This window comes from Diceros bicornis, unplaced genomic scaffold (genome assembly GCF_020826845.1).
Source record: "Diceros bicornis minor isolate mBicDic1 unplaced genomic scaffold, mDicBic1.mat.cur scaffold_241_ctg1, whole genome shotgun sequence".
Classification (NCBI taxonomy): Eukaryota; Metazoa; Chordata; class Mammalia; order Perissodactyla; family Rhinocerotidae; genus Diceros; species Diceros bicornis.
In genome coordinates this window covers 3,953-148,131 of record NW_026691121.1, presented here as the reverse complement: position 1 = coordinate 148,131, position 144,179 = coordinate 3,953, and the positions used below count along the sequence as shown (strand labels likewise).

Genomic DNA, 144,179 nt, shown 5'->3' with positions numbered 1-144,179 from the left:
TCAATGGACATTTGGGTTGTTTCCACCTTTTGACTATTATGAGTGATGCTGTTACATTCATGTACAAGTTTCTGTGTGGACATGTTTCCATTTGTTGGATATATACCTAGGAGTAGAATTGCTGGGGTTACATGGTAGCTCTATGTTTAATTATTTGAGAAACTGCCAGACTATTTTCCAAAGTGCCTGCAACATTTTACATTCCTGTAGCAGTGTTTGAGGGTTCCAGTTTCTCCACATTCTCACTAACACTTGTTATCTAACTTGTTAATTTTAGCCATTCTAGTGGGTATGAAGTGGTATCTTATTGTGGTTTTGATTTGCGTTTCCCTTATGACTAATGATACTGAGCATCTTTCCATGTGCTTATTGGCCATTTGTATATCTTCTTTGGAGAAATATCTGTTCAGATTCTTTGCCTATTTTTAAATTGGGTTGTCTTTTTATTACTGAATTGTAAGAAGTTGTTTTGGGGGAGGAGGTGGGGAAGATCAGCCCTGAGCTAACTTCTGTTGCCAATCCTTCTCTTCTTGCTGAGGAAGATTGGCCCTGGGCTAACATCCGTGCCCGTCTTCCTCTACTTTATATGGACGCAGCCACAGCATGACTTGATACGCGGTACGTTGGTCTGTGCCTGGGATCAGAACCCATGAACCCTGGGCCGCCAAAGTGGAGGGCGCGAACTTAGCCACTACACCACTGGGCTGGCCCCAAGAGCTTTTTAATATATGTTCCGAATACAAGGTCCTCATTAGATATATGATTTGCAGATATTTTTTCCCATTCTAGATTGTCTTTCCACTTTCTTGATAGTGTCTTTTGAAGCATAAAAGTTCTTAATTTTGATGATGAAGTTTAACTTATTTATTCATTTATTTAGTTGCTTCTGCTTTTGGTGTCAGATCTAAGAGTCCATTGCCAAATACAAGGTCATGAAGATTTATGCCTGTGTGTTCTTCTAAGTGTTTTATAGTTTTAGCTCTTAAATTTAAGTGTATGATCCATTTTGAGTAAACTTTTGCTTATGGGATAAGGTTAGGGTCTAACTTCATTCTTTTGCATATAGCTATTCAATTGTCACAGCACCATTGGCACCCTTGTGAAAAATCAGTTGACCATAGGTGTATAGGTTTATTTCTGGTCGTTCAGTTCTGTTGCATTGATCTGTATGTTTAAAACATTCCCGCATTTCATCGTGGCCAACACCTCTGCTGGCAAATTCCACCAGACATTCAGGAGAGAAATAATACACATTGACTCTAGCTCTTCCACAGAACAGGAAAAATGGGGAAAACTTTTTGATTCATTTTATGAGAATAGCTTAACTTTGCTCCAAAAATCTTACAAGGTCATTACAGGAAAGGAAATTTACAAGTCTCTTTTTTGCTGGAACTAAACTCATGTATTCCTAAAAAAAATTAACCTTCCCAATCCAGCTATATTTTTGAAGGAGGCCACATCATGACTAAATTTGCTTTATGCATTGCCATTCAGTGTGCTACTTCCTGAAAAGGAGAAATAATAATCTAGGTAACTGCGGTTATTATCTATTATATACATCATGTATAATCTACTATAAAGAGAACTGGTCATGTTCTGTTTGTTGGCCTGGGTAGTGTTAACACATGTGTACACTTTTGGATAACTTATCAATCTTTACACTTGGATTTGTGCTCTATTCTGATTGTATGTCTTATTTCAACAAATATGTTTATTAAAAAGAGAAAATGAAAGCACAACAACAAATGAAAAACATAACAGTTATCCAATTGAGAAGTGCCCAGAGGACTAACCAGAACGTTTGGGGAAAACAAACCGAAACAGACCTAACAAGTTAAAATGCAGAGTTATTTAGAGTCAATACAAACCGGAAATTTACCTTATTGAAGGTGAAATTGTAGAGATATACACATGTGCATGTGAGTATTCTATCATGTATACATACATGTATATGATATACATAGGTACATGCATTATATATATGTGTGAGAGTTTGTGGACACACATGCACATATGCATCTCTCTATATATAGAACTTACAGTGGGTATATATATATGTGAGTGTGTGTGTATTTATACATATACATATGGCTGCTCTGGAGAGGGAGGGAGGGACAGATGTTTATTGACCACCTACAAGGTTTCTTAAACTTAATTTTTGCAACATTTGAAATGTCATTTTTTTAAACTTAATATATGTTTCAATAATACATTTGTATTTTAATGTGTTATACCAGTATAATCCCAGCATTTTTAATTTGTTCATTAATGGCAGAATTCTCCAGCTTGTATGCATTCTCTTGATGCTGTGATGTAATAGGCTGGGCGCTGACAGCCTCCCTTTTGTATTCCAGAGGTTGTGTGAAACCTCAAGTTTGTGGTCTCTCTCTGGCCTGCGGATTTGGACCAAGTTTCTGCACGTGCTCACTAGCTGTCCTCCAAAATTCACTCTAACCACCACTGTTGGGAGCATACACAAGGAAGAAGCCCTAGGGTGGAGGTGTGTGTATGTGAGGCACGCAGAGCACTGGGGGTGCCTAAAGGCCAGCTGGGGAGATCCGTGGGTGAGGCATACCCCACAAGTCATGGGAGACTTCTTGATAGAGTGCTCAGTGCAGTTACAGGATCCACATCCTTTAAAGCCCTCTAAGAGTAACTAGCTGCCAATGCCCCCAAACTCTTCAACCCATCCACACTCATATTTTTGTGCTCCAACAGAGGGCTGGAACTTCTCTTCTTGAAACCTGGACTTCCACAAAGGCCCTCTCCTCTGTGTGTCATGATCTAAGACAGTGTTTTCAGGGGTTTCCATGCAGCAGCTGAAAGGAGCTTGAGCTGGTTCACGGGCCACTGTAGGGTCCAGAGCTGGGACCGAGGTCTGTCTGCCTATTACCAGATGCATGGGTGGGTGAGACTCCCTCTGGGTCCCTTGGCATATGGTGCTGGATCCCACTTCTCCCACAAAGGCACTTTTGTCTATGGATGGATGCCAAAGCATTGTTAGTGCAGGAGTAGAAAAACAGGAGGTGTCTTCTTCCACAATGATGCTGATATCACTCTCCTTTGAATTACAGAGATTCCAATTTGACTCAGTTTTTCAGGAGCCTGCTATTTGCCTACAATTCTCTACAACCTCAGACTCTCCCAGACCCACTCTATGAAGGACATAGAAAGAATGTTCTCAGATCTACTTACAAGGGCCAGGCAAATAAAAGCCAACAAATTGGTTCTGGTCATTCTGCTGGGAACAGAGGGCAGTGGACGTCTCATACATTCTGGTTTGGACACAAGACTTCTTGTTCTCTGTGGATGAATAAACAACAAGAAAAGAGAGCCTGTGGTAGGTAAATACATGCTTGATTCATCTGAAAAGCTCATTTCCTCCCCTTCAACTTGAAGGTTAGTGTAGGGAGAGAGCACGGGTAGTTTCCACTGTTCACCTTCTCCCTTAATATTCAGAACAGAGAATCAGTTTTATTTTGGGTGGCAATTCAACAAACTAAAAGATAAAATTCCTAACCCTTCTTGCAGATAAGAGTGACCAGACCAAATTCAGGCCAATGATGTGTGACAAGAAGTATGGAGTGGGGCTTTGTGGAGGCTGCACAGATGGAACTGACATAGATGGGAGGGCCAGCATTAGACACATGTGACACCAATCCACAGGTGTTGTAGGTATTATCTCATATACACCTGACGATGTTCCTAGAAAGCTGTTTTTAGCACCATCCCCATTGTGCAGGTTGGGAGACTGGGAAGATCTTGAGAGGCACAGTGGCTTTTCCAGGACACAGAACTGGTAGGATAAAAGAGGTGTGACTTCAGCTCTGTCTCCTCAAAGATGGCCACTGGTTCCGCTCCCAGGAGATGTGGGGAGGCTGGTGATGGATATTTGTGTACAGTGATGGAGATGACATGGGCAAGGAGGGAGAGCAGCCAACAGCCTAGCGGGGGCTTTGAGTGGGTCTGATTGAAGGAAGGGGCCAAGAAATAGAACCTTGAAGAAGTGACCTCACTTCCTTGGTGACAGCCCCCAACAGAACTTAGAACTCTGGTTACCAGGCACCCACATTGTAACCAGAGCCTCCTGTCCAGTTCATTTGAGTGGAGACACTCGACACAGCAGGATGTTCTCGTGTTGTCTTGTGACTTTCCGAGGCTCTGGCCCCCGGAAAGCCAAGAATGAGAGCATGTTAAGTCGCTTTAGACATTGGCTCAGCCCTCACCTCGAATGTCTGTGGCCTTTTGGCAGGAGGAACCATCAGGTAACAGCGTAGCCCAGGGCAGGCCACTCTAGGTCAGGCCACAACTGTGATCCCAAATGGACAGCCCCACACCCCTTGACCCTCATTGTGTGTGTGTGTGTGTGTGTGTGTGTGTGTGTGTGTGTATGTGGGAGGTGGAGTTAGAGAAGGTAGTATGAGGAGGAACCACCCTGAGCAGGAGCAGGTAGCTAAATGGTGGAGATCTGGTGGTGTGTCATGTTCATACTGAAGATCTTGGCTGCAGGAGAGGAAGGCGAGTGCTGGGGACCAAGCTCTTCTACCCACATGTGAATCCCAGGCCGTCGAGGTGTCATCACATTCCTTCCCTGATGGAGACTATGCAGATGCCCCTCTGTGCCTGAACTGTGGTGGGGTTTCCCTCTGTGGTAAAGTCCAGGCAGGCCCCTGATGCCTCCTGGCCTGACTTCTGGGCACTGTCACTGCAGAGCTGCACCCAAGTGATGGTTGAGGAGCTGGTAGATGGTTTCCAGTTCGCCATCTCCCTGGAGAGGACACAGGTGCACCAGTCCATCAATGAAGAGGGCTGGTCTGAGGTGAGTGTGGGTGCAGAGGGGTCTTCATACCCAGGACTCTGAGATGACCAAGGCACTACTAGAATGCAGACTCAAATCTGAGTCTCCCCTGGAACCTCCCAGGGTTTTTTCATTAGAGTGCTCCACAGTCCCACTCCCAAAGGAATCTGGACCTCCACTCCTTCCCACCAGCTACACAGGAGGGTAGAAAGTCACCTCATGCTCCCGCTGGTTCACCATGATGTCATTGAGTGTATGTACCTCCTCCTCTCCCTCAGTGTGAGGATGAGTCCACCGTGAATTTAAATGAGGCCTGCAGAATGCGGGCCCTCCAGACAGGCGTGATGGAGAGTATGACAGAGTCCAACGCACCAGCTTTCCTGAGGAGGAACATCTCTAGCTTCACCACCTTCATGGTCAACTACTCGGCCTTAGACACAACCCACCAGGTCCTGGACCAGCTGTTTCCTAGGTGAGTGGCCACTCCCTCCTCAGCACAGTGGTGACTCTACCCCCTGCCAGCTGTGTGTCCTCGGAGTGTCACCAAATCTGAGCCTCAGCTTGCTCCTCTGAAAAGTAGGGTGGGAGAGGATAAATTTCATGGGGATCTTGTAGGAACTAATGGTATCAGCCATGGCGGGTGCTTACCTGGTGCCTGGCTCTGCAGAGAGGGCTGTGGACGTGCTGTGGTTGTTCATGGTGTTTATTTCTCTCTTCCCCGTGAAAAGTAGTCTGCCTCACCCATCTCTGAGATGCGGCCTTTCTGAGTTTGGAAAAGCACATGGAAACCACCCTGTCAAGGAGTTGGAGATTCCATCCAGCTGGTCCTGGTCCTTTTCCTTGGGGTAGCCAGTCAAGGATCTCTGGGGCAGCAGAGAGGCCCTAGGCCCACTCAGGTGTCTGGGATGGTTCTGGGTGGATTACATTCATTCAACCATGTAGATTAAGCACCTATGCATGCAGGACATTTGGAGACAGTAAACCCAGTGAATGAAGGAGACACAATGTGTGGCCTCAATTTCCGTCTGAGAGTCAGACATTCACATTCGACATCATTCGCAGGTCTTGTCATCCACCGTCCATCCCAAGGGATGCCCTCATAGCCTCCTTGACATCTGGAGGCATCTCCCCTTATTCCAGCCAGGAGGGCAGAGCGCAGGACCACCTAAAAAAGTGAGTGGTCTTTGGGTCCAGAAGGATGGCCTCCTGTCTCTAAAGAACAAGCTGTGGGGGGAGAGATGGAGGCTGTGGCTGAGGGGAGCCTGTCAGCAGCCGCATCTCACGCATCTTTTGATTCTCATGGGAAGGCAGAGGCCCGGTGGCTTCCACTCCAGGAGGACAGGAGTCAAAGAGCTATGGATGGGTGCCAGGACCCCTGGGAACCAGAGGGATGGCTGGGCTGAGTTCTCCCCCAGAAACCCATTCCCACCACAGACCCATTTGAATCTGCCTCCCCTTCTCCACATCTACCTCTTCTGACCACCGCCTCCAGGCCCAGAACAGGAGGTGTGTGAGCAACCTGGTCACAAATCTGTCTCAGTGCTCAGTCCAGTTGCACAAGTGCATGGAGGGCTGGGGTGGGCTGTGTCCCAGACCTTCAGGAGAAGAGTGTCAGTGGGAAGAGAGTCACAATAGACTCTATGTCAACCTGCTGGATAAGCAGGCCTGCCACTGCCAGGACAGCCTCACAGGGGTCAGGGCTGCCATGTGGCTCTCACCTGGATGGAGAGCGGCAGACATAGGGCCCAGACCCAAGCCTGGGTGTCTTGGGTGAGAAGTGTGGAGGGAAAGGCCAGGCCTCTGACTCTGTTGCCCAATTGCCTCCCCCAGTGCCATCTCTTCTCTGGTGGGAACCTGCCTGGACCCAGGGCAGGATTTCTGGGAGCTCCTGTACTATCCCTGCTTCAGCATGAAGCTGGCCTCTCTGCATCTCAGCTTGCCTGGCTCGGCGCTTCAGGGCCACGCCTACCTTCTCCAGGTCCAGCTGGAGCATCCACGGTCCATTGAGGCAGAGCTGGAAGGTGAGGCGACTGCAGTCTGGGAAGACAATTTGCAGAGTGTTCAGAGGCTTGGTTCACTTCAAGGCAGTGGGGTCTTTGCTGGCTTTGACAGGCACAGGGGAAGTCAGCTACTTGAGTGACACTGTTTCTTTCTCCTCCTGCAGTACCATCTCCAGAGCTCCCTCCAGCTCCAGCGCCAGAGCAAGGGCCAGCTCCCTGGCTAGATCCAGCTCCAGCGCTAGTTCCACCACCTGTGCTAGAGCTGGAGCCAGTGTCACCTCCATCAGTCCCTCCAGGGCCAGAGTCACCACCAACTTCAGCTCCAGCCCCAGTGCCAGCTAATGAGCTGGAGCCAGCTGGACCATTGGCTCCAGGGAGAATCCCCCCTCCACCTGGAGAGATAATAGCAGAGCCAGATCCAGCCCCAGAACCCGCCTGCCCCTGGGACGTGCCCACCAAGAAGCTGCTGAGGGAGGAGAAGCCTGACTTCTTGGAGTTCCCTCCCCGGCTGGTGGCAGAGCAGTTGACACTGATGGATGTGGTGAGCAGCGGGGCTCTCAGGGCAGGTGGGGCCGGCCTTCCCTGTGCCATCAGCTGCCCCAGACCTGCCATTTCCTCATCCAGAATCCCATGATCTCGGTCCAACCTCTTGCTTCCCCACTTACCCTCATGTGACCTGAGCAGCCTTCTTAACTCCCAAGCCTTTGCTGGCCTCATGTGGACAGTAGGGATGGAGTTTGAGAGCAGCTGCCTTGCAGAGTGGCTGTGCAGGTGGATGAGGTGGAGCAGAGAGGAAGTTGGGCAGAGTCTGCACTTTGGTGGGGGAGGGGAGCACACTGAAGTGCTGTCTCGTCCTTGGGTAGTTCACTCATTTGCCCAGGAGGCCTCAACAGCCTCAGCACTAATTAGGCACCTCATGTGTACATGACTACAAGGCAGACAAACAAAGCCCGTGGTTGTTGCTGCCTTGGGGGAATGTGCATCTGAAAGAGGAGTCAGACCCCAGGATGGTCAGAATGGGTGGAAGATGCCCCTAGAGATGGTCATGCAGGAGCCGAGTTTTGGTGCTCGGACGAAGTGAGACTGGGCGGCGAGCAAATGCCACTTCCCTGCGCCACAGTATCGGGTCCTGGGTCATCCTGTGCTGGGTGCCCTCAGGGGACACAGGCAACACCCAGGGACTCCCACAAGCCTCAGGCCGCATTCTCAGCTTCCTGAGCTCCAGCTCTCACCACTGACCTGGCCTGGGACTGGGGGCTGCAGATGCTGAGCTGGGCTGTGGCAGGGCTGGGTGACACTCCCTGTCCTCCCCAGGAGCTCTTCAAGACAGTGAGGCCCCATGACTTCCTGGACTCCATCTGGTCCCAGTGTGACAGAAGGGGCAATGAGCACCTAGCACCGACCATCCATGCCACCATGACCCACTTTAAGAAAGTGGTCGAATGTATCGTCACCACCTGCATTGGGGACCCGAGCATGACGGCCCAGGACAGGGCCAGGGTGGTGGAGCTCTGGATCCAGGTGGCCAAGGTAAGATGTGGGAGGCCCTGGGAGCCCCTCTCTGGAGTCGGGGGAACTGCCCCTTCTCCTTTATCAGCTCTCATGTTTGAAGTCCATGGTCTGAGCCTTTGCACAATCCTTAGGCCCCTCCTGCCAGGCCTCGATGACCTGACTCCTGGTCCCAGTGGTGGGAAGCTCACCTCTTCCTGGGCTCCTTTCTTGGCTTGAGCTGAAATCCTTCTCCCTGGAAGTATTCCTCATCAGGTTCCAGCTGTGCCTTTCCCGGGTTCCCTGAGCTGCTGTCTCATCCGGGACAGGAGACGTCAATGAGGGGACAGAAGCCAGAGTAAGCAGGGCTCCAGCTCCCCCTCACAGCTCATTCTCTTCCCTTCCCCAGGAATGCGAAGGCCTGAGGAACCTTTCCTCTCTCCATGTGATCCTCTGGGCTCTGGAGGGCCCCTCCATTCAACGTTTAAAAGAGACGTGGAGACAGGTGTCCAGGTGGGTAGGACTCTCTCCACGCGAGCACCACCTGGGTGGACCAGACACCCCCCACAGGGCTGGCATTGCCCTTCAGTCAGTCGGGACCTCCTGGGAGACAGCAAACCCTGGGGATAGGGTCTGACCTGGTTGGCAGGCTTCAAGTCTTTCTGAAAACTTGGGCCAGTGGTTCTGCTTCAGGAATCAGTTTCCCTAAGTGACAGATCATGGCTTGAACCAAATTGAAAATTTTCAAGTGTTTGCAGCAACAGAACTCTCTGTCTACATGGAATTAAGACTGTTTAAAACACATCTGCTGAGAAAATAAGAAAATGGAGGCCCCAGGTGACAACAGGAGAGCCCCCTCGCCAGTCCCAGACACCTCAGGGCTCAGAGGACACAGTGAAAATACTCATCCAGGCTGTCTGGATCTTCTGGGTTTTCAAACAAAAGGGATTTACCCTCAAACCACTCCACAGTGTTTCTTTCCTTTTTTCCCTCCTCAGGAAGAGCTGTCAAATACTGAAAAAGATCATCCAAACATGCCACCGGGAGAGCAGAAAGCTTCTCAAGGAGGTGAGTGGAGGCTGGAGATCTGGAAGGACGGGAGGTGAGGTGGGGAGGGACCAGGCAGGATGTGCTTTGGTAAGTTTTTCACTTAAGGTTCCCCGAGAAATAATGGTCTGTCTTGTCCAGCTGGACAGAAAGCGGGGGGTGTGAGCTGCAGGGGCAGGTGGGGACTGTTTGGGGCAGGAGGCCTTGGTCACGGCATAACAGTGGTGTCGCCTGGACTGTTCCAAGAGGTGAGGAGCTGGCAGAATGAGCAGGTGTCTGGCTTCCATGCAGACCCATCAGCTGGCCCTCATCATCCTCCAGGCTGGCGGGTGGATGGAGTGGGTGGGGGTTCCTTTCTTCCTAAAGCAGCCCAGTCTGTCCTCAGGAATCCAGGCCCCTGCTGCTCCTTCTGTCTTCACTGCACCTCGCAGGGGAGGGCATTCTGCCTGTCCCAGGGATGGGCACTGTGAAGTCACACAGGCCTTGTGGACACAGGGGTTGCACAGCCTTGGGCCAAATGGTGGATCTGGGACAGAACTATGTGCTCTCTGGGACTGTGCACTCTAGCCCGATAGTGGTCACTGCTGACAAACCAGTGAGTCTCCCCCGGTGCCTTGTCGACAAGGATACGCCCCAGATGGCAATGAGAATTATCGAGGAACCTACAGATTCTTAATGGACCTTCCTGACAGATTCTTAATGGCCTCCATCGAGGCCCTGGCAGGAGGGGCCTAAGGATTGTGCAAAGGCTCAGACCACAGACTTCAAACATGAGAGCTGAGAAAGGAGAAGGGACATTAGAAGTTTCCAAGTGAAAAAGGATGCAAATGTCACCATTATACAGTGCCGTGGTCAGCCCCTACACTGTCACTCAGATGTGGCACACGGGGGTCCCCTTCCTGAGTGAGTGAAGGAGGAGTTCTGTGCAGGGACAATCCTGAGGGGATCCTAGGGAGCTGAGGACTTTGGCATGGCCTCAGATCCAGCCTGGTGTCAGAGAATCCCAGGGGCCTGGAAAACACAGAAGCCACTTGCATGGGACCCCGAGACACCTTGTGCCTCTCCATCCATGGCTCAGGTTGACTGAGGGCCTCAACACACCCCGAGAGTCCAGAGGACAGGACATTGGTCTGAGGTGTGTCTGGAGGAGGAGTGAAGGCCAGGGGCCAGGGCCTCTGGCTGGGAGGGGGAGCGGTCTCCTCTGTGGGCCCCTGAACAAGTCACTGCCCCTCTGTGGGCCTCGGTCTCCTCATCTGGGAAATAGAGGGAGATGATCTGTGGTGCAGGCCTCACAGGGGTGATGAGGTACAAGGGGGAGAGGAATGTGCAGGAGCTTTGTGCTCCTCCTCCTCGAAGGGGGAGTGGACAGCACTGGTGACAGTCAGATGACACTGAGTCCTCAGGGGACCCTGGGAGGCATGGGGAGTCCGCCTCACACTTTCCTGATGAGGAGAGAGGCTTAGGGGCCTGGGCAGGCCTGAGGGCACAGAGGAGGGAGTGTTGGAGCTGGGAGTGATCTAGAATCAGGGCACCCTGGAATGGGAGCAGCCATAGACACCAGATGGCCAGGGTCCAAGATCAGGGGCCTGGGAGACATGGGGAAGGGAACATGGCCTCCCTGAGCCTGTCCTTGACCCTGCAGGAGGTGATATCTGTGAGCGCCACCCTGCAGATGGACCCCCAGGGAGCCCAGGAGAGACAGCAGCAGCAGGTGAGGTGGCCTGAGGGGGAGGATCCAGGTGTCAGAGGCGGGGTCACTCACCTCACGGCTGGAGGCCTCCCTAAGAGATGGGTCCCTCCTCCTCCAGCCCAGCTCCAGGAGCCCAAGAGCCTGAAAGGCCTGCCCTGGAAGTGACCAGGAGGAGGCCTGGAAGGGCTGGGCCCAAAATGGGTTAGGGTGGGGAGGGGCAGGGACCACATACCCTGGGACTTGCCAAAAGCCACCCCTGGGAGGTGACTGGGGAAGTTGGGTGGTCCTGGAGGGGGTAACCGGGGGGAGGCCGCTGAGGGTCCTAAGCTGTTCTCTGTGGGAGTCTGTGGTGGGCAGGAGGCTGGGGTGAAGGGATTTGGGGGAGGGTCCATGGGGGCACCTGAGAGGTGGGACTCATCTCACCACTCCCACCCTGATTTCAAAGGGTGTCGTCCCCTTCCTGGGCACGTTCCTCTATCACCTGAAGCTGCTGGACATTGGGATGGAGGATGATCTGGATGTGAGTGAGCCTGGAGGTGGGGACAGGGAGCAGGATCCTGAGGTTTGGGAGGCGAGAGCCCTGCACTGGGAACTGAGCTCTCAGTACCTGGCAAACCTCCTCTCATGAGAGCACCATGGCCACCCCTGGGAGTTGGGGAGTCAGGCCCATCTTAGCAATGCATGAATAGACGCTCCACATAAGGCCCCCACCAGTCTACCTGGGCTGGTGAAGCTCATAGCTGCCTGCCTGCAGAGCTGCAGGAGGCTGTGTCTGAGATGGATTCAGCCTCCCCCTCGGGCCCTGCCCCTGGGGGAGTGCCATCAGCCCCTGCAGGTGAGGAAGCACTTCTGTGTTCCAGCTGTCCCTTCCTCCCTGAGGCCTCAGTCTCCCCATCTGTCATCAGAGAGGGTGTGCTACAGAAGGTCTCTGGCCTCAGCTCCCCTGTCCCTCCTGCTCTGGAGCCCAGAGCCTGGCCCAATGTCAAGTTCTCTTTGTGGAAGGTCTGTCCTCTGCTGGGCCCTGACATTCCTGCAGCCTGAGAAGGGGTGTGATGGGGGTTGGTTATGGGCTTAGGGGGCTGTCTCCCTTCCAGGGAAATCGGGTCAAATTCCAGAAATGGTGTGAGGTGAGCAGCTGTGGGCAGGGTGGGGAAGTGGAAATCACAGACTTCCCCTGGCAAGACTTTCTCTGGCCTCATCCCTTGGGTCTTACATTTATTGGGAGAGTCAGATCCACAAAGCTGGGCATCCCATCACGTTGGCGGGTGCGGGAGGGGCTGGCATCAAGGACACCTTCCTGGATGAGGAACTAATTCAAGCCAACTGTGAGGACAGGCAAGTCCTGAATGGAGTGGGAAGGAAGGAGGGTTCCCGAGTGAGCACAGACCCCAGACCAGATCCTCACTCCGCACAAGTCCCTGGCAGCGTTCCCCACCCAAGCCCTGTCTGCATCCTGTCCTTCCTCCCAGAAATACACACTCATCCGGAGGATCCAGCTGCTCCAGCAGGCTGCAAATTCATATGACCTGGAGCCCGACGAGCGATTTGGGGCCTGGTTCCAGGCCATGGAGCCAATCAGTGTCCATGAGTGGTGAGGGGGACAGGAGTTGGGTGAGGGCAGGGCAGACTCTCTCTGATGGCCAGCTCCAGAGCCTGTGGCCTGGCTCGCTGATCAGCCACAGAACTCGTTGCATGGTGACCCATGGGGCACTGGGACTCATCTGCTGGCACGTTCTGGGAGGGGCACCTGAGGTGTGGCTCCTGGTAGCTCACAGGCCACTCTGTCCTGTAGCTACTGGGTCTCCTGCCGGCTGGAGCCCGCACACCAGAAGGCGAGCAAAATGCGGCTCTTCAGGAGTAAGAGGAACCGGACATCCTCCAGTTCAGGGCCAAGTGAGTGTTGGGACCAGGAGCGACTGAATCCAGGGGTTCAGTACAGCTTCGGGCTAAGCATGGGCCTGGATCCCAGCTCCACTGCTGAGCAGACCTGGGACAGGCCGCTCCCCTCTCCTCTCTGGGACTCAGTTGCATCCTCTGAAATGGGTGATGCTAAATGATGCCTCCCGCATCAGGGACAAACAGGGTGCTGTTGATGGACTGAGCACTCGGCACAGAGTTTGGCTCAGAGTGCAGGGGTGCAGGGAGGTGTGCCATGAATCTCAGGGAGGGACCCCAAAATAGTCTGTTTCTTCTCTTCAGCCACCACGCCCTTGGCGATGAGCCGTCACACTCTGGAGACCACAAGGGCAGCTCCTCCTGACCAGCAGTGACACTGGCGCCCTCGTGGTGCACCGGGCCAGCTCTTCCCACCCTGAGTGAACGATGACATCCTAAGACTTTCCCTGGTTTCCCCTAAAGCCCCAGAGGGAGGGCACCACCCCTTCCAACTCCCTGACATCTCCACCCCTGCGACCGTTAACCCATTGGGGAGGAGTGATATTATTTCTCTAATAGTAAATGGTAGGTATGACTCTTACGTTATATCCTGTTTCTGTCGCAGCCTGGGTGTTGTGGTGTGGTTCTTTCACTTCTTATGCTCATGTAAAAGAGACACAGAATCTTATTTTCCTCCTTGAATTAAGAACTTGTGTATGGTCATAGCTTATTGTATGTGGGAGAAGGGAGGAGGGCCAGCCTCCTCCCTGGCCACATGAATGACACCCTCAAGTCCCCCTTCCTCAGAGGACAGGTGCATTTCTGTGTGGTTCACCTGGGCCAGGAGCAGAGACAGCCCCTCAGATCTCCCTGGATGTCGAGGTTGGAGGGACATTCCCAGGCAGAGCAATAACCACTGAAATGTGGGTGTCTTTCAAATAGCACTTACCAGGACCATGTCCTTCCCCAGGACAGCGGCTGTCTTTCTACAGCTTATCAGGAAGAAGGAATGTTTTTTGCTTCTCTTGTTGATGTTTCTTTGATCAGATATTGTAAATTGCCGTTTTCTAACCAGTCTCTGGATTTGCATCAACACTAAATGAGGAAAAATGTAAAAAGATAAAAGTTTGCATGTGGAACAGACAAGGCCAGAGGAACACCATGTGCAGATGGACTAAGGGCCAACAGGACAGCCCCATCAGGCCACCTCTAGTCCTCCCTGTTCACCCTTCGCCAAGATTGGAAACCTGGGATCCTGGCCCATGCCCTAGGAAGTCCTTTTCCCGCTTGTTTCATATCCAGAGGGAAAGATTCATGATGCAGCTTTTAAAGCTACAACAGGACTTTGTTCCATAAACCTCACTGCTCCCTGTGAACTAGGATTTCCAGCATCCCCGCACTTCCTTGTATGATTCTTTTTTGGCAGAAATTCCCTAGAAGGCCCCCAGCCTCTCTGTCAGGTACATCGTGGCCATTCCTCCCTGGCTGGGCCTGATGGATCAGTGGTGAGCTCTGGTTTGCCAGGACAATAGACCTTAATCCTGTCCACTGAATGACCCACACCGTCCCTTGCTGCCATGGGTGATGTCTGGGCCCATGTGGTTCTGAGGTCCATGGTCTTAGACAATCACTAGTTTACACACTCAGTCGTGTTGTTACTGACTTGTCCCAAAGGGGCAGCTGGGCCTGAGCGAATAGAGCACTTAGTCCCTGGGACTGCTGTGTTCTTTTCCCCAGTCTGTGCTGAGGATATGTGGATTTGTGTTACAGGGATGTGAAACTTTCCTGTTGGGAGTTTTGAAAGATGAGGCAGGAGAGGATCAGGTATAGAAGTGGGTCCAGCAGGGGAATTCCACCAATCTTAGACACCACAGACACAACAGACACCACCTTAACAATTAAAATACTGACATGCTCCCCACGTGGGTGGTGAACAGACACTGCTCAGAGCTCATGCTGAGAATCCACCCGACGACGTGGAGCTAAAGTCTTAGCACCTGGCATTTTGAACATCATGCCCTGGAAACACCCTGTAAGACAAGGGCCATTGTCTTGAATTCCTTGATACTTCTTCCCCCTCCTTTCTGAAGGCTGCAAGTGTCACCCACGGATGCCTTTTCAGTTCAGCCTGAAGCAGAGTAGAAATCCTGCTTCCCACAGCCCAGGTCCTTCCTTTCAGGACACTGCCATCCAGGAAAGAAAGAATTCACACATCAGTGTAGACACACAAACACACACACTCATATCCCACCCAAATCCCAAGATGCATGAACTACTAAGAGATTAAAAGTGACTTCAGCAACAGATCAACCAATTGCAAAAGAAGGGTTTCATTAAGATCCTGACTCAAATAAAATGTAAAACCAGGAAATAACTTTGACAAAACTGGGAGACTTGGGATACTGACTAGACAGTTGATTATCCGAATGACATTTTTATTTTTGTGTGTGATAATATTATTGTGTTTGTGTTCCAAAAATCCCTCATCTGTAAGAGAAACGGAAATATTTACAGCTGAAATGATGTGCTCTCAGCCATCTCTTCTGGTTAATTCTTGGAGACTTGGTGTGAGGATAAACAAAGCCAGATGGTATACGAGTTGACAATCTTTAAAGCAAGTAACAGGTTCACAGAGATTGATTTTTCTCTATTCTGAGATTTAGAGATTTTTGAAAACCTTCAGAACACAATTTTGATAAATGTAGTATACTTGCTGTTCATATTACAATGTTACAAATTAAAACATCACAAATTTAAAGCAATGCTTCTCCTTCCTGACCTAAGGAAGCTCTCTCTCAGTCTGGCTTCTGTGAATGACCTGATGATCCCACCAGTTATTCACTTATCACGTGTTTGTTGAGTAATTCCTTTGTGCTCTGTGTTGTGTGCAAGGCGAACACATTTCCACGACTCTGGATCTCGTGTGGGAAGGAAGGCAATGAGCCTGCTGCAAGCTTCTCTTAAGTGGAGAATAATGCCTCCAGGGGGTATGCTCAGTTTTAATATTCCAAAATCAAAGCTGCACAAGTTTGCCAGGTAACAGATAAGAGATACTTAATTCATGATATTGAAATCACTTATGTCTGAATTACCATGTGACAATGAAGAGAAGATTGATGGATTTTATGTTATAATTAGATGCACAATCATAGTGCTGGCCCCTGGCCAGGTGGTTAAGTTTGGCATTTTCTGCTTTGGTGTCCCAGGTTCAGTTACCAGGCACGGACCTACAATAATCATTAGCAGCCATGCCGTGACGGTGACGCACATACAAAGTAGAGGAAGATTGGCAACAAATGTTAGCTCACGATGAATCCTCCTCAGCAGAAAAAAAAAAAAAATGCAAAATCACAATAAAAATTTATGGAATCGGATTTAATATAAATTAACAGACAAATCTTGTTCAAGTAGGTATCATCTCTTCATTGAGTGTAAGTTCTAGAAAATACACATGTAACTTCAATACACTAATTCCTCAGCTTCAATACTCCTATCAATTTTAATATAAAAAGGAGAAAACTCATGGTAAATAAAAATTGAGGTTTACCATGAAAGGTCAAGATCATGATGGATGTTACAAAGAGATGCTGTGAGAGTCAAGCTTGTCTCATGGGGAATTTCTCAACCACATCACTCTCTTTTTCTTAGGTACCGATGTTGCCTTCCTCACTGTGTTTTCAGGATGCCTTTCTTGGCTCCTTGCTCTCTCTGGCTCCCTGGCAATCTCGTCTGTCCTCGAGGCCACAGTCAGTCTCTCCCATGCTTTTCTTCACTTTCTGTGTCTGTCTCCTGATATCTCTAGAAGATGCCCATTGCCTGCAGAGGGGCTGTGAGTGGCCCAGACCCATCCCTGGACTCATCTCTGCCCAATATGGACAGTGGCCCGGGTGGGCTCAGGGCTGGTGTGCAGATCCCTCGGCCCCAGCATGGTCCAGAGATTCACATGGACCAGCCTGTGCGACTGTTTCAAAGGTATTTGCGACTCCGAAGAACGTAAGAGTTCTTCACTGCTGCAGGCCTGGAGTCCCTGCAGTCCACTGTATCCACAGACTTGCTGCGGCTTCTCCAAGGTCTCCTCCCACTGACTGCATCTGACCTCACCGCCAGGATGGGAAGTTAGTCCAGTAACTGGCCTCTGGAATATGCAGCTACTTAGGATTCAGGGTGCGTAGAACTTTAGTTTTCTGATTGGGTTTAGTTTCATGGTCTTACTGTTTCCACTATGAAGTCTGGGCATATTTTTTGAGCTTTCTCTTTCAGAACAAAATAAAATGTGAACTTTGAACAAAATGGATGATGAAGACTACCATCCAAAGAGAACGTTCTCAGTTCACGTGGATATTCCACCCTACTTCTCTCCCTGGACACATGTGTCTCAAATCGCACTGTGCATCACAATCATTGGAGGGTTTTTAAAACTCAGAGTGCTGGACCTCAACCCAAGTAGGTCTGGGGAAGAAATGGAGAATTTTCACTTCTAAGAGGTGATGTTGATGATGCTGGTACAGGGACCACACGTGGAGAACAGGATTCAGTGACACCATCAAGCTGATGTGAGACAAGGACAGAAAGCTCAAGGTCGTTATCCAGTGTCAAATCCAGACCAACTTCCCTCCACCATCTTGCTTCAGGACGTTCCTCTCCTCCTCTCTCTCTCATGGTCAAATACATACATGCCGGTGCTCCACAGCCCACTGTTATTGGGACACAGAGTTCCAAGGAATCCATAGCTCCTTTATGGCCTCATCTCTAATGAAATTATTCACTATTCCATCCTTAGTCATTCACTTCCACACCCTGATCCTATCTTCACCCAAAATTCTCCTGTTCCCAAATCAGTAACTCAGAAACACTATATTCCCACCACAAATTTCCATATTTCCAATTTTGACACAAAGAACTCCCGTCTAAGTAACCATTCTTCGAGAAAGTATATTACTCCAGTAAGCATATCTTCACAACCCTCTTGCTTCTCTTCTCCTACTCCTCTCTATTAATCCTGCATTCCACAGTCCATCATTTCAATCACCCACTGACCATACTCACAGATTCCTTATTGCCATTATATCTGCATTGCAAGCCTCCCACTTCAGATGATTTCAAATACCTGCCATGCCATGTTGACACTTGCACTGAAGAGAGAATGCACCAGGAGCCTGTGGATCCCAACAGAGAATCACAGCAACCAATGGACCTATATGCATTACTCTAATGCTTTCTGAATGCTCTGCTCATTTCTTTCCATTTCTTGAGTTCCATAAATCTCTATTCCGACCTCCTCCATTTTTCACAGATAAATTGTTAACCATCAAACAAGAACTATTTGACTCTCTAGCCATCGGATCTATAAATATTCCTCATAAGGAATTCATTTATCACACCTTTTCTGTTGTTATATCCAAAGAAATTTCTTTCTTGCAGAAACCACTCTGATTTTTATCTCATTCTTCAATTTCAATGACATTATGCCCTCCACATTTGTTGTACTTTCCATCACTTCCCTACTGGAACCATCCCTTAGGTTTCAAATATGCACAAATCTCTACCATCTACAAAACAATCTCTCAGCCAGCATTCCCAATAGTCCTCATCCTCCACGCCCCTCCTCTCCTCCTCCTGCCAGGGATCCGTTGTGAAAAGTTCACATATATCCCCATGCCTGTGTTTGCACAGTGCCCACTCAAGCCCATCCCCATTCTGTGGATGCTTCTCTTGCTAACCTCACAAGCCATGTCTCTTACCAATCCACCGGGGACTTGTCATGATTTGTCTGACATGCTCTGCAGTAGCATGTGACCTTGTGGACTTCAACGTCATTTTAAAAGCCTATTTGTCCTTGGGATCCACCACCTTACACTGTCCTGCTCTTGCCTGTCTGAACTTCCTGAGCCACTTTCTGGCTTCTCTTTATGACCACCCCACAATGACTGATGCTTCCTGGGAGTCAGCCCTGCTCTGACACCTGTTCCCCATCTGCACCCTCCTTCTGGGGAAACTCCATACATTTCCCTTGCCTCAAATACCACTAATGAGCCAAATATGTCCAAAAATCAGCAGAGACCTAACTCTCACCTCCAGACCCATTTATCTACCTGCCCACTCACCACATCAGTGATGATTCAACTCACAATGACCAGGTCCCAAGTCGAGCAAACCACTTCCCCAAATTATTTGCTTCTCTCTCAGGGTTTCCAAACTCACTTGTTTGTGCTAATAATGTGTCTAGCCCTGGGTGTCGCTCTGGACACCCTGCCACCCCACATTCACGTATCAATGAACCATCCATCCACTCTCCTGAATCTACCTACAGGTTATCCACTTCTGATTTATTTCCAATCACCTTTCACAATCTCATAAAATATATCATTTCCACAGAGTGAACTCTCCTGCACTAGGAACCTAAATTACAAAACTCCATTTTTCCCCTTTGTTGATTTTTTTCTATTTTAGTTACATGTGCAATATTATCTATTTCTTTCAAGATTTAGTTCTTTCTCACTAAACTGGATACTCCCTGAAGACAAGACTAATGTGGATTTTCCAAATTTTCCCACAATAGTGTTCACAATGGCTTTGCACACATAAAGGGCTCACATATATTATGTGTACAATATATATTTGATATTTATACACATATAAAATAGAAACATTAAAACTTTATTTCCTGAAATATTCTAAATCCATCCACTTAACTACTCTTATGCAAAGATACCACCTTTAGAGTGGTACACTGCAATACATTAGCAAGAATAGTTTAAGATTCCAAATCCTTTCTCCTCGTAATCCAATCATGAGATTCTAGTCACAGTGATCTGTTTAAAATGCAAAAGTGATCAGTTCATCTTAACTTTTAAATCCCCTATTTCTGTCTTCAGCACATATTTCTCCTGTTGTCTTATCATAATTATTACTACTACACTTTTCATTCCCTGATATGTTCCAGTTTGGAGGGAAAACTATGTGGTCATTCGATTTTTAGAGCACTTACTACATACAAAGCTCTGGTAGAAAACCCGTGATCTACAAAATAACTAAACAGACTGACTGCCCCTGTTTGATTTAGTCTTAGTGGGAGGAAAGAGATGATAAACAGCAAAGGATGTATAACGTGCCATGTAGAAATCACTGCTGTGATGAACAATAAGGCAGAGAGTGAGAGTTTGAGCTTGAGCACATTCTCAAATTACTTGTGTATGTGTGTGTGTGTGTGTGTGTGTGTGTGTGTGCACATGCTCATGCCTGCTGCCTGGATGGGATGACCTGCTTCCTCCTGTGGGGTTGGGGAGCCTCCTATGCCTTGGGAAATTTCCTCCATGTGCACTTAATATGCACTTTGTCATCCATGTGTATTAGTCAGGATTCTCTAAGAAATAGAACCATAGAATATATATAAACTTATAGAAGTGGAGATTTATTGTAGGAATTGGCTCACAAGGTTATGGAGGTTGAGAAGTCCCACAATATGCCATCTGCAAGCTGGAGAACAAGAAAAACCAGTGATATAATTTAGTCAAAGTCTGAAGGGCTGACAACCAGGACCTCTGATGTCCAAGTGCAGAAAAAGATGGACATCCCAGGTCTGGAGGAGACAGTGGATTCAGCCTTTCTTTCCTTTTTGTTCTATTGAGCCCTCAACAGATTAGATGATGCCCACTTACACTACTGAGGGTGGCTTTGTTTACATAGACTATGGAATCAAATGCTAATCTCTTCCAGAAACATCCTCACAGACACACCCAGAAATAATGCTTCACAGTCTATATGGGCACCCCTGAGGCCAGTCAAGCTGACTCCTAAAATTAACCATCACATCACGGCTTTATCCAACCAAGACGAACAGAGATATCACAATGTGACCTATGTCATTTAAATTTTCCAGAACACATGTTAAAGAAAGTAAATACAAACAGATGAAACTGGATTTTATAACATTTTTATTTAACCCAAGATATCTAAATATTATCATTTCAAAAGGTAGTCCACATCAGTACAAAGAACAAGATACTCAGGTTTTCTGCTCCCTTGGTCTTACTGGTAAATTTTAATGAATACTGGCTCCTCATATAACTTAATATGATCCAATTTATGATTTTCTCTCATCTATTTTAGCTTTATTGTATCAAAAGAAAATCATTTTTTCCTTATTGTCAAACTGCTCTGCTATCTCTTTTATAAAAAATTAAAGCTATATATTGTGTTTATGTTAGAAATGAAATTAAGAATTTAAGTAATAAAGAAGGAATTGATTCCAGCAAAGGCTGGTGTACTAAAACGGAAGACAGTTCAAGAGCAAATCTTCCAAGAAAACCACTGGGTCAATGACATTGGAAAATTCAGGGTAGAATTAGAGTACACAAGGGATGTGATTAAAATGGGAGTAGTGAGAATGTGGAGAGGAATGGATATCAGAAGTGAAAATACACAAGCATGTTTCAAGTTGATGAAAGACATCAATCCACAGATTCAATTAATTCAACATTCCCTAAGCAGAGTGCATACACACAAAATATTAATGAACTAAACTATGGTCTAAAAACCAAAGTTAACGTAAAGGATTTTAGGGACTATAGATGCCAAATAAGCAAGAAAAAGGCCAATTGGTGATTTCTAACCATAAATAAAATAAAATGGACATCAACAGAGCAGCATTTTTAAAATGCTAAAAGAAATCTCATGTCAAACCAGAATTCTACACCCAGCAGCAACAGTGCCCCAAATAAAGATGTCCTAGAAAAACTTAAAGTGAAACTTTTCATTGTTAGCAGCCTTGAATTAGACAAAATACTGGAGTGAGTTATCACATCCAAAGGAATATAATCTCAGGTTGAAAACCAGGAATGGAGGAAGAACTGAAGAGGAAAGGAAAGGATAATTTGTAAATAAATATAAATGAATTTTATTTTGTGAAGTAATTCTAGAAATCTCTCATGGAGATTAAAATATATGTAGAATAAAATGCATGAAAACAGTAATACAAACGTCAGGAAGCTTAAAAATAGAATTGAAAGTGTTGAAGGTATTAGCATTTGGGGGAGGGGGTAAAAGTAATTATTCATATTAGACTGTATTAAGGATTCAGGATTTAGCCATTAGTGCAATTAAACACAGATTTCTATATGATTCCAACTAATAAGTTTATAGAGGAAACAATGGAATAATACAAGAGTTAAATCAACATCAGTGAAGTAAAGAGAGTAAAGGAACATTAATTATTCAGGTCAAAGGGAAGGGAAAGAGTAAGACGGTTGAAATAATTACAAGTTTACTGGAAATTACATGAGATGTAAATGCACAAAATACTAATTTGTTGTTAATGGCTGTGTGATATATTCTAGAGACTTGTTAATAAATATTTTGGACATTCTTTTATTGATAAACGTTTACACAGTCTCTATTTTTCCCTATTCAAACATAACTTGTATGGACATTTTTGTACATATAAACTTTCATTCCTATTTTTACAGAAAATATCAATAGTGGAAGAAAAAGGAAATATTAAAATGTTGATAGAAACTGCAAATACCACCTCCCCACACAACTGTATGAAATTTTTTCGTCTACCAACAGTATCTGACAGTGTCAATAACCCCACATTTTTGTGTTTAGGTATAAAGCTTTAGGAATCACTCAAATTCCATTGATAAGAGACAGGATGTCTCCTCTTGATTATCCACTGATTGGATTATCCACTCCCTCCCTCCATAAAAGGGGAATCAGAGGCAGAACTCACTGTATTTTCCAGCAATCCAGGGGCTGTCTGCACATCAGGAGTGGGGTCAGCAGGACAACTCTGCAGCCATGGAGGAACCTGCATCAGCCTCTTTTCCAAGCCAGCCTGTTCTGGTGAGTGTGGAATCCATATGGACAGCAAGAGTGTCCATTTGTACACTTGGTCCTTCTGTGAAACCTCTTTAAGTGAGCAGGCAGTAGCTGTTAAAACAAGAAGATACCTTATTGAAAGTTGTTTCCCAGGTGTCAATGTTTGTTAAGTAATGTTCAAGTTATTGTACTTTTTTCTATGTGAAGTTTTCTGGGATAATAGGCTAGATGGTTTTGTTTTATTTTTAACCAACAACATCACTAGGAAGTGGTGTAGTATTCGGCCCTGCACTGTTTAAGTTGTTCCCCTCTCTGGAAAATTCTTTACCCACAATGCGCTTGGTCTTTTTTAAGAAAAATTCAGTTCTGTGCTCAAATATCACCTCATCAGTTAGTCCTTTCCTAATCTCTTCATCATCAATAATTACGTAGTTAATTTCTTTCTCCCTTCATCCGTCCTTGCCACTTTTCCTCTATCCCTCCCTCTTTCTCTGTCTCTGTCTTGGCCTTACTGTTTATCACAGCACTTAATTATACCTAACACTATAATAGAGATTCCTCAGTCTGTTTATTAACTCTTTCCTCTCACCAAGATTAAATAAAGAGGGGCAGTGACTTTGCTAAGTTCTGGATCACAGGTTTTAGTACATAACTTGGCATACTATAGGTGCTCAATAAATGGGAGGATCAACTAATTTTCCCTCCAAACTGGGACATGCTGGGGAATGAAAGGGGTGGTATTAATAATTATGGCAGGACAACAGGAATGAAGTGAGGTTTACGGTTTCACTTTTAAAAAAATATCGTCTGAAGACAGAAATGAGAGATTTAAAAGGAAAAGTGCATTGACTAGATTTACACTTTAAACAGATTATTATGACTATAATCTTATAATGGATTACAGAGAAAGGATTTGAAGTCTTAGTGATAATTTATTGTAGTATACCACAAAACAGATTATATCATTGTATAATTGTGGTTGAGTGAATTTCTTTGAAAAATTTAGTTCTTTTTGGAATTTGAATAATTTCTTTCAATAAATATATCTAAGCACCTTCGATGGGCAAAGAAATGACTGAATATGGCAACATAAAACATTAAAGCCCACATTAGTCTTCTCTTCATGGAGTATCCAATTTAGTGAGAAAAACACTATGAAATAAATAGATAATACTATACACATACAATTAAAAATTGAAAAAAATTAACACAGAGAAAATGTGATATTAATTTTGATGGCTGGATCAGGAAAGGTCACTCTGTGGAAATGGTATTTGGTAGGGAATCTGAAAGGTGCTAAAGAATTATTCACAAGTTGAGAATCTTTAGGTGGATTCAGGAGGGTGGATGGATGGTTCACTGATGAACGAGTGTGGGGTGGCAGGGTGTCCAGAATGACACTCAGGGGTAGACAGGATATTAGTACCAACTGATGAACGAGTGTGGGGTGGCAGGGTGTCCAGAATGACACTCAGGGGTAGACAGGATATTAGTACCAACAAGTGAGTTTAGGGGACCCTGAGATATGGGTGATTATTTGGAGAACTGGCTGTTTCAACTTGGGACCTGCTCACTGTGAGCTGAGTCGTCGAGTTGTCACTGATGTGGTGAGTGGGCAGATGGGTATTTGGATCTGAGGGTGAAGTCAGATCTTGCTGACTCAATGGGCATTTCTAGTTCATCAATGGTATCTGAAGCCAGGGAAATGGATGGGATGGCCTAGAAGAGGGTGTGGATGTGTAACAAATGTGGGAGCAGGATTGACTTCTAAGAAGCATCAATTGTTCTGTTAAGCCAGATAGTGGAGCTGAGAGTAACAGGGAGGAGTAGGAGGAGAGAGGAAGAGTCAGGGGAGGAAAAATGGCTATTTACAGTGGATGCAACTGTGTGATGGGAATATGGTCTGTGTGAGTTATTTATGTATGAACAGGAGAATATTTGAGTGAAGATGGGATGTGGGAGTGCAAGTGAAGTGAGCACCTAAGGGTTGAGAGGTAATATGATTTCATTGGAGACGAGGCATTAAAGGAGCTAGGAAAATGAGGTGATTGTGTCCTAAAGCAGAGTAAAAGAGAGACACTGAAAACCTAAATCTTGGGATACAAAGATACCTGTGATCTGTGGATCCACATGATGGTGGGTCAAGGGGTACCAGCATGTGTTTAGTTGACTGTGACAAGGATGGGAAGGGGGGACATCCTCAGAGGACGGTAGAGGGAAACGGTCTGGAGGTGGCACTGGGTAATGATGAGAGCTTTCTGTCCTTGACTCATATCAGCTTGATGTCCCAGGATCTACTTTTCAATGTGAGGGGCCTGTGCCAGCAGCATCAGCATCATCCGGGAACACCTAGACGTGCACGTTCTTGGCCCCACCCTGGACCTACTTGGGTTGAGGTCCAGAAATCTGAATTTTAACAACCCTCCAGATGATTGTGATGCACAGGCCAATCTGAAACACATTTCCCCAGGGAGAGAGGAGGGTGGAAGATCCAAATGAGCTGAAAATGTTCTTCATTTTATTCAAATTGCACATTTCATTTTGTTTTCAAAGGGGAAGCTCAAAAGAAATAGGATGCCCCAGACTTCAGAGAAGAAAAGATAAGTCCATTTAACTAAGACCAAGCAGAGACATCGGGAAAGGTCTGTACTTCCTACAAGACTCACCAGCTGCATTTTCCAGAGGCCTGTCACAAGGATACCTTCCCACCCTGGCAACGAAGTCAGGTATAGTCAACGGGAAGAGACCTTGCAGAAGCCCCAGCAACTCTGGGCACACAGGAGACTGCAGGGACTCCAGGCCTGCAGCAGTGAAGGAGAACTTTTAAGTACTTTCGATATCACAAATACCTTAAAAATAATTGCACCTCCTAGTCCAGGTGAATCCCTGGGCTGTGTTGGTGCTGGGTCTCTACACACCAGCCCCGAGCCCACCGCTGCACAGTCTTCAGATGGGGCAGAGATGATCCCAGGAGCGGGTATCTGTCTCTCACAGCCACTCTGCAGACAGCCGGTAACTTATGGAGACATCTGCAGACAGAGTCTGAAAGTGAAAAAAGCAAGGGTGAGGCCCTGAGGGCAGACAGGTTTGCCAGGGAGGCAGAGAGAGCAAGGAGCCAAGAAGGATGTTCTGAGACCTGATGGAAAACAGGAGAAGGTCCTGCTGAAGAAGCCGAGTGGTGTGGCCCTGGGGAAGCGGTTCCCCATGAGCAGCCCTCAGTTTCACTCCCTCATTTAATGTTACTCCTGCTTCTTCTGGACCATTATGCTTGGTTGTGTTAAAATTATACTTTCTTAAACTCTTGAGAGACAAAAATGAAGAGTAGATGGTCTTGTGGGGGAGAGGGAGGGTTTCGTGTGACAAGAAAGAAGATCTGTTTGTCCTGGTACACTGCAATTTCTGTTTACCATGATTTTTATTCACTTTTATATTAAATTCTTCCGAGGTAATTTAGCCTAAGGTATTATTTAGTATTTTTAGTATAATATTTTCTTATAATTCTTATACTCAGGAAAGGATGATACCCACTGAAAACAGCTCATTTTTTAATGTTAAATTAATTTGAGTCCATAAAAATCTTATTTTATTAAGCTTGCTTTTATATCTCATTCTAACATAAGTTCCATGTTTTTTTTTTTTTTATTTTTGCCAAATGCTAATTCAGACATGAGACATTTTTACTCACCCCCAGCGGCTTCCCCACGGGCTGGGTCCGCGGGCTCAGCGCGGGTCAGAGGCTGCACCCCCGGGGTCAGTCCCCGCGCGGACACCGGCGCCAGACTCCACGCGGCCATCACGTCCGGAGGACGCAGCCGCGGGGACACGCGCGTCCTCGTCGTGGGCGGAGGACACGCCGCTGTCCAGCCAGAGCGCCCCGCGCCGTGGGCAGCGGCGGGGCCGGGGGAGCGGGGAGGAGGGCAGCGGGGACCGGGTCCACGACCCTCCGTGGGGGCGCTCGGGGCGGCTCGGGCGCGTCGAAGGCTCCGGGCTCCACGTCCACGGCCCCATCCAGCGCGGTCGCCTTCATTCTCCGCCGTCCTCGCCTCCGCTTCCTTCTGAGGCGCCAACCGCCTGTTCTCGCTTCACCGACCACGACCTGTCAGCTCTTCCCAGCGGCCCCGGGGCTCGGCTCTCTCCGCCGCCTCTCGCCGCTTTTCGGCTGGGCTCGGCTCCCCCCGCCAAACCTCGGGTCCTTCCGCCCGACCTCGGCCGTTCCCTCACATCCTCGGCTCTTTACGCCCGTCCTCGGTTCCCTCCGCGTGTCTCCGCCGCTCCTCGGCTCAGTGGTTCCCTTCGGCTCTCTCGGCCTGGTTTCGGATGACGGTTGCTGTCTGAGGTCCTGTTGCCTTTAGCTTTGGAGGGAACTGGTGGTCCCTTGCTAGGGCTTCTGTCACCTCTACTGTTGGATGCAGATTGTGAGTATCACTTGCTGGGGCTCCATAAACTCTAATCTTGGGAGGTGCACTGGGGGATCTCTTGCAGTGGCTTCCATCATCTGTAATTTTGGGGGATTAGTTCATTGTGTTTTTAAAAGCATATTATTTGGAGAAAGTTTAGACTTACACAAAAGTTGTAAAACTATGCAGGGTTCTTTTATACAGTCAATATTCATTATATTTACTTACATTTTTTTACTGCTGATAATTATCGCTAACGTTATGTGTCTCCACATGGAATTCTTTTGTTTCAGCCTGAAGAGCTTTCTTTAGTGTTTCTTGAAGTACAGTTCCATTTTTGATGAATTCTTTCAGCTTTTGTTTTTTTAAACCCCCTTTGAAAAACATCTTTAATTAGTCTGCATTTTTGAAGAATGTTTTTCTTAGGTCTCAGAATCTTAGATGGGTAGGGTTTTTTTCTTTTTCCATGAACCACTTTAGATGTCAGATGTCATTCGTTGTTTTCTTCTTTTTTTTTTTTAAGGTGAATGCTTTATTTATTTTTGTGTGTGTGTGAGGAAGATCAGCCCTGAGCTAACATCCATGCCAATCCTCCTCTTTTTGCTGAGGAAGACTGGCCCTGGGCTAACATCTGTGCCCATCTTCCTCCACTTTATGTGGGACGGCACCACAGCATGGCTTGACAAGTGGTGCATCGGTGCGCGCCCGGGTTCCGAACCTGGGCCTCCAGCAGCGGAGCACGGGCACTTATCTGCTATGCCACGGGGCCAGCTGCTCATCGTCTTCTTGTTCTATAGTTTCTTTTGAAAAGTTATGGGTCTTATTGTTGCTCTTTTAAAAGCAATGTGTCCTTTTCCTTTGGTTGTTTTAAAGAATTGCAGTTTGTCTTTCATTGTCTACAATTGTCCATGTTTCCTCCCTTTTCTTCATAGTTATTTTGAAGTGCTTGTCTGCTAACTCCAATCTCTGCATTGTCTCTGGGTCTGCTTCTATTGATTTATATATTCATAATAGAGAAGGTTTTCCTGCTGCTCTGCATGTCTAGTAACCTTTCATTGTATGCTGGATCTTGTGCACAATACCCCGTAGAGGCTCTTAATCGTGTTACATTCCTCTAAAGATTAGGTTTTGTCAGGGCAGGCAATTGTACTACTAATGGATCACCTAGAACCTATGATGGCTGGGTTTTAGCCTCTAAAAGGACAGATTTATTTCAGTTTTTTCAAAGGGTGAAGTCCTTACTCTTAGTGTGACATTTCTAGGGTCATAATGGGAACCCAGGGTTTTTTATCAAGGTCATTCCACTCCAGATGAATCCGAAAACCAAGCTCCAACTCCTGGGATGTGTGACCTCTGAAATTTCTGCCCAATATTCAGTTTTCAGTGGTTTTTCTCTTCTAAATCTCCTAGAGTCTTTCCCTTCATATGCACAGCTTAGGTGTTATTCAGGGACCTGAAGGGGATTCTTAGGCATATTTTGTGGGCTGCCTCTTTGTGAATTTTATTTTCTCTTGGAATATGCTTCAAAGGTGTTTCAGGATCAGGTTGTATTTTACCTACCCCAGCCCTGGCATCAACCATTTCTCGAAAGAGCCCTGGTTCCTTCTTTTTCCTTTTTGTTTAGAAGAGTACTTTAGAAACCACGATTTGAGTGATAGGTGTTCTCATTGCTACTGGAGTATAATTGCTTCTAGGCCTTTTGAGCCGATAGGCCTTGGAAATATATGAATGTATACTATCCTCTACATACATACATTGTCTGTCTATGTCTGTCTGTCTGTCTGTCTATCTATCTATCTCTATCTATCTATCCATCTATCTATCTATCTATCTATCTATCTATCTATCTACCTACCTATCTATCTATCTATCTTTCTGTCTTTCCTTCCTTCTATCCATCCATCCATCCATCCATTCATCAAAAGCATGAATTCATACTGATGCTTCCAATTTTAATCCAGCACCCAGTGTTCATTCTAGTCTTCTCTCTTCCCTTGTTTGTAACATCTTTCTTTGACAGTGAGAAACTGGCTCTCATGATCTATAATATATTAACTTAGCTGTTCAGCCCTAGTACATAAATAAAGTAGTTTAAGAATTGCTAACCCATACCCTTCTGAGAAACAAATTTATGAACTAGGTTCCAGGATTTCTGGTCAGTTCTTTTTGTATCCAGCCTTACAGTATCTGGTCTTAACACAGGTTTTCAAAGTAAATTTCATTTCCTTCTCATACCCTTCATTATGGTTATTTCATTTGTAATACAATTAGGTTCATTTTATATAGCTTCTATTCCATTTTACATTCCCTCCACTAGCTGGTGGATTAAATTTTTTTTTTTAACCTACAGTAATATCCACTCTGTTATGTACAATTCTGTGGGTTTTGGCAAATGCATAGAGTCGTGTATGCATCTACACCATCATGACTGAGCATGATACACACGTGAACACATTCATGATAGAACAATTCCATCATTCCAAAATTCTATTGTGCTGCCCCTTTGTAGTCATCCCCCTCTCTTACTCCTTATCCCAGGAAACCATTGATTAATTGTCCTTCCCTACTGTTTTGCTTTTTCTCAGATGTCATACAATGGAATCATACAATAAAATGCCTTTAGTCTCTGGCTTCTTTCACTTAGCAAAATGATTCTAATTTAAATTGAGGTATAAGTTACATGCAGTGCAACATACAGACCTAACGTAAAATTCAATGCATTCGACAAACGCATATGCCTGTGTAACCTACACTCCTATCAAGATGTAGAATACTCTCCTCATCCCATAAAGTCCCTTCATGTCCTCTCAGCCAGTCCCTACTTCTGCACCACCTCTTGCCACAACTTGCGCTTAGATGCAACTGCTATTCTGTTTTTTTTCTATCACAAATTATTTTTTACCTGTTATTGAAATTCGTACAGTATTTGCTCTGTTTGTGTGTGGCTTATTTTGGTCAGTATAATCCTACAATGAACTTTAATTAATTCATAATAAAAGATGATATATAATGTTTACTATATACCAGGGTGCCTCATAAGTGCTTTACATATATTAACTGATTGAATCCCTAATACAAGTCTACAGAGTAGGCACTCTCATTGTTCTCGTTTTACTGATGAAGAAACCTTGGCACAATAAGTTTGTCGCTGGCTTGAGGTAACCATGTCTAAAGGAGAGAACTGAGACTGGACAGAACAAGAGACTGAACTGCAGTAGGTTAAAAATGGAGACAACAGTTGATCCCATAGAGAGCATCAAGCGTGTCTCAAATTGAGGCAACGGTAGTAGGCCATTGTACCCCCCACATGAACCACTCATTGGAAATGGGCTGCCATTGGGAGTGGTCATAATTTTAGGTGTGCCACTTTCCTTTGGCCCAAGGAAATTCCCAGAGAGAGTGGCAGCACGAGCCCTTAAAACACTTCTGGCAGCTACAAGAGTGAATGACTTAGTCCCAAAAGAAGAATCTTGGAAATATATCACTGTCTCCATGATGGTCCATCACTTATGCCCCTCAGATGCACTTGCTTCTTAAAGCCAGTACACGCAGTGTTCTGGTTGGTCATGCTGACTGGGGAAACTTACAAGAGGAAGATCAGTGGGACAAATAACAGGCAGCTCTGAACAGCAGCTTTTTGGTGCTGCAATTGATACTTACCATCCCACTCCTCCTACTCTCCCATTTAGATTGACAAGCACCTCTGCTGGTCTAGGTGGTTTACCTGGAGGGATGATCCAGATGCTCATCCCTGAGGTGTCTGAGCACCTGGTCACCATGCCCTTCTCAGGATACAGCTGCTGCACTAATTTATCAACAAAATTGGGGAAAGAATATCAAAAGATATCCAGGTGGGCTACCTGAATGCCCCATGTCTTCTCTGTCCTGACTGTATAACAGAAGGCCCATGTCCTCTGGAAGAATTACCCATGCCAGAAGACATGATGGCTTCTTTCCTTGTGCTGGCATCACAGCAGTCATAACATTCAATGGGATTCATCCTTTGTCTCCTGGTAGAAGTGTCCACCCTATAGGAACCAGGACATTTATGTTGATTATCGTTTGCACTTTCCTCCCAAGAACGCCATAACCGATCTTACATGAAGAACACTTGTGGAGGCAACTATTTTAGACTACACATGGAAGTATCAATGCTTTGAGAGCACTCAGGATGTTACACTAGCTGATACAATTCCTGGGCAGAGATATAACCTTCAACCCAGTTGACTGACAGGAGTAGATTCTCAGAAACAAAAGGAATGAACAATTCTGGATATCTTCCATTTGCCCCAGCAAATCCACTTTCTCTCTTTTGCTGTACCCAGGAAGGTTAATAAAGATGATCTACATCAATGGGCTTCCTTGTCTCCTGGCTTTTGGCTGGGTTTGGCCAATGGGACATTAGCAAATGACGTAAGCAAAGGCTTGAAAAACATTTGCTCATTGTTGGTACTTATCCGTCTCTGGCTGCCCCTGGGAAACCTGTGGCCGTCAATATGTAAATGAGTCTAGATAGACTGCACATCTCCATCACTCCAAGTGACTTCAAGTCAACCATCAGATATGTGAGTAAGGTCATCCTAGACCGTCCAATCCCAGCTGAGCCACCAATAGGTCCAGATCAAAATAACTGCCCAAATAATCCACAGAATATTGAGAAAAAATAAATTATTTTTTTTATTTTAAGCCACCAAATTTTAAGACAATTTGTTATACAGCAGAAGCTCACTGATACATGATACTATTATTTAAATATGTCCTTTCATTATATGTTTAAATACCACAGATTTCTATCTTTATCCAATATTTTAGGCTGGAATAGTCCTCTCAAGATTCAGATTCTAAAAGAAAATCTGAGACCATATCATCTTTCATTGTACTTTCTCTCATCCTTCTTTTCAACCAGACATTTTTAACCGTATATATTAAGAATAACTGTACTAATTCTGAGATATTGGATATTCTCCTGTGTTGTCATCCACCACTGTTTTACACTGGGGATTTTTACTTTTAATTTTAGCCCCATAATCCATTTGGAGTGATTTACTTGTGAATAATGTTACTTTATGGCCCAGTGTTTTATTTTGAAAGTGGATATCTTATTGTCTATAAAACAACTACCGTACCATTTTGAAAGTGGTTTTAAGTATATTTATTCTGAATAATGCTTGGAAAACTGAATTCTTTGAAACACTAATTCTTTTCATTCATAAATATAGTTTGTCTCTCCGTTTAATTAGAGCCTTATGTCATTTGGTATATCTTTATAATCTTCTTTGTGTAACTTATATAACTTATAACTTCATATTGAATAGATCCAATTATTTTAAATGCTTATTTTAAATAATTCATTGCTCCAAAAGCTAGAAAAATTATTTACGTTTAAACTAGTTGTTGCTAATATAACAGTAGTTTTGATTTTTCATATAGTTATCTAGTATTGTTTCACATTACTCAACTTAATTACTAGTTCTAAATTTTATGTTATTTCCCACTAAAATATTAGATTTTTCTCTTCTTCTCTAATATTATTTACCTCTTATTCTTTCTATTCTCATTTTTCCATGACTGGGCTCTCCAGTGCCACACTGAATCACAATAATGTTTGCCAGTAGCATTTTCCTCATCTTAAGCATAGTGTAAACACCAGATAAATTCCTTGTCAGGGCAGAGCAGACATCTAAGAGAGGGAAAGTAAAAATATGAAGAGGAATCATTTCTGCCTAGGAGTCAACAGACTTCTCTCTCTTGGTTATTTGTTGCTAAGACATGACAATGTGGTCAGCTGAGAATTAGAGAATCCTACCCTAGTCTCAAGAATTAATCATGGTCAAATCTCTTAACCTCTTTAGACCTCAGTTTCTTCATCTGTAATATAAAGAGTTTGAAAAGTGTTTTTGAGTTCTAAACTTCTATGATTTCAAGGTACCCTTTACCCAGATGCACTTGGCAAAACCAGAGTGAATTTTTAGTTATCTTCTTCTCCATCAACATTATTATCCACATCATCACTTAGAGACACAGTAAGTGTCTACTTTTGCATGACACTGACCAAATTAAGTTCCATTTCAGATCACTGCTTATAAGGATAGTAAATCAATAGCTAATTGTTGAGAGAGAAATATAGTGTTGGCACCTGCTGGAACCAGCAGACCGTAGGCTAAAAGGTCTTTCTTTTGTAGTGAGACTGTGCAAACATTCCCTAATGAGACACAACACAATTCTTGTGTACTTAGCAGGATATAAAAGGGAGCTTTGAATCCATGGTTATGAGCAAATAAGAACATGAGTTTTCAAAAAGTTAACTAATGATGCCATTTGCCTGGAATGCGGCTCTTCTCTGGTGTATAAAGAGCAGATGTACTTAAGGCCATTTTCATTCCTTCAACAAATATTAACTCAAGGCCTACCACTTGCTGCAAGACAGCAGTGATCTATACTAAGAGCATTTATTCTAGTGGGGTGACACCGACTACAAACAAAAAGAGACATTTGAGGTGATCACTAAAGTTACATATGCATCAATCTTCTTTCATTTTGGACTATTTTCAACCATTTCCTCTTTTCAAGCTTCTCCAGAGCTCTAAGCATGGACTTGAAAATCTAGAAAGCATGAAACCAAAATTCCTTCTTACATCACCACTCTTTCAAAGACATAGTGTTTATCATGTGAGTGTAAGCACTTCACAGAATGTATTATATGGTTGCTATGGTTGAGATTATGAGCAGACATAAAAGATGTCTCTAATACTAGGTTCCTATGGATCAACACTATTTCATCACTTTCTTGAGAGGAAAGATGATGCTATGAAGGGAAAACAAAATATTAAATGGAATTCACACTCAAAAATATGTTTCCATCCTAGTTGTGTTATTTAATGTGGGGTGACCTTGGGCAAGGCAGTTACTCCTTCAGAGACAGCAGTAATAACACCCTGAAAAGCATTCTATAAGAATTAAATGAAACAATGTATCAGAAATTGTTCTGTAAATTGCAAAGCAATTACAGCCAGATTACAGGCCAGCCAGCAAAGCAATTTACTTCATCTTATTTTTCTCCTAATAATATTTTCCTCTTCAATCTTTTTTTATGCTACACAATCTTTCTAAACTTAGTTTTATCATTTATTCAATAATAATAATATATCAAAAATGGTTGTATATTGGAAATTTCATATGATTCAACTTAATTAATAGGCGTCCACAACAGTAAGTTTTATTATAATTATAGTGAAAATTTTCATGTTGCCTTACCATGTGCAAGGCATGTTCTAGGCACCTGACATGTATTCACTCATTCAATCCTCACAACAATGTTTCGAGCAGACAATATTAACTTCCATTTTACCTACGAGGAATGTTAGAGGTTCTGTAATTGTCCAAGGTCACAGAGCTGGTACTCAGGCAGTCTAACTCCAAAATCTGTTTTAGGAATTCACTAAAGGGTGTGGACCTCTCTTACATGCTGAAAGAACCCCCCTGGTGTCTGGTTGGTGAATGGACCAGAGAGGACTAAGTGAGGAAGCACGTGGCTACTGAAATGATCCAGGCAAGCAATTCTGAACTCAGTATATAACTTAGAAAAATTTGTCACACTTTGGTGATGGATAGGATGTGGAACAAGAGGAAAAGAGAGGAGTCAAGGATAACTATCAGTATATCTGTTTTTTTTTTTTTTTGCCTGAGGAACTGCATAAATGAAAACATTTACTATGGTTTGTACACAAATATTTCATAGGGGAATTTTGTCTGCAAGAATGCAAAGAGGGGGTACATCCTTGCACTATATCTTTGAACGTAAGTGTCTAGGTAGAAACTTAACAAGGATGCCCTAAGGAAGGAGATGACAACATAATGCATCTAGAAGTAATACATCTATACCCACAGAGGAAAATAAATGCTACATATTCAATAAAAATAATTAGAATTAGGCCAGACTAATTCAAAGATGTTCAAACCCTGAACCCAAGTTCTCACCTCTCCTACCTCACAAGGGATACAGCTTTGGGTCATTCCAGTGACCCAGCGAGTCCCAGGTCCTGCTGTTGCCCAACCTGGAGGGGCTCCACAAAGTCCTTTGACTTATCATCATGAGGTTGAGGGGTAGGAGTGTGCTAGAGTTCAGAGGAGTGGGGCCAGGGAGGGGCACCATATATCTCAAAACGTTACCTGAGGCAGAGGCTCTCCTACTATTTTTCAGTTGAACTAGATGTTTAACTTCCTGTTGGTTCCAAGTCAGGTCATCAGGGGAGTACAGAGGGCTGCACCATAAGTGAACCGAGGCATGCACCGGAGGTGGTCTGAGATCAGCACTGAAAATGGAACACAGGCTTCCGAGTCGGAAGTGGAACATGGCTCCCATCAGGGTTAATTGTGGGATGAGTGGCACCATCTGAGTTGGAGAATGTGCATGTGCCAGTGGTGGCAGGCAGCTGGTGTAGTGGGCTGGATGTAAGCAGGGAGAGGAGGGAATCTTTGAGGCCAGGGAACCACCAGGCTGTACTTTGAACTGGTTTGAGGGCACAATCCTGGTACGGTAAGATGAAAAATGAGACCAGACTTTGTGAATTTTTGTTTGGCTGATTGAGCCAAAATCTCTCTTGGAATGGAATGGTAGGTGGAGCTGGGACTAAGACAGGTCCCTACATATTGTCAGAAAATAGAAGATGAATGGCAAGACAGTGAAAAGGGGATAGAGAATGGAAGATGCACAAGCAAATAGGGAGGAGGAAAAAAGGGTTCCAAGAGACCAGACTAACCGATTGTCACTTGTCATTTCACTACAGTTTTGACAACAGAAGCAACAGCTATTTCTTCAGAGTGAGGAACTCGGAGGACAGTTTAGTTATGTGGGAATAGTCTTGAAGCTACTTTTTACAGAGCATTTTATCTGCGATTGAGAAAAAGGTCACAATATTCTTATCATTAGTAAAGACTGGGGAAGGGTGACAGAAATTGTGCGAGTTCCACTCCCCCCACCAAAACACACATACATTCTATTTGGTGCTTCCACTGCATAGAAAATACCTTCAGGTATAACTGGTCACACGCGTCATGAAACTATATTGGCAAACCCAGTTTCACAGATTTTTGTTGTAGTGGTCATAGGAATGGATGGATTGGGTTATTTTTCTGTGCCTTGTTTTCACGAAATCAGCCATTAGTGCATTTGTATTAGGCAATTTGTGCTGTTCAAGTGCCTTTCTCTTTCTAGCTCCATCCCACCTTTTGGATCCTATGTGACCCTTACTTGATCTTATCTATCCAGAGCAATTACACATCATACTCAATGATGAAAGTTTGAAAGGTTTTCCTCTAAGATCAGGAACAACATGAGGGTGCCCACTCTCACCACTCCTATTCAACATCATACTGAACATTCTAGCCAGAATAATGAGGCAAGAAAAAGAAAATAAAAGAAATCAGAATAGGAAAAGAAGTTAAATTGTTTCTATTTGCAGACGATATAATCTTACATATATAATATCCCAAAAATTCCATCAAAAACAGATTTAATCAACAAATTCAGTAAAGTTGCAGGATACAAAATCAACATAATAATCAGTACCATTTCTGTACACTACACATTTCTCTGCCGCGTTTCTGCCTTTTGAGGGGTCACAATTCAGCCTATAACAATAGCCTTGCCCCAAGTCAGAGGAGGTGGTTTTGAGTGTGCGAGGCCATAAGTTTATGTGATGGTTGCAAAACCCGGAACTCCCTCCCTCAGCCATAGTGTCATTTATGTTTGTGTGTATTGGACGCATCTGGCAGTTCCCAAGTCAGTAGTCATGTAATACCTTAATATATTTCATTTAGTGCAGTATGTCCAAAGTGTTATGATATCAGCATGTAATCCACACAAAAGTTATTACTGAGATGTTCTCATTTTTTTATACAAAGTCTTTGAGATCCATCGTGTATTTTGCGCTCACGGCTCCTCACATTTGGGCTGCCCACAGTGTAAGTGCTCAGTAGTGACGTGGTGCCAATGACCACCAGATTGGAAGAAAAATTAATTAATAGATGTTTTTTAGAGCAGTTTTAGGTTTACAGAAAAATTGTATTGAAAGTACAGAGAGTTCCCATATACTTCCACCTCCCTACACATGCACAGTTTCCTCTGTTAGTAGCATCTTGCATTAGTGTGGTATATTTTCTATAACTGACGAACCAATATTGATAACATTATTAACTAAAGTCCATAGTTTACGGTAGGGTTCACTCTTTCTGTTGTACATTCTTTGGGTTTTGACACATGTATCCCGTGCCGACTATTACAGTGTCATACCGAATAATTGTTTTGCTGCCATAAAAATCCCCTGTGCTCCAGGACCATATAGATCTACAGATGTGACCCTTGTCATTGATGTTTGAGGTGATGGGGAATATAGGGGTGCTTTCCAGCTAGTATCTTCTGCTTTAGGGTGAGAAAATAAAGGAATTTCCCACATAGTACCTTGTTCTCACCACAGCATAAATAATGAAGGAAACCAGTGTTGAAGGGGTGGAAGTAGATCATCACAACGTATTGATCCCTGGGATTAACACGGTTAAAAGAACTGAGGAAGAGGAAAGGACATCACTTTTTAAGAATCAAAAATTTAGCTTTATTTCTGCATTGATCTCGAGCTATAGATTTGGAATTTTCTGAATTCAGCCTGACTATGCTTCCCCAGGCAGGGACACAGGGGTATGTGGCTGTTTCTGCACACATGATTGGTGTGCAGTTCTGCATGGGTCACACACAGAATGTTCTGTGGCTGCCCTGGGCCTTGGGTGTGTGAGGCTGTCCCCTATTTTTGACTTTGAAGGGCATGATGCTGGAATGTTCTTGTCTGAGCCCTGGCTGGCATGGGCCCTCTCTGACCCTTTCCCCTTACACCTGAAATTGGCTCCTCTGATTCAGTTCCTTTGCATCATCACAAAAGGTGTTGATGCAGATGACTTGTTGACACGGGCTTGGGACCTAATAGACCCAGAGGAGGTGATCCCTGGGGCCTTGCTATCCATGGACATGAATGAGATCATAGCACCTGGGGCTGGAGAGGATGATCTTCAAACATGTTTTCCAATTTATGTTTTTCACCTGGACACAGGACCTCAGATGCAGAGCCCCAGAGCAGAAAGGGGTCTGGACGTCTCCAGGGGAGAGAAAGAGACTTTGCTGAAAGGAGTCGGTGGGGCATTAGAGTTGCTTCTCCAGTCTACATCATGTATATGTGTGTATAGATACGTGATATATGTATATACCTGGTTAGGCTGCAGGTCCCACCTCCGCTTCTCCCACCCCACACTTCACACAGACTCAGAGATTTGCAGACACTTCTAAGATATTCCTTTTGACTTTTATCTTTCTGTTCCTGCAGTTTCCTCTCTTTGTGTGCAGTTTGGCTGATCCCAGCTGCTTCTTGAGAATGAAACCCAGTGCATACAAGGATGGAGACATGGTTGTTGGTGCATTTTCCTCCCTTTATACATTTTTCTCATGTAGTGGGATCAATAAGCCTAGCAAGGATGTCATTTTCCAGCAGTGAGTGCCTCTTTATTTATTTATTTTCTGCTTTATTAGTATGATGAATGATGTCTAGGGGATCTGTGGATGGATAGACCAAGGCGCTCTGTATTAGCTGTCCTGTCCTTTCCCCCTGCACCCCACCTCTCCAAAACTGTTCATAATTAATTTTGTCTCTTCCCACTGACTTTGTTGTTTCTTTCAAAGTGGGGAAGAGACTTTTTAGGTTTTATGCTTTTCTTCCTTTTAATTTCCCATTTTCAGGGCTGGAAGCTTAGTGAGACAGCACTCTCCCCCGACGTATTCCACCGTTTCTGCCCTCCTCCTGCCTTGGCTGCCACAGCCTTGGCTCAAGTGATGTCCCTTAGAAACACAATCCATTGGCAGGAGTTCAATGCAAAGAAGCTACAGAAAAGTGTCCCTTCCACAAAGTCAGGGGTCTGCTAATGTCTCTTTTGTCATGCATATAATTCCTAATGTCACTACAGGGAGGCCCCTGCTATCTCTGCCCCACCTGCATGGACAGACTTCTTCCTGTGGACATCCGGTTACTCTTTGAAACCTCTTCATATTGTTATTTCACAGTGGGGTGTCCCATGCCTCCCAGAGCTGCAAGCCAGGCTGAGAGCAACAGATCAATAATCTGTGAGATGTAACCCCCACAATCTGATTCTGACTCCCTTGGGCACTGGCACGACCTCCGTTTTTGGATCTTGCCAATGTCAGTTCTGCATCCTAAGGTCTAATGAATCGATTGAGGAGGCAGAATTTCAGGGGATTCCAGCAGAGGGCCTGTGCTCGTGTGAGGAGAGGGGATTTCTCTGAAGACAGTGACTGTGACGTCCCCAGGAGAGGCTGGAGGCTCCGCTTTTGCTGCAGTAGCTGCACACGTGTGGGAGCGTCACGGCAGGTTCAGGAATCGGGGCTGCTTCTCTGCTCTGGAAGGCGTCCGCCCCTATCTTGTGTTCTTTTTATCTCTAAATGTTTCTCCGCTCATCTTTTTATTCTTTAATGCTTCCCACATTTACCTATTTTTTTTAATTCTATAATTTCCCATTATGTACTTGCTGTCTTGTTGTCAATGTGTTTAAGGTCCACACGGTCGTTCTGAGGGACACTGCTGATTGTTGTTTCTTAGCCAGTGTCAGGGCTGCAGGATCTGGGGCTGGTGAGTCAGGGAAGCTCTGACCTGATCTCCTGGGGGCAGAAGGCAAGTTCAACTCACATGTCCCCACAGCTTCAGGCACCCGGATGGTGGATGGAGAGTGTTTCTCGCTGCAGGACGAGAGGCTAAATGGTGTTCTTCTTGTCCTCTGCTCTCCACTCACCCCAGCTCAGAGGACCTTGTCCCCGGGCAGGTCGGCTCTCTCCAGACATGTGCACTAGAGACTCTGTCTATGTTAAAAGAACATGCTTGCAGTTACAGGAGGTTTTCAAATCCAAGCGGACTTTTCCACTAGGCACAGGGGAACCAGTGCCCACAAGGCTTTAGGGGCCCAGGAGAATGTTTTAATTTCATCTAAAATCAGAAGAAAAAAATAACTTTAAGGACAAAGAAAAGTCTTTTAATATACAAGATTAAGGTATTTGTCTTTATAACAACACAGTCATAAGATATGTTTTAGTATTTTTGAGAGAGAAAGAACCTCACAAAGGCAGAAGTGTCTCAGGCCCAAGAAAATCATAATGTGGTCCTCATCATACATTTTATTGTGCTGCTTATAAATATGAACACATTACAAAATTGGAGTTATCTGTCCCCAGTCCTCTTTAACCTATTTTTACATAAAATATCATAAATATGTTTCTATATGAGTAAATATCTACTTATCCTTGAGTAATGACTGTGCTTAAGTAATGATCATACGGCCCTTAACCAAACATAATTATTTTGCCTATAAAGTATTTATTATATCCTCAAGGCTAGCATAATATTAATCTAACAGAAATTTGGGGGTTTTTATTTGGTTTCTAATATTTGTTACTATACGTAGGAACATAATGGGCAAACTCATAGACACATTCTCACTCTACTCTGATTCAATTCTTAGGAGTAAAATGACTAAGTGCAACATTAGGTATATTTTAAAGGCCTTTTAGATATATTGCCAAAGAACTTTCCACATATGTACTACCTGATATTTCCATAAGCGTGAAGGGAAGTATGTATTTCCTTCATGGTTTTCTTTTAATACTTGGCCAATTTGATATGTGAAAATAGTATCTCATTGATTTTATTTGCATTTCCCTTGTTAATTTTGGATCGCTCATTTTTATGTGTTTGTTGTTCAATAAGAATATATTCTTTGATGAGTTACCTTCTGTGGCTTTTGCCATTTTTCTGTTCAACGGTAGGCCTTTTCATTTTTAAAGAATATTTTACATATTGAGGACAAAATGATTTGGTTGTTAACTATTCTGAAAATGTGTTACCATGTTGTTGCTTGTTTTAAATATTTTTCTGTATGGCATGTTTAAAATAGAAAAGAACATGAACTTTCATGTAAACTCTAATCATCTTTTGGCTTATATTTCCTGCCTTTTTGCCATGCCTTCGCAATCTACAATTTTATATAGATATCTGTTAATTCTAGCACTTTATTTTTCTTTATAAATTTGTTAGACTGTGCAATTTATTTACCTCAGATGTGAAGTAGATTAACTCAGTTTTATATTCCACAATGGTTTATCTTCACCATTAATTGAATAATTCATTATCTCTACTGATTTTCAATACAGCTATGTGATGCATGAAATATTTATATTTACACAGAGTCATCTCTCTATCATCTGGTCTGTCCTGTTGATATATCTATATCTTCCAGTGCTCTTACCACTGTGCTTTAAGATATGAAGTAAGTTAATAATTGTAATGATTGCTTCTGGAAAAACACATTCTCCCCTTAATATTCTGAACTATTTTCACTAGTTTCCTGAACTTCCCATGCTTCCAGAAAATGTCTACAGTAATTTGCCATTAACTCAAAAAAATTTACCTCCAAATTTTAATTTGAATTGTATTATTCTGATAGCAATTTTTCGAGAATGTTGACCTCACACAATATTGTTTAAATGCTTTTACATTTCTTAGTAGAGATTTATAATTTTGTCCACAACTGCCATTACAATTTTTCTTGTCTATTGCTGTATTATAAATAGGTTATGAAAAAGCTTTTGTGTTATTAATGTTATATTGAAAAGCTGCTGACAGTTGTATATTTATTTAGTACTTGGTTGAGGACTGTACTTCTCCCTTGTTTATAAGACCTTTTAGCCAGTTATTTTATTGCATTATCTAGTAAGTTAGGAATTCAATTAAGATGCTCAAGGTTCCAGCCCCATGGCTTAGCAGTTAAGTGCACGTGCTCCACTACTGGCGGCCGGGGTTTGGATCCACTGGCGGCCCGGGTTCTCATCCTGGGCGGGCACTGACTCACTGCTTCTTGGGCCATGCTGAGGCGGAATCCCACATACAGCAACTAGAAGGATGTGTGACTATGGCATACAACTATCTACTGGGGCTTTGAGAAAAAAAAAAAGGAGGAGGATTCGCAATAAATGTTAGCTCAGAGCCGGTCTTCCTCAGCAAAAAGAGGAGGATTAGCATGGATGTTAGCTCAGGGCTGATCCTCCTCACAAAAAAAAAAGAAAAAAGATGCTCAATAATACTGGTTCTAACAGAAATTATTGTATTTTCCTGGTTTTAATGGGCATGCACTTTAAAGCATCTTTGTCCCACAACTCTCAAGGGAGATGACACACTATATAGGCATCCATGGCTGATAGTGTTGGTACCTTCGTATCTGCTGGCGGGAGAATCCCAGGCTGTGCAGAGCAGCCCCCAGGTGGGGGGTGGTCCTCTGTGTCTGCCCCTCTTCCACGTGCAGTTGTGACTTGTCTTTGTTTTAAGCAAGGTCTAGATTTTGACATGAGAGGGTGTTTTCTTCAGTTTTAGTTATTTAAAAAAAACATGTTAAGGAAGTGTCCTCCAAAAATAATATGTCCCATCAGAAATGGATGCTGAATTTCATCAAATGCTTTATATACTTCAATGAGCATATTGTTTTTCTCCTGGCAGAAATGTGCAGACATTAAATATGAGGATATTAAAAGATTATCTAATTTTCTAATAGTCTATTGGTGATTATTCCTTGCTCATAATTTCCTTTTGGTGCTGGTAACAGGCTCATGTTAACTTCATAAATAATGGAGATGTTTCTTCCTATTCTATATTCTGGAAGAGTTTCTAGTAGAGTAAACATCTTTCCTTAAGTTTTAGAAACAAGTAATCTGTAAAGGCACCCAGCCCTGCGGTATATTAGGAATTTTATTTCTTAGAAACTCTTGAAACCATATGGCAGCATTTGTATAATTTTCTCTCCATTTCATCTTTGAGTGAGTTTGGGTAATTACATTTTCATTAAGAAAGCAACACTTTCACTGAGATCCCAAAAGATATCTCCATGTGGAGATGCACAATATTCTCATGATGGTTATAAAATTTCCTCTGTGACTTTGCTCATGATCCCATTTTCTCACCTAATGTCGTTGATGTTTGTCTTCCTCAAATTATTTTTCTCTGTCACCCTTGTCTGAATGATGTCTGTTTTATTGATCTCTCCAAAGACTCAGATCGACTGATTAATTTTCTTCTTAAGTTCCTTTATGTTTGTTTATACTCATATCTCTGCCTCAATCTCTTCTTCTAAATTCTTTTATATTTATTTTCTTTCTCTTTTCCTCCGGTTTTAGGTTGAGAGCTTAATTCGTATGCTTTTTTCCTTCATTTTTATTTACTATTCAAAAAATTTAAGGCTCAGATGTTTTCTCTCAGAACAGACATTTTTCTTCTCTTCTTCCTTTCTCTCTCCTGTCTCTCCTGGTCTCCTTGATGCTCCTTTATAATCATTGGTTTGATTTCCTCTTTGACCAAAGTGTTATTCATGAGAGTGATTAGTGGTTTATAAATTGTGTGATTTATTCATGATATGTTCGCAGTTAATGAGCATTTTTGTGTGCATGTTGTTTAATGAACGGGGTTTCAAATCTAGCTATTCATCTGATGAGCTACTGAGTCAGAATCTCCTCTGATGGCTTCAGGAATTGATTATGATGTAGAACTTGCTTGGTGTATGAGGATAGGACCTAATTTTATAATAATATGCTTTCACTGCTTTTAGAGTAGAAAATTTGAGATTTACATGTAGACACATGTGTGTGTGTGCAAGAGCCACAAATATTTAATAATAAATCAAGATTAAAATATACATGATTCTTATATTGACTTTTTGGACAAAGACTAAGAGAGTTATGTTGGATTCTCATACTGTGATTATAGTTTCAGTTTACTTCATATTTCTAAAATCTTTTTTTGTGTATATGATACTGTTGTTGAGTATATGCTGTTGAATCTCTAACTGCCTTCCTATTCCTTAATACTTATTGCCTACAGATATGTGTGTGTCAGCATATACATTCCTGTATAATAGTTTCATATTAATTGTGGCTTTACTTTTGTGAACATTTCTATGGAATATCATTGAAAATCCCCTTTATTCAGTGTCTTTGTTCAATGTTCATTTCCAATATCTTCCTGGAGTGACATAGAGTAACATTCAATATTGAAAAACTGATTTCAGTAACTTAAATACAGGATAACATATATATATCTTTATCCTGTGGTTCTATTTTTAACTTTGTACTTGGCTTTTTTTCATTTTTCTTAGTTTTGTTCTATTTAAAATAATTTTCCTTATTAAACTGTTCTCCACCAGGTTGGATGTATATATATATCATTTTTGAATTCTATTTTAGAATATGTTTAATTTAAAAAATAAGAGGAACTCAGAGTCTGAAGTCTGACCTCGACTCCTCTATGTTAGATGAAAAATATAATAGTCTCTTACTTCTTTCCTTTCTCCCCAAATCCAGTTTATCTAGGTATAAATTGAGCTCTTTGGGTAATGTCAGCCTCATAAAATGAGTTAGAAAGCATCCCCAACTCTTCAATTTTTTGAAAGAGTTTGACAAGGATAGGAATGAAATCCCTTTTGAATGTTTGGTAGAATTCACCAGAGAAGCCATCTGGTACTGGACTTTTGTTTTTTAGGATGTTTTTGATTACTGTTTCAATCTCTTTACTTGTGATTGGTCTATTCCAATTCTCTATTTCTTCTTGATTTACTTTTGGGAGGTTGTATCATTCTAGGAATTTATCCATTTCTTCTAGGTTATCCAATTCATTGACATATAACTTTTCATAGCATTCTCTTATAATTCTTTGTATTCCTGTGGTTTCTGTTGTAATTGCTCCTCTGTCATTTCTGATTGTATTGATTTGAGCCTTCTCTCTTTTTTTCTTAGTGAGTCTGGCTAAGGGTTTGTCAATTTTGCTTATCATCTCAGAGAACCAATTCTTAGTTTTATCGATTCTTTCTGTTGTTCTTTTAGTGTGTATTTCATTTATTTCTGCTCTGATTTTTATTATTTCCTTCCTTCTACTGACTTTGGACTCTCTTCTCCTTTTTCTAGTTCTTTTAGGTATAGTGTAAGGTTGTTTATTAGAGATTTTTCTTGTTTCTTAAGGTAGGCCTGTTTTGGTATAAACTCCTTCTTAGTACTGCTTCTGCTGCATCCTATAAGTTTTGGTATGTTGTGTTTTCATTTTCATTTGTTTCCAGGTATTTTTTTGATTTCTCTTTTGATTTCTTCATTGATCCAATAGTTGTTCAGAAGCATGTTGTTTAGTCTCCACATATTTGTGACATTTCCAGGTTTTTCCATGAACTTGATAAACAAACACATAGGTAAGGGGAACAGTTTCATGGTTACCAGAAGAGAAAGGGCGGGGCGATGGTGAAAGCATTAAAGAGGCACATATGTATGCTGACAGATAAAAACTAGTGTATTGGTGATGAACAAAATGCAGTCTATACAGAAACTGAAATATAATAATATGCACCTGAAATATTCACAATGTTGTAAGCCAATATGACCTCAATAAAATAATTTACATTAACCAAAAGAATTCATAATTGTCATTAAAAAATTTGAGCTCTTTGTTCCAGATGGTATTAAATTTTGTGTGCCTCCATTAAAGTAGTTTGTATTTTGCACTTTTTAAAACCACATTAACACAAAGTATTTAGACAAGTTTTACATCTTTTCCATGTTTGTTTCATTGGTATGGTGCTTTTTTTCCCTAAACCAGTGGTCCTCAAACTTTATTATGTATCAGAATCATCTGGAGGGCTTGTTAAAACACAGAATGATTGCTGGACCCCACTCCAGACATTGAGAATCAGTAGGTTTGGGGTGGGGCCCTCTGACTAGCATCTTCACCTTGTCATTGGAATCCTCCCTCTTTTTTTCATTTCACAGGCTGTAAAATCTGTATCCTGGAGTGAAGTCTCACCCTACCCAATCCTTTTATTTGTCACAGGTGTTATGTCACAATAAAATTCTTGTACTCCTAACTCCATCTCAGCAGTTAGAGGACCCAACTGACACAATACATTCTTCATTTTTACTCAGAAATTGGGTGCTTTATTTTCAAGAAGGACACACCATCTGCAAAAAGTATAGTGTGGATGCCATTCTCTGCTATTTAGGGGTTTCAATTCATTTTCATAACACCTACATGATTCTTCTTCCTCATTCTCAGCATTTCATGCTATGCTCCTATATTGGATGTATATGGGGCTTTTTACAAATTCTGCACACTATCCCTCCTTAAAATTTAATTGTTCATATCACACCTGAACTACGTTGAACTAAATTAGGCCACATCGTGGCTTGTCACATGACCATCAGTGTATGTGAAGTATGTGTGCATCTCACAGAAGCTGAATGTTCCCTGGAGTGTGCCTCTCAATGATTCGTCTCCTAGTATTTGATTACATATGTTCTAAATGCACATTCCTAGTTTCAGTTAAATATACAAAAGCCATAGAAATATTACAGGCTGTAAAATTTTCTATATCCTAACCTTATTTTGTGAAATAGCCTGTAAATTATTTCCACGCCACAAGCTCATGCATTTGATTTGAAAATTTATTTTCTTTTCAACTAAAAGAAATAATTTATATTAAAAAAATAAATGCAAAGGAGTGTCCAAAAGAAAGAATTCCTGGATTACGGAGGACTAGATATCATGCAGGGGTTTCCCTCCAATAACAACAAGACAATTCATAAAATATGATTTTAATTGCATTCCTGTGTTTTCTTGAAGTAAGAGAAACCTCAAAGGACAAAAGAAGAAATTACAAGCGCTTAAAAAATTTTGATATAGCCAGTGGTCAAAGGCTAGTACCTTCCTGTAATGAAAGGACTTGTATTTGAGTCACCAGCACCTTAATGGATTAATCTGGGATCCCAGATTAGTTCTGAGTCACAGAAAATAAAATAAAGTCACTCAGCTTGGCGTCACCCAAAATGACTGGGAGCACAAGCCAGAGACATTCTTCTCTGAAGGAAAGAAACCTACACTAATATCTTATGTTCTCCACATATTAAAATCATATGAAAAGGAGCTCATAATCAAAGTTCATCAAACACATAAGGAAACACATGGTATTGTTGATTAATAGTCATCAAAACATGACAAATAAAACTTAAAATAAAACAATAGATTTAGAACCTTATAACGTCAACTATCAGATTTACCTTCAAAATATAAAATAAATATGTATAAACTGTTTACAAAAAATGGAATCACAAAACGAAAATCAAACAGGAGATTCTAAAAATGATCCTACATATTTGGCAAAGAACCTTACAGAATTTTTAGAGATGAATAATACATAACTCTTGAGATTTAAAATTCCTTAGAGGAGTAATACAGAAGAAGGGAGAATAAAGAACTATGTTTGAATTCTGAAGGAAACATAGGATGCACCACAGAAAGACAAAGAACTAGAAAACGTGTAAGATAAGTTATATATGGAGGGGATAATGAGATTAAAGAAAAAGCAGAAATAAAATACTGGACAGCAAAAACAAGTAAGTCATAAGGGGACATCTGAGAGTTAAAGGGTTCATGAATTTCTCAGGAAATCAGTAATTATGTCCACTGCAGACGGGGTGGACTGGTGATAAATAGAAATAGAGAATGCAATTCTCACTCTAATAAATAAGATACAATGAAATATGGAAAGCAAGTATAAATAAATACATTTTAAAGAGAAATAAAGTAAAAAAAATGGAAAAAGAAACAGAAAATTACAGATAGTGGGAGCAAAAGAAGTATATAAAAATCACAAAAACTGTAAATGAAATAAAATTTCTAGTTAAATACAAATTGACAAATTGGAGGGGAAAGTAACAAATTTATCTAATCCTCTTTACAAGACGTGTGAAAACCAAAGAACATATGAAAATTTAGGAAGTCAAGATGTGGGAGAACATATAAAGATACACTACACAAATACCATTCAAAGTCAATCCAGGGTAGCTATAATGATATCAGATAAAATAGGTAAAGACAAAACGCATCATTAAGAATCAAGTAGTCATTTCACAGTGATATAAAAGTTCAACTCATCACAGAGATATAGTACCTGTGATCTTATACATTCTATCATGTTAAGATAATATAGCCTCAAATAGAAAAGGAAGGAGTAAGAAGAGGAGGGATAGGAAGAGGAGGAGAGGAAGAAGAAAAAGACAGGGGAGGAAGTGCAGAAGAAGGAGGAGGAGGAGGAAGAAAAAATAAAAAATTTCCCATTATACTCAAGAATTTAAATTCTTTCTCAGACAAATAATAACATATATCTAATAATAGAAATTTGAAAACTATATTAGCATGTCTGATCTATTGCACACACATAGATCCCTATACCCCAAAACTGAAGAATGTCTATTCTTCTCAAACACACAGGGAGCATTAACAAGCAGTGAGCATGAGCTAGGCTCTTAATCAAGTCTCAACGTATAGCACATTTGGAATAAGTACAAGGGACTACTCTGTTTTATTGTTGATGGTATTACAGATCCCAGGCAATAGAAATGCAAAGAATTTTCTCTGGCCTTGGAGATTTTCTGTGCACAAGTCTGTAGAAAAGATGAAGACAATAGAGGCTGTTCGGAATAGGTACTTCTAAAGATGTTAATTATTAATATTAATATTATTTTTATATTTTTAAAATAAGAAGTGGATAATAATTTTTTAAACTTTACAATGCTGTGTCTCTTACATTCCTGTGTTTCCAGTTTTCACTCCTTCATACTTCTTCCAAATGTTTTTGGATTGTGATGATTCTTCCCTCTTCGGATCTCTGAAGTTTCACCTTCGTTTCCTGAGTTTTGATGGTGGCAGACACAGAAGTCTGACGGGGCAGAAGTTTAGGCAATTTGATTGCCAGCCTTCTGCTGCACCATTCTCAACCCACATAGGTCATGCTTCTCTGCTTGTCCCACACCCTTGAGTTGGAGTTACCTTTCCTGCCCAGGGCTATCTCAAATCTCATGTTAATATTGTTGCTCTTCTATGAAGAATTTAATGATGTGCTCATATGAACAAGCATTTTGGTCCTGAACCAAAGAATCATTTACAAAACTCTCTCTGAATGTGATCTGCTTTTCTACTCATTGCCCTTGCCTTCATAAAATTAACACTTTTGTCCATGTGTGTAGAATTCAGCAAGGACATTCCAGAGCCTAAGTTATGTTATTTGCTTTAGCTATAAATTATAAGGCTTCAGAAGAGTCAAGATAGAGGCTTCTTGAGTTGCCATAAACAAAATGAGTTGACTGGGCATTCTCCCTTAATTAAGTCATTGCATTCACTTTGAAGAATAATGGTTTGAGACTTTTCCCTAAGGATCTCTATCCCTCCATGCAGGTTTCAGTACAAGAACTGCCAGTATGTTCTGGCCTTTGTTTTTGCCATTGAGGAGATCAACAAGAAGCCCCATCTTTTACCCAACGTGTCTCTGGGTTTTGATGTCTATAATGCCCTGCCCAGTGAACAGAAGGCATTGGAGAGTTCCCCGATTTGGCTCACAGGGCTGGGCAAGGACGTTCCTAATTACCACTGTAGGAGAGAGAGCAAGTCTGTAGCAGTCCTTACAGGAAGAACAGGGGCAATTTCTGCCCAGATTGGAACACTGCTGACACTCTACAAATTTCCACAGGTAAGGATGGGCGGGATGGGGAGAGACGAAACCATGTGTCATTTGGTGCCATTCTCAGGTGCCTAAAAAGAATGAAAGGAAAAGACTGGGTTTATGCATCTCTCAAAGGATGTGATCTCAAAGGGTAAGTGTACAGAGTCTTGGTGGGGTGTGCATGTTTCCTTTGTTTGAAGTAGAGAGGAGGATGAGGGAGAAGGAGACAAGGGAATTTCCTGGAAATCTGAGTCTGATCAGTTATTTTATAGAAATCTCTCAGGGAGTGGTAGATGATTGGATAGTGAAATGAGTAAATTTCCCCTTCTACCACTTCCAGGTGTTGCTGAGTATTGTTTAAGACCGAGTGTGCTTTTTGCCAATCTTCTTCTTCATGTGGCTTCCAACTCTCTTTTCCCTTTAGCTTAGCTATGGTCCCTTTGATCCCATCTTGAATGATGGTGACCAGTTTCTATGTTTCTATCAGATGGCCCCCGGGGACACATCTCTGGCCCTTGGCATGGTCTCTTTGCTGCTTCATTTCAGTTGGACCTGGGTGGGGCTGGTCATCTCAGAAGACAAGAAAAGTGTTCAATTTCTCTCAGACTTGAGAGGAGAGATGGACGAGAATGGAATCTGTGCAGCCTTTGTGCAAATGATCCCTGTCACTGGAAGTTTACATACCTCAAGGAACTTTCAATACCATTTGCAGATCAAGGAATCATCAGTGAAAGTGGTTATCATTTATTGTGATGCTGACTCTCTAATAAGCTTGAGCTTTTCTAAATAGATGTTTTTAGAGATATGGAAAGCCTGGGTCACAACATCACAGTGAGTTTTTACCACCAGTCCAAGAGCATTCATACTTGACTCATTGCATGGGACTCTCATTTTTTCACACCACCATGGTGAGATCCCTGGTTTTGAAACTTTTACCCAGACAGTTAACCCTTCCAAATATCCAGAGGCATTTAGCTTGATAAGTTTTGGGCCATCTCTTTTGATTTCAAGACTTCTTTTTTTTTTTTTTAAAGATTTTATTTATTTATTTTTCCCCCCAAAGCCCCAGTAGATAGCTGTATGTCACAGCTGCACAACCTTCCAGTTGCTGTATGTGGGACGCGGCCTCAACGTGGCCAGAGAAGCGGTGCGTCCGTGCGCGCCCGGGATCCGAACCTGGGCCCCCAGGAGCGGAGCGTGCGCACTTAACCGCTAAGCCACGGGGCCGGCCCTGATTGCAAGATTTCTGAGTCTGACTGTAAAACATTCGACAATTGTCCAACTAATGCCTCCTTGGGGAGGTTGCCTTGGCATCGTTTAGACATGGCCATGACAGAAGGGAGTTACAACGTGTACAATGCTGTGTATGCTGTGGCCTGGACCCTTCATGAGATGCTTCTCCAACAAGTAGAAATGCAACCAACAGGAAGTGTGGAAGGGCTGGTGATTTCTCCTTGGCAGGTAATGTCTCTTCCGTTTAATAGCATGTCCTGTAATAAATGTGACTTCCTGATGGGATTCCATAGTGCTCAAACCAAGTAGTTAGGAGTCTTTCTCCAAAAGCACAGGAGGTTCTGTACTTGTTTCATTCTCCAGAAGGTAAATCTAGTCCTGGGTAGTAATGTTCATCAAGAAGAATGTGCTAGCTTCAAGGAGAAAGTGTTCTTTGAGTCAATATCAATGCTTTGTGTTACAAAGGATCCCAACATCCTGCCTGCCTAATGTTTTCAGTAGGGCATATCCAGCCTTTTCTCATGAAACTCCTCAATGACAACAGGAAGAGAACTAGTCCTTTAAGTGCCTATATGGAAAAGTATAGTAAATAATTTACATAAAAGATATCATTTAATTCTGAAGCCACTTTATATATTGCTAAGTTCATTTTGCAGATTGATGCCCTGGGAAAATTCAGATAGTGAATGGGTGTGGATAGATTTGTCTGTGCAGTTGAGATTAGCCTGATTTCCACACCCACTAATTGTCTTGGTCTGCTTATCTTCAGGCATCTTCTCTTGAAACTAACTGATACTTTAGAAACATTATAATATTTTAGTTCTCCGTATATTTTCATTTGTTTTGCTTCATTGGATGCTTATAAGAAATTCACATTATGATCTGGAATTATAGACAATGAAGGGTTTTCCCCCATTCGAGTTTTCCATCTTTGACACCAGGATACACTTCATCACAAGACGATTCATCTCTTTTCCCCATCTCTACACCCCTTTCTGAGGAACATAGAATTTAACAATGCCACTGGTGACTCAGTGAATTTGGCTGAAGAAAGAAAATCAGATGCAGAGTATACCATGCTCAACTTTTGGAATTTTCCAGAAGGTCTTGGACATACAGTGAAAGTAGGAGAGTATTCCCCTACATGCTCCACATGGTCAAGAATTGTCTTTATCTGAGGAGGTGATAGACTGGGCTGCGGGAATTCCTGAGGTGGGTTGGACTCAATCATAATGCTTTACACTATACATAAATAAGCAAAATCTTGTTTGGGGGGTTTTGTGCCCCCTCAGAGCTTCATAAAGGGCCACATATGGGCATTTAACAACTGACTTCCAGCTTAATGAGTTTTCTCAATTACCATTTATCCAGTGGATGGAAATAAAACACATTTATTCAACTATGTGTTTCTATTTGTATATTTGTATATTTTATACCATACAATAAACATGGCATCCAATCAATGAATTGGATTTAGGTATTTAAAAATCAAAAAAATCAAATTTGTTAAAGGCCCAATACTCTAAAACACTGTAGTTATTGGAAAATTAAGTAAATATCACAGCCTTTACCAACAGATATCTGATTTTCTCCAGACTCTGCACTCTGTATGCAGTGAGAGTTGGTGTCCTAGATTTAGGGATAGCCCCCAGGAGAGAAAGGCTGTTTGTTGTTCTGACGGAACTCTCTGCCCAGAGAATGAGATTTCCACTGAGACAGTTGAGTGTATGCCTTACAGAGACATTCTCCACCTCTCTGTTATGTCTGCCATTCACTCAAGGAATGGAGAGCTTCTGGATGAGGGCTGTAGTGTCAAAATGCTTCCTTTTTCCATTTATTAAATGATAACAAACAATTTTAGGTTATATTACATGTGTAAATGTTATTAATATGCATTTTATAAATTATATAACATTCTTAAAACTCTGATCTCTTCTGGTTATAAAACATCATATGTCAGAAATAATCAGATTTCTTAGTCAATTGCCATATTTAAGTCTTTTGTCATTTACTGACTGTTACTGTTTTACTCTGGTGCTTTTCAAATGTTTCAGAGATTCCTGGAAAGGTCTTTGACACTTACTCTAGAATACATCTTTCTGATAAACTTTCAGGTCATAAAACTAAACTGGGTAAGAAATTACAGAACTCTAATGGAGAAACTGATGGCTTCATGCAACTGCTAACAAAAGATCAAGATCAAGAGTTGATTGAGTTGACTCTCGTGGGTTCAGAAACTGGCTTCAACCATTAACCTTTGTTTTTCTTTTGTTTTCATAGAAATGCCTCTTTTTAGATACCTGATTTCTTGCTCATAGGCCTAACTTTGGGAGCCTACCTACATCACCACCTCCTGAAATGTATTTAACTGGACTGACCTATTGCCAGGACTAAGAGACCGGTCAGTGTTCAGTGAGATGGAACAATCTACCAACTCAGCTTCTGGACTGTGAAACTTCTTGAAGTTTCAATGGCAGAAATGTAGGGGATCAAAATGTGACACCACAAAATGTGTCTCTTTGGTTTGATTATTTTTAAGAACAAAAGACTCAGAAACTTTGATCTTCCCCCCTACTCAGCAGGAAGTAACTAGAGTGGCCATCACTCTATTTCCTTCAAGATTGAGGAATGTACAAAGAAAAGAGGGAATTGAAACAGCACATAAAACATTGAGCAGCAGAAATTAGTTTTGCTACCTTAACACAGGTTATTGATTAACAAAACCTTGCTCAATAATAGAGATGGCACTACACATATGCCAGGTCGGAACTCATACCACTAGAATGACGCTGGAACCAAGAATCTTTAGAAATGTTGCCACTGGAGCCCTTTACAAAGTGAGAAGTCCTTCAATAAGGAAAATCTGGCTTCCAGCAGCCCAAGTAGCTTGATTACCATAAATGGACTGACTCGAGGCAAGCCAATCAGCTTAGATGGGCCCAACTATAGCTTAGTAGCCCCTAACTCCTTTCATTTTATCTGTTTGGAACAGAGGAAGGATATTCTCTTGAATTCACTCGATCCTTTTGATGGGAAGTGACCCTATAAAAATTTTTCTACTTATAAACGTTCTTTGTTTTTAGCAGAAGAGGGATTCTACTCTACTCACTGAAGCACACGTGGCTTTTTTTGCATGACACATGTATCTTGGAGGTCTTTTCATTTCTACAGCAACATTAAGGATTGAAAAGTAATAACAGCAGCAACAAACACTTTACATAACACTCTACATTCTATGTGTGAGGCACTGTTCTACGTGCTTGAACAAACCATTATCACCATTTTACAGATAACAAAAGTGAGGCACAGAAAGAGTAAGTAACTTATCAAAGGTCATAGAGTTAGCAAGAGCTAGAATGCAGATCCAGGCAGTCTGACTGCAGAGTCTGTGCTCATAATCACTCACTTATTCTGCCTCTCAAAGAGCGGAAAGAGGGCAGGTTTTAGAACTGAAAGCCCCATATACGAGTCCCACCTTGTCACTTCCTCCTATGTGATCCTGGTCATCTAATAGGCACCTTAAACCTATCATGGACAAAACTGAACCACTGATTTCTATCCTTAAACCCACTCACTCTCAACATATTTATTATTTCTTTAAGGCCCCACACTATGTACCCATGTGATCTGGCCATAAATCTGTAAGTCATCCTTATTCCTCTTTTTCCTTCAAATCTCATAACATAGCTAAAAAAATAGAGAGCACTTATTGAGCCCCATAAAGCCATACTAAATTATTTACTCATCAAAACACTCCTATTAGTAGCTTACTATAACTATTCTCATTTACTGATGAGAAAACTGAGGCATGGAGTGGTTAAAAATCTTACCCAATATCATACAGCTAATAAGTGGCAAAGTTGAGATCCAAACCTGGGCAATCTAATCTCTCTTAAACATTATAGTATACTGTCTGCCTCTCGAACGTGCTGCTAACTCACCTCTACTTCCAAAGTACATCTCAAACACACCACTTCTCTCCATCTCCCCTGCTACTACCAGTCTACTCAAAGTCACCATGATCTTGCATTTGGTCAACTAACTCAGTCTTACCCCACCATTCACAGCAGTCCATCCTGCAAACAGCCATGAGGATATTTTTACTGAGGTAACACTGGTTTATAACATTATATAAATTTCAGGTGTGCATCATGATATGTCAATCTCTGTGTAGATTACACCATGTTCACCACCCAAAGACTAACTACCATCCATCACTGTACACGTGTGCCCTGTCACCTCTTTCACCCTTCTCCCTCCCCGCTTCCCCTCTGGTAACCACCAATCTAATCTCTGTATCTATGTGTTTGTTGTTGTTGTTGTTTTTATCTTCTATTTATGAGTGAGATCACACCGTATGTGAATTTCTCCATGTGACTTATTTCACTTAGCATAACACCCTCAAGGTCTACCCACGTTGTCACAAATTGATGGATTTCATCTTTTTTTTTTTAATAGCTGAGTAGTATTCCATTGTATATATATACTACATCTTCTTTATCCATTCATCCGTTAATGGGCACCTAGTTTGCTTCCAAGTCTCGGCTATTGTGAATAACGCTGCAACGAACAGAGTGGTGCATGTTTCTTTACGCATTTGTGTTTTCATGTTCTTTACAAATACCAAGAAGTGGAATAGCTGGATCATATGGTATTTGTTTTTAATTTTTTGAGGAATCTCCATACTGTTTTCCATAGTGGCTGCACCACTTTGCAGTCCCACCAGCAGTGTATGAGGGTTCCCTTTTCTCCACATCCTCTCCCACACTTGTTATTTCTTGTCTTGTTAATTATAGCCATTCTGACGGGATGAGGTGATATCTTGTAGTTTTGATTTGCATTTCCCTAATAATTAGTGATGTTGAACATCTTTTCATGTGCCTGTTGGCCATCTGTATATCTTCTTTGGAAAAATGTCTGTTTAGATCTTTTGCCCATTTTTGAATTGGGTCGTTTGTTTCTCTGTTGTTGAGATGGATGAGTAACTAGGATTTTTTTTTTTAAGTGTAAATCAGACCATCTCACCACCACTCCACCCTACACACATGCATATACACATGTGAACACATGCATATACACAGACACCCTGCTTAAAACTCTCCAGTGGCTTCCTATGGCCCACAGAATAAGAACCAAACTGCTTACCACGGCCTACAAAGCCCTACATGATCTAGCCACAGCCTAACTCTTCTTTCTTATTCTCCCTCCCCTCCTTCACCATGTCACAGCCACACTGGGTTCTCTCTGTCCCATGAACACTCCAACTGTGTTCCCATCACAGGGCCTTCGCACTTGCTGCACTTCTGTTAGGAATGTTCTTCCTTCAGATGGTTGCATGCAGGCCTTCTTGTTATGCAGGTCTCAACCATCATCCCTTCCTCAGAAAGGCCTTCCCTCTCCACCATGGCCAGCCCCTCTTTATCACTTTACCATATTTTGTCTACTTTATAGTACTTGTCAGCTCCAGAAATTATATTACATTATTAAATTGTATGTTCATTGTTATTCATTCCCACCAGAAAGTAACTCCGTAAGAGCAGAGACCTTGATCTATCTCATCCACTGCTGCGTCCCCACTGCCTAGAAGAGTGCCTGGCACATAGTCAGTGCTTACTATTTGATGAATGACTGTCCAGGCAAGTTTCTCAATCCTGTATTTATCTGTAAAATGGGAATAATGATAATTGGCTGCCTATCACACAAGGGGAAGATCAAACCAAAGAGGGCATATAAAATATTTACAAATTCTGATCTGCTAAACAAATGGTTTCTATACTATTATTGCGTGACTCCGATGTCAATTAACCTCGCTAAGCCTCGTTTCCTCATTAGTAAACTGGGATAATAAAAGTATCTACTTCATAAGATTATGAGGATAATATATAACATATATAAGCATTTAACACAATGTTTGGTATAGACACTTAAGTGTTCAAAAAACATTAGCCTTTTCATCAACTCCAGTAACACAACCACAATCCTGGATCGCTGTAATAGGCTGCCTCGGCTTTCTGCTTCACACCTGCCTCTGCCCATCTTCTGTAGTTTACAGTCAGGTTAATTTTCTTACATTAGTGGTTTGCACAACGCAGGTGGTCAAAAAATTTATTTGTTGAATGAATGAAGAAAAGGGAGGGAAGGCAGATAAGTAAACATATATTTACGCAACGTTGAAGACTTTACTTCTATACTCAAAAACTAGTGTTTCCCAAATAAAGCAGTGTTTCCCAACTTTCCGAGGACCTTAAAACTTCATTGCTACCTGCATTTCCCTATTTGTCTCCCATCTGTTTGCCTTAGGACACTCACTAAACAAAACAATCACCCATGTCCATCTCGTTTCTGTCCACTGCCCTTCCACATTGGGACTGCTCCTCTGTTCCTTTCTGTCTATCAAGTTCCTGACCCACTCTTTCAACCGAGTCTCCTCCACAACCTCCCCCAAACATCAGAGTGTCCAGACGTCTTCTGTCCGTATCAGCAAAAGCAGGTACTGTCTGTATGAGGCACTTGGCAACACTCACAGCCAACTCCTTGGAAGGGCTTTTTGCACGCTTATGAGTGGTCTGTATAACTACAGAGTGAGGCCCTTGAGGGGCCTCTCACGCTCACTTTTCCTACCTAGCATGTACACAGCACCTTATACTAAAAGAAAGGCAATTGGTACTCACTTGGTGGTCTGGAAGAAGAATCTTTTTTGTTTTTTTTTTACTATTGCTGCTTACATTTATTAGCAATATACAAATCTTCCCTTGAGCATTGATAACAAATATTTGCAAATATAAACAGGATATTTTTAACAAAGGGAAATATCATAACTAAATGTATACATATTTATATAGGCTATCAAGGAATGCACACAAGTCATTTTAATCACATGATTAGGGACCAACCACCTGTAGTTGAAAATATTCTGATTTAAAACTTTCATTTCTATAAGTGAATAATGTCAGACTGACGTTTTTTCCCTACATTTTTCTTATTGTGATAAAAAAACCACATAACATAAAATTTACCATCTTAATCATTGTTAAGTGTACAGTGGAAGAGGAACTTTTATAGCATAACTTGCCTATAAGCTGGGCACTACCTATATTAATATTGCAACTCATCTTGTTCAAAATTTAAAATATGGTAATTAAAACACTGCATGTACATCCATCTAGATTCTAGTTTCAAATTACCCAAATCAGGACAAGTAGCAAGGCTAGAAGATCTGCAGCTGGGAGCTATAAATAGTGTACTACAACTTCCAAAGGATGTAAAGAGAAACTTAAATGTGAATGTGCCCTACTGGTTTTCCTTTCCCTTGTTCTTTTTTTAATTTAATTTTTTCAATAGATAATGAATTCATATGGTTCAAAATTTTAAAATTATGATAAAGTTTTCAGTGAAGTATCTCTCCCACCTGTAGCCCCCGTATCTACTCAGTTCCCCACTGTCTACCAACCAATTGCTATGATTATTTATGCCTCTTTCCAGAGTTTCCTTTTGCCTATAAAAGCAAACAAGAATCTATATTCTTACTTTCTCATATTTTTAGACAAAGTGCAGCATACTATCAGCACTTTTTTCCACTTAATAATTATATATCATGGTGTTCTTTTCATATATTAGTACACAGAACATGTCCTCATTTTTGTTATAACTGCTTAGTATTGTACTTTGTAGATGTACCACTTATTAATGTCATCTTTTCACGTCTTTTATCATTTAAGACTAGTCAACCTTTTGTACTGAAAGCTCTGGACATGGTTATGGTTACATAGTGAAACTATGTAACCATCAGGTTTTAATTTTGCTTATAAGAGTGGAACAAACGCTCAAACTAAATCATTCAGAGGCATGACTACCAATGCACTATGTGGGTCACTAGAAGACTGTTACTAGAAAAGATCAGTAGGACTGGATTTGGGGAGGGAGGCAGTGGGAAGAGTCTGACTCTTTTCTAGAAGAATAGCACAGAAAGATGCACAGATGTCCATTTACAATTTATTCATGGAAATAACATGACAGCTTATTAAGATTTGTATTATTTTATTGATTGCATTTGTTTTGTAGTCCAGTTATGAATGTTAAGGAATTAATATATCTCGAGAGCCTGCTACATGCCATGTGTTATTTAAGCACTATGTTATATGTACTGTCTCAAGAACTCCCATTTTTAAAGATCTGGAAACTGAGGTGGAGAGAGGTGAAATAATTTGTCAAACGTCATACATCTAGTCAGTGGTAGAGCTTACACCTGCAGGTATGTCTAAGTCTAAAGTCAGTATGGCACACGTCACAGTATGTATTTCACAGGTTATGGGCTGCTTGCTGTTGTGGTTTGTATAAGTCAGCGTTCTCCAGAGAAACAGAACCAATAGGTGTATGTGTGTGTGTAGAAAGAGTAGAAAGAGATTTACTATAAAGAATTGTCTCAGGCAATTACAGAATCTGGCAAGTCCCAAGATCAGCAGGGTGAGCTGGCAAGCTGAAGACCCAAGAGAGTTGATGGTACAGTTCCAGTCCAAAGGCCAGGAGGCTCAACACCCAGTTTGACTCCAAAGACAGGAAAAAAGCTGATGTCCCAGTTTGAAGGCCATCAGGCAGGAAGAATCCTCTCTTACTTGGGGAAAGGTCAGCCTCTGTGTTCTACTCAGGCCTTCATGGATGAGGCCTACCCACGTGAGGGAGGGCAATCTGACCTACTCAGTCTACTTATTTAAATGTTAATCTCATCCAAAAAACAGTCACCCTCATCCAGAATAATGTTTGACAAAATATGTGGGCACCCTGTGACCCAGTCAAGCTGACACATAAAATTACCATCACGGTTGTAGGAATGTGTTTCAACATGGAGAGCACAGTGGTGACCACAAGCCTTTGTGGCTCAACAACAGGCCATTCTTCATCCACTTGAGATCAGGTTTTAAAAAAGCTCAACTCCAGTGTTGTCTATAAAACACCTACTTTCTTATCTCTTTTTTGATAGAATGTAATTCTTTAGTTCTTGGCAATTAAATTTTAAAATGACCTCTTCTATTAAATAATGCATATTATTTTTGCAACACTGTATTTAGCCTGGGTCTAAGGAGCTTTATTTTTAATATGCCCTATGCTGCATAAAATAATCTACTGTGACTGGCTTGAATAGGTCTTTTACAGAAAGAAGGGCAAGGGATGAGGGAGAGAAAGAAAGAAAAAAAGAAGCCAACAAATAAATAGATCACATCTCTTCTGAGATGGTCTTGCCTCAAGGCCAGTGCATTTGAAACATTCTATGCCTCTGCTTTTGCGGCCTTACAGAAACTCATTTATGCTCATTAGCCTTCATCAGTAGGTCCTGCCAACATCCAGCATTTTTTCATTAAACTCATTTTTCAGAAAGACCTCATTAGCTGAAGAAACCAGGCAGATGCTTTATACACCTCAATTCCAACTGGAGACACTGCACCCGCAGTATTTCTCGTGTAGGAGCCAAGTAACAGGCTACGGCAGTTTGAACACAGGCACGTCCTGACTGCAACACGTTGGCATCTTGTTCTAACATTTGCAACAAAGCCAAAGCACCAACATGGAGGAAATTAACAGAGAAGCAGAGAAAAGGTAAGTAGAAATATCTCAGGAATAACAACAACATCAAGCATGGTTAAAAAGCTAAACTTGGCTTGAGAGTAGAGCTGGCCAGGGAGAAAATGGCCCTTTAGGATCCTTGTATTTACATACTGCATTAGTGATTATATAAGCTTTTAGTTTAAGAGGAAAACAAATGAATTTTAAAAAGTATTCCCAACCTCAAACACAGTTTCAAATGCCCAAACGAAACAATCAGGCAATGTTTTTTGACAGCAGTCCTTGCAATGACTGCAAATATCTTGGAAGAAAAATACTGATCATCACTTTGTCACAACAAATTGATTTGTAAAACTGTTCTTATCTCTTTCCAAGCGCTTGCTGTAACTGGATGTTTCTGTATTTTTATCTTCAAGAAATGACAGTGCTAAAGGTCTTGTCTACTTCCTGGAAACAATGCTAAAATGACTATATGGGCCCAGATGGAGAAACCCTGACCCATAGTGTTCACACAGCTTTAATCACAACCAAAGGGAAGAACAAATGATGAGAAACTTACAGAAACACAATAGGAAAGATCAACATCCGGAAAGATTGGTAAAATGAGAGTGAGACAGCGGAGGCAGAGGCAGAAGAGGGGAGTATAGGTTCCCCAAATCTAGTCATTTCACATTCAGGGTTTCTGTGTCATTTCAAAGGACCTCAGGTGGTGGGTTATAACCAATGAAAGCCTCTAACGGTGGACAAAAGGAAACCAGCTATTTAGAATCATGGGGAAAAAAGAAGCAAGTACAGCAAGCCAACTGTGTTTTTGGTATTTCTCCTTTGGGTACTTGTACTGACTAGATCAGTTCTCTGGTGTCTGAGGTGAAAATGTCAGAGATGGAAGGGGCCATTTTATCATCTGGGAGTGAGTGGTAATGGAAAAGGTGTGAGGGAGTCTATGTGAGAGATTGGGTGCCAGGATTCCACTTCAGCCAGAGCAGCACAACTTTGAACTACTTTTTATGCTGAAATTCTGCCTGAGATTTTGTCTGAAAAATGGGTTTCCTTGATAAAAATCAGTAATCTACTTGACTGATGAGGAGACTGAGGCCCAGACAGGGGAAACAGTCCAGGTCTTGTAGCAAGTTAGTGGCAGACCCAGAAGACCCAAAGAGTCCAGGTCTCTGACTGACTTGGTCTAGGTTCTCTTTACTTAGACAGACTGCCTCATGTTACTGGGTGTACAATAAACTTCTCAGTATACTAGACAATTGCCAAGTGCGTGAGTCCACTTATGAGTGGAGATGAATGGATAGGTCACATATGCAGTTATTACAAGATGAAAGCCACCTGAGAAGAGTGTCCTTGAAGGGAGAAGAGTATAAAAATCTGTGCTACTTTCTCTTTCAGCACTAGGGCCTCATCCCAAGGACAACAAGACTGGGCTAGTAAGACCACGCAAGGGAGAACTTGTGGCAAGATTTATAGCCGCTAGGTTAGAGACCAAACAGCTACAGAGGTAGCGAGCAAGCTCTATAATCCAGCAAGCCTTTAACTACATAGAGCCATCTTCTTTGGTTGAGGCAAAACTGCTTCTAGGGTGGATTCTCACAGGGAACCTGACAGTGGAAGAGACACTCTACCATCACTCTTAGGAGAGTAAACCTAAATGTCTTTCATATCGATGAGATCACTATTCAATAGTTTTGTGTACTAGAAATGCTTCTGCCTTAGAGGGTTTGTTCATTGTTCATTCATCCAGACATCATGGTAGGCACTAGGGATGGCAGAAAGACAGATGAAACACTATCCCTATTATAAGAGAGAAGACAAACCATATACGGAGTTCAGGAAGATACTAAACACAATGCTCTTAATAGGCGCTTTGACGGCAAGGGATGGAGCATCTAATTTAGCCTCAGGGAATTGAGGAGAAGTTTATAGAAAAGGTACATGAGCTGTTCTTAAAGGATAAAAACTTGCCATTAATGAATTTATTTAGTAAATATTTATCATCTATTACGTGTCAGACAAAACAAAGTCCTTCTCTCATGAAACTTACATTTCAGTGGGGAAGAGAAACAGATGATTTAAAAAATAAACAAAATACAGAAATAAATAATAAAAGTCAGTGATAAATACCATGATAAAAGTAAAGGGTGACAGAGTGATTGAAGACAGAGACTACCTTAGATTGATGGTCAGAAGAGAATTCTCTTGGGGGCGTCATTAAATCTGAGCCTTCAATGACAAAAAGGAGCGAGATTTGGTAATGAGCACTTCTGGCAGAAAGATTAGCACGTGCAAAGACCCTGAGACAGAAAGACTTGAAGTGTTTGAGAAAATGAGAGGAGACCAGTGTGTCTGGAGCATAACAGGCAAGCAAAAGAATGACAAGAGATGAAGGTGGAGAGAGTTAAGGCCCACCAGGGCCTTATAAGGCAATAAGGCATTTGGAATAAAAAGCTACTAAAAGAGTTTCAAACAAGGAAAGGATTCAATTTAGTTCACATTTAAATAAACACATATATAGTATTTACTATGGGCCAGGCCCTGCCTAAGTATTTTATATACAGTCATGCATCTCTTAACAATGGGGATGTGTTCTAAGAAACGTGTCATTAGGCGATTTCGCTGTTGTGCAAACATCACAGAGTGCACTTACACAAACCTAGATGGTATAACCTACTATACACCTAGCCTATAAGCAACTAATCCTTATGGGACCACCGTGGTACGTGCAGTCCGTGGCTGACCAAAACATTGTTATACGGCACACGACTGTCTACATTAACTTATGTTCTAATGGCTGCTATACAGACATGGTTTGCAGAGGGCAGAGTAGACACAAGGAGATTAGCTGGAGGTTCCAGTTGAGCGATGATGGTGTCCCGGGCTGTAGTGATGGGAACGAAGAAGCAGCAAGTGAGAAGACTTCAGGAATGTTCAGGAAATAAAACTGACAGGACTGGTTGGGAAGGAGAGAAGTAGTGACACAGGCAGAGAGGAATCCAAGATTCCTTCCATGCTTTTACAGAGTTGAAGGGAAGAGGGAGTGGTCCATGGTGCTGAACACCTTTGAGGTCAAGTTCACTACAATCTGAAACGAGATCATTGGATATATCACTTCCGAGGTCATCAGTAACCGATTGCATGTGATTTTAGTAGAGCGGTGGTATAAGCAGCCAGACTGTGTAGAGCAAGGAGTGACTGGGAGCTGAGGAAACAGAGACGGTGCAAGTATTTTTCCAAGATGTCTGAAAGGGAAGGAAAGAAGGGAAGTGAGAAAGGTCCTTGAGAGAGGGGCACAGATGAGAAAATATTTCTTGTTTTTTAGGTCAGGGGACAATTAATCTATAGATTCAGGAGAAGTAAGGAGAGAGAAAGAGGGTGAAATATAGAAGAATGGATATCAAACTAGAAAGCTGAAAAGTGGAGAGAAAAAAGTTGGGTGAGTTAACGTCTGGGAATGGGGGTTTTTCTTATTCTTCTGGGATTCAGAAGAAAAGATTCATTCATAATTAGAGGCAAGGATCTCAGCGTATACTAGAATCCATTAGTCTACTTCTAATTTTTATTTTTATAGACCCTCTGAGAACTTAAAACTCTATCTCCGACTTTTAACAATTTTGACCTAGTACAAGGAAGGGCTCATGCTCTGCTACACAGACTATTCATTCTTCATTGCCACATTTAACTCGTATTCTTGGACTGACTTTATTAGTTTCCTCAGTATATGATGAATGATATGATTAGAGGAGTCATAATCAGTGCCCAGTTATCTGACCATGCCGCAATGCCCTTTCCAATTCATCTTCGTAAACCATCTGGCTCTGCAAAGCACAGGCTCCCATGATGGAAGATGTTTTAAATAAGGTTGGAGGAATCATAAGGTGCTCATAAAAATAAATAGAAAGAATCATAAAATATGAGGATTTGCTCATGAAAATTCATAAAATTTATAAAAATTATTTATGAAATTATATGAAAATTACATACATTATATGAATACAGTACTTTCCTAGCTTCTGAAAGTAATTTTCAAAAAATACATTTCTTAGGCGTTATATTCTGACATTTCTAATTCAATACCATTCTTAACGAGTATGAGATGCAACAGGATAACGTAATCTGAGAAAAGGCGATAGACTATTAAGTTGTATCTACACCAAACCAAAAGTATCAATTTATGGCTAATTTTTTTAATGGAACTATATTCCAAATTAAAAAAGAGAACTTGCCCAAATTAAAACACTGGCTTGCACACGTACAGGGACAGTCTAAATCAGAGACATACAAAGAGATGAAAGGCACTTAACAGGTCAAATACTCAAAACTGATTTTCCTAAGCTGAGTATAATCTAAACATACATTCAAGTGGCTCCTCCTAGTACTCAGGCTGGTGTCTCCTCTTGCACCCTCCCACTTCTCCACAGATGCAGACCTCCTCTTCTGCAAAACAGCCCAACTACAAGGCTCAATCAGCAGAAAGTATAAAAGTTTATACACAAAGTATTCTAGTATATAACGATCAGCAATAAGGTCAAACTCTCTGAGCACTCAAAAAACAAAAATAAATGAGAAATTTTCCAACTTAGGAGAAAGCAAAGGAATGAGAGAAACTACATATTGGTTTCACGTTACTGGTAGTAATTGGTCGATTAATGAATATTTGTTGGCCTACCTATAGAAGCACTATGCTAGTTGTTGGTGTGGGAGATGCAATAATATACGACATGCTGCTTATGACTAATCTAGCTTAGTCATAATTAAGGGATGACGAAAACATAGGAAAATGGCATTAATAATATAAGCCCCACTGACAATGATTTTTTGCTTGACCAACGTCAGTCAGGCTCCTAAACCTTCTCCTAGGCTCATCTGTAAGTTTCCTTGTAAAATTAAGTTTTAGCAAAAATTCTGCTAACTCAGTTTAAGTAGAATCCCCCACCCTCAATATCTGATCACTCTCAATATCTGATCAGGTTCCTCATCCTCCACCATCCCTCAGGTGCTGTCTGATCACCCTGGCCTGTCTTCAGCAAAGAATCCTGCTAGGACAATTTAGAAAGTTAGACAGAATCGCCTTACCCGTGATGTTTCCTCTTGGTATTTTCCATCCACTGACCCCTACCTTGCTCCTTGGCTATAAATTCCCACTTGCCCATGGGATTCTGAGTTGAGCCCAATCCCTCTCCTCCACTGTAAAATCCCATTACAGTGGTCCCTATACCTATCATTATGGTCCTGAATAAAGTCACCCTTATCATCTTTAATAAGTGTGACTGAATATGTTTTTCTTTAATACCACGCAGTACATGCACATTTTTCACCACATTGTACCCACCATGTACACCACCATGTACCCATGGTGTATGTGGCTCACGAGGCCACACTTTAGGACATCTGGTTCCAGCCTTGGATCTACACCTGTGTGATCTCAGATATGTCACTTTGAATCAGTTTCCTGCTATAAAATGAAGAGGTTAAAGAAGTTTGCTCTTGATAATCTCAATATTCTCTTAATATTCTACCATGTATGTGAGGTACAGGCAATAAATATAGGGTATGGCAAATGATTTTGAATTTTATCTGTGTGAAACAAGAAGAAATCAGCTCCTCTCTGTGACAGAGCTATGGGTAGCTTTATAGCTTATACATACACATTTGATTAAAAAAATAAAACATTCCCTGGCAACCAAAAGAAAGTGAGTATAACCATACTTATATCAGACAAGATAGACTTCAAACCAAAAAGGATAACAAGAGACAAAGATGGAGGCTATATAATGATAAAGGAAACAATCCCTCTAGAAGACATAATGTTTATTAACATATATGCACCTAACATATGAGCACCAAAGTATATAAAGCAACTATTAACAGACCTAAAGGGAGAAATTGACAGCAACACAATAACAGGGTAGGGGACTTTAATACTCCACTAACATCAATGGATAGAGCAGGCAGACAGAGAGTCAACAAGGAAACAGTGGCCTTAAACACTAGACTACATGGACGTAATAGATGTATATAGAACATTCCATCAAAAAGTATCAGAAAACACATTCTTCTCAAGTGCACAAGGAACAGTCTCAAAGACAGAACAAACGTTGGGAAACAAAACAAGTCTCCATAAATTTAAGAAGACTGAAATCATATCAAGCATCTTTTCTGACCACAATGATATGAAACTAGAAATCAAGCACAAGAAGGAAGCTGGAAAAGACACAAATATGTGGAAACTAAGTAGCACGCTGCTGAACAACTACTGGATCAATGAAGAAATCAAAGGATGAATCAAAAAATACCTGGAGACAAATGAAAATGAAAACACAACATACGAAAATCTATGGGTTGCAGCAAAAGTGGTACTAAGAGGGAAGTATATAGCAATACAGGCCTACCTCAAGAAAGAAGAAAAATTTCAAAGTGACAAGCTAAAAAGAACAAGAAAAAGAACAAATGAAGCCCAAAGTCAGTAGAAGAAAGGAAGTAATAAAAATGAGAGCATAAATAAATAAAAATAGAAACTAAAAAGGCAACAGAGAGGATTAGTGAAGCTAAGAGCTATCTCTTTGAGAGATAAACAAAATTGACAAATCCTTAGCCAGACTCACTAAGAAAAAAAGAAGGCTCAAATAAATAAAATCAGAAATGAAAGAGCAGAAATTACAACAGATACCTCAGAAATACAAAAGATTTTAAGAGAATACTATGAAAAGCTATATGTCAACAAATTGGATAATTTTGAAGAAATGGATAAATTCTTAGACTCATACAACTTCCCAAAAATGAATCAAGAAGAAATAGAGAATCTGAACAGACAAATCACTAGTGAAGAGACTAAAACAGTAATCAAAAAACTCCCAAGAAACAAAAGTCCAGGACCAGATGGCTTCTCTGGTGAATTCTAGCAAACATTCAAAGAAGATTTAATACCTATACTTCTCAAACTCTTTCAAAAAATTGAAGAGGAAGGGATGTTTCCTAATTCATTTTACAAGGCCAACATTACCCTGATACCAAAACCAGACAAGGACAACCCCAAAAAGGAACATTACAGGCCAATATCATTGATGAACACAGATCCAAAACTTCTCAACAAAATATTAGGAAAACAAATACAACAATACATTAAAAGGATCATACACCATGATCAAGTGGGATTTATTCCAGGGAAGCAGGGATGGTTCAACATCTGCAAATCAATCAACATGATGTACCACATTAACAAATGAAGAATGAAAATCACATGATCATCTCAATAGATAAAAATAAAGCATCTGACAAGGTGCACCATCCACTTATGATAAAAATTCTCAATAAAATGGGTATAGAAAGAAAGAACTTCAACATAATTAAGGCCATGTACAACAAACCCACAGCCAACACGATACTCAATGGTGAAAAACTGAAAGGTATCCCTCTAAGAACAGGAACAAACAAAGATGTGCACTCTCACCACTCTTATTTAACATAGTATTAGAAGTCCTAGCCAGAGAAATTAGACAAGAAAAAGAAATAAAAAGGATCCAAATCGGAAAGGAAGAAGTAAAACTGTCACTATTTGTGGATGACATGATTTTATATATAGAAAACCCTAAAGAATCCACCAAAAAACTATTAGAAATAATTAACAAATACAGTAAAGTTGCAGGGTACAAAATCAACATACAAAAATCAGTTGTATTTCTATACACTAACAATGAACTAACAGAAACAGAAATCAAGAATACAATCCCATTTACAATCACAACAAAAAGAATAAAATAGTAGGAATAAATTTAACCAAGGAGGTGAAAGACCTAAACACTAAAAACTATAAGACATATTGGAAGAAATCAAAGACGACATAAAGAAATAGAAAGATATCCCATGCGCATAAATTGTAGGAATAAATGCAGTTAAAATGTCCATACTACCTAAAGCAATCTAGAGACTCAATGCAATCCCAATCAGAATCCCAATGACATTCTTCACAGAAATAGAACAAATAATCCTAAAATTTATACGGAACAAAAGACCCTGAATAGCCAAGCACTGAGAAAAAAGAACAAAGTTGGAGGTATCACACTCCCTGACTTCAAAATGTACTACAAAGCTATAGTAATCAAAACAGCATGGTACTGGCAGGAAAACAGACACACAGATCTATGAAACAGAACTGAGAGCCCAGAAATACCACACATCTATCGACAGCTAATCTTTGACAAAGGAGCCAAGAACACACAATGGAGAGAGGAAAGTCTGTTCAATAAATGGTGCTGGGAAAACTGGACAGCCACATGCAAAAGAATGAAAGTAGACCATTATCTTACCCCATACACAAAAATTAATTCAAAATGGACTAAATTTAAGACCTGAATGCAAGACCTTGAATCTAAGACGGGAACCCATAAAACTCCTAGAAGAAAACATAGGCAGTATGCTCTTTGACATGGGTCTTAGGAGTATCTTTTTGAATACCATGTCTCCTCAGGCAAAGGAAACAAAAGGAAAAATAAACAAATGGAAATACATGAAACTAAATAGCTTCTGCGCGGCAAAGGAAACCATCAACAAAATGAAAAGACAACCCACCAATTGGGAGAAGATATTTACAAATCATATATCCAATAAGGAGTTGATATCCAAAATATATAAAGAATTCATACAACCCAACAACAGAAAAACAAACCACCTGATCAAAAAATGGGCAGAGGATCCAAACATACATGTTTCCAAAGAAGACATACAGATGGCCAGCAGGTACATGAAAAGATTTCAATATCAGTAATTACTAAGGAAATGCAAATCAAAACCACAATGAGACATCACTCCATGCCCATCAGAATGGCTATTATTAAAAAGACAAGAGGGGCTGGCCCGGTGGTGCAGTGGTTAAGTGCACGCGCTCTGCTGTGGCGGCCCGGGGTTCGCCGGTTCAGATCCCGGGCACACACCGACGCATAGCTTGCTAAGCCATGCTGTGGCGGCGTCCCATATAAAGCAGAGGAGGATGGGCATGGATGTTAGGCCAGGGCCAGTCTTCCTCAAGGAAAAAGGAGAGGATTGGCATTGGATGTTAGCTCAGGGCTAGTTCTCCTCACAAAAAAAAAAAAAAAGACAAGAAACAACAAGTATTGGAGAGGATATGGAGAAAAGGGAACTCATACACTGCTGGTGGGAAAGTAAATTGGTGCAGCTACTGTGGAAAACAGTATGGAGATTCTTCAAAAAATTAAAAATAGAACTACCATATGATCCAGCTATTCCACTTCTGGGTATTCGTCCAAAGAACATGAAAACACTAATTCAAAAAGATATATGCACCCCTATGTTCATTGCAGCATTACTCACAATTGCCAAGACTTGGAAACAACATGAGGGCCCATGAACGAATGAATGGATAAAGTAGATGTGGTATATATACACGACAGAATACTACTCACTCATACAAATGATGAAATCTTGCCATTTGTGACAACATGGTTGGACCTTGAGGGTATTATGCTAAGTGAAATAAGTCATACAGAGAAAGCCAAGTACCTTACGATTTCACTCATATGTGGAAGATAAACACACAGATACAGAGAACAGATTGGTGGTTACCAGAGGGGAAAGGGGTGGGGGGAGGGTGAAAGGGGTAAAAGGGCACACTTGTATGGTGATGGATGGCATCTAGACTTTTGGTGGTGAACACAATGTAGTCTATACAGAAGTTGAAATATAAGGATGTACACCTGCAATTTATATGATGTTATAAACCAATATTACCTCAATAAAAAAAATTTTTTCTTAATCAAGTAATACATTCCCAAATCTTGGCTAAGGCCTGTAACAATATGTTTAGATCGAGTATGTCTTAGGGAAGGACAGTTTTTAGAAAGTGATTATCGGGGCCAGCCCCATGGCTTAGCGATGAAGTGCGCGCGCTCCGCTGCTGGCGGCCCGGATTTGGATCCCGGGCGCGCACCAATGCACCGCTTCTCCGGCCATGCTGAGGCCGCGTCCCACATACAGCAACTAGAAGGATGTGCAACTATGACATACAACTATCTACTAGGGCTTTGGGGGAAAAAATAAATAAAATTATAAAAAAAAAGAAAGTGATTATCATTTTTATGATTTTTATATAAGTGTAAACTTAAACTGTTTTATCTTATAATCCCTTGCCGCATTCTCATTAGCTAATGAACACTATAGAATATAAAATATTTCACTGAGAAACAGAAAAGCATCGTGTAAGTAGAGACTTTTTAATGAAAAGCAATTTAGTCACATCGACAGTCTTAAAATGCTACAATGCTGCAGTAAACATCAAATCTTAATCAGCTCTTGTTAGGATAAACTAGAATAGAAATTATTACATTAAAGAGTGTATGGTAAAAGAAACCTTGATATAGCCTAATGAAGAAACATTATATAGACATTTAAAATAATATTTTATAGAAATAATATGAAGAATAACTATGATAGTATAAATAAATGTTAGTGAACGCAAAACTGAATATCCAATAATGGCTGTAACCACATAATAAGAAAGCCTATGCACAGTAATAGCCAAAATGTTGAAAACATAATGTTTTCCTCCAGACTTTTCAGGATTTTTCACATTCTCTTTGACGAGAAATTAATATTATTTATAAAATGAGTTATTTGGAATAAAATAAAAATAGCAATATTTATTTAGCTCTTATAATGTGTCCGACATTTTGTTAAGAGCTCTATACACATTATCATTTAATCATATACGACTACCATGAGTTAGGAATTATTATCCCTATATAATAGACGAAAAAAGTGAGGCGTAAAGAGATTAATTAAATTGTCCAAGGTCACACAGTTAAGAAATAGAAGAGACTGGTTTTATAGCTAGGCCTATATGATGCAAAGCTACTTTCGTGTATCACCTTCTTAAAAATAAAAATTTAATATATATATATGTGGTATTCTTTAATCTTCAGGAAAATAATTTGTGGAAAATTTCATGGACCTGTATTTTCACAAAACAAAGTACGAAATCTCCTTTTCTCCATTAATTTGAAAAATGAGAGACCAACAAGTATATATGTTTTTAGCCCAGATCTCTATAAATCTGTACATGATTTAGTAAATAAGTACTGACATTCATCCTAAATTTAGAACCTTTGCAGCTTGGAAAATAAGCTCTTATGATTAAAAAGAATTCCTTTCTTATTGGCCTTTTCTCCAAAGACTGTCAAAGTAGATCAATCCATTTTAATTGACATATGAAATGTGCTAGTCTACTTCTCAGATTTAAAGTTTGGGTTCACTGAAAACGACAAATGTGAAACAATTCTTTCAAGGATGCTTCAACACACATGATCTGATCTATCACGATAATTATGCCGTAAATGTAAAATACTGCTTCAAGTAGCTGACCAAAATTACTCATATTGTGTTCACCAGGACAATGGCAAAAATACATGGAACTCTCCAAGAACCCTATGAGAGAACGTCACACCTCAGGGAAGGAGGGGCTCCCAAGGCCCAGTCCTCTGGTTTAGAAGAGGGCAGCTCTTTACAATATGGCTCATTAAATAAGAGGGGGTTAGAATAGGACTAAATAGGATAGGTTTTTCTTCAAAGTTCAACAGACCTTTAAAAACTGTTAATAGATTCAAAATAAGAACAAAAAGGGGGAAGGAAATAGGGAAGTCCCAGGTAAGTTTCTAGATTTATTTATATTTATGAATAAATATGATTTTTTTCCTCAGAGTAAAATGCCAGGAATATAGGCAGGCTCGGTGGCTTGGACCAGAGCAGGGGCACAAATTGAGACCTGTAGTAGATTCGGTAAAACAATACTAGATCATAATATTCCTTGTACATCTTTATTCTGGACCACAAACCTTGCTTTCTTATTTGAATCTGTTGTTCCTCTTTTACATTTCAGCCATAACTATAAGAAGTCTTCATCTTGTATGTGAAATATTTCATTATATCTCATGCCTATTATTAGAACTTCTAATTTTAATAAGTTCAGTGGGTTAATTAGAAGGATGCTATTAAATGTCTTTAAGCTCATTTTTTTTTACTTCCAATTTAACTTTTCTCAGTTCTGGATATTTCTGATCAAGGCATTTAATCTTCATTGGCTCTGGTATAAATACTAGTTGACAGGAGACTTTCATTTCCCTTAAAGACTGCAGACAGTATTACCTGAAAAGAACCTCTGTGTAGCTGTCGCATGTGCAGCCTAGGCTTTCAGAAGCAGTTCTGATGCCTTAACTATTTTATTCTGTTTTATTATGATAATCATAAGAATGTCTGTTCAGTACTCAAATTCACTCTCATGCCTATAGATAAATTTGGCTTTCTGGTTCCTCAAAAACACTTTCTTTCTTTGCCAAACTAATGAAGTAGATGTTTTCTTTTAACTCTTTAAGTAGAAATTATGTCTCAAATGGGTTAAACTATTTGAGAGCATTAGAACAAAGTGAACCAAATAAAACTGAGCCACGTGCAAAATTTACTTAAATCGTCAAAGATTAATAAACCTTTAAGAACTGTGAATAGATTTGAAACAAGAATAAAAGAGGGACATCGGTATAGGCTCATGTTGCAGGATTGCTATATAACAAATCTACTAAATTAGGAGAGGCTTATACCCTTTCTTGGATTGCAGCAATCTCACTTCCTGAACAGATGGTCTTCCACCATTTAATCGCTCTTTAACTCCCTACAATCTGCCTTCTGGGCACACTATCCACTAAAATCACTCAAAGGTCACCAATAACCTGGATCATGGAAGCCAGCAACAGAAGTGCTAGAAAGAGATTTACGAATCAAACCCAGCCAAATAATTTTATGGATTAGAGAACTACACTCCAGATACATTAGGAGACCTTCCCCAGATTACACTGCGGGTGAATCGTGCGAGGTCTGAAGACCAGCACCTGAATTTCTGCCAGTGCTGTGCTGTTCCTCCCGGCCAACAAGGTAGTCAAAAGCCTTCTTGAACCACCAACTCAAAGTCAAAATTCTCCACACTTTCACATCCACTGACACTGTTTTACCTTCTCACTAGACTCCTTTGTCCTGCCCTCCTTGAACATCCCTTTACTCCATCATCTGCATTACCCACACCCTGGCAAAGAACTAAGCCTCAACCCTGGCCTCCCAAGAACTTTCTGCTCATCGTTTCAAATTCTACCATAAGCCATGTTCAATAGCAACACAACCTTGTACCTTTTCTTTTCATTAACTACTGGGCACCTCGATTAACTACCACGTCTGCATTGGAACTATCAAAATGCAAATATTAATAATAGCTAACATTTGTTGAGTGCTTAACTACAAACTAGGAGCTGTTTTAAGCTCTTTACCTGTATTAACTCATTTAATCCTCACAACTCGAGTATTATTCTGATTTTACATGCGAGGAAACTAAGGGATAACAGAGGTTAACCAACTTGCCCAAACTTGGATTCAAACCCATATACTGTGCCTCCAGAGGCTGTGCTCTACACTGTTTTGCTAGGCAGAAGGTCTAGCAATATGAAATCTCTCCTATTTATATTCTTGAATATTAACACAGCATTTTCATATCATAGTGTTTTCTTTTCTGTGACTCGTCCTTTGATGTTAGAATGGCTTATTTATGTAAAAATTCTGTTGCATTCAACATCAATTTCAAGAAACAACATCAAATTTTCTCAAGTTGGTTTAAAAATGAAGAAAAGAAACCCAATTCCTGGCTGGTCTTATGCTACTGTCTGTTAAATATGTTAGTTTCAGACAGAATCCTGCAAACATTTAAAAAGGTATGAAGTGTGTTTTCCTATTTAACCACTAATCTTCTGTATTTTGATTAGTATAATACACATTTCAAAAGAAAGTCCATTTGCTCTACAACTCCAGAAACCTACCCCTGCTTGCTATAAATGGATGTCCTCTGTAGGGTCACCTTATCCCCAGTGGACAACTGCAATGTAGAATACAAAGAATCAGTGAAATGTACATGGTCTGCTGCTTACACTTTCTGCACCAGTCAAATCTCTTCCAGATATGAATGAGCAGCAAAGGCTGGAAACAAACACAGCCTTCAAGAAACCACTATCTGATGTTAACATGGCAGAGTCACTGCAGTGCAAACAATGAAAGTCTCATCGACAGATAATCAGTAGGTAGTCAGCACCAGAATTACTGAGGCAACAGAAAACGATGAACATCTACCGACAACAAGTTAGGGTGAAAGGAGAGGGAGAGTAAACACTCAAAGAAGCTTGCTAGCCTCATGAAAGTGTTTTCCTTTGGACAAGGAAGAAGAAAATCCCTAATAAAATTACTAATTATTAGACTGTGGACTTGGTCTCATCCTAGTGCTAACAGGGAAGAAGAAAGAAGCTAACAGTTAGACCCTTTTAACATGATCAACCCCATGAGGTGACATCTCTGCATCTAATTCTTCAGATCATTTCCACAGCCCTCTCAGTGTGCTAAGGCACAGGTGCAACTATTTTTCTGTGATGTAATATTGAGCCAGCCTGTTCAGTTAATAAGCTATTTCCTTTGTTAATTCCTTCACACCATTACAAAAATCATTGCTTCCAAATGCTTGACATCCCCTCCCCCTTTCCTTCTTCAGGTAACACCTTCATATTGGTTATGCCACTTGACAACTGTGTGACCTTGGAAAAATTACTTAACCCTTCTGAGACTCACATTAGCTATTTGCAAAATGGGTATAATAATATATATTTCAGAAAAGTGTTAAAATCAGATATAATACATACAATACATATAAAATACCCATACCGTAGGAGCACAATCAATAGTGGCTATTCTTATTTCTCTCATTTCCTTTCTCTTGCCCTGACAAATACCAGACTAGGCTGATAGAACACAAAGAAGAACAAGACACATTCTCTACTGTGAGGAGCCTTGCCAGGCCACAACTACGACAGTGTGACAAGTGTTGTAACATGGAGTGCGTAAAGAGCTATAGGAAAGCAGGCTTAGTGGCACAGCTGCCAAACCCACATGACTTGTTTCCAGGGAGTTGTTTATGGGATGATTGGATAATATGGTCTTTTGTATAATTTATCTTCTCTAAATCAAATGTGACATAGGAAAGTGGGAGCAAGAAGAGCAGGCATTGTGACCCTATTTATAAGAATAAAGGACAGACTAATTAACAGGTTGGGGTTAATTATTTTCTTTCAAGTATTTCTTTATCAGATAATATGAATAATTTTGGCATTTAATTTACTTGGTTTGCATCTACTTGGGGTCATCACAACTGTTTAATGAACATTTACTCTGCTTAAATCCCAGTGTTAGGTTTATCAACCCAGATCTGTGGAGCATAGAGGGTAGCTGGAGAGCAAAACACTCACAGAAACAATGAGATAAGACTCAAGCAAAGGAGGTAAGGCTTAGGTTTCTAGTTCCAGAGAGCAAAGTGAGCACATGCACTCAATTCTCATTCCTCCTCAGACCCCAGAGAAATGACCATAAAGATGTTAATAATAAATAAAAAAAACTAAAGCCACAGCAATGAAGAGAAAACATCAAATAAGATAGTTCAGCACATTTCTAGTATAAGAGACGGCAAATGGAAGTGCACTAATGCATAAAGCAGAGCAGAGGAAGCCCATATATCCCAAACTATACCACTTAGAGTATCACCAAAATGCTGCCACAGGTGTGGGAGTTGATCCACCGAATAGAGGGGCCCCAGAGGGGCACCTGGTTTGCAGGCACAATGGAGGGCAGATGGGAGAAGTGGGGTGTGACACAGAACTGATGAAAGGCCACAGTGGCCAGCCTCATGCCCCACACAGAGAACCACAGTCAGCAATAAAACCAAGTTTTTCTCTTAATATACTGAACAAACTGACTGGCGCAAGTTAATGCTTCCAGTGTAGGCAAGAGCCTCCTCAAAGTTTCCCCTTCACATTCTGGCATTTGGCAAGAATGATGAGGGTCTGATCCCTGAGAGACAAAACTCCTAATCCCATCTCCCTCACCTCTTGTTGAGGTGGTGTGGGGGCAGACCACTTAAGACACTGAGACACTTAAGTGAGACCACGTAAGATACAATCAGATCATCCATCACATTAATATGACTGGATAAATGAAGATCATCAGGTAGGTGACAAAATAACCAGCAGGAAGAAAGAGAAACATCACATTAATGAAACACAAAAATTACCTTGGATATTACATTTAGTGAAATAAGCTAGACACAGAAAGGTAAATATTGTATAATTTCACTTATATGAGGTACCTAAAATGGGCAAATTCATAGAGACAGAAGACAGAATAGAGGTTATCAAGAGCTGGAGGGTGGGGAGAAGGGGGAGTCATTGTTTAAGGGGTAGAGAGTTTTTGTTGGGAATGACGAAAAGGTTTTGGGTACAGACAGTGGTGATGGTTACACAACATTGTAAATGCATTTAATGCCAACGAACTGTACACTTATGAATGGTTAAAATGGTAAATATTATGTTATGTATATTTTGCCACAATAAAAAAAAGAAAAAAATTACTCTGGAGATTTAACAAATGGCACTTTGACAACTGGATATTCACATGCAAAGAACCAAGTTGGATCCCTACCTCACACTATATACATAAATTAACTCAAAATGGATCAGAGACCTAAACATAAGAGCTAACCCTATAAAATTCTTAGAAGAAAATATCAGCATAAATCTTCATCACCCTGGATTAGGCAATGGTTTCTTAGATATGACAGCAAAAACACAAGCAACCAAAGAAAAAATAGATAAATTAGACTTCATCAAAATGGAAAACTTCTGTGCTTCAAATGACACCATCAAGAAAGTGAAATGACAGTCTACCAAATGGCATAAAAAATTTGCAGATCATATAAGGAACTCATATTCAGAATACATAAAGAACTCTTACAATACAATAATAAAAAGACAAATAACCCAATTAAAAAATGACACTGTATCTTAACAGACATTTCTCCAAAGAATATAAATACAAATTGCCAATAAACACATGAAAAGATGCTCAACAACATTAGTAACCAGGGAAGGCAAAAAAAAAAAACCCCACAATGATATACCACTTCTCACCCATTAGAATGGCTATAATCAAAAAGACAGATAATCACAAGTATGGACAAGAATGTAGAGAAATCGGAACCCTCATACTTTGCTGGTAGGAATGCAAAATAATGCAGTCACTTTGGAAAACAGACTGGCAGTTCCTCAAAATGTTAAACATAGAGTTAGCATATGACTCAGCAATTCCATAATGTCCACGAAAAATGAAAACATGTCACACAAAAACTTGTACACAAAATTTCATAGCAGCAATATTCATAATGGCCAAAAGTGGAAACCACCCAAATGTCCATCACCTGATGAATGGATAAATAAAATATGGTGTACACATACAATGGAATGTTACTTTGCCCTAAAAAGGAATGAAGTACTGATACATGCTACAACACTGATGAATTTTGAAAACATTATGGGAGTAAAAAAAGCCAGTCACAAAATATCACATATATGATACCATTTATATGCTATGTCCAGAATAGGAAAACCCACACAGACACAAAGTAGATTAGTAGTTGCCTCGGGCTAGGGTAGGGAGAGAGAGAAAGGTTGAGGAAAGTGGAGAGTGACTGTTAAAGGGTACAGGGTTTATTTTGGGGGTGATGAAAATGTTCTAAAATTGATTGTGATGAATATACTAAAAAGTATTGAATTGTACACCTTAAATTAGTGACTTGTATAGGATGTAAATTATATTCCAATAAATCTTTTATTAAAAAAAAGTTCAATAAATGATAGCTGTTATTGTTTTATACAATTACTCTGGAGAAAAAAGATGTTTCAAGAACAGAAGAAATCTTAACTCCAAATTTTACTTACAGAAAGACTTACAGAGAGAAAGTATCTATTGAAAAAAGGGAAATGGGAACAAGATGTGTAGACTCAGTTTTCCCTCCTACTCTAATTACAATTTTTTACCCTGGAAATAATCAATGGATAACAATTAAAGGACTCTGAAAGCTGGAAAGAAGAAGGTAGACTGGACTGGCTAAGAACCTCAGGACTTGAAGAATGGCAATACAGTGCGATTCCTGAGATCCCACATATGCTGGGCTGAGCACCAGGGAATCCTGCAGCCTGACACAACAGGCATAGACAAAAAAATAAACAAACACAAAAACAATAAAAGTCTGTTCTCTCTGGGGAAAGGACTGGGAAACAGGAAGCACAACAGAGACCAAGTGGGGACCCCAACCCTAGTTCCTCAACTGAGGTACTTGTTGGCCAATTTGCCTTTAGCAGCAACTGCAAAGCCCTAATGGGCCCACCCAACCTCTGCTTCACAACCAGGGCACTGGTGGGCCAATACAACTGTAGCATCAGCAAAGAAGCCCCAGTGAGCTGTCCAGATCCCTGTTTGGCAAACCAGGCTTCAGTAGGCAGTCCAATTCACCTGCAGGAGCAGCAGTAAAGTTCCAAGAGCCAGCTCAACCCCTACTTCAGAACCAGGGCACCAGCAGGCAGTCTGATCCGCCAGCAGCAGCAGCTCCACAGCAATGACAAGCCTACCCAGCCCCAGTGCCACACCTGGGAACCAGTGAGTGGGCCGATCCACCCACACCAGCTCAGGCTGGTGTCAGGCCAGAGAGAAATGGCGTATTACCTATAGAAGAACACAAATCTGAATCGACAAGGGATTTTTCATCTGAAACTACAGAGGCCAGAGGAAGTGGTACAATAATTCTTAGTGCTGAAAGAAAACAACTGCCAATCAGGAGTCCTGTATATAACAAAAGTATCCTTCAGGAATGAAGGGGAAATAAAGACACTATCAGACAATGGAAAACTAATAAGTTCGTTAGCAGACCTACTTATAAATAATATCCAGAGAAAGCTATCTAAACAGAAAGAAAAGGATAAAATGTGGTATATACATACAATGGAATGTTATTTGGCTGTAAAAAGGAATGAAGTACTAATATATGCTACCAGATTGATGAATTTTGAAAACATTATGCAAGTGAAAAAAGCCAGTCACAAAATACCACATATTATATGAAACCATTTTTCCAGAAAGCTGAGACATTCAGAAAGGAAAGAATAATGGAATGGGAAAAGTTGAGATAAGCAGAACAGACTCTCCTTTACCTCATGAGTTTCTTTAATCAAATTTTATGGTTGAAGCAAAAATTTTCACACAACCTGATGTGCTGCTCAATTAATGCAGAGGAAAGACTTAAGAAAATTATGCTTAAAAAGTGAAAAAAGGAAAGAAAACTAAACGGAAGTAAAGTTTCTACACTTCACTTAAAGTGGTAAAATGTTGATACAGTAGAGTTTTGATAATCTAAGTATGTATATGGTAATTCCTAGAGCAACTACTAAGAAAATTTAAGAAAGCAATACACTAAAAATCATTATAAATAAATCATAATGGAATTCTAAGAAACGTCAAATAAGCCACAAGATATCCTTCAGTGGGTGAATGGTGAAACGATGGTATAGTGATACCATGAAATACTACTAAGCAATAAAAAGGAACAAACTTCATAACACGCAGCAATTTGTATCAGTCTCATGGGAATTATGCTGAGTGAAAAAAAACAATTCCAAAAGGTTATATATCATATAGTTCCATTTATATAACATTCCTGACATGACAAAATTATAAATGGAGAACAGATTAGTGGTTGTCTGGGGTTAAAACTGGGGGTGAGGGAGTGGGTGTGGTTAAAAAGGGGTAACACAAGGAAGCCTTATTATGATACGGTGATGGTACAATTAAGTATCTTGACTATGATGGAGGTTACAGAAAGCTACACATGTGATTAAAATGGTCAGAGCTCTACACACACACACATACACACACACACACACGAGTGTATGTATAACTGCTTAAATCTGAATAAGCTTTATAGACTGTACCACTGTCAATTTTCTGGTTTTCTGTTGTACTATGTAATATAAGGTATTAACATTGTGGAGGCTGAGTGAAGGATTCACAGGCCCTCCCTGGACATTTCTTTGCAATTTCTTGTGGATCTGTATTTATTTCAAAATAAAAAGTTAAAAAAAGTTTTTATTCAATTGATACCTCAAAAATTTTTGACTCTCCAAATTTGTAGTAATTGTGACAATAATTTTAAATAAAAACTAGAAAGCTATGAAAATGAGAACAAGAATGAGCTATTAGATATTAAAATGTGACTGAAAAAAAATTCAACAGAAGAGCTGGAACAAAAAGTTAAGGAAGATTCCCTGAATGTAGAGCAAAAAAAACACAAAGAAATAGAAACCATATGAAAAAAAAGAAGAGATTCAGAGGATCACTCCTTTAGGTCTAAGATCTCACTAATAAGAGCACTAATAGAAAGAATAGAGAAAATAAAGAAAAGGAAATTATCAAAGATATAATTTAAGAAAATTTCCCACAACTGAAGAAAGTCACAAAATGAAAGGGGCAACCAAATGCCAAGCAAAATAAATGAAAATAAGATTCATACAAAAACAGGTTCCCATGAAATTTTAGGACATCAAAAATAAGGACAAGTTCCCAAAAGGAGATGACCCAAAAAATGTAGTTTTATTACATCGTTTAAAGTTATAAAGGTGATAAATAAAAGAACTAAAAATAACTACTAAATATTGGGAGATTAAGATGGAAGGGAGGTTGGGGTATACAAGTGATCTTTCCAAAACAAAGAAACAACAGATACTGTGTAAAGGTAAAACATCAAGCACAGGAGTTACATCTACATTATTCAGAAATTTGGAGACAGAGGTGAAAACAGATATAGATTTAAAAAAGGCTTTTCTAGAGATGGAGAAATGGTGGAATGGTTAATACTCCCAATGGATTGTAATGCAATTGCACTGTAATCTTATCTGTATTATTTCACATTTTACAATATGCATTTATGTAACTTTATTTTTGGTGAGGAAGATTGGCCCTGAGCTAACACCTCTTGCCAATCTTCCTCTTATTGCTTGAGGAAGCATGGCCCTGAGCTAACATCTGTGCCCGTCTTCCTCTATTTTGTACGTGGGTCACTGCCACAGCATGGCTTGATGTGTGGTGTAGGTCTGTGCCCAGGAGCTGAACCTGTGAACCCAGGCCACCAAAGCGGAGCGTGCAAACTTAAGTACTATGCCACCAGGCCGGCCCCTGCGTTTATATAACTTTTATATGTAGTCAAAGAAAAAGGCACTGCATGGGGCTTGGATTTTAAGTATTCTGACTCAAAAAGAGGCCAGGGTTTCAGGATGAAGGTTGCACTAAGTGTGGAGGTCTGGGAGTGGTTGAGGGCAGGGTGTGATATTAGATCAACAATTCTGCTGAGACTCTAGCAAAGGAAGAGCAGGGAGAAATTTGGAGAAATTGCAGGATATAGGTGAAAAACAAGGAACTGAGGTGACCGTGTGGGGCCTCGAATGTCGGGATATGGAGTTTAGAATCTATCCTGTAGGTAGCAGAGAGTCAGGGAAGGTTTTAAGCAGAAAATAACACGAATGCACCCACGCTTTATAAGATCGTGTGTTCTCAAGCACAGATGATAAACAGGAGGAGAGACTGGAGACAAAGAGATTATAGTAATCATCCCATTGAGTAGTAACAAAGTCTGAGTGGTACATGGCAGTGGGGATGAATATGAAGAGACAAATGTGGATGTTGCTGCGAAGGCAAAGCCAATATGACAATCAACTGAATACAGAAGCTACTGGTGTGAGAAGAGACTACTGAAGTCCTTTCATATCCAAGATAGGGACTGTGGAAAGAGGGGCAGGTTTGAAAAGAGAAGACAACAAATTTGGCATTAGAAATGTTGGGTTTTACTTCTTTTTAAATTTTTTAAACCACTGTATTGAGAAATATGCACATACAAAAAGCTGTGCATATTTAATGTATACAACTTGATGAGTTAGAAATAAGTATACAACCAGAAACATCGGGTTTTAAATACTAGATCTGTGGAGAGATGATCACCAGGTAGTTGGAAATTCAAGTTTAAATATTAGGAAAGAATCACAATTAGAGAAACAGATTTAGAGATATTTGCATGAGAAGTCCACTATTTCCCATGACAGACCTTCCCCCCACACATCCCTTCAAGCATCCCTTCAAGCATCCTCAAGCATTCAAGTTAAACACTGAGTACCTCCTATATAACAGGTGTTGTGGTACTAGGACAGGTCCTGAAGCTACAAAAATGAATAAAACATAGTTTCTTATCTTTAGGAGTTTACATTCGAAGACCTCCAAAAGGTTTTTTTCTTTTTTGGTCAGAATCTCATAATACGTTCAAGTATATCTGCTATTGCTTACAATGCTTTTCTTTCTACTTCTCTAAACTTTACTTACAAAATGGGATTTGTTTTATTCTCTAACTAACATCAAGAGGAAACAGCAATTTCTGACTAAAGAGTGAGTAGTGAGAAGGGTTACCCTAGATGATACCACACTTCTCCAACCTCAGTCTTACCCCCAGGTACAAAAGTATTCCCTTTTCCTGAAATGAATTTGCTACAGGTATTGTTAAGAAAATCAACAGTTCTCAATTTAGTCCTCAACGTTTTGGGTTTGCAATGTGCCAATAGCCCTATGCAAACTTGAAGGAATGGACCTTTCTACAGTGCTAGCACACTCCCTGCTTTCTGGATTCTGGAAACTTCCTTCTGCCATAACCCTTCTGTGAAGGAATGAGTTGATTCGGCAGGTCTGGGTTGTTCAAACCCTGAACATTCCCAAGAAAGGCATGTTTTCAGGATGGGCCCTTGGCCGGCTTCTTGGAATGTTCTGTCAGATAAGAGTGTTTTGCATGCCTGAGGCCTTGGGCCACAGCGTACTAGTTTGTCCAGAGGGTTTCCCCTAACATTGTGGTTTATGGGGAACATCTGCTTTTTCTCTAAGGGGCTAGAGCTTGAATGACCGAGGTCAGTCATGCAGGTGCTGTACGCCCACAGGACTGACCCCCAGTGAAAAGCCTGGACACTCCAGCTTGCGAAAGCTTCCCTGCTTGGAAACGCTCTGCACGCTATCACACGTGGCTGCTGCGTAACTGCGTCTCGCGTGGCTCCACTGGGAGAGCACACTGGGCGGCTTGTGCCTGGTGTCCCCAGACTTGCCCCACGTGCCTCTGCTGGTTTTACCCTGTACCCTTTCACTGTAATACACCCCAAGTGCAAGTACAACAGCTTCCGAGTCCCGTGAGTCCTTCTAGTGAATCTCCGAGGCTAAGGGTGGTCATGGGGACCCCGATACATCTTCCTTCAAAGTCTGGGATTTCTCTCGTTTTCAGGAATTGTCTGAAATTTACTCCTCTCTATTTACTTTTTCCAACACTTGGCAGACTTTAAAGCACCTGGTCAACCCCTACACATCAGCTAATTGCAAAGTCTGACCTGGTCAATCATGACCAAGAGGCCACTGACACCATTTCAAGCAGAGGACTACATCTGACCTCTATGTTTCGCCAGTCCATGTCACCCAAGCCAGCAATGGACATGGGCCTGCCAGTCTTGGCTACCGCTTAAATGGCTGAGAAAGTGACAAGGGCACCTCACCATTTTATATCCCACCACAACTAAGCTGCCAGTAGGGTGGGGCATGACAGCTCCCAGCAATTTTCTGCTGCCAATCCTCCCCATCATCTCCCTCTCAGAAACCATACACAACTCTGCACAGACGTAATCTACCACATGGCTGCAGGAGACGAGCCTTTGTCCTTACCCTAGAGCAAGTCTCTTAGCTGCGATGTGGCTCCACCAGGGAGGCATGCCACAGACAATTTAATAGCAACATCAGAAAATGATTTCAACGTTAAAAAATACACGTAAAGCAAATTCTCTATAAAAGTCACTCTCACTCACTCTGATGTGCTTTCTTGAGTGAGACAGAAAGAGCTGCAAGCATATTGGATGTCAAAAAATAAAAATAACCCACAGCCTTCCTTATAAGTATCAAGCATAAAAAATTGTTTATATTGTTGATTTTGCTAGCCATGTGCTTTGATGTTCTCTGGCTCCTGCCCCCACACCTCAAATCTGTGACCTATTACTTTATTTTCTAAGAAAAGGATTTGAGATTTCATTGCCCTAGAGAAGTGGGTCACACATGTGAAATGCTATGTAAATGATAAACACTAGTCTTAAAATGGCTCCGAGTAACAGCACTGGGTAATATGAAGTTAAATGTATTCCCTATTTTATCATTTCTTCAATGATAAACTGCATGTCTCAAATCTGTACAGAATGTACACTTGTACTGCACTGACCCCAGTGGTAACTAAGATAAAGGCTAAATCCCCACCTTGTGTAGGAGCTAACAGGCCAGTGAAAAATTTCTATCACATATTAACATAGGGATTTTATGTTCTTGAGAAAATCTTAACATTTATTTACAAGTCTCCCAAATAGCTTCCCATCTATAAACCACAAGGAGTACTTAACATGTTTTGTTGAAGACCAGCAAAAGACTCAGAAATAGCGTGATAGAATGTAACGGAGCTGGTTGGCTCTCCTTTCTCTCATTAAAACAAACATTTATTTCTGTGTGTGTGTGTGTTTGTATATGAATGTTTTTTTAAAATAAAAGGAGCATTTCAATTTTGTAGACATGTCTTCTATAAGTGCTGATGTTGTTCTTATTCAATAAATGTTAACTGCTTGGAATCCCAGGCACACACTCAAGTTCATTCCCTTTCTCCTCAGGCAGTTTCCATAATCCAAAGCATTTTCATTTTAACAGTCCTCATTACTGGTATCATTTAATACTTGAGAGTTTGCTCAAGTCTACATCAATCTTGCTGATCCTGCAAACACTTATGTTGTTGACACAACACAATCTGAATCCATAGCTACTAAATGTAAAAAACTGAAAACTATTCCTTCACCCGACACATCACCAAGTACTAAGAACAACTCTGTCAGTCACTTGTCCCGTCACGGAGACACGGCGCTGGAGAGACGTCAAGCACAGGGCCTTTCACCAGACCCCACTCCCTTCAATATGGTGCCGTCTCATCTATCTCCCTGCCTCCCATAGGTACTGCATCTTCTCAAAGACATTTGACACCTTAAGCTTACCCACTTTGAAGAGGAAAATGTTTACCTGGAAAACATCTTGTTAGACATATCTGGCTCATACTCCCTCACTAAAAAAGAGCCCTTTACCACAAGTAAATCTTAACTAACCAGAGACGGAGAATCTTCGCCCTCGGAAAAAGCAATAAAAACCCCTTCAGAATAAAATTTCTTCTTTAATTAAGCTTTAAATGTCTTTGAATGAGGCTAAATCAAGAAATAAAATCTCTCTTTACCTGATTGGAAAACCTCATGCTCACGTTACGTTGATTCTGTAGTGGGATATAGCGCTGAACAGGATCAATGTCTTTAGGACTGATTAATTCATCAGCTGAAAAACAAAGAAGGGAAATGACTATCAAAAACGCATCTGTACAACACCATAAACCAACCAGACCTAATATATATCTATAGAACATTCCATTCAATAAGAGCAGAATATATATCCTTCTCAATGCAAATGGAACGTCTTCCATATGCTAGGCCATAGAACAAGTTTCAATAAATTTAAAAGGACTAAAATCATACAAAGTATGTTCTCTGACCACAATAGAATGAAATTAGAAATCAATAACAGGAAGAAGTTTTAGAAATTCACAAATACGTAGAAATTAAACAACGTATTCCTAAATAACCAATGGGTCAAAGAAGAACCAAAAGGGAAATTAGAAAATACTTTCTAATGTACTTTCTGATGAGATGCTTAAAATAATGAAGATATAACATAACTTATGGGATATAGGTAAAGCAATGCTCAGAGGGAAATTTGTATCTGTAAATGCTTATATTAAAACAGAAGAAAAACCTCAAACCAATAACCTATTCTTCCACGTTAAGACAGCGGATGAAAAAGAGCAAACTAAGTCAAAATCAAGCAGAAGCAAGGAAATAATAAAGATTAGAGTGGAAATTAATGAAATAGAGTATAGAAAAACAATAAGGAATATAAATTAAACCAAAAGAAGATTCTTGAAAAGCTCAAAATTTGACAAACCCTTAGCTAGACTGACCGAGAAAAAAAGAAAGAAGACAAATTACTAAATCAGGAATGAAAGAAGGAACATTACTACCAACTTTAAGGATTATAAGAGAATACTATGAACAGATGTACACCCAGAATTTAGATAACCCAGATGATATAGACAAATTCCTAGAAATACACATATTACCAAAACTGACTCAAGAAAAAACAGAAAATCTGAACAGATTTGTAACAAGTGACTGAAACTTCCCACCAAAAAAAAGCTCAGAACATATGGCTTCACTGCTGAAGTCTACCAAACAGCTAAAGAAGAACTAAAACCAACCTTTCACCAACTTTTCCAAAAAATAGTAGGGAGAACACTTTCCAACTCATTCTAAGAGGCTGGTATTACCCAAATACCAAAACCAAAGACACCACAAGAAAAGAAAATTACAAACCCAAATCTCTTCTGAATATAGACACAAAAATCCTCAACGAAAATACTAGCAAACCAAAGCCAGCAACATTTTAGGATTACACACCATGACCAAGTGAGATTTATCCCACAAATGCAAGGATAGCTTAACATCCCAAATCAATACTTGCAATATACCATTTCAATAGAATAAAGGACAAAAAACTACATGATCATCTCAGTAGACACAGAAAACACATTTGACAAAATTCAACATCCTTTCTTAATAAAAAGCATTCAACAAACTAGGGATAGAAGGGAACTTCCTCAACCTGATAAAGGGCATCTATGAAAAACTGATGGCTAATATCATACTCATGATCAAAGAGTGAATGTCCCAAAGATTAGGAACAAGACAATGATGTCCGCTCTTCTCACTTCTATTCAACATTGTAATGGAGGTTCTAGCCAGAGAAATTAGGCAAGAAAAAGTAATAAAAGGCATCCAGATTGAAAAGAAGAAGTTACAGTAATTAAGACAATGTGGTACTGGCATGAAGATAAGACACACAGAACAATAGAATAGAATTGAGAGTCTAGAAATAAACCCTTACATTTACAGTCAATTGATTTTTGACAAGGGTGCCAAAACAATTCAAGAGGGAAAAGAATAAGGTTTTTTTCCCCACAAATTGTGCTGGGACAACTGGACATCCAAATGCAAAAGAATGAAGTTGGACCTTCATTCCTCACACCATCTACAAAAATAAATGGAAAATAGATCAAAAAGTTAAACGTAAGAGCTAAAATTATAAAACTGTTAGAAGAAAATATGCATAAATCTTTGTGACTTTGAATTAGACAAAACTACGACATCAAACCATAAATGACAGAAAAAATGAGATAAATTGGATTTTGTCCAAATTATAACCTTTTGTGCCTCAAAGGACACCATCAAGAAAGCAGAATGTTAGCCCACAGAATGGAAGAGAGTATTCGCAAATCATATATCTTGTAAGGAACTTGTACCTTGAATATGTAAAGAACTCTTAAAACTCAATGATAAAAAGACAACCTAATTTAAAAATGGCCACAGTACCTGAATAGACATATCTGAATAGACATTTCTCCAAAGATTTACAAATTATCAATAAGCACATGAAAAGATGCTCAACATTAGTCATTTGCGAAATGCTTATCAAAACCACAATGAAATACCACTTCACATCCACTAGGATGGCTATAATCAGAACAGACAAGAAGAAGGGTTGGAGAGAATGTAGAGAAATTGGAACCCTCATACATTGCTGGTTGGAATGCAAAATCGTTTAGCCACTTTGGAAAACAGTCTGGAATTGCTCAAAATGTTAAACACAGAGTTACAATATGACTCACCCCTAGGTATAGACCATACATTTCACCTATTTAAAGTTTACAATTCAGTGGTTTTCCACCCCTAGGTATATCCAAGAAAGCTAAAAACATGTCATTTTATGAATGAAACAATGTCAAACAATAATTTGTACATGAAAGTTCATAGCAGTATTACTCATAACAGCAAAAACGTGGAAACAACCCAAATGTCTATCTCCTGAGGAACGGATAAATAAATCAGATGTGGTATATACATACAATGGAATGTTATTCCACCACAAAAAGGAATGAAGTGTTGATTGATACGTGGATGAACCTTGCAAACAGTGAAAAAAGTGAAAATAGCCAGTCACAAAAGGCCCCACAATATGAGTCAAGGTACATGAAATGTCCAGAACAGGAAAATCTATAGAAAATAGAAAGTAGATTAATGACTGTCTAGTGCTGGGGTGGGGAGTCAGTCTTGGTGGTCTAGTGGTTAAGATCAGGCGCTCTTCCACTGTCGCCCAGGTTCGTTTCCTGATCAGGAACCACACGACCCATCTGTTGGTTGTGACACTGTGGCAGCTGGGTGTTGCTGTGATGCTGAAAGTTATGCCATTGCTATTTCAAATATCAGCAGGGTCACCCATGGTGAAGAGGTTTCAGCAGAGCTTCCAGGCTAAGACAGACTAGGAAGGAGAACCTGGCCACCCACTTCCAAAAAATCTGGTCACGAAAACACCATGAATAGCAGCAGAACATTGTCTGATATAGCTAGGATGCTGGGGGGAACGGTGAAGTGATTGGGGGGAAGTGGGGGGTGACTGCTAAAGGGTATGAGGTTTTTTGGGGGATGATGAAAATTAAATTAATTAACTGTTTGTAGTGAAAGTTGCACAATTCTCTGTGAATATACTAAAAACCACCGAATTGTAAACTTTAAATAAGTGAAATGTATGGTGTGTAAATTATACCTCAATAAAGCTGTTCTAAAAATAATGCATTTGCATTCTCAAGGAAGGAAATCATTTCACTAAGGGGAGTCAAAGTGTCTGCTGATGCTAAATTCTACAATAGTCTTCTGAGATGGGACGTTTTTTCTGGGGCACTGACCAGCATGACGGTAATGTCTCCAACTGCTGCTATACTGTAAACACGGAAGCTCTTTTCATGTGGTAGTCCCTTGTGGCAACTTTTGATAAAATCCAAGGATACAACAAGGAACGCCACTTAGATTTTTGGGAGGAGAGGTTGAGAAGAAGGTACTAAGTCAGTGGTTCTTTGCTGTCTTCTGCTCTAACACACCTGAGAGGCCCATCAGCACCTGAGACTCACTGAGGCAGGGATTCTCCCTGGGCCTGGAAGAAACTAAGCTGGGGAGGAGAGAGTCGGTGGTGGGAAACCACAACTCAAATATAATTCTGCATAATCTCGTCAGAGGACAAGTTGGCAGTATTACCCAAATTTACAGCAAGCATACTCTGACCCAGCATTTGCACATCTATCAAGTTATCTTATTATGCTCAGACATGTGAAACATAATTAAATAATAACATCGAAAAAGGAATCCAACTATTCTAAAGTGAGTCAGCACACTTTTTTATTTTTACCGCACTTAAGTTATGAAAATGTGCTCATTTCACTCTTGATCTTCAATTCTATATTGATCACATAAAAACGACACCATGCTGAGTTTTGTATAAATTCACCCACGTAAAATATTTACTAAAAAAAAGAAAAAAATTACACCTCATTTTCCATAGCTTTTTAGGTACTGCTTTTAGACAGTGAATAATTCTAAAAAACAGAACAGGGAGTTAACCACAAAAATGCTTATAAATTTCTTTGCAGTTTTGGGAATGTTTCTCATTATATTTCTATTTGAGGGTAACCTCAGGGCACATGTGCAATGTTATCCAACAGGCAAAATCACCAAAAGTGTTTATAGTAACACTTGGAAGATGTTTTTAATAATAATAAAAGTGATATTAAAAATAGAATAACAAAAAAAGGAGGAGCAGCCACAGAAGCCACTGCTGCCTCTGCAACAGCAGCCCTAGCAACACTCACACAGAACTGACTACATCCCTGGCAGTATGTCACATGTATTAATTCATTAATCGTCACAACAACTTTATCATTTTACAGATGATGAAATGGAGGTACTGAGTGGTTAAGCAACTTGCACACGGCTGGTAAATGACAGAGCTTAGATTCCAACACAGGCAGTCTCTCTCTGGAGTCGGGGTTCTAAACCACATACAATTCTGTCCTTTGAGAACACTGACATTCTATACAATACAGATGGAAGAGACACCAGGAGGAAGAAACAATAAACAAACAATTTAGACCTTGATATGTTATACTTTCCTACCCAAATCAGGGAGCATATTACAGAACATTCTTCTCTCTGAAAAAAAATATACTTTTGCAAAATTTAAAACAAACCAATACAGGCTTAATTATGGCAAATATCAACATATAATTCCAATTTATTACTATCATTTTAGCTCATGATGCAAGGTTGACCATGATAGTCTAAATAGCAGCAAATTATTTCCCTATTTCATTTGTCTGATCATTGAGATGTGGAAAAATTTCCACTACCAACAAGCATTTTACATAATTGATGTTTCACTGTCATTCTATAGAAATGAAATTCTATCTTTATTATTTTGTTATTTATAAATGATGACAGATAAATTAAGAAATCTTTATATCCTTGGAAAGCATAAATGCTAACGTATAAAAATTGATATGAATCAAATAGTTAACCAAGTCTTTTGAAAGTTTATTTCTTTGTACTTCCTTCTTATTTCTCTCTTTGTACTGCACCTGCGTATCTAGCTTGATGTTCCCCCACTTATACCACGTGCTTGTCTATGTCTCCACGGGCTGTATGCTTCTCACTCATAGCTGTACCCCACTACCTAGCACAGCATCTGGCATACAGTAGGTACTCAAGAGACTTATTAACCAAAATAATAAATTGGTGAGTTAACAAATTTGGAAACATTAATTGCCATAATCATTACTTTAATTTCCATAGAGGTAAAAGTGACAGGTATTTTAAAAGGTCAAGTTAACAGACATACATTTTTTTCACTGCACTGATTTTTATCACTCAGGAGGCAAAAACGGAGCTCCTCACTGTGCTAATTCCGTGACACCAGCTTTCTGGTGAAGTGTGAGAAGCCTGAAAGAACTTACACCCAACCAACTACAGAACTGTTAAAGGGAAAATGAGACAACAGGAGAAAAGAGCAATTGGCTTCCTACATTTCACAATACAGTACCAAAGCTCACAGAAAATCAAGCATTTCTGTAAATAGGGATAGCTGTCTTTAAATCCTTAGAAGACAGATTAGGTTCATTAATATTTGCACTTTTTTATGCATAGAAAGGCTTATAAATCATACCCTGGGTTCACCTCTAACAATAATTATTGAGGGTAAAAAGAAAATATTAAGGAGAATTTTTGTTTCTTTAATGAAATGACAATTTAAAGGAAATTTAACAGAGTGATTTTTTATCATGACACCAAAATCACATAGGACACACTAAAACAGGCTCAGCAGCTAATTTATGGGGTAAAATTCTGTGCTGCAAAGCCTGGTTGACTCTCAGGGGCAGGGACACATGTTAGTAACACATGTATTAAGAAATGAGCTATGAAGAAAAAGAAAATGTAGATCTTCAACCGAATACATTATACCAAAAAATTTCAAATATATAATATATGTTTTTAACTCGATTAACAGTGATGAACTTTCAAAGATTAAATGTTAAATTCTATGGCAAAAAGTTAAATAGAAAAACAATGAAACACCTGAATATATAAAGACTTTAAATTTCATTCATCAAAAAACAGAACAAACAAAGTTTAGAGGCAAACAAACTAGGAAAATGTCAGAGAGGTTTAGTATACCTAACATATAAAACATTTATGTAGACTGATAAGAAAAATCGTAAAACCAAGGTTAAATGCGCAAAGCAGATATCCAGACAATTCACAGAGGATACAGAAATGACTAAGAAATATGTTTTTAACAATCAGCATGTCAATGAAAACAGGATACAAATTAATTCTTATTAGGTCACCAAAGTTTTTATTTTTAATAAGCATATTTACTGCCACAAAGGTTACAGGTGACACAAGCACCTCAAAGACTCCTGAATAAATCAATCAAATCTCTGTCAGTCACGGGCTGGGTGACCTCGGGTGAGGTGCTGAGCTCTTCTGAGCTTCAGTTATGACACAGAGTACCCATCTCATAGAGAAGTTAGGAGGATTACTTAGGACATTATTTGTAAAGGGTAGAGCACAGAATCTGACACATTTTAAGGCAGGTATTATTATTGGCATTTCTGGGAAATAGTTTGACAATATGTATGCAGTCTTCTCGAACTCTAGGCATCACTGCTTTCATATTCATTGTCACTAATATATTTGAGGGTGGGATCATAAATTTTTTATACAAGTTTTCTAGACCTAGTAGCAATTCAACTAAAAATTTCAGTTTCAAGAAAGCTAGTCATTTATACAATAAGCTAAAAGAAGAAAATCTTCCTACGTGAAGCTTTTCAAGTAATACTGTATTACATGTGCTCTCAAGATGTTTATAATGCCCACTGCACAGAAATCCCATTATAGGTCACTATCAATCACAAGGATACCATGAAAAGGATAACAAAAGTGCTCAGAAATTGATGTCTTTCTGCTTGAAGTTTCCTGAAGTGTAACAGATGGGAAATCTTTCAGCAACCACAATTTATAAATATATCTGTACTCTTATCTATTCATTTTACCTTTACTGATCAGTAACAAAACACATGTTATACTGAGCAATAAAATTAAGTCAACTGCATTTGAAGTCAACGGACCAATGAAAATCAAGACCTCAGTTTCGTATGACCTCATGCACACTAGGGGTGTGATCACTGATTTACTTTAACTTTTAAAAGCATTAAATTTCCAGGCTTAATAAGTGGCTTTTATATTTGAGGTCAATTGGGCAAGAAATATCATGAATGAAATCAAATGCAAATGGACTTATCTTAGTTACAAACACTGGAATTAGGAAGCGGTATATCAGAATAACTAGGCTGCCCTCAGAGGACAGAAATATTTCCTAGATTGTCACATTCCTTTCTTGCTGTAGAGCTACTGGATATCACAGTGACTAGCACAGAGGAGGCCTCTACAAATAGTAGCTGAATCATCAAGCAGATGAGTGGTTATGGAGCAACTAGGCAAGCATTCTCTTCCTGTGATGTTTTGTGGCAATGGGAGTACTAGCAAGGAGGGCCCAGGAGCATCCTGAGTTGCCTGGTTAACAAGAACTAGGCAACATATTTTCACAAAACCATATCCTAAACGGTGGCTGAGAGAGGGAGGGAGGGTAGAAGGGCAGGAAGTAGAAGAACCATTGAAGTATGTAGTTGTCCCACAGTCAATGCTTTATGTATATTTCCTCATCAGTTAATCTTTCTGACATAAAAATAAAGAAACTGATGATCACAGAAGGTAAGAAAATTCTTCAAGTCATATAAATAGTAAGTAGTAGAACTTATATTCAAACCGTGAACTGCCTAGTTCCTAAGTTTAGGACCCCAAAACTCTTGATCTTTCCACTACAGTCAAAGAAAAACATGAAGAAAAGGAAAAAAGGAAGAGAAACTAGGGGAGAAGAAAGTGGAGGAAAAAGACGATAATGTCAGAGAAATAATCTATATCACGTGGCTACAAGTTTGCTAGGTATTAATACTCATTTAAAATATAGTCTAGCGGAAAATAAATTGAGTTTGAAACAATGACTTACCAAAGAACTTTAGGTACCCAAGAAATTAAGTTGGGAACTTTATATGTACATAACACTTTGGATATTTTAAAGTACTTTTATATCCATTTTATCACTTTAAAAGTCTCTGAATAAAACTCCCAGGAAATTAAATAACATTCATGCCAAAAAGACAAAAAGTCTTCACAAAACTCAAGAAAAATTTCATTCACCTGAATATTTTGGGAGTTTGTGTATATTGGAGAGAAAGGTGTACTTATTAAAATTACTCAATAATTCAAGCTTAATCAAAGAACATGACTGACTTTAACTCCTGATGTTTACTAATAATGTTTTCAAAGTATCCATTCTAAAAAAATCCTTCTATTCACCTGTCTTAAGTTATACAGTATATAAAGCTCTAATCTTTAATGATTTGGGATCTTACAGTAGGACCTACATGAAGGTCATCACTGTCAATGTCCTACGTACAGAGAAAGGAAAGTCAGTTGCATGTATATTGAAAAGACAAGATAAAATCTAGAAGTCAGATATTTTTTAAAGCTAAACAACTGATATGTTAGTTTCTCTTTTTAGAAAATACTAAGAAAACATATTAAAGTTAAGTAATGGCTTTGGGAAAGTTTTAGAGTAAAGTTGTCATTAACCTTATGTTATCTTATATTTCCCTACTTTTCTTAACCTCAGAAAAGAAATGCAATCCAAAGAACTTTTATGTGATAAATACTTTTACAGTTATTTTTGCAAAGAACTCAAAAAGTACACTGCTTTCTACAGACTGATCATCTCTTACATGGATAGTTTCTAAACTTCCAAATTTAAATAACAATTGTAGGTATAACAAATGATCACTTTATTCTAAGACAAGACAAATGTATCTTAAAATATGTCTCTGGTTTAAAATAAACATGTTTACAATTTATTCACCCATTTTATAGCAAACACTGATATTCTAAAAGTCTAAATTTTCTAAAGAAAATAAAAGAAATACTGTAATAATTAACTATTTTCTAAGAACACAGTGGGTAGGTCAAGCCTTCGGCCAGGAAACACCATATTGAGTCTTTTTGCTCTAACAGTGGAATACAAGTCACATAGTTTTGTTGTATAATTATTCACTAAGGCATACACAGAACAAAATATTCATAGTGGATTTCACTGGATACAAACTGGCCTGAATTAGTAAAAGTCATATATTCCAGAATATTTTTAAAGATTTACTGTTCTATTATTTTCACATAACTCCAATCAATTAACTGTCCATAAAATGTTGCCAAGCAGATATCCAACTGAGGCTTCTTTAATGAATAAATAAGCCTTTGTTGGTAAATGTGGCGTCTAGAATGCTGATTAACGTCCACAGAAGTGTGTTGGTTCTTGGAGCAAGTATACAATAGCTAAGAGTGAGTTGTCAACCAGAAGACACACAGCTAGGTAAGAGTGCTAAAGAATATGCAGCATCTCTTTCTCAGGGAAGACAAGCATGTTGTTTCCTAGTTTGCAACACACCCTCTGCATGTTCTCTACTGCCTTTGTAGAAGCTCAGCAGGGAAGAAAAGAAACTGACTCTTTCTTTGAAGGCTCTTTCTTCTTTTTGATCGTGAAACAGATCAAAGCATGACCTACACTATTTCTGTTCACTCTGGTCTTAAGATAAGAAAATGGTATCTAAACTCAAAATCTGTCTACACTGAATACATTAATTTTGGAGTAAAGAAGGTCCAATGCTTTTTTACTGATTGATATTGTTTTCAATTTTTTTCTTTTTTTTTAAAGCTCAATTTGCTTATGTAGAGTATAGTCAATTCTGCATTCCCAATTCACTAGGCTTCTCAATTTTATCCACAGGCTTTGCTCAAATAGCACTTTTTCTCACTGTATCAAGCTCAGGCTGAATATACAGCAAGAAGCAGAATGAAGAAGGTTTAGATCTCAAATCCCATATCCCAGGCACCAGTTTTCAGCCTCTGAATCACAGAAAAACTTCGTTATGCTCGTTTGTAATTTCCAAGTATAGTACTTAGGATTCTGATGTTAAAATTCTTGTCCTTAGGTAGGTTAGCTACTCCTCTACTATAATATGTTTTATTTAGCTGTGAGTATCAACAAGGCTTCTTCATATTCATGTTAGTGAGAAGGAAATAACATTCTACCCAGAGATAACCTTACCAACTAGGCTTGATTCTAAGAACACTACTTCATCTATATATATTTGTCTGTTGGAAAATCTAAATGCAAAACCTGTATAAATAATATCAACTCCTTATTAAAAAGCTGTCCTTTTAAAGGAAGAAAATTTTTCTACAGGTTTTAAAATTAGGATTAAGTTTATATGGAGACCCAGAAAATACAGTTAGGAAAAGAACAAACTGGAAACAGCATTAAGTTAATTTTCTCTTCTTTGGTTAGCTTCTATTTGCCCTTATATATCATCTGTGTAAAGCTTGAATTGGAAATCTGGACTTTGAAACATTCTTCCCTAATGGTATGGAAAAAAAAGAAACCAAAGACAATAACTCCTACAGCACAAATTTAGCATTTACACAGTAGTACTGGGGACAACAAAGACAACAACAGTATTTCACATAGCAAGCAGTTCTTTTAGTACAGGTACAGTATTCACGATCAGCCTGTTTCATAATCTTTTTGTCATAAAGGAATTCTGCCTCTAATAAGATAGCCTTTTTGATGGAAATGCTAATACTATTTTAAATTTTAGCAAGGAATCGCACAGGAAGAGGCATAATAGTTCTTTGTGTTCGTTAAATTAGCCTTCATTTCAATGTGTCCAAAGAGTACTTTTATTCAGCTGAAGTTTTAGGAAAAGCTAAAGAATAATTCTTCAAAGAATTATGAATAATGCTCCCATTAAGCCTCTAGCAAACTGAGTAAATTGCCAATGTGTATTTACCGGAAAGAAGAAAACTCTGGGATAACCAATTCCTTTTGGCAAGTGGTTTACTAAAGCTATGACCAAACATGATTGCTATATTAAATCAGAATTTTATTACATTATATAAAAGTAACTCAAAGTTCCCATAGGCTTCTGTTAGAAACCTATCCACTAAGCTGAATGCAGCCCTCTAAATGATAATGGTACCCACACTATCTGACTTTCTTCCCAGAAACCGTCCATCATCATTCAGTGAAACAGACATATTAATATACCTTTACATACTAAGAAACTCCCCCAAGACCTCTTAGCAGCATGAAACGCCAGGCAAACACAAGAAAAATGTCTGCAAAGACCTACTTCTTTTTTTTTTTTTTTTTGGTGAGGAAGATTAGCCCTGAGCTAACATCTGTTGCCAATCCTCCTCATTTTGCTGAGGAAGATTGGCCCTGGGCTAACATCCATGCCCATCTTCCTCTACTTTATATGTGGGATGCCTGTCACAGCATGGCTTGATGAGCAGTGAGTAGGTCCACACCTGGGATCCAAACCTGCAAACCCCAGACCACCGAAGAGGAGTGTGTGAACTTAACCACTAATACACTGGGCCAGCCCCTGACATACTTATTTCTAACGACTTGATAACAAGAGATAAAATTGTTCCCAACCTTCTCCACTTACCCAGGAGTTTTGCGATGATATAAAGGGCTTGTCCCCAAAGAAACAGTTTTCCATCACAGCCACAGTTGCTAGGAAATCGCTTCTGACTACCAGGGTTTCTTTTTCAGATTCTACAAAATCAGCTGGCACATAGTAGTACTTTGGTACAACAGGATAACCTATGGAGTTTAAAAATAAATATTTAAAATACAACGAATCAGTGTCCTTCCCAAATTTTCTCTTCAAGAAATTGCAATAACTAGAAAGGAGAGAGAAAGGTTGTAGAGGAGGTAACAGATTTGATAGACTACAGAAAATTGGATATTTTGGCTCCTTTCAGAAATTGCAAGTGCAAAATGCGGAAAAAGCTTCCTGACTTTAAAACCCTAATTTGACAGCATATGTTATGCTTTAGCCAACAATGTTAACATATCTCCTTTAACAACATTTAATTTTAACACCTTTAAATGAATCAACAAATATACAGTACGCAAATATTTAGAGCCATTGAAGAAGCTATTTTTAATAGCATTAGTCTATGGAAGTTTTACAAATGAGATACCGTATAATCTTAAATGAAGAATTATAACCCTGAGCCATTACTTAGAGGGAAGAAATCCTCATTTTAATCATTAAACCCATTATCTACCATTCAATATCACTGAAGAGAAAAAATCCATCTTACCCTGTGAGCAAACTGTTTAAAAATATTCCTTGGTAGAAACTAAAAATTATTATTTAAAGACTAGAATCTCTGTGGATGATGTAAAGGGGGAAAAAACCCCAATTCCAGTAGAGTGCTACAGAAGACTTTTTGCAATATCAGCCCATAGTAAACTTAATGTCCCTCATTTCCCTAAAATTTGCTTCCTTCTTCATGCATCAATCAATCACGATATTTGTGTCTAAAACTAGTAAAAAGGTCTATGATTCACAGGGAGTAGTCTGAACACCACTTTCTGAACATGATGAAGCCTAAAGTGTGGTCCACTAAACCACCACCTCAAGGCATCAGTGATTTACCACTGAGCACTAAAAGATCTCATTCAAGGGATTTTAAATATCATATGCATTACCACACACATTACATTATTTCTCACATTGCACAAGTAATTATTTGGAGCATAAATACATAAATAAATTAATTAATTTTTATTTCAAATTCAATGTTTATCCATAAACATTTCACTACTTTAACATTACAAGTATTTTAAAGGGTAAGCACATACTGTGAAGTATTTAGGGTACTTGTGGAAAACCCTAAAGAATATCACAAACTTCATGTGATATAGGAACAGGGCTCAGTGCTGTAACCGCCAGTTCATGCATTGTGCCCATAAGCCATCCATTTTTTACCAACAAATCATATATATATATATATATTTTGTGAGGAAGATCGGCCCTGAGCTAACATCTGCCAATCCTCCTCTTTTTTTTGCTGAGGAAGACTGGCCCTGGGCTACCATCTGCCCATCTGCCTCCACTTTATATGGGACACTGCCACAGCATGGCTTGAGAAGCAGTGTGTCGGTGCACGCCTGGGATCCAAACCGGTGAGCCTCCGGCCGCCGCAGTGGAGCACGCACACTTAACCGCTTGCGCCGCTGGGCCAGCCCCAATAAATCATAATTTTTAACTTCCAGATAAATATGTTTTCAAAGCTGTTCACTTATGAGAACATATTCTCATTTTATTAATACTTCCAAACCCCAAAGATATTTGGAACTTCTTCTTTGGAATTCCTTTGATAACTAGTTTTCTAGTCATACAGAAAAATCAGTTATGTTCTTTTATGGGCCCTGACGGTGTTTAACTGCAACCAACATACTACTCATAAGATGGGGCCTTTTGACCATTTCTAAAATATTAAACCCATCCTCAAAGGATGACATTTTAGCATCACAGCAGACATTCAAAATAACATGCTAAAAGCCCTAGAAGCAACTCCAAAGAGGAGGCCAGAATGTTCTTGACAATGGTAGTACCTTTAGGCTAGGACAGAGCCCCTAGCTGGCCCTCTGGAGGGGGCAGCAGTCACCTGAACATACCATTTCTGGTGACCTGAATAAAAATCAGTCATTTTATATTATTGCCGCACTGCACAGAGTGGAGTTACACAGTAGATAACAGATGAAGAACCTGGGCCTAGCCAACGAACTATTTTCCAATTACTACAGCCATGACAACCTAAATTCGTCTCCAGCCTTGTATTGCCTAATGAACTCCTTTTATAAAAACAAATTTATTATAGCAAATTAATAAATTATTCTTTCTAATTCATTCAAGATCTCATTCATTCTTTTCAATTTAAATAAATTGTTCTGTTTAAAAAGCAATCATTTACGTATTTCAAAGGAATGTGAAGGAAATATCAGGAGGAAGAATTTCTTGAAAAACAAGCCAATTATGCCGTCTGTGGTCTGATGAAGCACTGGAGTCAGGAGGTCCTGATGTTCCTTTACTTGGTTGGGGTTGCCTCTAAAAACTCCTAAAATGTAAAATATAAAATCCGACAGCATCTGAGCTCAATAAGCACCACAGAAATTTTACCTTAGGAAAATCTATTAGCCCAGTTATAATTATTTTGGTAATTTTCTACATAAATGATAAAAATAAAATTGAAAAAGGTAATGCAAACGTGTGTGATATTTTTTCAGGAAATTGATTTTAGAAGGTCATGTTAGCATTTAGAATCGAAAACAGAATTTTAATTGAAATATCTCTATTTATATGTGTAAATATTATAGATATTCACCATGTTACGAATTATGGTATTCGTGATTTCTATTCATAAAAAAACTTCTTTGCAAATATGAAAATACGTTTGCATCATTTTTTAAATAAAGTATTTCTTTAATTCTTTAAATTCTTTGATAGAAAATGATTTAATATTCACTCAGAAAGCAGAAGAGTAGCATACAAAAATGCAGAGCAGTTAACATCACTGTGTGCAGTCTATTTTGCTAGTTGAAAGGAGTCATATTTCATTTTTCTCTTCTTTAAACCACTTATATCCTATAGCTTAAATTTCAGGAGGAAAGCTCACTTACCATCAATGATCATGTAAAGGAAAAATATGGGAAATTCACACTCAATGCCATCAAATAGCTAAAACAAAAATAAAATATTGAAAATTTCACTAAATTAATTAGAAAATTATATTAATTAGAATAATTATAGTTAGGATGTACATAAAAGATTCATTTATAGTAATAACAAAATTGGACTGATTTATAAGTAGTTTCATTGTTCTTTTTTAAAAATTTTTCTCAGAACTCTTATTATTCAAACGCTCATTCATTTAATCCATCACACACAGTAGTCATTCATTCAATAAGCATTTACGAAGTACTCGGCAATGCCTGGCACCAACTAGACAGAGGGCTGTGAAGACAAAAAGACAGAGAAGCTGCCCTCAAGAGCTCACAGCCTAGGGGAGAGGCAGGCATGTAAATGAACAACTGTAGCACCTGATGAAATCTATATACGTGATATACCAGAAACACAGGGAATGAAAGACCCAAGTCTGCCTAGGGGGTCAGGGAAGGGTGTATAGGAAAAGAGATGCTTCAGCTAATGCTTGATGGATTTCTCCAGGGAGATGAGCTAAGGGAACTCCACACAGAGAAACAAAAGTATAAACTACAGATGCATGGAAGCACAAAGTTTCTTAAAGAAACTACCAGCAATTCAGTATTTCTGGAACAAGCAAGGAAGAAATAGTGAAAGCTGAAGCCCAACAGGTGGGCCAGGCCAGCCAGATCAAGAAGAGCCTGGCAGGTCATGCTAAGAGACTAAGACTTTGATCTGGAAGCGACACAGAACCACTGTTGAATACTGAGCAGGAACAGATTTATTCATTAGATTTACTTGCTAGATGGACAGCAGGCAGTGTTGAAGAGAGTTTTAGGGCAAGAAATGAGACCAATTGGAAGGCTGCTGGGAATAATCCAAAGAGAAAAGATGATAGCCTAAACCAAGGTTTTTCCACTTCAGCATTTATTGACATTTTGGGCAAAATAATTCTTGGTTGTAGGGGCTATGCTGTGCATTGCAGGATGTTGGTAGGATCCCTGGCCTCTACCTCCAGATGCCAGTAGCACCCACCAAGTGGTGACAATGAAAAAATGTCTGCAGATATTGTCAAATGTCCCCTGGGGAGCAAAACTGTTCTTGGTTATGAACCACTAGCCTAAACCAAGGAGTTAATAGAGAAGAAGGTTAAATCTGTCAGCCTTGGTGAGTGACAACAAGGGGTGAGTGAGAGTGAAGTGCCTAGGATGACTCTCAGGTTTGCGACCTGGGCAAAGAGCGGGAGACGAACATAAGCAGACTGCAGGGCATCCAAGGGAGGACGTCCAGAAGGCAGGTGGATACATGGTAGGGCACTCCTGGGGAGAAGTATGAGTTAGGGATAGAGACACTAAAGTTAACAGTGATAGCTATGATTGCATGAATAGCAGAAGAGTAAGGATGGAACCCAGGAGAAGAGTAATATTTAACAGGGGGAAGAAGAGGAACCTGCAGAGGAGACTAACAAAGACAGTGAGAGAAGTAAGCAGAGTCAGGAAGAGAATGGGGTCACAGAAAACGTTCCAAGTAAGAGAACTCAGTTAAGACACCCAAATGCCAAGGAAATAAGTGAAATAAGGCCAGAAAAGCATCACTATGACCCAGTGACCTAAACTGACTGAAGCCAGCACAGCTACCGGAAGTACTGGGAAGAGGAGCAGGGTTATAAGGTGAAGGAGTGAGTAGAGGCAAACGAGGTACTACACCTAGAATGGACCATGCTTTTCAGAAGTGTAGCCACAAAGAGAGAGGCGATGGGAGGCAGACAGGGGTGAGTGGTGAGGGAGAGTTTTTTGTTTGTTTTTTTAATGATGAACTTCATTGTGTTTATGTGAAGAAAAAGAAGCTGATTTGAGTTGGGGAAGCAAAACAGCGGAAAGGAAGAAGTGGGGAAGATGCGGAGACAAAAAGAAAGAGATAAAAACAGACACCTATCTATCAGGGAAGAAGACAAATGATACAGCAAGAATCCTAGGAAGTAAAAGAGAACAGGATGGGGTGTACATATGGAGGGTTAGCCTTAGAATGAAGAACAGACAGCAACTTCTGGGAGACAAGAGAGATGGAGGTAAGTATGGATGAAGGATAGACGCAGTGGAGGAGGCCAAACAGAAATGTAAGGCTAACAAGTAGAAAGTGAGAAGTCAAGTCTGGGAACTTGAGTACAAATGGAAAAAATTTTGAAAAGCTTATAAGAGGAGTCCCTGGCAGGGTCACATAGCAGAACTAACAAGCAGTGAAAGCAATGATGAGAACTGAACCAAGATGGATGTCCTAAATCCGGGGTGGCATCTATCCACACTGCTGTGGCCTTTCTCAGTGGTGCTCAGCAACAGGTGGGAAATAGAGAGAGCCTGCTGGACTGATCCAAACTTGAAGGTATGCAGGGTGGTAGTTACAGGGGGTCCAGTTCAAATGTAAGTGCTGTAAATCAGCACAGGAAAGGTATTAAATAGAAAAGAAACATCTCAAGGTGTTTAAGAGATAAACGGATCTTTTGGCCCAATCTAACAGACTGCTGTAAGGTTTCAAAGATGTACACAATACAATGGCTCCTAATGCTCCCAAATGATAGTCAGTTGTGAAATTAAATAAAATGATAAATAGTGTGTCTCGCTGTTCTGCAAAACTAAGTGTATACTAAATTTTAAAAGAGTATTTAATTGTCAAACAAATTACAAGGTACCATGCTGCCTGGACATTTTTTATATACAGATTCATGGGATTTTCCCTATCTTCAGTGAATGAGTCAAAATTATGACAATGCTTACAAAAATAATTTTCAATCTACCCCACTAATTGTATTCAGCAATGTGGAGGCACACTTACCATTTTGGGGGGTGTTATAGTTTTCTGGACAGCTTAAAAACACCTAGTATAAATCTAGATATAGTGGTACATATGTATATTTGAAATAGAAAATTTTTTAAAACTAATTATTTAGAGGACTATATTTCAAAGGGAGGTGTCTAAGTGAAACAAAAAAAAAGAGCATTTGCTTAACAGATTGAAAATTGGATCACAAATAGATATTTTCTATTACGTGAGACAAACGGTATGAAACAGGCAGGCAGAGTTCTGAAAGTGTGAAAGAAGAGTTATTCACCCGATGAATCAATATGGCTCCATATGAGCAAATGGGCTTCACTGGTGGTAAGAGCTAACACTTATCAAGTGCTTACGATGTGCGAAGCACCAATCTAAGCATTTTTATATATACTAACTCATTTAATCCTCACAAGAACCTCAATAATAGGACCAATAATAGTAGGTACTATTATTTTACCAATGAAGAATATTAACGCAGAGAGGTTAATTAACATGCCCAAGGCCAGACAGCTAGTAAGTAGCAGAGCCAGAAGTCAAACCCAAGAAGTCTGACTCCTCAATCGGTGCTTTTGACCACTCTGTTATGCTCTGATATGGAATAGTTTTTGATACCTTCATTTCAGCTGGTTTGTAGTAGCGTCTGTTGGGATCTTCCAGTGATGTTCTATATCCATCTCTCAAGAAACGTTTAAATCCATATTTTCCTTTTAATTTTCTAACCACTTTATCAAGTGTCTGGCTAAACAGAACTTCATCATCCAGGGCAAATGCAGGATAAGTGATGCAGGGGAGCAGGGCAGCATCTGTGTTCTGGCAGCAATTAAAAAAAGAAGGGACTGTAAGTGCCTGCAGTGATATGATCAACACAGCCCAAGGAGAATCATGGAGATGAAAAGCCGATAAAAATAAGTCAATAAATAAGGAATAGATAATAAAAGGTAAATAAATAAGAAATAAGTCAATAAATAAGTCAATAAAAGTCTTTAACTGACAGTGAGATTGCTGTGCTGCAAGGGACACACAGACGCTTATATGGTATGGTTTAGTGAAGCTTACAGAGGAGATAAAACTTTATTCACCAATAAGGAGTATTTTCAAGGTTCAACACTGGACTCAAACTTTAAGATATTAATTAAGGCAGTGTGTAAAAATTTAACACCAATAACTAATCATTAAAACTTAGTTTCTCATAACAATTTTTTGGTATCAGTGAAAAACACAAAACAATCTAAATGTCCCACAATTAGATAAGTAAATTAGCAGCCATTAAAGTTTATATTGTAGAAACATTTATTGATCTGGAAACATGTCCATTCATAGAACCAGATTATCAAATATTATGAACAATATTCTCCCAGTATTATAAAATGAAAAGTATATATGTATATAAAAATATATAAAAACATATAAACACAAATGTTGTCACCCTAAGATTATAACTGAGTGGTGGAATAACGAGTGGATATTATATTATTATTATTTGCTTATTTGTGGGTTTTGTTTTTCTTTTATCATAATCCTGCATTACTTCTATAAAACAGTTATTTTTAAATAATTAAATTATTCCATTTTGAGTGTTTTCTAAGAATAGAGCCATAAATAACCCCTATAAAAATCCACAATTGCGTACTATAGGCATATAAAAGTTTATCAGACAAAAAAAATTGTGACTCGAATGAGAGAAAAGAAGCATGAAAAATAATTTTATTCAAAAGGAATATAAATTATGAAAAATATTTTTCTAATATTCTGTGACAAAAAAATTCATTTTGGTATAATGTTGCTACTCCCTCCTGAATAAATAAAAGGTCTACGTTTCTCCTGTTCTACAAAAGACTCGAAAGACAAAGCAGCTTTGTCCACAGCTCTGCTCACTTCCTGAACAAGACCTCCACAGACCAGGCAAGTGAGAGGCAACGTCTATTCTCTCTTCTCTTCTCTGCTGGCAACCTCTAACATTCTGGAACACATTCTTAGAAAAGTAAACAAAATTACATAACAATCATAAATGATAGCTCATATTAATTTATCATAAAAATATCTCACATGAGATCTTGATTCTCTGGGTAAGAGTGAGCACAAAGTTTGCCTATTGCGATTGTGAGCATCGAGATCCACAAATATAACCGACCAAGAACAGCCCTGGAACGAGAAAGAGAAAAACATTTCCTAAATTAAGAAAAAACGACTTGTAGAACATTGGGCATTTTGACTGTAAGAAATTTCACAAAAACACTAACATTGGTTGCATTGAGAGTGGCATTACAGAAGATTTTAATTTTCTTTTTTTATACTTTCAGCATTTCCCAAATTTCTTGCAATAAACATTCATTTTATAATCATAAAAAATGTTATTTTTACATTTCCCTATTTCTCCTCAGTCTTCTTATAAATCAAAATGTATTGATTATAAGATAACTAATCAATTAAGGATATTTATGTTAATAAAAATACAAATAGTTTACTCACATTTTTGACAAGGAATAAAACAAGAACCAATTTGAGTTCACAAAATCTGAATTGTACAGTCCTAATAAAGAATGTTGATTATGTGATCAAACTAAGCAAATTTAGATACAATCTAGAATTATAGATATAAAAACTACTTGATTAAAATATAGAGACAGGAGAATCTCAAATAATAAAAATGCAAATAAAAGCTAATATTCACTGTGTCAGGCACTGTGCTTTATGCTTCACGTGGATTATCTCATTTAATCCCCATATATAGAGGATTATTATCCCCATTTTACTGAAAAAGATGCTAAATCTTAGTTTAACAGAGCACGGGTTCAAAATCAAGTCTCTAACACAGAAGCCCACACCTTAACCACTAAGTTATACAATTTCCCACAATAAAAAATATCTTTCAAGTAAGAGCCAAAAAACTTGAACAAAAAGACAGGTGTAACAAAAAATGTCAATTGGTCTGCTAACCAAGTTAAAAAAAATTTAATGTTTAGCCATTAGTGCTTTCCATATTTACGAGCATAGCCGTAAGTAAACATAGCTTTGTTCTTTGACTGGGGAGCTAAACATTTTGAAAACACAGAGAATGAAACTGGAATACAAATATAGCTTCCATTATAAGAGAATACTCAGAAAAACACATGGGGAAGGGAAGAAGAGAACTATCATTCTAATTCTCACCAACTTCAAAGACGCATTCACTCTGAAACTAAAATACCTCAAATCAATCACCTAGACTGAAACTCAACGTCTAGTGGTACTAGGCCCTACCTCCAAATATCAGACTCACTATATGTATATTTTCCCTGTTAACCCATGTACATACATGAGTATTAGCTCATAAAATAGAATGATTTCTCAGGCCGGCCCGGTGGTGCAAGTGGTTAAGGGCGCATGCTCCGCTGCGGCAGCCTGGGGTTCGTCGGTTCGGATCCTGGGCGCGCACAAACACACCGCTTGGCAAGCCATGTTGTGGCGGGGTTCCATATAAAGTGGAGGAAGATGGGCACAGATGTTAACCCAGGGCCAGTCTTCCTCAGCAAAAAAAGAGGAGGATTGGCAGATGTTAGCACAGGGCTGATCTTCCTCACCAAAAAAAAAAAAATAGAATGATTTCTCATTCATAATATCATTTCTTAAATCTGTTTTAACTCTGACGAGTAAATTAATAAATGAAGAAGAAATGAGTGAGGCTGTCATTCTACAACCAGATTAACGCTAAACTGTCCTTTCTATTATTTGAAATTCCCTAGTTTTCATATCCACTGACAAAATTGAATTCAACAAAGCTTCATGCGGTATCTGCCACTGTCAGAGTAATGTGTTCTCTGCTTTGAGGAAAACAAGATAGAACTTGACCTCTGCTCTCAAGGAGCTGACCCAGGTGATAATCAGTCCTAACCAGATGAATATTAAACAAAACAAAAAGACTACACATGGCAGGCAATACATGACGATGTACCAAGATATGGGCCTATGTACCAAGTGAGTGGCTTAGATGAGAGAATAATAATGATAATAAATCTCTAAAGGTAACATAAAAAAAGCAAAATAGGGAACCTGGGATACTTCATGGAGAAGGCAAGGACCAAAGCTAGGATCTGAATTTTTGTGGGAAGGGGAGCAGGCAGGGTAGTTAGAACAAACAGCAGAGAAATGAATAGGTACGAGATGTTGGGAGCCTGTGAATACACAAAATAACAGGACTTATAATTTATCCTTAGGCTCATAATTAATAAAGTTAATTGCATGCCAAATAAGTCTGCCTTGAACTGAATTTTTAAAAGATAAAATCTAACTAGTGTAATTTATAAATAATGAAGTGAAATAGCAAATTTGGCAATTCTTGCCATTATCTGATTAATATAAACAAGCCAACTTCTATTTTCTGGGCACGAATAAATGGTTTATTTATCTAAATTCATCAAAGTATTTGTTCAGGTTTCTTCCTCTGCCAGCCTCTAAGAAATATGCACAAAGATAAAAATAATTTCATAATATTACTGGATTTTAACAGTGAGAGCAAATGCTAGTTAACTATATTGTGTGGCTGTCCTCTTAAAAAATATACCATGCTTAGGCATAGGGCCAAGATTCACAGGAAGATAAAATTCACCATAAAATTCACCTAAGACTATGGGCACCTATTCCTGTTCAGAAGCAAATTTTTAAGAAAGTCATCAAGGAGACCCTACTTATGGAATTAATTATCACCAACTTTAAATCATCAGACACATTAATTTTATGCCTGCAAATTTCAAAGGAAGTTTGATATGTCTGCATTGCTTTGAATGCTCTGCATAACATGAGCAATTTCTCTAGTCATTACCTTTTAGATTCTGGCCTCAGCTCATTTGTCAGTATTGTGATTTCTCCAATCAAAACCAGGAATATGAAAGGATGTTTTATATGTATATGTCACTCCAAAGTATCTGATTAACACTGTATATTTTATTTTCATCTTCCATTTCCTGAAATTATCACAACTCTACCATCATATCCTGACTCCACCTACAGAGCATATTTTAAGACTGATAGCTCAAACTGTATTCCCAAACTGAGTTTCTATGACTACTTTCTAGTAAATACACTAGAAGATGATTCAACCTAACCACTGTCATGGGGACTTGAGTTCCAGTGGTGGGGAAGAGCTGCACTGAACCATCTACCCCAGACTCCATGACTGCAACAAACACTTTTGAGATGGTACCTAAAGCCAAGGGTGACATCTATGACCATAAGACACTGCTGATCTCTTTAGTCTCAATTCAAAGGGAAATGATTTGAAGGATTGTCTGGGCCTGCCTTTACCCCATCAATCACTTCTCTGAAGCTGAGCTAATAGGCTTGCTGCCACATAGCATCAAAGCATAAAACAAGATGAACCCACTCAGTGTATCTACTACACATGATTTCTGTTCTTCTGAAAGCAAAATCATACCACAGAACTACGAGCAGGAGACTTTCTTCCCTAGTTCAGCATTAAGCTGTTCTTGAGCTCCGTGGCAGAGCCTGGAGAGCAGGATTCTTACAGAAAGGATATTTACTGATGGGAATTACCCCTCTGCACCATGGCTGTGGTGGCAATGGGCATGTAAATAGTCAACTTTTACTTACTGGCCCAACAGTAGCTTCCAGCAGCCCCTCTCACAAGCCATGCTTCTCTTTTCTACAGAAGATTCTACTCACATGCGTTAAAAGAACTTTCCAACTACAGAGCGAGATGAACCTGAGTAGTAATTCTTAGGGTTTCAAAAAGGGGAGAGCTGAGACTCAGACCCAGGAACCACAAAACTGTTGCTTAGCATGTCTATGACATTTGCTGAGTGTGAATTATAATTTATTTAAAAATTATTATTTAAATATTGTCAAATATCACTTAAATATTATATGTCACTATATTTATAGAGAACATATTTGAAAGTATGATGAAATATGTGATTCTCATATTGATGAGTATGTTTCTAAATGCTCCAAATTAGCCTTTATTATAAACTTATCACTAAAGACATTAGGCCATTTTATCACATTTTCTTCTTAGATATTTTCTGCCAAAGAAAAATAACTTGCTTTCAAAGGGAAGATTTAAATGATAAGGTTTTTTCCTTGAATAATAAGACAAGTCTGACATTTTAAAAAAAAGAAGAAAGGAAGTGTAAGAACACATAATAACCATTATCAAAGCTAAAAGCTTATTCCACCCAACAATTTTCCATAAAAATAAAAATTAACATTTGTCTTATCTCATACACTGAAGCACAAAAAGGGCAAAAGGCAAGCCTTTCATGCTGTTTGCCAAGTGGATGTCTCATTCAGAAGTTCAACAATTAAGAAGAAAATAGTGTGGTCAAAAGGTAAAAACTTCCAGTTATAAAATAAATAAGTCATGGGGACATGATATACAGCATGGTGACTACAGTTAACAATACTGTACTGCATATTTGAAAGTTGCTAGGAGAGTCGATCTTAAAAGTTCTCACCACAAGAAAAATAAATTTGTAACTACATGTGGGTTTGGATGTTAACTAGACTTATTATGGTGATCATTTCATAATACATACAAATACTGAATCATTATGTTGTACACCTGAAACTAATATGTCGATTACACCTCAATAAAAAAAATTAAATTTTTTAAAAAAGAAGAAAATGGCTTAAAAGTTTTCAAAAGCAAATGCACAGTTCTCACCTCTAAAGGTAGAAAGCATTCAAGATTTAAGATTTCCTGTACTAATAGTTGATATTCCAGATTCATTCCCAAGTGGCTTTGGTTTAATTCCTGTTCTGCCTCTTAGTTGCATGACCAGTGAAAAGCCACCTCAACTCTGTGACCACTCATTTTGAGAGAAGGGCCCTTCCAGCTCCAAAGATCTAAGATTGTCTGAGTTGCGATCAATAGGTGTACTTTTCCAAAGCTCTAAATTAATTTAGTTAAAGACACATGATCAGGTCTTCTAAAACACTACATCAACAGTTTTTGGAAATAGCTGAGAATATTCATCTGATCTGAAATCCCTCAAATCTTGAGGAGGTTTCTATAGGTTTTCATTTGAATAAAAACATTTCTTTGTTATATCAGTTCTTTTCCCAGCCACTGACTTTTAATTAGACCACAGCCCATTGAAGTACATGGAGCAATATGATAAAATGATTAAACACTGAAAAGATCACATGCACTCTTAAATGTGCTACTATTTAGCAGGTATATTTTTAACTTTGCTGTAGAGGTGGGAATTTTAACATTAACAAAGTCAGGTTTCTGTAATTCTCCACATCAGAAACAAAAATGAAAGGGAATTGGTAAAACTAGGATACTGTTTGATATTATCCAAAAAAAAGGAACATGGAGAGCTCCACTTGCAACATGTGACATCTATGTGGCTAAAGGAATAAGACATTATTTGTCTATATTTCCATCCAAAATACTCAACGAATAGTCAACTCGGCAAACATTTGGCACACAGCTCTGCTGGGAATGGACATGAGCTAACCAAGGTCAATATTAACTCTGCTTAGAGCAGTCGTTCTCATCCTTGGCTGCACATTACAATTCCTGGGCAGTTGGAAACATCTCAAGGCCAAGGTCTCCCCCTAGACCAATTAAATCAGAATCTCCAGGGGTAGAGCCCAGCCATCAGTATTGCAAATAATTCCACTGTGCAGCCAAGACTGAGACATTATGGCTGAGGAACAATTCTAGCAGTATATTTATAACTCAGAATCAGAAAGTATAGCAGAGCAATTCAGTGCTTTTAGAGTTATGGCTAAGAGATCTATGAAAGCTTCCTGGGAAAAGTAGGCTGAAGACAGAGCCCTGAAAGATGGGTAGTTAGGAAAGGTAGCATGTATACGTGTGGGCTTCTATGTAGGTGGAGGCATATATGTAGTATATATACCAGACACATAAGCAACATACACTAAGACTCAGGGACATCAAAGGAGATGGCACGATTGCAAAAAAAGAGCTGACCAATACCTTATAACGTCCAACCTAGACACAAAACTCCATTCAGCACACTACTTGGTATGCCATGGAAGGCAGACGAGCAAGACCTGTATCTTTCCAGACTGCTGCTGTAACACTATTGATTTAGTCCATGACTCCTCTAAGTCTCCTTGAGATACTCTCTAGAGGCTTTTCAGTCCAATCTCTTCATTTCCCTTCTTTAACATTACCAGTACTTCATTAACAATAACAAGAGATAATATTTATTGAGGGTTTAATCTTTGCCAAGCACTATACTAAGCTTTTTATTTGCATGAAAACCTTCTGAGTTAGGTCCTAGTATCATTATCCCTATTTTTGTAGATGAGGAAGCCGAGACAGGTAAACAACTAGCCAATGTCACAGAACTCACTGGTGGGAGTACAGAGCGTACAGTGAGTCTCCTGACTCCAAATACAATGCCATTCTTTTTTTTTTAATTGAGGTATAATTGACGTATAACATTATATTAGATTCAGGTGTACAACATAATGACTCAATATTTGTATATACTGCAATATGATCACCACAATAAGTCTAGTTAACATCCATCACCGTACATAGTTACAAAAATTTTCTTTCTTGTGATGAGAACTTTTAAGATCTACTCTCTTAGCAATTTTCGAATATGCAATACAGTATTATTAACTATAGTCACCATGATACACATTACATCCCCATGACTTATGTTATAACTGGAAGTTTGTGCCTTTTGACCCCCTTCTCCTATTTCACCCACCCTCCACCCCCCACCTCTGGCATCCACCAATCTGTTCTCTGTATATATGTGCTTGGTGTTTTGTTGTTTTAGATTCCACATATAAGTGAGATCATATGCTATTTGTCTTTCTCTGTCTGACTTATTTCACTTAGCATAACGCCCTCAAGGTTCATCTATGTTGTCACAAATGTCAAGATTTCATTCTTTTTCATAGCTAAATAATGTTCCATTGTATAGTCATGCATCACTTGATGATGGGGATATGTTCTGAGAAATGTGCTGTTAGGCACACTGTATGCTGGTCATCATTGTATGACTATCACAGAGTGTACTTACACAAACCTAGATTGTATAGCCTACTACACACCTATGCTACATGGTACTAATCTTATGGGACCACCATCATATATGCAGTCCATTGTTGACCAAAACATCGCAACGTGAAGCATGATTGTATATATATTTACCACATTTTCTTTATCCATTCATCCATCGATGGACACTTAGGTTGTTTCCATATCTTGGCCATCATAAATAATGCTACAATGCCATACCTTTATGCCATGTTTATGCCTTTATACCTTTATGCCATACTCCTTCCTTCCTTCCCACCTACCTATCTATCTAATATATCTATATACATACACAAACACAAACACAGACATACACACACACATATACACACACAAATTCATACATACACACGTACACACTAATTTAAATGAATGTACTGAGAGTGAGGCAAGGGTGAAAAGGAAATGAGAAGTACTGAAGGATACATGTGGGACTTCCATGAGTATGTTGACTCTTCCAGTGAGAAAGAAATGTTGACATAAGCCAAGAGATCAGTGCCAGAGGCACCAAGAATCTCCAGGAGAGGCATAATATTAATAATCATGATTTCGATAGGCTCACACCCCTCAAACCCCCATGAGCTCTGATCTCTCCATTTCTCCAGCCAGAGGTCTTGAGAGAGGAGGAAGAGTGTGGGAAGTGGGCGATTTAGTCTTGGGCACCCAAAATAAGGTGCTGCTCCCCTCTTCCCAATCCATTCATGTCTATGTTAATTCTTCATTCTTCATGTCCTGGATGTAAGCAGAGTCCATCCTCCAAGAGGAAGTTAGAGTGAGAACAGAAGTGAGTTTGTGGATGTAGGGAGTGAAAGAGAGGCAGTTGTACTATAACACTCCAACTTAAAACTTTCTTAAATTCAAGACTTCGGGTATATAGTATTATAATTGCCATAACAAAAAACATGTTACCTTTTGCATATCTGCATAACTTCCTAAAACATATTTTTACTGACTCGGCATTTTAATTGGTTGTTGTTTTTAGTGCCATCAAGTCCGTTCCGACCCCTAGTGACCCTGTGTACCGAAGAGCAGAACCCCGCCTGGTCTTTTTGCTCCATCCTCTCACCTTCTGGTGCTGTATCAGATAATGCTCCAATGCTATTCATAGGGTTTTCATGGCCAATTTTTTCAGAAATGTGTGGTCATGTCCTTCTTCCTAGTCTGCCTTGGTCTGGAAGCTTCCCTGAAACCTGTCCACCACGGGTGACCCTGCTGGTATTTGACATACCAGTGGCATAGCTTTCAGCATCACAGCAACACATGGGTGCCACAGTATAACAACCAACAGATGGGTGGTGAGGTTCCCTGACCGGGAAACAAACTCAGGCCACAGCAACGAGAGTGCTGAATCTTAACCACTAGACCACCAAGTATTTTAATAGCTTAGGGTTAATTATAATATCAGCTGGAAACTTCCTTTGCCCTCCCATCTTAAGAATCTTTACAAAAATTGCTAAAGACAATTAGCCTACTTCTTGATCCAAAGTAATAACCTGTATTCCTACATTTTATTCCCTTTCATTGACAACTCAATCCACGGTCACTTGATTGGGTGCAGAAACTTGTTAAAGATCTTGTTTTAAGAAAATTTAAGGCAACCCTTAGGATTTCTCTTTTATCCCAAAGAAAATGAGATTTAGAAATATAATTACAGCCAGTTGAGGGTTAAGCTAGGATTAAAAATTTCAATTCTTTGGCTGCACATATTACACAAATTCCCCTCTACATAAGATTTACATTAAGTTGAAACCAACATGAGAACTAATATGGAAAATATATGATATATAAGGCTAGGAATATTTAAAACTGTGAAAGCTCAACAAGAGACCTGAGGAAAAAGCTAGAGAACAAAGACAATGAGAATTCTTTATGAAGAGATTTTTTTTTTCTAATTAAGCAATGTTTTTTAGTTAGAAAACTAAAATTTAACCGGCAAATCATATTCAAAGGAAAGTCTGTTCAACCATGGTCTGCCACATAAATTTCAGACATTCTCTGATCATAAGGAACAACTTGGTTAATGAATGGCCAAATTAATTAAAAACATAATTCAAAAAAACAATCACAGTTTATTGTTACTATTGCTGTTTTTTTTACCTGGTTGCCAAAGAGGTTGAATCCATTAATTGCTTCTAGAGCTGCTTTTGCTAAGCCAACAGAGCTAAAAGAGAAAAGGAAATACTTTATAACTCTAATATATCTGGCTACAAAATAAGAACCATTATCTGATGAATATTCACTAGTAAGTTTCTTTATTAAAACTTAGAACAACTTCTGTAGGAAGAATAATGTCTAAGAGATCGCAGTCTGACATTTCACTATTTTAGTTTCTCTTTTTTCTAGTTAGTGATCTTCTGGGAAAAATATTTCTAAGTTCACCTTGATCTAGGCAAATGGTCATACTATTGATGGGAGTAGTTTTAATTCCAGTATCATTTATATTCACTAACTCAAGAAAAAAAAAGATGAACTTTAGAGGAAGGTATATTATAATGATATGTGCACAGTAATAACAAGGTTGCGCATCATTAGCTCAGATCAATGTAAAAGAGCTTTTCTGACATCAACTCTGAGCCTTAAAAAAAGTTCTTGCACATCATACACTTACCACAGAGTGGGGTTTAATATACCCATTCAAATACTCTTTGCTTAGAGTCCAATAAAATAGGCATTACTTTATGCTCACAAAACAACTGATCATCATACCTCTCATTTTTTGCTATATTGTTCTGTTTATAATAAAATACGTACTCCTTTGCCCTCTCAAATGCCACATACAATAGTGCTGGAAAATGGGAAGACTCAAATTTCATTAAAAATATGACTGTCATCTTATAAATAACATTTAAATATTTTAGATCTAATATCCAGTTTATTTTACTTATTGCATTTTTTCTGTTTTTATTAAAAGCAAATGCATATGCCATTAAAATTATTTAAAATTAATGATCTGTCATCATTTCAGCATTTCTCTAAAGGAGTGATTATCAAAGTGTGGTCCCCAGAGCAGTAGCATTATCTGGGAACTTGTTAGAAATGCCAGTTCTCACTCCTCTCCAGGAGTGGGGCCCAACAATCAGTGTTAAAAAGCCCCTCAGGGGGTTAAATACACTTTAAATTTGAGAACCACTGTTCTAAGCTATTTGAATCATCATTATCTACATTTTCAATGGGTTGTTTACATGAAATGCTCTCAAGTATGCATTACTTTTATTACAGGATAGTAAATAGGTGGGAAACCTTTTAAAATACATGGATGGGGAAGTGGAGTAGACATAAGTTTCCATATTTCTCTCACTAAGTACAACAAAAAACCCTGGACATCACATAACAAAAATAAAAAGGCTCAGAAAGATGGAAAGGCAGACTGGCTAGGAGCCTTAGGATTCTAGGAACAACACTTGGTAAGTTCCTTGAGTTTCCTTTTTGCCTCCAATATACCAGACTTAGAGCTAAAGAAGCCAAAAATCAGGAAATGCCAGTAGGTGCATTAAAAAAAGCCCCAACAAAAGCCTGCTCTCTCTAGCCAAAGGACCAGGAAAAGGATAGCCTAGCAAAACACAATAGACAACAACCACTCAAAATTTAGACAATTTAAAATTTAGAGAAGAACCACTCAAGAAAAGAAAACTGTGGCCCTACCCCCACTCACTCCTGTAAAGGCTAGTGGGGAACCTAGACTTCTACATTGAGTCTATAATAAGGAACTGCACCCAGTCTGCAACCCTCTCAGCTGCCACGTGGTGTCAGAGAAGTCCAAGAAGGAAGCCAAGACTTTCATTAACAATGAGTGTTAAGAAGTCTCCCCCCTCACACTTCAGCATCAGTGGAGAACACACGGAAAGCCTAGACTTCCACACCTGCTCGCCAGTAATGAGGTGAACCTACCCTTCCTGCTGGGATGGCATCAGAGGAGGTCCAATGGAGAGTCAGTACTTTCACTAATGCCCAGCTGCAAAGAGGCCATATCCTCTCCCTGTTACGTAAGTAGAGGCCAACTGGGAATGAGTAATGAGGCACTCCTATCCTTCCTAGCCAAGGAGGTATCAGTGGAGGCCTAGTGGGGAACTAGGCATCCCAACTAGACCCAGCAACAATGAAGAGTCTCCATCTTGGATATCAAAGAAAAACCTAGACTTACATTCCCACCCAGTAGTAATGAGGTGATCACCCTGCCCCCTTCCCCTGGCAGAGTGGTTCCAAAAAAATACAGCTAAAATAGAAAGTTAAAATAAGATTCAGGGTGTTACAACATAATACTCAAAATGTCCACATCTCAATCAAAAATCACTGATCATATCTAGAACCAGACCCAGCCAAACTGAATGAAAAAGGACAATCAATAGATGCTAACACTGAGACGAAAGCAATGTTAAAATTATCTAACAAAGATTTCAAAACAGCCATAATAAAAATTCTTCCATGAGCAATTATAAATATGATTGAAGCAAATGAAAAGATAGAAAGCCTCAGCTAAGAAACAGAAAAGTGTAAACAAAGTTTTTACAAGTGAAAAATTACAATAATAAAAATTAAAAGCTCAGGGACAGGATCAATGGCAGAATGGAGGAGACAGAGGAAACAATAACCAAATTGGAAGATAAAACAATAGAAATTATCCAATCAGAACAAAAGAGAAAAAAATTGACTAGAAAAAAAAACAAAGCTTCAGGGACCTTTGGGGCTATAACAAAAGATCTAACATTCATGTCATTGGACTCCCTCAAGGAGAGAAGAAAAAGGGCAAAGCTAAAAAAAAAGTACTTGAAATAATGTCAGACAACTTCCCAATTTGCAAGAGACAAAAAGCTACAGATTCAAGCAGCCGAGTGAAACTCAATCAGAATAAAATAAAAATATCCATGCTAGGCACATCAAAACTTCTGAAAACTAAAGACAAAGAAAAAATCTTTCAAGTATCCATGGACAACATTTTACCTATAGGGGAAAAACAATGGAATGACAATGAATTGCTTACCAAAAACCATGAGGGCTAAAAGGATGTGGTGCAAGTGTTTTCAAGCATTGAAACAGAAGAACTGTCAACCCAGAATCTTATACCAGTAAATATATCCTATTTGTTTATTTATTTACACAAGACATTCCCAGATGAAAGAAAAATAAGAAATCTGTCACCAGCAGATCTACCCTAAAAGTATGACTAAAGTAAGCTCTCAAAACAAAATGATTGCAAGCAACCAACCAACCAATCAACGTTGGAACAATCAAAAAGGAAGAAAAAATATAGGAAGCAAAAATATGGGTACACACGATAGGCTTTTCTTCTCCTCTTGAGTTTTATAAATTATGTTTGACAATTACAGCAACAGTTGTAACACTGTGGGTTCTAAATGCATGTGGGAAAAATATTTATGATAACTATAATATAAATGGGGGAGGGTAACAAGACATAAATGGAGGTAAGGCTTCTATATTTGCCTCCAGTGGGTGAAATAATGACCGCGATACACTCAGTTTACATATATAATGTAATACCTAGAGCAATCGCTAAAAAGCTATACAAAAAGATACCTTCAAAACCATTACAGATAAATCAATACGCAATTCTAAAAAATGCTGAAGAACCCACAGGAAGGTAGGAAAAAGAAAACAGAGAAATGACAAGGCCTAGAACCTGAAGGTATAAAGTGCAAGCGAAAAATATATGCCAGTTTAAATCATGTCTGCAAATTCTTTGACAGTCTTCCCATCAAGAGGTGGAGTCTTATTCCCCTCACTAGAATATGGCCTGGTCTTACTGACTCTAACAAATAGAATGTGGTGGAAGTTATACTGCATGACTTCTAAAGCTAGGTCATAAAAGGCAATACAGCCCCCACCTGGCCCTCTCTTTTGTGACGCTGGACCTTGGAACCCAGCCACCATGTTGTGAGGAAGTCTATATGAAAAAACTTCATATAAGTCTTGTGGCAGACAGCTCCTGCCAAGGTTCCAGTCAACATTCCGATACCTGAGTGAGGAAGCCATCAAGCTGACTCCAACCCCACCCACAACTGATGGAAAATGCATAAAAGACCCTGAGCAGGAACCACCTAGCTTAGCCCAGCAACCCTCAGAACTATGAGAGTTAATACTAATAAAATATTGTTGTTGTTTTATGCCTCTAATTTGGGGGTAGTTTATTGGCAACAATAGGTAACCAGAAAAGAACCTAAGTCAGGTTCCTAATTCTATCACGTACCCAGAATAAGTAGGCCAATCATACTCAGCCTTGCATGCTCCAAATGGAAACCAAATAGTACCTGCATAAGAATTCTAGACTCCTGGAACCTAAGGGTTAGGAGAGCCCCTAGGGGTCATCTATTCTGACAGTTCATGCAAAAACATCCATCATCAACTGGTGTTCTTGCTTAAGAATGTGTTCCTGATGTCCTAGGAGTTCCCTTATAGCCCCCAACGCACAAACATTTACATGCATTTAACTGAGTAATACCAGAAAACCTCCACTTACAGTGTGACGTACATGTGTTATGAAGACTGTTTGTAGTATTTTGAGAAGCGAGAATAAATAAATTATTCAAAAGGCAAATATCCAAAAGAAATACTGCACTGGAGGAGATACACGATGTAGCTAACTCAAGGTTTTGTCTTTAACAAGACAGCTAAAGGATGAATTTGGAAATTGTCTTCTAAATAAAGCATTACAAAAAAAAACAAACACTGTACCTGGACTAGAGTAAATGTGGAACTCTTTCTCTTTTAACTTTCTTTCCCAATGCAATTGGTTAAATAATTGGACTTAACTGAAATTCACAAATATGTTACTTTATTATCCACTGGTTATTTAAATCTCTGGCTACAGCAAGCTATTTAGAAACTCAAACATACTCCTAATGTGATCTTACATTTTACTGTCAAATATAATACATACTGTTGTAAGAGTTAAAAATATTTTAATAGCACAAGACATTCTCAGAAAATTAAATTACTCTATAATTAGTTATTGAATATATTAATATTAGGTGAATACTACCAGTAGAACATTCACCAATCTGGTCTTGAAAAGTGTTACCTCAACATTCGTTTAACAGGGCTAAAATGAAGTGATGTTCGCTTGGGAGATAGTTTGTAATAAAAGTGGTTTGTTGCATATTTCAAAGCTTTTCTAGAAAAGATGATGGGTTTGGACTCAGTGATTGATAACCCACCACAGAATCCAAAAAATTCATTGACAAGCATGAGAACTAAATTCACATCCTCCTGCTCATTAACACTATGCTTTAGTTCCCTGAGCCACCCAATCATATCCCCTGAAACAGCAAGAACTTGACAGGACTATAGTTTTAATGAGTGCTGATGAATTGTTCAGTACAGCAAAAATACATAAAATGAAGCAGAACGGAGGGATAGTTGCTTCTATCATAGTTCAATGACTGGAACATCAAAAATGATTTAAGAAGATTAAGTAGTTACTTTAAATAACAAGCACTGTGTGGAATAAAATGGTCTCTAAAAACATCTTAAACTGAGTAAAGTGGTGATATGATGGTTACTTATCTGATATTTTAGTGATGGCTTTCTTTATTGGAAAAGCCAAGCGAATAGAACATAAAACCATGAAAAAAAAAAAAACTGAAAAATCAGATCTAAATTTCTAAATTCTCTTTGCTTCTACAGTCTTCTTTGTACCACAAATATTAGATTTAACAAAGTAAAAAAGGAAATTATGCTATTAAATAGAAAGTTCTATTTAGGAGTTAATGTTTCAAAAACTTTTCTTTCTATTTGGGCAGATATCCACATTACTAAGTTATTAAGTACAATTTTCCTTTTTCTTCCCAACAGCCAAAAAATTCAAAGTTAGTCTTGGTGAAGGTTCAATTCACATCTTATAGATGACTCATCTCTTCTCCAAAACAAAGAATTTTGGTTTAAAGGTAGTCCCAAGGTGTAGGAATATCCTCACATAAATGAGGAAGGGGAAATATAAAGATTAAAATACTTTAATTCAACTTGGAGCAGCTGAGAAGACTACTTGGATACGTAATTATGGGGGTTAAGAATTAGTGCTACAATAAATAGGTACCAAAAAGATATATGGAGGAAAATGTAATTAAATCAAATAATATAGGATTTTAAAATACATAGGCATTTGTTAGAGACTGAACAAGAGAAAAGAGGAGAATTAGCTGACAGAGTTCCAGACACCCTGGGAGAAACTGAAAGGAGCATGTCACTTGAGGAAAGTCAAGTCAACAGAAAAACCAGGAAAGCAGGGAACACTTGCTTAGGAAACATTTCAAGAAAATCATAGTGAGCCTAGAGCAATGGATCCTTTTCCTAAAGCCCTGAAAAGGGTGAGGCAGCTGCTAGAATGCGGTTCAGATAAATGTAAAGAGATCACCTTTCAGAAAAAAATTCTAGGGTTTATCTAAGAAATACTAAATAATTCAAAAACTTGGACTAAAAGGGATACCAGCAAACCTGGGGCTGAAAAGGGCAGATCAGGAAGGGTCTGATCAAAGCATTAAGCTGAATCAAGCTGTACTGATTACTAAACAAAGATATACTTGAAACTTATAACAGTTTCACCAAGAGCATATACCCTACTGTTCTTTCAAACTTTAGAAAAACTTTTTAAGACTTGAAAATACAACGTGAAAGAGCAGAAACAACTTTGGACTTGGAGGCCAATCACCTGGAATCCAGTTCTGATTCTACTACTTACTGGGGTGTATCATTTAAAGGCAGGGTCGGGGGGAGATCGCTAAACCTTCTAAACCTTAGTTTCTTCCCGTATAAAAGGCAATAATGTTCCCTGCCCGACCTAAATAAAATATATTCTGTAACTGGACAGTGCCACAGATTGCAATTATTAAAGGACCACTGAGAATGGATGCTGAAAAGGGAGGCTCTGACTTCGGAATACTATGTGTGCCTTTTGGGGGCCTAGGGGTGGTAACCTTCTTTGATCAAGTTGCAGCTTAGAAGGGATGTGCCCAGTGTGATAAGGGAAGAAAGGAACATTCACCAAGCCAGTCGCTTTGGCCAAGGCCCTAGTGAGCACCAAGGCAACAGTCAGATTGTGCTCTGTCTCTTCTCTGACTCCTGCTAAGGAGGACCGTATAGTACACAGCTAGAGGGAGAACGGCAAAGAAAGCCAGAAGGCAAAAAGGGTGGTGTGGGTACTTACAGCAAGAGTTACTGTAGACTACTTCAGGCTGTCTGAAATGAGGAGGACAGCTTAAGGAGATAACAGGGTATTGCACTAAGCAGTAAGGATCAGATCCAACCAGGCACAGACAGTTCTGGGATGTCTTACAGCAGCAACAGGCTAAGCAGCAGCTCCACATTCCACTACCCAGGCCTGAGCACAGAAAGATACTGGCCTCCCACGACTACCGCTATCGCTGCGTCCGTCAGTGCCAAGTCCGCCTGCAGTGTCAAAATAGACCCTTTTGGCACCAGAGGTGACACATCCAAGAAGGCTTGTGGAGATCTGAGGTCAGACACATTTGAAAAAAATGTTTAGAATTCTTATGGAGAATTGTAAAGTGTTATACCATAGAAAATTAAAAGATCAATGTTAAATATATAAAACCCATCATCCAAACCTAATGGCAAACTTCATTACCCATCCATTTGAATATAATTGGCCTGCTACAATTAAGATTAATTTTGCATGCAAAAGGTAGCAAAGAACATCATATAATGATCTTCCAAGCCTTGAAATACAATCCTTAATGGTTCAATTAAAGATTAGCACCTTAGTTACAAGAAAACAAGTTGGAGCCTGTTTTTTCACTAGAAACCTTCCAACACCCTCACTTTCTAGGATGGTATCTTTCACCCAAGGTTCTTTCTGAGTTTACTACACTTTTTATAAACAGAAAAAACCCTACTCCAAATATTTTATACTGAAAATAATGTCAGTGGGATAACATTGGCATGTATCAAACGGTTATTAAAACGCAGATAAAAGGTCTGATAAATCATAAATGCTAGAAAGGTAAATTTTTAAAAATCACCTTTTCTAATCAAATCCACTTTCTTTCTTGTAATTTGATAATCTGGAAAATGTTGAGAACTTAATTTGGATTATGGCTGAAATATAACATTATCTTCCTATTTTTAATATTTGCCAGAATTTGTTTAATGTCTGAACTGAACTTTCCCACAAATTATTTCTCCACTTCACTGACTTCTTCACTGATTGTTACTATTCTGCTGTGCACTATAAAAATGCCTCATATGAATCATAAAACTTACAGAAAAATGTTTGTATTTTAGTTAACCCAGAGTTAACTGAAGTCCTTTTTGTTTCAATCTTTGTTATTAAAATATTCTTAAATGTGTGAGTACACTTGTATTCTAGTGCTCACTTATGCCAGGTATTCAAATGCTTTACATATATATTAACTCAATCATTATAACAACTTTATAAAGTAGAAACTATTATTATCTTCATTTTATAGATGAAGAAACTGAGGCATGGAGATGATACACAGCTAGAGATCTGGAGCCAGTTTCTATATCTTAGTTTATATCTTATATTGGCTTAGTTTTCTGTGTGATTAGTTCTTCTACCCAAAAAAATATACAGCTGTGGATTCCTCTTAACCAGTGTTTCTTAAACTGTTTCTCTACTTCAAGTCTCAATGATGTAAACTGACCTATAGTTAATCACCTTTAAATTCTTAAATCTTTTAGTGTGAAATGGATAGGACTCATTGAGCTACACTTTTTAGTTAAAAGATGACCTCCTGGGCAAAAATTTACAACATCTGAAAGGTGCAATCAGTCATTAAAGCTATTTCCCTCACCCTAAAGAGTAAAGGAAATTCACAAACTACTAACATAAGTTATCAACTATTCTTGTTTATTCAAACCCCCTAAACCACAGCTCAAGATGGTGACCACACCTCTCAGAGAAAACAATGAATGTTAAGTTTTATATGAAGAGTATAAGTATCTCTGATTAGGACAAAAATCAGCTCTATAACATGGAAGGGAATTTTACATGCAATGTATATACATAGGTGTTTGGCAATTTTAATTTCCTTGATCTTTCAAAGAGTGTCATTGTAAAGAGGAAAAAGAAAATGACTTGGCTGAGCAGCAAGGCCAAGCCGTGGACTGGAGGCTGATATGCATGTACCAACACCACGGGAGGCTGGGAAAGACACCCTGCTCCTTTCCTGCATCTGTTTATCGGCACTGAGAGCAGACTCTTCTGGTTTAATTTTAAGTGAATTTCATCTGCATCACATAGAAAAAAAAAAAAAGAGATGAAATTAACATAGAAACCACAGTTCCCATCTAATACTTTTGATTTTTATTCATATTCAAATTCCACACATTTAAATTAAAAAAAAAAAACCCTTAGAAATAAACAAATTACCTCGAATGTAGCTCTGTGCTGCCATTATTATATTTGCTTCCTCTTTCCCAGACACCAAAATCAGGCACACGGTAAACTCTTTCTACACAAAATACAAGGTTTTGAATAAAAGAGACCTAAAAGAAACGAAATAAAACATAAGGACACATGCAGTAACAGGATCTTTCGATACTGATAAGAACAATTAGATACCGTTTGAAAACCAAATACATACTTGCCTACTAGCACTTTTTTACCATGTTGAAACTCTTGTGATTATTACATTACTATTAATATTCTGCTATACCTGGCTTTTCAAATATAAAGCTTAAAATGAGAACCTAATATTATACCGTACAGATACAGAATTTAAATCCTGTCAATGCTCCAACGATAATTCTTCAATGATACACTTATTACTGTTCATGACTACTGTGCATCTTAAGAATTAAGAAAAACATAAAGCACTCTTTTATACTAGATAATAATATTTGGAATCTAAAATAGCCATATGAAATGTTAAACAAGCCTAAAACTTGAGAGATAAAAAGGTATTTCTCAGTTCTGCAACAAGCCAGTCCCATGTTGAATAAACCAGGAGTCTTGAGTCTATTACTCCTGGAATCTAATTTTCCTCCTGCCTTTTCGACAGCTATAGGTACCCATTCTTATAAACTCAAAGCTTGCACTTGGAGGTAGGCTTCAACCAACAGGTCAGGAGTCACAGCTTCCGTGTAAGGATTTCAAATATTTGATGAAGTTTACACTCTCAGAAGTAACTACGGAAAGCAAAGATTACGGTCAGTTCTTATTTAATAAAACTTTAGTCATTTTAATAAAGGCAATATCTTAAGTGGGCTATGGTCCTGATTATAGGGTTTTTAATTTAGTCATCATGTTTGGTTCAATAAGACAAACCGAATACGTGCATCTAGCCTAGCCTTCATCTCAAGATCCCTCTCAAGTGGCACTATATATTCCCAACTGCCACCCTACACACACATAATTAATATAATGTAATACCTTCAGAATGACAGAATAATAACGCTGAAAACCAAGGTGAGGTCCCACCAGTAGACCAGAAACTTTGAGAAATTACAGGAAGACAGAAAGCAGTAGGAAGGAATTGATCAAGAAATCAGAGCAGGAGCCGGCCTGGTGGCGTAGCGGTTAGGTGCGCGCGCTCCGCTGCGGCCGCCCGGGGTTTGCGGGTTTCGATCCCAGGCGCGCACCGACGCACCGCTTGTCAAGCCATGCTGTGGCGGCGTCCCATGTGAAGTAGAGGAAGACGGGCACAGATGTTAGCCCAGGGCCAGTCTTCCTCAGCCAAAAGAGGAGGATTGGCGACAGATGTTAGCTCAGGGCTAATCTTCCTCACACACACAAAAAAGAAATCAGAGCAGAGGAAACCATAGCCCCTCAAAATGGTTCTTCATTGTAATCTAGCGTTTCTGGAAAGTCTCTAAGACCAGAGTCAACATACACACTGATCAAGAGTTGAGCAGGGAGCAGTCTACCCAGATTCTCTTACAAATGATAGACAGCTGGGGCACTTGACACCTGCCTTTTCCATTCTCCATCCCAACAGAGAGATATTTGCCCTCAGGGCCAAGAACAGCTCACACATTTCAGTGGACAAAAAGGACCTAGGATGTTGGGGCCTCACAGAAAGAGAACTGAACATAAGATAATTCTGGGTTTCCACAAAACATGCATCTATCTCACAACTTCTCTACCCAAGAGTGGAGCAGTACATACCTACAGTAAACTTTTTTTTACTTTGATTATTGGTGAGGGTCTCCCTAGCTTTCCCAACCTCTTGCTACCGTGTTTACATACCCTAAGGAAAACCTGCCTGTATAAAAACTCTGGTCCATTTTCACAAAACCTGGTGTCTTTGCCTCTTCCAGGGTCTTTCAAGTTATTTAGATTCTATAACACATACAGGAAATATGCTATACTTTGTCAGGTCTCCATGTTTAAAGCTTTGAAACCATCCAAACCTTCTTCCTTTCACGATAAACTTCTCAAGTGATAGTCCATATACCTCTTTCTTAATCCTCTTAGAAGAACTTTAGGAACAGGGTTAAGCCCAAGTAAGGCAGTCTGGTCAGGCTGTGTAATTGGTATAACAGGTGGCTAGAAAGGCATTTTTGGCTAACAAGCCCTGTGGGGAAAACTAAAATAACACTTACATTCCAGTTCTGCAAGTAAGCAGTTTGGAAACTGCCATTCCACTCCGTCTTAACAAGTAAAAAGCTGAACAGACTGAAAAATCCACAACTCTTCTTGGATCCATAAGAGAAAAGAGGACACAGAGCAAACTGCTGCTCTATGACTGGAAAGACAACAGGTGAATACAGGCAGTCACGGCTTCCTGGAGCAGAGACTCACAGGGGAAACCAACTTGGGAACTAGCACTGGGGTAGTAAAACCTTAACTGTAACTGACAAACTGCTCAGTTAAAAACTGAGAGTTAAAAACTCCAGGAAGACCCAGTCATAAGGGGGTTCCCACAATATTGTGAGATTTACCTCCAAGAGTCCAACTAGATTTCCATACTAAATATCAGAGAAAAATCCCCTCTGGCTTCCAACAGGGGGAGGGGAAAAGAAACCATTTTGAGATACACCAAAGCACTCAGTTTTTCTTAACAAGGCCTGCCATTGTGGGGCAACCAGTCAAGCAGAGCTTGACCTGCTGGGCTATTATCAGAGCCTAACTGACCTGGGGAAGGGGAATACCCACCTCCAGCCAGCTCTAGCCTTCCACAAAAGGAAGCCCACCATAGCCATTCTGTCCTCTCTGAGGGGAGAGAAAAAACTAAGAAACACTTGTGAAGTCCACAGTCCAGAAGCATAAGGCAACTAAATGACTGAGACCTAATCATAGGACTACAGAGTGCTTTGCTTCCCTCCCCCTCACACCTCACCACCAGAACACTAAAGGCCTACTTACAGCAGATCCTTTTAGTTGGCACATCATGTCTGGCTATCAAGGCATACCAAAAGACAAAAAAACACAATTTGAAGAAACAAAGCAAGTACATGGCAGGATGTTGGAATTATCAGACTGAATTTTAAAAAACTATGATTAATATGATAAGGACTCTCCTGGGTAAAGTAGACATCATGTAAGAACACATGGCCAGTGTAATCAGAGAGAGGGAAATCCTAAGGAAGAACCAAAAGAAACGCTAGAGACAAAAAATTGTAACAGAAATTTAAAATGGCTTTGATGGGCTTATTAGTAGACTAGACTGAAGAATCTCTGAGCTAGAGGATACGCCAACAGAATCCTTGAAAACTAAAAAGCAAAGAGAATGAAGACAAAAACACAGAACAGAATGTTCAAGGACTGTGAGACAACTAAAGAAGGTGAAACATATATGTAATGGGAAGATGGAGGGACAGAGAGAGGGAGGGAGGAAGAAAGGAAGGAAGGAAAGAAGGGAGGGAGGGAGGCAGGGAGGGAGGGAGGAAGGAAGGAAGAAAAGAGAAGAAATATTTAAAACAATGACGTCTGAGAAGTTCCCCAAATTAATGTCTCACACCAAACCACCAAACCATATGATAAATGCCAAAACAACTACACCTCAGCATATCATTTTCAAAATACAGAAAATCAAACATAAAGAAAAAAACCAGAAAGAAGTCAAAGGAAAAAAACACCTTACCTATAAAGGAACAAAGATAAGAATTACATCCAACTTCCAACTTCTCAGAAGCCATGCAAGTGAGAGTGGAGTAAAATATTTAAAGTGTTGAGATAAAAAAACCATCAACCGGGGCCGGCCCGGTGGCGCAAGCGGTTAAGTGCGCGCGCTCCGCTGCGGTGGCCCGGGGTTCACTGGTTCGGATCCCGGGCGCGCACCGACGCACTGCTTGGCAAGCCATGCTGTGGCGGCGTCCCATATAAAGTGGAGGAAGATGGGCACAGATGTTAGCCCAGGGCCGTCTTCCTCAGCAAAAAAAAAAAAAAAAAGAGGAGGATTGGCGGATGTTAGCACAGGGCTGATCTCCTCAAAAAAAAAAAAAAAAAAACCATCAACCTAGAATTCTGTACTCTGTAAAATTATCCTATAAGAGTGAAGGAGAAATAAACACTTTCTCAGGCCAATAAAAATTGACAGAATTTGTTGCCAGTAGACGTGCCCTGCAAGAAATGCTAAAAGTCCTTTAGAGGGAAGGAAAATAATATAAGACAGAAACTCAGATCTACATAAAGAAATGAAGAACACCAAAGAAGAAATAAGTGAAGGTAAAATAAAAATTTATTTTTCTTATTTTTTTTTTGCTGGGAAAGATTTGCTCTGAACTAACATCTGTTGCCTATCTTCCTCTCTCTCTTTTTTATTTCTCCCTAAAGCCCTAGTACATAGCTGTATATTCTGGTTGTTAAGTCCTTCTAGTTCTACATGAGCCGCCATAATATGGCTACTGACAGACAGGTGGTGTGTTTCTGCACCTGGAACTGAACTCAGGTCGCCAAAGTAGAGCACACCAAACTTTAACTGTAGGTCATCAGGGCTGGCTCTATTTTTCTTATTCTTAGTGGATCTAATATATAACAGTTTGTTCAAAATAATAATAGCAACAATGTAATTGATTATGTTTATGAATATACCCTATGTATGCTTATATATACGTGAAATGAATAACAGCAAAGATAAAAGGGAAGGAAAGAAGGAACTAGGGTTATTTTGTTATTATAAGGTATTGACACTATATGTGAAGCAGTATAGTGTTATTTGAAAGTGAACTAGGTTAGTTATAAATGTATATTGCAAACTCCAGGGCAACAAGTAAAAAAGCAAAAAAAAAAAAAAGAAGTGTAACTGATATGCTAAGAAAAAAGGGAAAATGAAATCATATAAAATACTCAATTAAAAAGACAAAAGGCAGAAAAAGAATGGAAGACAAAAATAGACAAACAATAAGGGCAACAAATAGAAAACAGTAAAAAATATAGTAGATAGTAATCCACCTGTATCAATAATCACTTTGAATGTCAATGGTCTAAATGTACCAAGTAAAAGATAAAGATTATCAAAAAACATGGCCTAATTATATGTTGTCTATAAGAAACCCACTTTATATATAAAGATACATAGATCACAAGTAAATGAATGGAGAAAAACACACCATGCTGACACTAATCAAAAGAAAGCTGGAGTAGCTATTTAATTTCGGAGAGAGAAGAATTCAAAGTAAGGAAAAGTTATCCGGGGTAAAGAAGGGCATTACATAATGATAAAGGAGTTAATTCTCCAAGAAGACATAACAATCCTTAACGTGTATGAAACTAACAACAGAGCATCAAACTAAGTGAGGCAAAAACCAATAGAATTGGGAAGAGAAACAGATGAATATACTATCAGGATTGGAGACTTCAACTCCCCTCCATCAAAAATAAGCAGATCCAGCAGGCAGGAAATCAGTAAGAACATAGTTGAATTCAACAACACCATCCATCAACTGGATATTACTGACTTCTACAGATGATTTCACGTAGCAACAGCAGAATACACATTATTCTCAAGCTTACATGAAACATTCACCAAGACAGATCACATTCTGGGCCATAAAACATACCTTAACGAATTTAAAAGAATAAAAATCATACAACGTCTGCTCTCAGACCACAATAGAATTAAAGTAGAAATCAATAAAAGAAAGATAACTGGAAAATCCCAAAATATGTGGAGATTAAACAACATGCTTTTAAATAACACATGGGTCAAACAAAAAAAACCTCAAGAGAAATTAGAACATATTTTGAGGGGCCGGCCAAGTAGCGCAAGCGGTTAAGTACGTGTGGTTTGCTGCAGCGGCCCACGGTTCGCCAGTTTGGATCCCGGGTGCGCACCAACGCACCGCTTATTAGGCCATGCTGTGGCAGCGTCCCATATAAAGTAGAGGAAGATGGGCACGCATGTTAGCCCAGGGCCAGTCTTCCTCAGCAAAAAAGAGGAGGACTGGCATCGGATGTTAGCTCAGGGCTGGTCTTCCTCACACACAAAAAAAACATATTTTGAGATAAATGAAAATACAACTATTCAAAATTTGTGAGATACAGCAAAAGCAGTGCATAGCAAGAAATTTATAGCACTGAATGCATATATTAAAAAAGAAGAGGGGTGGGCCCGGTGGTGCAAGCGGTTAAGTGCGCGCACTCCGCTGCGGTGGCCCGGGGTTCACCGGTTCGGATCCCGGGCACGCACTGACGCACCACTTGTCAAGCCATGCTGTGGTGGTGTCCCACATAAAGTGGAGGAAGATGGACATGGATGTTAGCCCAGGGCCAGTCTTCCTGAGCAACAACAAAAAAAAAGAGGAAGACTGGCAGATGTTAGCACAGGGCTGATCTCCTCACCAAAAAAAAAAAAAGAAGAAGAGAGATCTAAAATCAACAATCTAAGTTTCCACCCTGGGCAACTACAAAAAGAAGAGCAAATTAAATCCAAAATAAATAGAAGAAAAGAAATAAGAATTAGAGCAGAAATCAATGAAATTGAAAACAGAAAATCAATAGAGAAAAATCAACGCAACCAAAAGCTGGTTCTTTGAAAAGATCAATAAAATTTATAAGCCTCTAGCCAGGCTAAGGAAAAAAAAAAAGAGGACACAAATTACTAATACCAGAAATAAAAGAGAGAACATCACTACAGATCCCACGGAAATTAAAAGTAAATAAAGAAATATAATGAACAACTCTATGCCCACAGATTTGATAGGCTAGATAAAATGGAGCAATTTCAAGGAACAATTCCTTGAAAGACACCATCTGCCAAAACTCACACAAGAACCAACAGACAATCTGAATAAACCTGTATCTATTAAAGAAATTGAATCGATAATTAATGAAATTCCAAAACAGAAAACACCAGGTCCAGATGGGTTCACTGGTGAATTCTAACAAACATTTAAGGAAGAAATTATATCAATTCTCTACAATCTCCTTCAGAGGACAGAAGCAGAAGGAATATTTCTTAACTCATTCTACGAGGCCAGCATTACCCTAATATCAAAAGCAGACAAAGACATTGTAAGAAAAGAAAACTACAGACCAATATCTCTCATGAACATTGATGCAAAAATGCTCAACAGGGGCTGGCCCCGTGCCATAGTGGTTAATTTCGGCACCTTCTGCTTCAGCAGCCCAGGTTCACAGGTCTGGCTCCTGGGCGTGGACCTATACCACTCGTCAGCCATGCTGTGGCGGCAACTCACATACAAAATGGAAGAAGACTGGCACAGATGTTAGCTCAGGGTGAATCTTCCTCAGCAAAAAAAAAAAAAAAAAAAAATCCTCAACAAAATATTAGCAGAATGAATCTGAAAAAGTATAAAAAGAATTACACACCACAACTAAGTGGAACTGATCCCAGGCATGCAAGGCTAGTTCAACATTAGAAAATCAATTAACGTAATCCATCAGATCAACAGAAAAAAAAGAAAAATCACATGATGATATTAACAGATGCAGAAAAGCATTTGACAAAATCCAACACCTATTCATGATAAAAACTCTCAGTAAACTAAGAATAGAGGGGAACTTTCTCAACTTGAAAAAGACTATCTACATAAAACCTATAGCTAAAATCATACTTATGGTGAGAAATTCAATGCTTTCCCACTAAGTTGGTACAAGGCAAACATGACCCCCTCACCACTCCTTTTCAACATGGTACTGGAAGTCCTTGCTAATCAAAAAAGGCAAGAAAAAGAAATAAAAGGTATACAGATTGGGAAGGAAGACATAAAACTATTTTTGTTCACAGATTACATGATCATCTCTATAGAAAATCCAAAAAAAATCTACAAAATAACTGGAACTAATAAGTGAATATAGCAAGTTGCATGATATATGTTTAATATACAAAAGTCATTCACTTTCCTATATACCCAAAATGAACAATTTGAAATTAAAAACAGCACCCCTCAAAATGAAATACTTAGGCATAAATCTAACAAAATATATATAAGATCTATATAAGGAAAACTACAAAACTCTGATGAATGAACTCTAAGAAGAACTAAATAAATGCAGAGATATTTCATGTTCATGGATAGGCAGACTCAATATTGTCAAGATGTCAATTCTTCCCAACTTTATCTGTAGATTCAATACAATCCCAATCAAAATACCAGTGAGTTATTTTATAGGTATCTACAAACTGATTTTAAAGTGTTTATGGAGAGGCAAAAGACTCGAATAGCCAACTCAATATTGAAGAAAAAGAACAAAGTTGGAGGACTCACACTACCCAACTTCAACAACTACTATAAAGCTATGCTAATCAAGACAGTGTGGTATTGGCAAAAGGACAGACAGACAAATCAATGGAAGAGAATAGAGAGCCCAGAAATAGACCCCCATAAATATAGTCAACGGATCTTTGACAAAAGAGCAAAGGCAATACAATGGAGTAAAGACAATCTCTACAATAAACGGTGCTGGAACAACTGGACATCCACATACAAAAAAAATGAATCTAGAGAAAGACCTTATACTCTTTAAAAATTAACTCAAAATGGATCATAGACCTAAATCTAAAAGCAAAACTATAAAACTCCTAAAAGATAACATAGAAGAAAACCTAGATGACCCTGGGTTTGATGATGCCTTTTTAGATACAACACCAAAGAGACAATTCATGAAAGAAATAATTGATAAGCTGGACTTCAATAAAATTAAAAACTTCTGCTCTGTAAAAGACAACGTCAAGAGAATGAGAAGACAAGTCACAGATTGGAAGAAAATATTTACACAAAAGATACATCTGATAAAGCACTGTTATCCAAAATATACAAAGAACTTTTAAAACTCAATAAGAAAACAATCAACCCAATTATAAAATGGGCCAAAGATCTTAACAGACACCTAACAAAAGAAGATACAGATGACAAATAAGCACGTGCCAAAGGATGCTCCAAGTCATGGCATCAGAGAAATGCAAATTAAAACAACATTAAGATACCACTACACACCTATCAGGATGCCCAAAATGTGGAATATTGACCAAACACTAGCAAGGATGTGGAGCTACAGGGAATCTCATATATTGCTGGTGGGTATGCAAAACGGTACAGACACTTTGGACTATAGTTTGGAGGTTTCTTACAAAACTAAACATACTCTTAACAAACGATCTGGCAATTGCACTCTTTGCTATGGACCCAAAAGAGTTGAAAACTTAGGTACACATAAAAACCTGCATTCAGATGTTTATATCAGCTTTATTCACAAATGCCAAAATGTGGAAGCAACCAAGATGTCCTTCAGCAGGTAAGTGGATAAATAAACTTTGGTATATCCAGACGATCCTACTTGGAAAAAACACGATGTCATCTCCCTTAAGAACTTGTCTTGTATCCACCCTTGAGACAATATGAACTCGCAATTCTATGGGATTCCCTGATTATGTGATCACCACAGAATTACATAGGGTGAGGTTTTGGTTCAAAAACGTTTTGAACAGCAGTTTTTGACTCTATGTTTTATGTGCTTTTAAAAGAACCCACCAATTTCATTTCCCCATCAATTCTCATTTCTTGTCAGTTTTCTTTGAAAATTCATTTTGTACTGTGTGCCCGTGTCACTGACTAGGTTCCTCAGAAACTCAAAGGTGGGTTTGGAAACAATGAACTGTTTTTCCAAGCTGTTTCTTTTCCATTTGTATGTTAAGGAGATGTAACCACCAGCCATCCTGAAACTGACCAAATGAGGCACTCAAGGGAGATGTAACCACCAGCCATCCTGAAACTGACCAAGCCTCACCACAGGAGCTGTGCCCACGACCTTTGCCTTATTTTTAAAGCAAAGATCTCTCCAGGGGGAGCTTAGGCCTCATTATGTGGATGCATGTTCTCCAACTGAGCCTCTGCAAGTGAATACCCGCCTCTCTCTTTTGAATATTCATTCCCCAATGAAATAAAACTTGCTGCTTCCCTTTGTTCAGGGACGCCATGACTTCAGAAATGATTCCTCGTGGCCTCCTATTTGCTGCAAATACACTTTACTTTGTGAGACAACTTCTACTCGTGTCGAGTCTTATTTAATTCACCAGGAGGCGAGCTCACTTGGTTCAATAACACCTGTTCCTCAATTTATCTCATTTTTAACTCATCACCAGCAATGGTCTTCTCCATGAACTGGCAAAGTTATCACTTTGATGTAGTTTTTATAAAGGTATATTATGCTTACATGTTCTAAACATTTCAAAAGTGTGAAGTCATCAAGTCTTTCCAGGCTGCATTCATTTCTACAGCACTTGCACAGCCACCACTGCTCTAAAACTGGGCTGAAGTCCAGGAACCTGTTGTCACGCATGAACAGGTTTGTTCTAACCCCTGTGTCTAATTCCAAGGACAAATGCTTGTTGTTCTGTTAATTGAGCTATACATACATGCAGCAAAGTACACACAAATCTCAAATTCACAGCTTGATAAATAAACACATGTCCTTGTCCAATGACCACCAGGTTTAGAGTACAAACCTCCCAAAACCCCACTAGTCTTCAGATGGCACCACGTCTCAGAATCAACTCCTGAGATCAGACCCTGCACACGGTGTGGGGCAGTCAACAGACAAGTGCTCAGAGCCTCAGGCTCAACCGCCAACAGGCTGTGTGGCCTCCAGCATATTATTAATCACTCTGAACTTTCATTCTCCTGGCTGTACAACAAAGATGATGTGACCAGTGTCAATGTCACTGTGTGAATTACATGCGACTGTGCACGAAAATCACTTTCTCTGCATCTGACATATCATTGCTAGTTCCCTTGTCCCACCACAATGAGGAAACTAGGTTGGGGGTAGTAGAAACAGACCTGTAGCAAGGTGGCCACAGGCTTGCTCTAGGCATTCAATAATTTTGCTACATTCTTCTGCGTTTGCAGTCACAGAAATCAAATGAATTGGCAGGGGCCACCTCTCACAGCAGGATTTCTCATGGTGCAGGCCTGCTAAGACTGCCCACTTGTGGATGCCTCGGGATGTTCATAAAAATGTAAATCTTTCCACTTTAAACCTAGTAAAACAAATTATAGACGTATGCATGTATATATCTGCGTGCGTACATTTGTATGTATTTGCATGTATGTGTATGTGAGTGTAAATTAATGTGTGTACACGTGTGCATGTATGTTAATTTGTGCATGTTTAGAACAATTCTTGAAAACATGCATTTTTAAAATGTTGTTTTGTATTCTTTTGGCACATTCACATTTGATAACCACTATTAAATATTGGTTATTTCATTTGAGATTCTATGAATTACATTTGGTGAGTAATTTGGTGTTTTTTACTAAGTGGAAGTGATGGTGACTTTCCTAGCAACAGATACCTGAGATCTTCAAACTCACCATCTAGTTTGCAGTTTCCCCATGTTCTCTCCTACGCGGGCAGAATGATGTCAAACAATATGAATTTAGTAACTCTCTTGGTGAGAAAGACTGATCCCAAGATACACTTTTAAAGATAAGACTTGTTCATAGAAACTGAGCAGCCAGGACACCTGTAGCTGCTGGCAGGCGACCTCAACTCAAGGGAAAAGCATCCTTGACCACTTTCCAAGTGCTGGTCATGGGGCGTAAGGTAAACTTCTTGCCCTCCAATTTTTCAGTTTAGTCTTAATATTTACCTGATTAAGATTCCTCATTTGGCTCCCCTAGCATCTTCTGGTGGTTGTTGGAAAACAGCCCTGCTCTCAGCCTCTCTATGGCCCACCAGATGATGCAGCTTTTAGAGAAGGTTCCTACTAAGTTATTCTAACTGTCTGTCTTATCAGACCCGAGCGTGGGGGCCCAATCTCAGTATTCTTTCAAAGGGGGAGGCCTTCTCGATTACCTTCAGCTGCCTGACCTAAATTCCTGTACTTGCAGAGGGGAAAAGGCTAAGACTTCCTCAGAGCAAAAGGCATTTTAATTATTAATCCTTGCAGTTTTTGTTCAATGCAGATTGAGTTTTTTAAGTATCCCATTTGGCCGTTTTTCTATTATTTTCTTCTAAGTTCATAATGAAAGACAGCTTTCTGTTAAATCACAAAATCTAGTTTACAATTTACTTTTCAAAGACAGTGTGGTTATTAGGAAAACAAAACTTTCAACATGAGGCACCCAGATCTACAATCTTACTCCCATTGATTTATGTAGAAAACAGCTAAGATTGTCTCTTGACCTCTCCTGTTCCAGTTTGAATGGAGAACCCTCCACTGGCCATGTCTGCATCTGCTGTCACAGTTTAGATTTCTGCTGTCCCAACTAGATGAAATCTTTTCAAAGACAGACATTGTGTCTTATTTTTGCCCAATTCAACAAATATAATTTGAGAGCCTGCTAGACACCAGACACTTTTCTTGGCACTGGGATAGCGGAGCAAACAGAGAAGAGAAACCCCCACCTCGTGGCACTTGCCTTCTCGTGGAGCAGATGGACATTCAGTGTAATAAATAGTCAGTTGTATCATGTATCTGACAGTGAAGAGTGCTATGGACACGAAGCAGAGAAGGGTGGCTGAGATTGGCCCCAGCACCCAATGAAGTGCACGATTCAAACACTATTGAACACGACTATATTTAACTAAAAGGAAATAGAATCTTTTGAAAATATTTTGAGAACGGAAGACAATGTTCAAACAATTCACTACTCTTGTATAAAAATGCCTGCAAGGAAAATAATGAAGGACGTATTAACAGTGTGTGTAGGACAATACAATTTAGTCAGAATGTCCAGGATGTAGAAGGCATTCCATTAGCCTCACTGCATAAGCAATCAACTCCATGTGTAATATTATTCACTATAAACCAGTTCCTGGACTCCTGCTGGCACCTACTGTGTGCTTAACAAATACTTTTAATCCATAAGTGAAGGAGAGCAGAGGATAGAAGAAGGAGGAGGAGATCTCATTTCTAACATATGAGAGCGAGGAGTGAAATCCAGTGCTCTCAGCACTCTAAGGGGAGAATCAAGGGTTAGCGTTGAGGACAAGAGCACTCCAGATTGACCTCTTTATTGGAGAAAATTCTGAGTAATCTATGCAGACTTACGTTCTCTCTTGGCTCCTTTACAGCTGTGAATAGACTGTCATCATCATTTGGGCAAGGATTTTTTATCCTAATTTCTTAAAATACTTTAATAATTTGAGAAACTTGTGTTGTTCAACTGTTTTCATATTTTGATGTGTCTAGAAAGCCTATTTGAAGACAGGAATGGCTAGCTGAATCATACACGCACAATGCTATTAATTGCAGCTTAGTATTTTTTACTACTTCTACAGTAAACAAAAATTATTTTGCCTGAAACTGTAACCCTTCTTCCCTTGGTAAATCTCCTGTCTGACCATCTGGTTCTTGAAAAAGAGGAGTGCTGCCCTCATATTCTCCACACTCTCTGGCTCCAGGTGGGCCCTGACCCTGGGTGAATCAGCATACTCCATCCCCCAGAACAATGGTTGGTCCAGGAAGACACACCTGACTCTCCAGGCCAGTCGGCACCCTCCAGGAGTTTCCTGTCCAACTCTCTGGGGAACAAATCTCCTTCACATTCTCCCAACTCTTTAAGGATGTGACTCCTGAGCTCCCAGCAGCTGCGTGCTCAGCTGTGTGAAGAAAGCCATCAGACGTACAAGAGCATGAAGCTGAGACAGAAAGAAAAACAAAAAGCAAAGACAAAATACAAAGAGATCGAAAGAAAGAGAGATAGAGAGAGAGGAAGAGGGGTGGGTACTGGGAGAGAGATTGCTGACAGTGATGCTAGGAGATGCCTTACTTCCTTTACATTTTTCACTAATTTTGTCTTCTACTTTTGTTCTCTTCCAATAAATCCTATTTTCATTACTTTAGTTCAAATTGGATTTCTGTTACAACCTAAAAGATATGGAGTGCCACAGAAATTAGACTCAAGCGTGGTGTCACAGGGAAATACTCCAAAATATAGCTGTGCTGAAGTGAGAGAAGTGGGTCTGGGGAGCAAAGACCCTTGAGTCCTGGCCACTCACAATGAGGAGTCCTCATTCTGGTCGCTCTTCTAAACTGGGCATGTAACACCTCCAATTGTCTCAATGAATTGGAAGAAGGCAACGTTATCCCCATTTTACTAATGAAACCTAAGCTTACATAAGTTTATGTAATAAATTTATGCAATAGAGTGGAGTTTTGTTTAATTCAAAAAAGGTAATACGTGTTTTTTCATGGATGAAAGATTTTACTAATATTGAAGGCTACTAGTCTGGAGAGGAATAACAGAAAGGCTTGGAGACCAGGTGCAGGAGACAATCCTTCTGGAGCCAACCCCAAGACCACTTACCAAAGGGCTGGAACTCTGTCAGCTGCAAAGCCTCCATTTGTTGGTAACCAAAGCTGGTAGTGTTAGTTGTCTGGAACATCAAGAAACACTTTCCTGTGTGAGAACTCACATCTGGTTCTAGTGTCCCATCATTTTTGGGTTTGGCTCTCCTTTTTTCAACAACGGTATCTGCTGATAGAGATGGGAGAAACCAGCAGCCTTTCATTTTCAATAAAATACATCTTAACCTATTTTTGAAAGGTTCTGGCAAACACATTTTGCACAAAATTGTTTTTCTCCTCAATCACTGGATTTGCAAAGTAATGTTAAACCATGTGTATTTGATTAAGTTACCATTAACTCTTTGAAAAAGCTCTTTAGAAGAAACGTTTAATGAACAGAAATCCTTGGAAATCTTTGTTTTTGGACCAAATCTTACCATTTTGTTGAAATGAAATGAAACTTGAAATCAATGCATTGAATTTGAGTCTACAATTGGCACTCTATATTTGACTAAATGTAAAAAAGACTGAAAACACAATAAGCAACACAAATTATACATATTGAATGTGTTATGTTTTAGAATATTCTCATTATTTTCAAAACAGCATCCTACCATTACTAAATGGCATTTACTTTAAGTGAATAACTATGACTGTATGTCTCACAAAAAGTAAATTAAATTTAGCAATAGGTTTACACAATTGTAATCTCATAACATGTTATAGTCTCTCAAGTGTAAAATCACCAGAACTGGTGATTTAAGGAGTCAATAAGACTTTCAAAGAGGTTTAACTTCATCTTGAGTATCAGGAGTAGAGCAGCAATTAAGTGATGCTCTGAGAACATATTGGGTACCGTCTACTGGCTCCACGCAGCCCCTCAGTATCGCTTATATCTGGATATCTCTTCTGAGGCCTCATCTCTCATTTCTGTCACCCAACTGCGCACCTTACACTTAATCTCCTCGCCATAACCTCAAAACCAATTTGTCTAATTAATGCAAAGTTTCCCCTGTTCTCAAACTGGTTTTTCTCTTTCTTCTTCTCTTTATTTTCCTGCTGATAACCGAATTGTAAATTTCTCTACCACTTATTTTTTTAACAGCTTTTTTGAGATATTAACTGCAAAGCACAAATTCACCCAATTTAAGTGTACCATTCGGCATACATTTCCTTTTTGTCTTTACACAAAGGTCATCTTCTCAGTGATTTCTCTCTAACCAGTTATTTAACTTTTCAATACCTTTTCATCAATAACTCCCAGATATTGTCTTTGCTTTACATTTGCCACTTACCGTTTGCTTTTTTATTTTTAACACATCTTAACAAGGTCAGGGTTTTTCATCTGTCTCATTTGTTACTACATCCCCAGTAAGTACAACAGTGGCTGGCACAGAGTAAGCACTCAATATTTAGTAATGAATGAAAACTCGTGAGAAATTATGATAAATAGAGACAGAATAAGAACTATTGGATTTAGTGGTAGGGAAATAAGTAGCGATCCTGTCAAGAATAGTTTCAATTAAATAGCTGGTGTAAAACAAGATCATAGTGGCTAAAAAAGTGGAAGAAACCCTTGTGCACTGTTGGTGGGAATATAAAATGGTACAATCTCTGTGGAAAACAGTATGGTGGTTTCTCAAAAAATTTAAAAATATAACATATGATCCAGCAATTTCACTTCTGAGTATACATCCAAAGGAATTGAAAGTGGGGTCTTGAAGAGATATGTGTACACCCATTTCCATAGCAGCATTATTCACAATAGCTAAAATGTGGAAGCAAGTCAAGCGTCCATTGACAGATGAATGGATAAACAGAATGTGGCATATTCATACAATGGAATATTATTCAGCCTTAAAAAGGAAGGAAATTCTGACACATGCTACAACATGGATAAACCTTAAGAACATGATGCTGAGTGAAATAAGCCAGTGACAAAAGGACAAATACTGTATGATTCAGTTATATAAGGTCTCTAGAGTAGTCAAATTCACAGAGACAGAAAGTAGAACGGAGGCTGCCAGGGGCTGGGGGAGGGGGGTGGAGAGTTACTGTTTAATGGGTATGGAACTTCAGTTTTACAAGGTGAAAAGTATTCTGGAGATGGATGGTGGTGATGGCTGCACAACAATGTGAATGTACTTAATGCCACTGAACTGTACTCTTAAAAATAGTTAAGATGGTCAATCTTATATGTGTGTATTTTACTACAATGAAAAACAACAACAACAAAAACAAGCAAAAAAGTGGAAAGTGAGGAAAAAATTAACGCATTGAAACCCATTTAAAAGCTTAATATGTGGCATGCAGAAGAGTGATAATTAAAAAAGGATGTGGGATCAGGGGAGGTGTTTTAACATACAGATATGGATTTACATGTTAGGAAACATAAAGAAGTTGAGAGAGAGAAGCGAGAGAGAATAACTGAATAAATCAAATAGTCTGAGGAGGCAAGAGGAGATGAGATCCAGAGAACACACAGGGAAATTAGCCTACAGAAAGGAGGAAACACAGAAAACACGATATATAAAGATGCAGATAAATGTGTAGCCTTGAAGGTAAATTTTAAGAGAAATTTGTCTCTTACTTCTGTGTTCTTTGTGATGTCTGAGAAATGGAAATCCCTGGAGGTTTGAGGATGCTAGGGCATACTTGAAAGAACTGTTACATAAAACGGCGGAGGAGGAGAAAGAGACGACTCACAAAGTGTAATGACACGGTAGGCAGAAGGGAGGGTCCAGATGAGGTTGCTGACTGTACTGATAGTGGTGTCAGTCTAGACTTGGTACGTAGATTTAAAGTTGCTGCAGTCTTCACGTTTCAATCTGTTATTTATGTTTTCTCAATTTTATGGGTGTGGGGTCATTGCTGTGCTATTCTTATCTCTACTAACTGTTCTTGGAGCCATGCAAAGATGAGCAATGTGAAAGCATTGGGTTTGAGGAAACCCGGCTCCGGGGGTCTGAGGTGGCTGCGTCAGCTCCCATGAATGATTCCACAGGCTGCAGTTGAAACTTAAGCAAATTAGGCTCCAAATAAACACTGTTCTTTCAGCTTTTGACTCAGAGATGAGCAGAATAAGTGGGGAAGGGGCCATATGGTGGGATTTTCTCTGGGTAACAAAATAAGGGAAGATACATTTCGATGAAATTTTTACTTATCTGTGGAGATAAGTAATTCCATAACGGAAAGAGATACCTACTAAATTTTATAAAGTGGCCATGAATTTGGGGTATTTAAGTAACTGATCTTTTTTTTAAATTATCATTTGTATGTTTATACCACTGTCTTGATAGTTTTGTGGACAACGCACCCAGATATGATTTATAATGTTAGGTGGGATAGGGTGGAGTTCTTGACTGTGGACCTGTTGGAGCAGGAGCTATAATGCATGCCCATCACCATCTTCTCTTCTTGACCCCGAAATGTGAGAAGAACAACAAAAGAGACTGCACAAGACCATGCCCTATTGTCTTACCTTTCCTGGGAATCCAGAATTTTTACGTTTTTCTTGTATACATAAAACAGAAGATCTCCCCCCACCACTTTCCTTCAAAAATTGTAAAAATACACTCTGGACAGAACGGCCCTCTGAGACTCTGACTTGCTCTTTCTTTCTCTTCTTCCACATGATGACACAGTGGAAGTGGACAGAATGGAGAAGGCCAAGGCTGTGGCCCTAAGATTTGGTGCAAAGTGGTGACCCCAGGAAATCTGGCCAAGTTGAACTAAGACAGCTCTAGGCTTCTCTCTGTGTCTGTCCTGGCTTTTGGCAGCCCTGGATTCTTTTTAATCAGTCTTTCTTCTAGTTATATTGACGATGGCTGACACTAAGGCTTAGACGTTAAAGGGAAATATATAGGAGTGATATTTAGTGCTTTCTTTGAATTGAGAATATTCAGACTTTCCTGGAGTAGGAAAAAAAAAAGTAGTGCCCTCTACATGGTCCAGCACATTCGCTAAACATTGGGTTCTGAGGCCATTGGGATCTCTTGCCCAACCCCATTAAAAATAAAGGGATATTTTGATTCATTTTTCCCTCTTGGTTTGTTTTAACTCCCTCTAAGTCTCCTTAGAGGAGAAGAAGTGGCTCAGTTAAATCAGGATTCAGAAATTCAAAAGCCTACTCACAAATTCCATTGTAAGATAATCTTACTGCTACCCCAATCAACATTACTAGCATTTTCGTTGGGTTCAAGAGCATTCAGAGACATTATAAAGGTATTTCTAACAACCTAAGGCTGGAAATGTGGGTAAAGGTAGAGGAATAAAAGCATTAGAAAATAAATATCATAAACAGTTAGGTAGGATTTTATTGCTATCCCACCGAAAGCCACCCTCAAAGAGGAAGGGGGAACAGGAAGACCCTGGACGACCACCCTTCTGACTTGTAAGCACATTCGGTCAACAGGAGAAAGCACCACAGTGGAGCCACATGGATGGCAGAATACGGCTTCTGGGAGGACTCACGATGCCTTCTGCGAAGATGTTACTACAGCAGCTATGTGTGCAAAAACAAAATGTGATTAGGGTGAGAAGAACACAAGTAAAAGAGATAAAGTTAGTGAAATTTTGGTCAAAAAGGAGATTGGTTCCCAGGTCACTTAGAACCTCAGATGTAATGCAAATGAGATCTTTTTACACTAATAATTATAATAGCTAATATGTGTTGAGCACGTGTTATGTGCCAGACACTGCAAGCGTGATGTGTATATTAAACAAATGTACAATATGTAATGTTACAACAAGAGGAGAAACACAAAGAAACTCAAACCTGGGCACATCATGGTTAATTCCATCAAGTTAAAGATAAAAAGAAAACCCTAAATGTTTCTTGGAGAGATGGCTGTTTCTAGGGATGGAGTAGGAAACATACAAGATGAGGCTGGTGCATCTTGTAATGACAGAAGTAAGGAAGCAATTATTAAAATGCACAAAGATGCAGTCTGTCAAAGGGACACAGGAGCCATCCTAAAGAGCTCCCAATGGCCAAAACTGGACCAACTGGAGGAACAAAATAGAGTTATTTGGTCATAACCCAAAGTATAAATAGATATCTTTGAGCCCGTACTTATATAAACAAATGATAGAATGAATTAAAAATGGGGGAGAATGGATGTCTCCCATGTTCAGAACTTCAAATAATTCACGCAGATATTCTGCCCTGCAAGTGGTGGAGCATAACTCTTCACTCCTTAGGTGTGGGCTGCACACAGTAAATTCCTCCCACAGAGCACAGCATGGAAAGGGGGTGAGAGTCACTTTACAGTGGAGACACTCGACAACCCCACCTCAGCCAGGTGATTGGGGTCAACATCAACAGTGATAATCCATGTTGAGATGTACCTTAGATACAGTGTGATGGAAAAGGCACCCTGCCTCTGTGTCTCTCCTCCCAAGAACACATAACCCCAGTCTCATCATTAGGAAAACAACAGACAAATCCAAACTGAGACACATTCTACAAGATTCCTGACCAATCTGTCAGGAATCCTCCAAACTGTCAAGGTCACCAAAACAGGGAAAGTCTGAGAAACTACCGTAGCCCAAAGGAGGCTGAGGAGACATGGCTACATGTAATGTTGTGTCCTGGATGGGATCCGTGAACTGAATTAGGATGTTAGGTAAAAAACAAGACAATCTGAATAACATACAGACTTCAGTTAATAATGATATATCAATATTGGTTCATTAGTTGTGACAAATGGAATATCCTATAGTAAAATGTTAGTAATAGGGTAACCTGGGGTGTGGGGGCTATGGGAACTCCCTGTATTATCCCTGTAATTTTACTGTAAATCTAAAACTGTTCTAAAATAAAACGTTTATTTAAAAAAGGAATTCTTCAAGCAGATTAAAAAACACATTTTATAGAGAGGAATAATGATAAGAATGAGTCTGTTCCATCAGAAACAATGTAGGCCTCAAGAAATGGTTACCTCTTTAAAGT

General features: G+C 39.5%; 2 long non-coding RNA genes and 1 pseudogene across 2 annotated transcripts; 1 reads left to right on the top strand and 2 right to left on the bottom strand.

Moving 5' to 3' along the window:
• The first annotated feature begins 25,291 nt into the window (after positions 1 to 25,291).
• On the top strand, positions 25,292 to 26,240 carry LOC131402721 (methyl-CpG-binding domain protein 3-like 2B; annotated as a pseudogene).
• Positions 26,241 to 85,812: 59,572 nt separating this feature from the next.
• On the bottom strand, positions 85,813 to 97,751 carry LOC131402726 (uncharacterized). The gene is made up of 2 exons (XR_009218924.1): positions 97,688 to 97,751; positions 85,813 to 85,908 (listed from the first exon to the last, which is right to left on the bottom strand). It is a non-coding gene; the product is annotated as an uncharacterized LOC131402726 (long non-coding RNA).
• A 2,986-nt stretch (positions 97,752 to 100,737) lies between these two features.
• LOC131402725 (uncharacterized) lies at positions 100,738 to 124,074 on the bottom strand. Its single transcript, XR_009218923.1, has 5 exons — positions 123,958 to 124,074; positions 114,693 to 114,756; positions 105,614 to 105,709; positions 104,180 to 104,377; positions 100,738 to 100,774 (listed from the first exon to the last, which is right to left on the bottom strand). It is a non-coding gene; the product is annotated as an uncharacterized LOC131402725 (long non-coding RNA).
• Positions 124,075 to 144,179: the final 20,105 nt, after the last annotated feature.